The sequence below is a fragment of the Phasianus colchicus genome, chromosome 33, assembly GCF_987193195.1.
Source record: "Phasianus colchicus chromosome 33, bPhaCol1.hap1.1, whole genome shotgun sequence".
NCBI classification, from domain to species: Eukaryota; Metazoa; Chordata; class Aves; order Galliformes; family Phasianidae; genus Phasianus; species Phasianus colchicus.
The window spans coordinates 270185-412116 of record NC_143468.1 but is presented as its reverse complement, the minus strand read 5'-3'; the positions used below and the strand labels follow the sequence as shown (position 1 = coordinate 412116).

Sequence of the window (141932 nt, the reverse complement as noted above, 5' to 3'; positions counted from 1 at the left end):
TCTCGTGAGTGGACAGCGCCACTCTCTGGTAAGCGCTACGGAGAGTTTGCAGTCTGGCCGTGAAATCGCTGTTCTCCCCGAATGCCGCTTTCTGCCTTCAGCAGCGGTCTCGTCTCTCTCGCATGCCGAGAAAGAGCGACTTCAGCCGGATGCTTTTCTCGGACGAGCGGCTTCTTCTGCGCACGTCGGAAAGGAGCGGTTCTGTCTTCTCCTTGTGTCCATGCATTCTGCACTACGCTTCTCTCTCATTCTTATGCCTTTCCTTTTATTCCTAGCGACATTTCATTTTCGTGTGTTTATCCGATGCTACACTTCAGCATTCTGTGACGAACAGAGTAGAAGGGAAAAGCCCCTCTGACAAGGCAGCTAGAAGTTCCAGGAGCGACACACGTTGTGCTTTCAGAGAGGACGTTACAGAAAGTCGAGAGCTGTGGATTCTTTCCTGCGGAGAAAAAAACCCCTATTTTAAGGCAATGCATACTGCGGAATTCACACGTTCTCGGAACACAGTTCCGTCATTTCGCTCAAGCACGTCTACAGCGGCACTCGCGGTCAACCGCTTCCAAGAGTTTGCAGTTGCTGTCCAGTAAATCGCGGTTCTCCCCGAATGCCGCTTTCTGCCTTCTGCAGCGGTCTCGTCTCTCTCGCTTACCGAGAAAGTGCGACTTCAGCCGGATGCTTTTCTCCGACCAGCGGCTTCTTCTGCGCACATCGCAAAGGAGCGGTTCTGTCTTCTCCTTGTGTCCATGCATTCTGCACTACGCTTCTCTGTCATTCATACGCCTTTCCTTTTATTCCTAGCGACAGTTCGTTTTCGTGTGATTATCCGATGCTACACTTCAGCACTCTGTGAGGAACAGAGTAGAAGGGAAAAGCCGCTCTAATAAGGCAGCTAGAAGTTCCAGGAGCGACACATGTTGTGCTTTCAGAGAGGACGTTACCGAAAGTCGAGAGCTGTGGATTCTTTCCTGCGGAGAAAAAAACCCCTGTTTTCAGGCAATGCAGTATTCTGAATTCGCACGTTCTCGGCATCGCAATTTCGCTGCTTCGCTCTCGTGAGTGGACAGCGCCACACTCTGTTAAGCGCTACGGAGAGTTTGCTGTTGCTGGCCGTGAAATCGCTGTTCTCCCCGAATGCCGCTTTCTGCCTTCAGCAGCGGTCCCGTCTCTCTCGCATGCCGAGAAAGTGCGACTTCAGCCGGATGCTTTTCTCCGACGAGGGGCTTCTTCTGCGCACATCGCAAAGGAGCGATTCTGTCTTCTCCTTGTGTCCATGCATTCTGCACTACGCTTCTCTCTCATTCTTATGCTTTTCCTTTTATTCCTAGCGACAGTTCGTTTTCGTGTGTTTATCCGATGCTACACTTCAGCATTCTGTGACGAACAGAGTAGAAGGGAAAAGCCCCTCTAATAAGGCAGCTAAAAGTTCCAGGAGCCACACATGTTGTGCTTTCAGAGAGGACGTTACCGAAAGTCGAGAGCTGTGGATTCTTTCCTGCGGAGAAAAAAACCCCTGTTTTCAGGCAATGCAGTATGCAGAATTCGCACGTTGTCGGCATCGCAATTTCGCTAATTCGCTCTCGTGAGTGGACAGCGCCACTCTCTGGTAAGCGCTACGGAGAGTTTGCAGTCTGGCCGTGAAATCGCTGTTCTCCCCGAATGCCGCTTTCTGCCTTCAGCAGCGGTCTCGTCTCTCTCGCATGCCGAGAAAGAGCGACTTCAGCCGGATGCTTTTCTCGGACGAGCGGCTTCTTCTGCGCACGTCGGAAAGGAGCGGTTCTGTCTTCTCCTTGTGTCCATGCATTCTGCACTACGCTTCTCTCTCATTCTTATGCCTTTCCTTTTATTCCTAGCGACATTTCATTTTCGTGTGTTTATCCGATGCTACACTTCAGCATTCTGTGACGAACAGAGTAGAAGGGAAAAGCCCCTCTGACAAGGCAGCTAGAAGTTCCAGGAGCGACACACGTTGTGCTTTCAGAGAGGACGTTACAGAAAGTCGAGAGCTGTGGATTCTTTCCTGCGGAGAAAAAAACCCCTATTTTAAGGCAATGCATACTGCGGAATTCACACGTTCTCGGAACACAGTTCCGTCATTTCGCTCAAGCACGTCTACAGCGGCACTCGCGGTCAACCGCTTCCAAGAGTTTGCAGTTGCTGTCCAGTAAATCGCGGTTCTCCCCGAATGCCGCTTTCTGCCTTCTGCAGCGGTCTCGTCTCTCTCGCTTACCGAGAAAGTGCGACTTCAGCCGGATGCTTTTCTCCGACCAGCGGCTTCTTCTGCGCACATCGCAAAGGAGCGGTTCTGTCTTCTCCTTGTGTCCATGCATTCTGCACTACGCTTCTCTGTCATTCATACGCCTTTCCTTTTATTCCTAGCGACAGTTCGTTTTCGTGTGATTATCCGATGCTACACTTCAGCACTCTGTGAGGAACAGAGTAGAAGGGAAAAGCCGCTCTAATAAGGCAGCTAGAAGTTCCAGGAGCGACACATGTTGTGCTTTCAGAGAGGACGTTACCGAAAGTCGAGAGCTGTGGATTCTTTCCTGCGGAGAAAAAAACCCCTGTTTTCAGGCAATGCAGTATTCTGAATTCGCACGTTCTCGGCATCGCAATTTCGCTGCTTCGCTCTCGTGAGTGGACAGCGCCACACTCTGTTAAGCGCTACGGAGAGTTTGCTGTTGCTGGCCGTGAAATCGCTGTTCTCCCCGAATGCCGCTTGCAGCCTTCAGCAGCGGTCCCGTCTCTCTCGCATGCCGAGAAAGTGCGACTTCAGCCGGATGCTTTTCTCCGACGAGGGGCTTCTTCTGCGCACATCGCAAAGGAGCGATTCTGTCTTCTCCTTGTGTCCATGCATTCTGCACTACGCTTCTCTGTCATTCTTACGCCTTTCCTTTTATTCCTAGCGACATTTCGTTTTCGTGTGTTTATCCGATGCTACACTTCAGCATTCTGTGACGAACAGAGTAGAAGGGAAAAGCCCCTCTGACAAGGCAGCTAGAAGTTCCAGGAGAGACACACGTTGTGCTTTCAGGGAGGACGTTACAGAAAGTCGAGAGCTGTGGATTCTTTCCTGCGGAGTAAAAAACCCCTGTTTTCAGGCAATGCATACTGCGGAATTCACACGTTCTCGGCATCACAGTTCCGTTATTTCGCTCACGCACGTCTAAAGCGGCACTCGCGGTGAACCGCTTCCAAGAGTTTGCAGTTGCTGGCCAGTAAATCGCGGTTCTCCCCGAATGCCGCTTTCTGCCTTCAGCAGCGGTCTCGTCTCTCTCGCATACCGAGAAAGAGCGACTTCAGCCGGATGCTTTTCTCGGACGAGCGGCTTCTGCGCACATCGCAAAGGAGCGGTTCTGTCTTCTCCTTGTGTCCATGCATTCTGCACTACGCTTCTCTCTCATTCTTATGCCTTTCCTTTTATTCCTAGCGACATTTCGTTTTCGTGTGTTTATCTGATGCTACACTTCAGCATTCTGTGACGAACAGAGTAGAAGGGAAAAGCCCCTCTAATAAGGCAGCTAGAAGTTCCAGGAGCGACACATGTTGTGCTTTCAGAGAGGACGTTACAGAAAGTCGAGAGCTGTGGATTCTTTCCTGCGGAGAAAAAAAACCCTGTTTTCAGGCAATGCAGTATGCAGAATTCGCACGTTCTCGGCATCGCAATTTCGCTAATTCGCTCTCGTGAGTGGACAGCGCCACTCTCTGGTAAGCGCTACGGAGAGTTTGCTGTTGCTGGCCGTGAAATCGCTGTTCTCCCCGAATGCCGCTTGCAGCCTTCAGCAGCGGTCTCGTCTCTCTCGCATGCCGAGAAAGTGCGACTTCAGCCGGATGCTTTTCTCGAACGAGCGGCTTCTTCTGCGCACATCGCAAAGGAGCGGTTCTGTCTTCTCCTTGTGTCCATGCATTCTGCACTACGCTTCTCTCTCATTCTTATGCCTTTCCTTTTCTTCCTAGCGACAGTTCGTTTTCGTGTGTTTATCCGATGCTACACTTCAGCATTCTGTGACGAACAAAGTAGAAGGGAAAAGCCCCTCTGACAAGGCAGCTAGAAGTTCCAGGAGAGACACATGTTGCGCTTTCAGATAGGACGTTACAGAAAGTCGAGAGCTGTGGATTCTTTCCTGCGGAGGAAAAAACCCCTGTTTTCAGGCAATGCAGTATTCCGATGTCGCACGTTGTCGGCATCGCAATTTCGCTAATTCGCTCTCGTGAGTGGACAGCGCCACTCTCTGTTAAGCGTTACGGAGAGTTTGCTGTTGCTGGCCGTGAAATCGCTGTTCTCCCCGAATGCCGCTTGCAGCCTTCAGCAGCGGTCCCGTCTCTCTCGCATGCCGAGAAAGTGCGACTTCAGCCGGATGCTTTTCTCCGACGAGCGGCTTCTTCTGCGCACATCGGAAAGGAGCTGTTCTGTCTTCTCCTTGTGTCCATGCATTCTGCACTACGCTTCTCTCTCATTCTTATGCCTTTCCTTTTATTCCTAGCGACATTTCATTTTCGTGTGTTTATCCGATGCTACACTTCAGCATTCTGTGACGAACAGAGTAGAAGGGAAAAGCCGCTCTAATAAGGCAGCTAGAAGTTCCAGGAGCGACACATGTTGTGCTTTCAGAGAGGACGTTACAGAAAGTCGAGAGCTGTGGATTCTTTCCTGCGGAGAAAAAAAACCATGTTTTCAGGCAATGCAGTATTCTGATGTCGCACGTTGTCGGCATCGCAATTTCGCTAATTCGCTCTCGTGAGTGGACAGCGCCACTCTCTGGTAAGCGCTACGGAGAGTTTGCAGTCTGGCCGTGAAATCGCTGTTCTCCCCGAATGCCGCTTTCTGCCTTCAGCAGCGGTCTCGTCTCTCTCACATGCCGAGAAAGAGCGACTTCAGCCGGATGCTTTTCTCGGACGAGCGGCTTCTTCTGCGCACATCGGAAAGGAGCGGTTCTGTCTTCTCCTTGTGTCCATGCATTCTGCACTACGCTTCTCTCTCATTCTTATGCCTTTCCTTTTATTCCTAGCGACAGTTCGTTTTCGTGTGTTTATCCGATGCTACACTTCAGCATTCTGTGACGAACAGAGTAGAAGGGAAAAGCCGCTCTAATAAGGCAGCTAGAAGTTCCAGGAAAGGCACACGTTGTGCTTTCAGAGAGGACGTTACCGAAAGTCGAGAGCTGTGGATTCTTTCCTGCGGAGAAAAAAACCCCTGTTTTCAGGCAATGCAGTATGCAGAATTCGCACGTTGTCGGCATCGCAATTTCGCTAATTCGCTCTCGTGAGTGGACAGCGCCACTCTCTGGTAAGCGCTACGGAGAGTTTGCAGTCTGGCCGTGAAATCGCTGTTCTCCCCGAATGCCGCTTTCTGCCTTCAGCAGCGGTCTCGTCTCTCTCGCATGCCGAGAAAGAGCGACTTCAGCCGGATGCTTTTCTCGGACGAGCGGCTTCTTCTGCGCACGTCGGAAAGGAGCGGTTCTGTCTTCTCCTTGTGTCCATGCATTCTGCACTACGCTTCTCTCTCATTCTTATGCTTTTCCTTTTATTCCTAGCGACAGTTCGTTTTCGTGTGTTTATCCGATGCTACACTTCAGCATTCTGTGACGAACAGAGTAGAAGGGAAAAGCCCCTCTAATAAGGCAGCTAAAAGTTCCAGGAGCCACACATGTTGTGCTTTCAGAGAGGACGTTACCGAAAGTCGAGAGCTGTGGATTCTTTCCTGCGGAGAAAAAAACCCCTGTTTTCAGGCAATGCAGTATGCAGAATTCGCACGTTGTCGGCATCGCAATTTCGCTAATTCGCTCTCGTGAGTGGACAGCGCCACTCTCTGGTAAGCGCTACGGAGAGTTTGCAGTCTGGCCGTGAAATCGCTGTTCTCCCCGAATGCCGCTTTCTGCCTTCAGCAGCGGTCTCGTCTCTCTCGCATGCCGAGAAAGAGCGACTTCAGCCGGATGCTTTTCTCGGACGAGCGGCTTCTTCTGCGCACGTCGGAAAGGAGCGGTTCTGTCTTCTCCTTGTGTCCATGCATTCTGCACTACGCTTCTCTCTCATTCTTATGCCTTTCCTTTTATTCCTAGCGACATTTCATTTTCGTGTGTTTATCCGATGCTACACTTCAGCATTCTGTGACGAACAGAGTAGAAGGGAAAAGCCCCTCTGACAAGGCAGCTAGAAGTTCCAGGAGCGACACACGTTGTGCTTTCAGAGAGGACGTTACAGAAAGTCGAGAGCTGTGGATTCTTTCCTGCGGAGAAAAAAACCCCTATTTTAAGGCAATGCATACTGCGGAATTCACACGTTCTCGGAACACAGTTCCGTCATTTCGCTCAAGCACGTCTACAGCGGCACTCGCGGTCAACCGCTTCCAAGAGTTTGCAGTTGCTGTCCAGTAAATCGCGGTTCTCCCCGAATGCCGCTTTCTGCCTTCTGCAGCGGTCTCGTCTCTCTCGCTTACCGAGAAAGTGCGACTTCAGCCGGATGCTTTTCTCCGACCAGCGGCTTCTTCTGCGCACATCGCAAAGGAGCGGTTCTGTCTTCTCCTTGTGTCCATGCATTCTGCACTACGCTTCTCTGTCATTCATACGCCTTTCCTTTTATTCCTAGCGACAGTTCGTTTTCGTGTGATTATCCGATGCTACACTTCAGCACTCTGTGAGGAACAGAGTAGAAGGGAAAAGCCGCTCTAATAAGGCAGCTAGAAGTTCCAGGAGCGACACATGTTGTGCTTTCAGAGAGGACGTTACCGAAAGTCGAGAGCTGTGGATTCTTTCCTGCGGAGAAAAAAACCCCTGTTTTCAGGCAATGCAGTATTCTGAATTCGCACGTTCTCGGCATCGCAATTTCGCTGCTTCGCTCTCGTGAGTGGACAGCGCCACACTCTGTTAAGCGCTACGGAGAGTTTGCTGTTGCTGGCCGTGAAATCGCTGTTCTCCCCGAATGCCGCTTTCTGCCTTCAGCAGCGGTCCCGTCTCTCTCGCATGCCGAGAAAGTGCGACTTCAGCCGGATGCTTTTCTCCGACGAGGGGCTTCTTCTGCGCACATCGCAAAGGAGCGATTCTGTCTTCTCCTTGTGTCCATGCATTCTGCACTACGCTTCTCTCTCATTCTTATGCTTTTCCTTTTATTCCTAGCGACAGTTCGTTTTCGTGTGTTTATCCGATGCTACACTTCAGCATTCTGTGACGAACAGAGTAGAAGGGAAAAGCCCCTCTAATAAGGCAGCTAAAAGTTCCAGGAGCCACACATGTTGTGCTTTCAGAGAGGACGTTACCGAAAGTCGAGAGCTGTGGATTCTTTCCTGCGGAGAAAAAAACCCCTGTTTTCAGGCAATGCAGTATGCAGAATTCGCACGTTGTCGGCATCGCAATTTCGCTAATTCGCTCTCGTGAGTGGACAGCGCCACTCTCTGGTAAGCGCTACGGAGAGTTTGCAGTCTGGCCGTGAAATCGCTGTTCTCCCCGAATGCCGCTTTCTGCCTTCAGCAGCGGTCTCGTCTCTCTCGCATGCCGAGAAAGAGCGACTTCAGCCGGATGCTTTTCTCGGACGAGCGGCTTCTTCTGCGCACGTCGGAAAGGAGCGGTTCTGTCTTCTCCTTGTGTCCATGCATTCTGCACTACGCTTCTCTCTCATTCTTATGCCTTTCCTTTTATTCCTAGCGACATTTCATTTTCGTGTGTTTATCCGATGCTACACTTCAGCATTCTGTGACGAACAGAGTAGAAGGGAAAAGCCCCTCTGACAAGGCAGCTAGAAGTTCCAGGAGCGACACACGTTGTGCTTTCAGAGAGGACGTTACAGAAAGTCGAGAGCTGTGGATTCTTTCCTGCGGAGAAAAAAACCCCTATTTTAAGGCAATGCATACTGCGGAATTCACACGTTCTCGGAACACAGTTCCGTCATTTCGCTCAAGCACGTCTACAGCGGCACTCGCGGTCAACCGCTTCCAAGAGTTTGCAGTTGCTGTCCAGTAAATCGCGGTTCTCCCCGAATGCCGCTTTCTGCCTTCTGCAGCGGTCTCGTCTCTCTCGCTTACCGAGAAAGTGCGACTTCAGCCGGATGCTTTTCTCCGACCAGCGGCTTCTTCTGCGCACATCGCAAAGGAGCGGTTCTGTCTTCTCCTTGTGTCCATGCATTCTGCACTACGCTTCTCTGTCATTCATACGCCTTTCCTTTTATTCCTAGCGACAGTTCGTTTTCGTGTGATTATCCGATGCTACACTTCAGCACTCTGTGAGGAACAGAGTAGAAGGGAAAAGCCGCTCTAATAAGGCAGCTAGAAGTTCCAGGAGCGACACATGTTGTGCTTTCAGAGAGGACGTTACCGAAAGTCGAGAGCTGTGGATTCTTTCCTGCGGAGAAAAAAACCCCTGTTTTCAGGCAATGCAGTATTCTGAATTCGCACGTTCTCGGCATCGCAATTTCGCTGCTTCGCTCTCGTGAGTGGACAGCGCCACACTCTGTTAAGCGCTACGGAGAGTTTGCTGTTGCTGGCCGTGAAATCGCTGTTCTCCCCGAATGCCGCTTTCTGCCTTCAGCAGCGGTCCCGTCTCTCTCGCATGCCGAGAAAGTGCGACTTCAGCCGGATGCTTTTCTCCGACGAGGGGCTTCTTCTGCGCACATCGCAAAGGAGCGATTCTGTCTTCTCCTTGTGTCCATGCATTCTGCACTACGCTTCTCTCTCATTCTTATGCCTTTCCTTTTATTCCTAGCGATATTTCGTTTTCGTGTGTTTATCCGATGCTACACTTCAGCATTCTGTGACGAACAGAGTAGAAGGGAAAAGCCCCTCTGACAAGGCAGCTAGAAGTTCCAGGAGAGACACACGTTGTGCTTTCAGGGAGGACGTTACAGAAAGTCGAGAGCTGTGGATTCTTTCCTGCGGAGTAAAAAACCCCTGTTTTCAGGCAATGCATACTGCGGAATTCACACGTTCTCCGAACACAGTTCCGTTATTTCGCTCAAGCACGTCTAAAGCGGCACTCGCGGTCAACCTTTTCGCAGAGTTTGCAGTTGCCGGCCGAGAAATCGCGGTTCTCCACGAATGCCACTTTCTGCCTTCAGCAGCGGTCTCGTCTCTCTCGCATGCCGAGAAAGTGCGACTTCAGCCGGATGCTTTTCTCCGACGAGCGGCTTCTTCTGCGCACATCGCAAAGGAGCGATTCTGTCTTCTCCTTGTGTCCATGCATTCTGCACTACGCTTCTCTCTCATTCTTATGCCTTTCCTTTTCTTCCTAGCGACATTTCGTTTTCGTGTGTTTATCCGATGCTACACTTCAGCACTCTGTGACGAACAGAGTAGAAGGGAAAAGCCCCTCTAACAAGGCAGCTAGAAGTTCCAGGAGCGACACACGTTGTGCTTTCAGGGAGGACGTTACAGAAAGTCGAGAGCTGTGGATTCTTTCCTGCGGAGAAAAAAAACCATGTTTTCAGGCAATGCAGTATTCTGATGTCGCACGTTGTCGGCATCGCAATTTCGCTAATTCGCTCTCGTGAGTGGACAGCGCCACTCTCTGGTAAGCGCTACGGAGAGTTTGCAGTCTGGCCGTGAAATCGCTGTTCTCCCCGAATGCCGCTTTCTGCCTTCAGCAGCGGTCTCGTCTCTCTCGCATACCGAGAAAGAGCGACTTCAGCCGGTTGCTTTTCTCGGACGAGCGGCTTCTGCGCACATCGCAAAGGAGCGGTTCTGTCTTCTCCTTGTGTCCATGCATTCTGCACTATGCTTCTCTCTCATTCTTATGCCTTTCCTTTTCTTCCTAGCGACATTTCGTTTTCGTGTGTTTATCTGATGCTACACTTCAGCATTCTGTGACGAACAGAGTAGAAGGGAAAAGCCGCTCTAATAAGGCAGCTAGAAGTTCCAGGAGCGACACATGTTGTGCTTTCAGAAAGGACGTTACCGAAAGTCGAGAGCTGTGGATTCTTTCCTGCGGAGGAAAAAACCCCTGTTTTCAGGCAATGCAGTATTCTGATGTCGCACGTTGTCGGCATCGCAATTTCGCTAATTCGCTCTCGTGAGTGGACAGCGCCACTCTCTGTTAAGCGCTACGGAGAGTTTGCTGTTGCTGGCCGTGAAATCGCTGTTCTCCCCGAATGCCGCTTGCAGCCTTCAGCAGCGGTCCCGTCTATCTCGCATGCCGAGAAAGTGCGACTTCAGCCGGATGCTTTTCTCCGACCAGCGGCTTCTTCTGCGCACATCGCAAAGGAGCGGTTCTGTCTTCTCCTTGTGTCCATGCATTCTGCACTACGCTTCTCTGTCATTCATACGCCTTTCCTTTTATTCCTAGCGACAGTTCGTTTTCGTGTGATTATCCGATGCTACACTTCAGCACTCTGTGAGGAACAGAGTAGAAGGGAAAAGCCGCTCTAATAAGGCAGCTAGAAGTTCCAGGAGCGACACATGTTGTGCTTTCAGAGAGGACGTTACCGAAAGTCGAGAGCTGTGGATTCTTTCCTGCGGAGAAAAAAACCCCTGTTTTCAGGCAATGCAGTATTCTGAATTCGCACGTTCTCGGCATCGCAATTTCGCTGCTTCGCTCTCGTGAGTGGACAGCGCCACACTCTGTTAAGCGCTACGGAGAGTTTGCTGTTGCTGGCCGTGAAATCGCTGTTCTCCCCGAATGCCGCTTGCAGCCTTCAGCAGCGGTCCCGTCTCTCTCGCATGCCGAGAAAGTGCGACTTCAGCCGGATGCTTTTCTCCGACGAGGGGCTTCTTCTGCGCACATCGCAAAGGAGCGATTCTGTCTTCTCCTTGTGTCCATGCATTCTGCACTACGCTTCTCTGTCATTCTTACGCCTTTCCTTTTATTCCTAGCGACATTTCGTTTTCGTGTGTTTATCCGATGCTACACTTCAGCATTCTGTGACGAACAGAGTAGAAGGGAAAAGCCCCTCTGACAAGGCAGCTAGAAGTTCCAGGAGAGACACACGTTGTGCTTTCAGGGAGGACGTTACAGAAAGTCGAGAGCTGTGGATTCTTTCCTGCGGAGTAAAAAACCCCTGTTTTCAGGCAATGCATACTGCGGAATTCACACGTTCTCGGCATCACAGTTCCGTTATTTCGCTCACGCACGTCTAAAGCGGCACTCGCGGTGAACCGCTTCCAAGAGTTTGCAGTTGCTGGCCAGTAAATCGCGGTTCTCCCCGAATGCCGCTTTCTGCCTTCAGCAGCGGTCTCGTCTCTCTCGCATACCGAGAAAGAGCGACTTCAGCCGGATGCTTTTCTCGGACGAGCGGCTTCTGCGCACATCGCAAAGGAGCGGTTCTGTCTTCTCCTTGTGTCCATGCATTCTGCACTACGCTTCTCTCTCATTCTTATGCCTTTCCTTTTATTCCTAGCGACATTTCGTTTTCGTGTGTTTATCTGATGCTACACTTCAGCATTCTGTGACGAACAGAGTAGAAGGGAAAAGCCCCTCTAATAAGGCAGCTAGAAGTTCCAGGAGCGACACATGTTGTGCTTTCAGAGAGGACGTTACAGAAAGTCGAGAGCTGTGGATTCTTTCCTGCGGAGAAAAAAAACCCTGTTTTCAGGCAATGCAGTATGCAGAATTCGCACGTTCTCGGCATCGCAATTTCGCTAATTCGCTCTCGTGAGTGGACAGCGCCACTCTCTGGTAAGCGCTACGGAGAGTTTGCTGTTGCTGGCCGTGAAATCGCTGTTCTCCCCGAATGCCGCTTGCAGCCTTCAGCAGCGGTCTCGTCTCTCTCGCATGCCGAGAAAGTGCGACTTCAGCCGGATGCTTTTCTCGAACGAGCGGCTTCTTCTGCGCACATCGCAAAGGAGCGGTTCTGTCTTCTCCTTGTGTCCATGCATTCTGCACTACGCTTCTCTCTCATTCTTATGCCTTTCCTTTTCTTCCTAGCGACAGTTCGTTTTCGTGTGTTTATCCGATGCTACACTTCAGCATTCTGTGACGAACAAAGTAGAAGGGAAAAGCCCCTCTGACAAGGCAGCTAGAAGTTCCAGGAGAGACACATGTTGCGCTTTCAGATAGGACGTTACAGAAAGTCGAGAGCTGTGGATTCTTTCCTGCGGAGGAAAAAACCCCTGTTTTCAGGCAATGCAGTATTCCGATGTCGCACGTTGTCGGCATCGCAATTTCGCTAATTCGCTCTCGTGAGTGGACAGCGCCACTCTCTGTTAAGCGTTACGGAGAGTTTGCTGTTGCTGGCCGTGAAATCGCTGTTCTCCCCGAATGCCGCTTGCAGCCTTCAGCAGCGGTCCCGTCTCTCTCGCATGCCGAGAAAGTGCGACTTCAGCCGGATGCTTTTCTCCGACGAGCGGCTTCTTCTGCGCACATCGGAAAGGAGCTGTTCTGTCTTCTCCTTGTGTCCATGCATTCTGCACTACGCTTCTCTCTCATTCTTATGCCTTTCCTTTTATTCCTAGCGACATTTCATTTTCGTGTGTTTATCCGATGCTACACTTCAGCATTCTGTGACGAACAGAGTAGAAGGGAAAAGCCGCTCTAATAAGGCAGCTAGAAGTTCCAGGAGCGACACATGTTGTGCTTTCAGAGAGGACGTTACAGAAAGTCGAGAGCTGTGGATTCTTTCCTGCGGAGAAAAAAAACCATGTTTTCAGGCAATGCAGTATTCTGATGTCGCACGTTGTCGGCATCGCAATTTCGCTAATTCGCTCTCGTGAGTGGACAGCGCCACTCTCTGGTAAGCGCTACGGAGAGTTTGCAGTCTGGCCGTGAAATCGCTGTTCTCCCCGAATGCCGCTTTCTGCCTTCAGCAGCGGTCTCGTCTCTCTCACATGCCGAGAAAGAGCGACTTCAGCCGGATGCTTTTCTCGGACGAGCGGCTTCTTCTGCGCACATCGGAAAGGAGCGGTTCTGTCTTCTCCTTGTGTCCATGCATTCTGCACTACGCTTCTCTCTCATTCTTATGCCTTTCCTTTTATTCCTAGCGACAGTTCGTTTTCGTGTGTTTATCCGATGCTACACTTCAGCATTCTGTGACGAACAGAGTAGAAGGGAAAAGCCGCTCTAATAAGGCAGCTAGAAGTTCCAGGAAAGGCACACGTTGTGCTTTCAGAGAGGACGTTACCGAAAGTCGAGAGCTGTGGATTCTTTCCTGCGGAGAAAAAAACCCCTGTTTTCAGGCAATGCAGTATGCAGAATTCGCACGTTGTCGGCATCGCAATTTCGCTAATTCGCTCTCGTGAGTGGACAGCGCCACTCTCTGGTAAGCGCTACGGAGAGTTTGCAGTCTGGCCGTGAAATCGCTGTTCTCCCCGAATGCCGCTTTCTGCCTTCAGCAGCGGTCTCGTCTCTCTCGCATGCCGAGAAAGAGCGACTTCAGCCGGATGCTTTTCTCGGACGAGCGGCTTCTTCTGCGCACGTCGGAAAGGAGCGGTTCTGTCTTCTCCTTGTGTCCATGCATTCTGCACTACGCTTCTCTCTCATTCTTATGCTTTTCCTTTTATTCCTAGCGACAGTTCGTTTTCGTGTGTTTATCCGATGCTACACTTCAGCATTCTGTGACGAACAGAGTAGAAGGGAAAAGCCCCTCTAATAAGGCAGCTAAAAGTTCCAGGAGCCACACATGTTGTGCTTTCAGAGAGGACGTTACCGAAAGTCGAGAGCTGTGGATTCTTTCCTGCGGAGAAAAAAACCCCTGTTTTCAGGCAATGCAGTATGCAGAATTCGCACGTTGTCGGCATCGCAATTTCGCTAATTCGCTCTCGTGAGTGGACAGCGCCACTCTCTGGTAAGCGCTACGGAGAGTTTGCAGTCTGGCCGTGAAATCGCTGTTCTCCCCGAATGCCGCTTTCTGCCTTCAGCAGCGGTCTCGTCTCTCTCGCATGCCGAGAAAGAGCGACTTCAGCCGGATGCTTTTCTCGGACGAGCGGCTTCTTCTGCGCACGTCGGAAAGGAGCGGTTCTGTCTTCTCCTTGTGTCCATGCATTCTGCACTACGCTTCTCTCTCATTCTTATGCCTTTCCTTTTATTCCTAGCGACATTTCATTTTCGTGTGTTTATCCGATGCTACACTTCAGCATTCTGTGACGAACAGAGTAGAAGGGAAAAGCCCCTCTGACAAGGCAGCTAGAAGTTCCAGGAGCGACACACGTTGTGCTTTCAGAGAGGACGTTACAGAAAGTCGAGAGCTGTGGATTCTTTCCTGCGGAGAAAAAAACCCCTATTTTAAGGCAATGCATACTGCGGAATTCACACGTTCTCGGAACACAGTTCCGTCATTTCGCTCAAGCACGTCTACAGCGGCACTCGCGGTCAACCGCTTCCAAGAGTTTGCAGTTGCTGTCCAGTAAATCGCGGTTCTCCCCGAATGCCGCTTTCTGCCTTCTGCAGCGGTCTCGTCTCTCTCGCTTACCGAGAAAGTGCGACTTCAGCCGGATGCTTTTCTCCGACCAGCGGCTTCTTCTGCGCACATCGCAAAGGAGCGGTTCTGTCTTCTCCTTGTGTCCATGCATTCTGCACTACGCTTCTCTGTCATTCATACGCCTTTCCTTTTATTCCTAGCGACAGTTCGTTTTCGTGTGATTATCCGATGCTACACTTCAGCACTCTGTGAGGAACAGAGTAGAAGGGAAAAGCCGCTCTAATAAGGCAGCTAGAAGTTCCAGGAGCGACACATGTTGTGCTTTCAGAGAGGACGTTACCGAAAGTCGAGAGCTGTGGATTCTTTCCTGCGGAGAAAAAAACCCCTGTTTTCAGGCAATGCAGTATTCTGAATTCGCACGTTCTCGGCATCGCAATTTCGCTGCTTCGCTCTCGTGAGTGGACAGCGCCACACTCTGTTAAGCGCTACGGAGAGTTTGCTGTTGCTGGCCGTGAAATCGCTGTTCTCCCCGAATGCCGCTTTCTGCCTTCAGCAGCGGTCCCGTCTCTCTCGCATGCCGAGAAAGTGCGACTTCAGCCGGATGCTTTTCTCCGACGAGGGGCTTCTTCTGCGCACATCGCAAAGGAGCGATTCTGTCTTCTCCTTGTGTCCATGCATTCTGCACTACGCTTCTCTCTCATTCTTATGCCTTTCCTTTTATTCCTAGCGATATTTCGTTTTCGTGTGTTTATCCGATGCTACACTTCAGCATTCTGTGACGAACAGAGTAGAAGGGAAAAGCCCCTCTGACAAGGCAGCTAGAAGTTCCAGGAGAGACACACGTTGTGCTTTCAGGGAGGACGTTACAGAAAGTCGAGAGCTGTGGATTCTTTCCTGCGGAGTAAAAAACCCCTGTTTTCAGGCAATGCATACTGCGGAATTCACACGTTCTCCGAACACAGTTCCGTTATTTCGCTCAAGCACGTCTAAAGCGGCACTCGCGGTCAACCTTTTCGCAGAGTTTGCAGTTGCCGGCCGAGAAATCGCGGTTCTCCACGAATGCCACTTTCTGCCTTCAGCAGCGGTCTCGTCTCTCTCGCATGCCGAGAAAGTGCGACTTCAGCCGGATGCTTTTCTCGGACGAGCGGCTTCTTCTGCGCACATCGCAAAGGAGCGATTCTGTCTTCTCCTTGTGTCCATGCATTCTGCACTACGCTTCTCTCTCATTCTTATGCCTTTCCTTTTCTTCCTAGCGACATTTCGTTTTCGTGTGTTTATCCGATGCTACACTTCAGCACTCTGTGACGAACAGAGTAGAAGGGAAAAGCCCCTCTAACAAGGCAGCTAGAAGTTCCAGAGGCGACACACGTTGTGCTTTCAGGGAGGACGTTACAGAAAGTCGAGAGCTGTGGATTCTTTCCTGCGGAGAAAAAAAACCATGTTTTCAGGCAATGCAGTATTCTGATGTCGCACGTTGTCGGCATCGCAATTTCGCTAATTCGCTCTCGTGAGTGGACAGCGCCACTCTCTGGTAAGCGCTACGGAGAGTTTGCAGTCTGGCCGTGAAATCGCTGTTCTCCCCGAATGCCGCTTTCTGCCTTCAGCAGCGGTCTCGTCTCTCTCGCATGCCGAGAAAGAGCGACTTCAGCCGGATGCTTTTCTCGGACGAGCGGCTTCTTCTGCGCACGTCGGAAAGGAGCGGTTCTGTCTTCTCCTTGTGTCCATGCATTCTGCACTACGCTTCTCTCTCATTCTTATGCCTTTCCTTTTATTCCTAGCGACATTTCATTTTCGTGTGTTTATCCGATGCTACACTTCAGCATTCTGTGACGAACAGAGTAGAAGGGAAAAGCCCCTCTGACAAGGCAGCTAGAAGTTCCAGGAGAGACACACGTTGTGCTTTCAGAGAGGACGTTACAGAAAGTCGAGAGCTGTGGATTCTTTCCTGCGGAGAAAAAAACCCCTATTTTTAGGCAATGCATACTGCGGAATTCACACGTTCTCGGAACACAGTTCCGTCATTTCGCTCAAGCACGTCTAAAGCGGCACTCGCGGTCAACCGCTTCCAAGAGTTTGCAGTTGCTGTCCAGTAAATCGCGGTTCTCCCCGAATGCCGCTTTCTGCCTTCTGCAGCGGTCTCGTCTCTCTCGCTTACCGAGAAAGTGCGACTTCAGCCGGATGCTTTTCTCCGACCAGCGGCTTCTTCTGCGCACATCGCAAAGGAGCGGTTCTGTCTTCTCCTTGTGTCCATGCATTCTGCACTACGCTTCTCTGTCATTCATACGCCTTTCCTTTTATTCCTAGCGACAGTTCGTTTTCGTGTGTTTATCCGATGCTACACTTCAGCACTCTGTGAGGAACAGAGTAGAAGGGAAAAGCCGCTCTAATAAGGCAGCTAGAAGTTCCAGGAGCGACACATGTTGTGCTTTCAGAGAGGACGTTACCGAAAGTCGAGAGCTGTGGATTCTTTCCTGCGGAGAAAAAAACCCCTGTTTTCAGGCAATGCAGTATTCCGATGTCGCACGTTGTCGGCATCGCAATTTCGCTGCTTCGCTCTCGTGAGTGGACAGCGCCACACTCTGTTAAGCGCTACGGAGAGTTTGCTGTTGCTGGCCGTGAAATCGCTGTTCTCCCCGAATGCCGCTTTCTGCCTTCAGCAGCGGTCCCGTCTCTCTCGCATGCCGAGAAAGTGCGACTTCAGCCGGATGCTTTTCTCCGACGAGGGGCTTCTTCTGCGCACATCGCAAAGGAGCGATTCTGTCTTCTCCTTGTGTCCATGCATTCTGCACTACGCTTCTCTCTCATTCTTATGCCTTTCCTTTTATTCCTAGCGATATTTCGTTTTCGTGTGTTTATCCGATGCTACACTTCAGCATTCTGTGACGAACAGAGTAGAAGGGAAAAGCCCCTCTGACAAGGCAGCTAGAAGTTCCAGGAGAGACAAACGTTGTGCTTTCAGGGAGGACGTTACAGAAAGTCGAGAGCTGTGGATTCTTTCCTGCGGAGTAAAAAACCCCTGTTTTCAGGCAATGCATACTGCGGAATTCACACGTTCTCCGAACACAGTTCCGTTATTTCGCTCAAGCACGTCTAAAGCGGCACTCGCGGTCAACCTTTTCGCAGAGTTTGCAGTTGCCGGCCGAGAAATCGCGGTTCTCCACGAATGCCACTTTCTGCCTTCAGCAGCGGTCTCGTCTCTCTCGCATGCCGAGAAAGTGCGACTTCAGCCGGATGCTTTTCTCCGACGAGCGGCTTCTTCTGCGCACATCGCAAAGGAGCGATTCTGTCTTCTCCTTGTGTCCATGCATTCTGCACTACGCTTCTCTCTCATTCTTATGCCTTTCCTTTTCTTCCTAGCGACATTTCGTTTTCGTGTGTTTATCCGATGCTACACTTCAGCACTCTGTGACGAACAGAGTAGAAGGGAAAAGCCCCTCTAACAAGGCAGCTAGAAGTTCCAGGAGCGACACACGTTGTGCTTTCAGGGAGGACGTTACAGAAAGTCGAGAGCTGTGGATTCTTTCCTGCGGAGAAAAAAAACCATGTTTTCAGGCAATGCAGTATTCTGATGTCGCACGTTGTCGGCATCGCAATTTCGCTAATTCGCTCTCGTGAGTGGACAGCGCCACTCTCTGGTAAGCGCTACGGAGAGTTTGCAGTCTGGCCGTGAAATCGCTGTTCTCCCCGAATGCCGCTTTCTGCCTTCAGCAGCGGTCTCGTCTCTCTCGCATGCCGAGAAAGAGCGACTTCAGCCGGATGCTTTTCTCGGACGAGCGGCTTCTTCTGCGCACGTCGGAAAGGAGCGGTTCTGTCTTCTCCTTGTGTCCATGCATTCTGCAATACGCTTCTCTCTCATTCTTATGCCTTTCCTTTTATTCCTAGCGACAGTTCGTTTTCGTGTGTTTATCCGATGCTACACTTCAGCATTCTGTGACGAACAAAGTAGAAGGGAAAAGCCCCTCTGACAAGGCAGCTAGAAGTTCCAGGAGCCACACATGTTGTGCTTTCAGAGAGGACGTTACAGAAAGTCGAGAGCTGTGGATTCTTTCCTGCGGAGAAAAAAACCCCTGTTTTCAGGCAATGCATACTGCGGAATTCACACGTTCTCGGCATCACAGTTCCGTTATTTCGCTCACGCACGTCTAAAGCGGCACTCGCGGTGAACCGCTTCCAAGAGTTTGCAGTTGCTGGCCAGTAAATCGCGGTTCTCCCCGAATGCCGCTTTCTGCCTTCAGCAGCGGTCTCGTCTCTCTCGCATACCGAGAAAGAGCGACTTCAGCCGGTTGCTTTTCTCGGACGAGCGGCTTCTGCGCACATCGCAAAGGAGCGGTTCTGTCTTCTCCTTGTGTCCATGCATTCTGCACTATGCTTCTCTCTCATTCTTATGCCTTTCCTTTTCTTCCTAGCGACATTTCGTTTTCGTGTGTTTATCTGATGCTACACTTCAGCATTCTGTGACGAACAGAGTAGAAGGGAAAAGCCGCTCTAATAAGGCAGCTAGAAGTTCCAGGAGCGACACATGTTGTGCTTTCAGAAAGGACGTTACCGAAAGTCGAGAGCTGTGGATTCTTTCCTGCGGAGGAAAAAACCCCTGTTTTCAGGCAATGCAGTATTCTGATGTCGCACGTTGTCGGCATCGCAATTTCGCTAATTCGCTCTCGTGAGTGGACAGCGCCACTCTCTGTTAAGCGCTACGGAGAGTTTGCTGTTGCTGGCCGTGAAATCGCTGTTCTCCCCGAATGCCGCTTGCAGCCTTCAGCAGCGGTCCCGTCTATCTCGCATGCCGAGAAAGTGCGACTTCAGCCGGATGCTTTTCTCCGACCAGCGGCTTCTTCTGCGCACATCGCAAAGGAGCGGTTCTGTCTTCTCCTTGTGTCCATGCATTCTGCACTACGCTTCTCTGTCATTCATACGCCTTTCCTTTTATTCCTAGCGACAGTTCGTTTTCGTGTGATTATCCGATGCTACACTTCAGCACTCTGTGAGGAACAGAGTAGAAGGGAAAAGCCGCTCTAATAAGGCAGCTAGAAGTTCCAGGAGCGACACATGTTGTGCTTTCAGAGAGGACGTTACCGAAAGTCGAGAGCTGTGGATTCTTTCCTGCGGAGAAAAAAACCCCTGTTTTCAGGCAATGCAGTATTCTGAATTCGCACGTTCTCGGCATCGCAATTTCGCTGCTTCGCTCTCGTGAGTGGACAGCGCCACACTCTGTTAAGCGCTACGGAGAGTTTGCTGTTGCTGGCCGTGAAATCGCTGTTCTCCCCGAATGCCGCTTGCAGCCTTCAGCAGCGGTCCCGTCTCTCTCGCATGCCGAGAAAGTGCGACTTCAGCCGGATGCTTTTCTCCGACGAGGGGCTTCTTCTGCGCACATCGCAAAGGAGCGATTCTGTCTTCTCCTTGTGTCCATGCATTCTGCACTACGCTTCTCTGTCATTCTTACGCCTTTCCTTTTATTCCTAGCGACATTTCGTTTTCGTGTGTTTATCCGATGCTACACTTCAGCATTCTGTGACGAACAGAGTAGAAGGGAAAAGCCCCTCTGACAAGGCAGCTAGCAGTTCCAGGAGAGACACACGTTGTGCTTTCAGGGAGGACGTTACAGAAAGTCGAGAGCTGTGGATTCTTTCCTGCGGAGTAAAAAACCCCTGTTTTCAGGCAATGCATACTGCGGAATTCACACGTTCTCCGAACACAGTTCCGTTATTTCGCTCAAGCACGTCTAAAGCGGCACTCGCGGTCAACCTTTTCGCAGAGTTTGCAGTTGCCGGCCGAGAAATCGCGGTTCTCCACGAATGCCACTTTCTGCCTTCAGCAGCGGTCTCGTCTCTCTCGCATGCCGAGAAAGTGCGACTTCAGCCGGATGCTTTTCTCCGACGAGCGGCTTCTTCTGCGCACATCGCAAAGGAGCGATTCTGTCTTCTCCTTGTGTCCATGCATTCTGCACTACGCTTCTCTCTCATTCTTATGCCTTTCCTTTTCTTCCTAGCGACATTTCGTTTTCGTGTGTTTATCCGATGCTACACTTCAGCACTCTGTGACGAACAGAGTAGAAGGGAAAAGCCCCTCTAACAAGGCAGCTAGAAGTTCCAGGAGCGACACACGTTGTGCTTTCAGGGAGGACGTTAGAGAAAGTCGAGAGCTGTGGATTCTTTCCTGCGGAGAAAAAAACCCCTGTTTTCAGGCAATGCATACTGCGGAATTCACACGTTCTCGGAACACAGTTCCGTTATTTCGCTCAAGCACGTCTAAAGCGGCACTCGCGGTGAACCGCTTCGCAGAGTTTGCAGTTGCCGGCCGAGAAATCGCGGTTCTCCACGAATGCCGCTTTCTGCCTTCAGCAGCGGTCTCGTCTCTCTCGCATGCCGAGAAAGAGCGACTTCAGCCTGATGCTTTTCTCCGACCAGCGGCTTCTTCTGCGCACATCGCAAAGGAGCGGTTCTGTCTTCTCCTTGTGTCCATGCATTCTGCACTACGCTTCTCTGTCATTCTTACGCCTTTCCTTTTATTCCTAGCGACATTTCGTTTTCGTGTGTTGATCTGATGCTACACTTCAGCATTCTGTGACGAACAGAGTAGAAGGGAAAAGCCCCTCTGACAAGGCAGCTAGAATTTCCAGGAGAGACACATGTTGTTCTTTCAGGGAGGACGTTACAGAAAGTCGAGAGATGTGGATTCTTTCCTGCGGAGAAAGAAACCCCTGTTTTCAGGCAATGCATACTGCGGAATTCACACGTTCTCGGCATCACAGTTCCGTTATTTCGCTCACGCACGTCTAAAGCGGCACGTGCGAATTCTGCATACTGCTTTGCCTGAAAACAGGGGGTTTTTCTCCGGAGGAAAGAATCCACATCATACATGCTGTATCTTCCGGAGGAAATGGGAAATATTCAGCAGGGTCCTGGTGTTTCTGGGAGAACAGGTCTGATGTGGGGGCGGGGGGGAAGGTGACGTATCTGTGAGAAAGCTGGTGTTTCTGGGAGAAAATGCCAGGTATTGGTGAGGAAACAGATGCTAGTGAGGGAAAAGGCCATCCCTTTGGGAGAGAAGTTGTATTTCTGGGAGAAAATGCCCCAAATCGGGGAGTAAGTGTCATCCTGAGGCGTGTCATGGAGTAGATTTGGGAGGCAATGGAGTTGTTTCAAAGAGTAGCGGCACTTCTGGGAGAAAATGTCCTCAGTGGGAAAGACAATGTCCTCTTGAGGGAAGAAAAGAGGTCTTTCTTACAGCAAATGTCATCCAATTGGGAGAAAATCTCCTCTCTTGGGGAGAAAAGTGGTCTTTCTGAGAGAAGGTGTCCTCTTCTTGGCTGCAAGTGTCCCATTTGGCATTGTCATGGAGGCTTTTTGGGGAGAAAGCGTGTGGCAGTTGTAAGAGAAGGGGTATTTCTGGGAGCAAATCTCCTCTTTTTGGAAGAGAAGGTGAAATTTCCAAGGGAAAAGTGGCATTTCTGGGAGGAAATGACATAGCTGGGGGGGAAAAGTGGGAACCGGTGGGAAAGAAGATCTTGTACTGGAGAGCAACGGTGGTCTTTTTGGTGTGCCAAGTGGTCTCTTGGGGAGACAACGTGGTAAATAGGGGAGACAATGTCCTCTGGAGGAGTGTCAAGTAGTATTTGGGTGAGCAAACGTCAGGTATTTCTCGGAAACCGGCTGTTTCTGGGAGATAGTAGCAGACTTGGTTGGAAAATGACAGGTGCACATCATATTTTCACATGAATGTAGTAACACAAAAAAAGTTCAAAGCAATAACTGATACACTCAATTATAAAAGCTGCCCTTCCTGTGCAAGAAATGTAACTCAGCCCTTGGGCTAGATGCCATTCTGTGTCATTGATGTAAACCTGGCGGACAGTACAAATGCTCTGAATTTAAAATGGCATGACTAAAAATGGAGTCTTTCCTCTAGCTTTTAAGTTTTAAGAAACATAAAATATGTACTTATGCTTGGCAACTTTTCCTTTCATTATATACAAAAGTGACTCTCTCTAAAATAACTGTCAAACTAAGAGGGACTGTCAGAAACCTATCACAGGAGGTAATCTATTTGCTCAGGTTGCTGAAGAGCAATGAAAAAGTAGATATTGAGTTTCGGTTTTCAGCACATACATTAAAGTCCCATGCCTGTAATTAGGTCTCCTACCTTCCAAATAGAATTTTAAAAAAATTTGATACATGATTATTTTAAATTATTTTTCTATAATTGGTTAGTGGTATTGTGGAACACATATTTAAGGATTAATGATGAGTAAGATTAGAAATCCAAAAGGTGTAAAATTCCATGCAAACTCAATTAAGTTTCAAGGACATTTCCATCAGAAAGAATGGAAATGAAGAAAGAACGGAGCCCCCAGGCTGGTTGTTGAGTGAGAATTACTGCTTACCCAGCATCCGTTTGCTTCATCAAATGTCCCCCATCTGCTCACAGAAACCTCTCTGAGATGCTTTTCTGAAGAATATTTGGCAGCATGTTTCCCAGGGCTGATGCCTAGAGGAGAGGGTTACATGGAGACTTGCTGTCTATCTTGATGGCAAACCCCTCCTAAGTAGGAATCCAGAGCTGGTGACTCACTTTGTAGTCTTGTATAGGTCTGGGGCAAGACAACATTATGGCAGTGGGGAGATATTCATGGTCAGGCTGGACAGGCCTCTGAGGTCTCTGACCTCTGTGGGTGTCCCTGTTCATTACTGGGGAACTGGACTCAATGGTCTGTAAGAGTCCCTTCCAACTCAAAAACAAATTCTATGATTCTATGATTCTATGAATATTCCTGGTTTTATTACACGTACAAATACTGATAAAGCCTACATTCAAATTGTTTATTCCTTGCTTTTGGAGAAGCTAAAACACTAGCACTAGGAGTTTTAATCAACGTAGATAATAGCTTGTCAGTTGTTATGCACAGTGGTACGTGCACCCAGTTTGAAATTTCAGTGCCATTAATGTTTTTAATTTTTTAAGTGATATGACACAGTACATGCAATCAACAATAATGAACATACCATGGTTCAGGACCCCTGATCTCTCAGCTAGTAATTTAAAATATTTTCATGTGTAGAGACAAGACAAGTATTATGTCCTAAATGGAGCCTAGGTCCCCAGCACTATTTCTCTCTCTATTTGATCCCTAAAAACAACTGTTTTCTTGCCAAAGATTTTGCATCGTTAAATCTCCTTTCTGAAACAATGAATATTGTGTAGTTGCAGGCCACTTTTTCAAACCTGTGGACATTCCCTTTGCTTCTAGTTCTTTAAGCAACCTGCAGTTGCAATACACTTTTGCAGTACAGTCTTGAACCTCTTTATTCCTTGTTTTTCAGTCACCATGGGCTGTGTCTGTGCTGTCTTTGTAACCAGGACCAGGGAATGACCTCTTTTCTCCCAGTCAGTTTTCTCAACACATCTACTGGTGTGGATGAAGCAAGCAAAGGCAACAAGAAAAGCAAATACAATTATACTAGCAAGCAGGAGTATCATTTATTATAGATGATAATCACATGTTGGTTTGTCACTAGGTGTGTGTAATCAACGACTTTCTTTTTGAAATAAGAGTGAAGATAAAAGAAAAGTTCAAATAGGATTCCTACATGTCTCGTTTTCATTAAAGATTAGATCTGCTACAACACGATGAACTGAGGATAATATAATGTAACGTCCAAACACTTTGTTTCAAGTAATGTTAACACTGAATGAAAGGTATACAGGCTTCAATGAAATTAGGAAGTTGAGGCCTAGTTGAATGCTATTTGTTGTTGAATGGTATTTGTGACAGTGTTGAAAGAAATGGCTGATGTTATTGTAAAGTTACTGTCTGTCATCTATGAAAAACGGTGTTCTGCACAGGTCTGTGAGTGTTAGAAATGGGCTTTCTTGAAGAGCTGTCTTTATGGAAAAGGAGGCATTGCTTGCAAACTGGTAAATTGGGAAAAAAAAAAAAAAAGTAACATTTCTGATTTCCAATTTAGTTATTAGAAAATCCCCATCATCTCTCTTTATATTATATGAATACTCCATGGTGTCCTTGGGATGACAAGATGCCTGTACTGCTATTTAGATATGCACAAATACAACAAATCCATGGGCAGATCTTTCCCCTACTGCATTTTTTTTAATGTATTTCTTTATTGCTAAACTAAAAGGAAAATAATAGTAGAAAAAATTCAATCACCTTAATCAGCACATGCAAGTCTTAAAAATCTTTTTCTTGCTCTGACTGGTTTGAGAGCCTATTGTACTGAGAAGCAAAAACAGATTACAAGTAAAACACATAAAACAGAATACAAGCATGTCTATTTCTAAGTTCTCTGGTACTCAAAAATCTAAATACCTATTCATGTAGCTGCATTCATTGCTTTAAGTCATTAGCCAAAAGTAAATACGTAAGGAGAAACAGAGACAAAATTGACTTTATAAGAAGAAAATATATTTTAATATTCAAAATATTCTAAGTCACCATGCTGCCCTTTGAAGACAGCATTCATGTCTCATCTTGATCATGCTGACAAGCATCTCACGGGTATCTGCTTTCACTTACGTTGATTGTACAGTTTAGTATCTGTAATACTGAAAAGACCTGATGGGAAATGTTACCTTCCAAATTTTGCTCTGTGTATATGCATTTCCTATTTAAACCCTCACTCAGCAAGAGAAGGAAAAACACTTCTCAGTTTCAGTGTAAGTGCCCCATGGAATTTTCTACAGGAAAAATATCACTTTAGATCTGTCAGACAATAACATTTTATTACCTCAAGGATGTTATCTGAACCTGAGGTCTAATATCTAAATGAACTGCAGTTCAGATTATTTGAGATTTAGCAGAAAGACAGAGGGATGGAAAGTTTCATAGAAAGATTCTATGGGGAGAAGTCTCATTCATTTATTGTGGATAAATATGATGAAAAGGTATTCATATACCAAGTTTTAATAACTGTATGGTTAACAGGAGGAACAGTAGACAGCTTTGAGCAGTAGCTGACATACAGAACAGGAGAGTTGGAAGAGTAATATTTCCAAGAAGATTAATTTAATTTAAAGGCAGAATGTTTTTTGGCTATTGGAAAGTTCTCTGTTGTGTTGAGCAAAAGGATAGATATACTGGCTGAAAATAAACCTGTAAAAGTGAGGTAATGCATTTACTAAAACAACAATAATTGCTATATCAGGATGGATCGTATATTAAAGGCAATAAAACTCTGATTAATAGCTGTCAGGTTATTTCTTTATTTTTCTCAAATATTTATTTGAGCGCAACATACTATAAATACTTTAAAGAAAATGTTTATCTTATATTTGTACATGATTGCACTCAGTAATACATGGAAGAGCAGCCACTGAAGTGGGAGGATCATAAGCCCAATGTATGTGAAGAGAGAGAGCAATAAATTTGATTCTTCTCAGCATTTTTCTGTTACAGGTTTTGAGAAACTTGTTAGATTTTAGTACCTGTAAATGTAAATGAAACCAACATAAAATACCATACATAACCTTATTACTTTAAATAACATAGAAAATATGGACTGGAAGACTCGTGTGCATGTTCTTTTTTTCTGTCTTAGACCTGAATAAAGCTGTAAAGAAGAAATTAATGCTCTAGTAAGTCACTGTCAACTCTTGCAAGTCCATTTGGGAGAAAATTTGACACTCCATTTTTTTTTCTTGTTGTCCTTCTATCTCCTACTCTCCTTTTTGTGTATGTTTATTATTTGCCTCATTTCTGTGAAAACAAATCAGGCTCCATTAATAAAAGCAAAAACTGTTTAAGGCCATCCATCTTACTCATTCTCCTCAAAGGTTTGCTGCCACTTGTTCTATCACAGAGGACTGCAAAACTTTTTTGCTCCACATTGTTACCCTCTAAAGGTAAAATGAATAAATTGCTTAAGAAGGTGTTGAAAGACTCTTAATGGTGCATTTATGATCGTAACATACGTATTTGTGAGACCTAAGGATTTTTATTAATTCTATTTTTGTTCAATGTAAAATCAAGATTAACTTCTTAGATTTTCTGGACATCCTCGTTGTATAAATTTAATTTTTTACTCCTTTTCCTTGTACAACTTCTGAAATCTGACAGTAAGAACATTTTTATTTTTGTCTCAAACCTCTTTTTTATTCTTTGTCCATCTATTTTTTTTTTCCCCCTATGATGCTTCTTATAACTTTACCAATTACTTTGTGTTCCATTTCATTACGTTATTTATTTTTGCTTTTTCTTTAGGGCAGGATATGTCTACTGCTATGCATCTGCACAGTTCCTACAATGGAGCTTTGATCCTGGTTGGATTGCTTAAGTGCCATTAACATAAACGTGGTTAACAAAAATAGTAGTTTCAGCTTAGTATTTTTCATGCTAAATCAGGTTCAAAACTAGAAGAATAAAAGTTTTTTTGTAAGAAACATAAACATCCATGTTGATTTCATAAGTGAAACTGATTCTGTTTTTGAAGAGCGGAAGAAATTTAAATAATTCATCTGAAAGCAAAGTTCACTTCTGTTTTTATGTTCTCAGAAGTGAATCATCAGATTAAACTAGCATGCCACAGTTTAGTGGTAAACCTCTAACACTACCAAATCTACATATGTAGATTTTGCTTTAATGTCACAGGCAACAGAATGTAATCAGCTAACAAACAAAACAAGCAAACAGAAAATTCACATCCAAATAAACCAGAAAGAGGAAAAAGAATTATTGCTTAATTCCTTGCATGGTAACATCTCTATTTTTCTTTTTCAGAAACTTGAAGTAGTGGATTTTTAATTCTTTCAATATAAACATGTTCTTACTTCCTTTCTTCCTTCGTTTTCTCTCTCCTTGTTTTCTTTATTTCTCATGGTACATAGTTGCCCTTTTGGTTCTAATTATATTGAACAACTTGAGAGAATAACTTTATAAAACTATAGCTATAAAAAAGTTCTTTGTTACCTAAAAGATCGCATCCCTGGATGTGTTTAAAAACCATTTGGATGTGCTGCTCAGATACATGATTTAGCAGAGGCTTGTTAGGGTAGTAAGGTTAGGTCGTTGGACTCAATGATCTTTAATGTCTTTTCCAACCTGAGTGATTCTATGATTCTATTTGTTTAGCCACAGCTGGCATTTATGTAGCATGCTTTTATTTACGGATGCTCTTGCTTAGTGATGCATGTATAAGTGTGTCTGTCCCCCCATCACTTTACCCCTGTGTACATTCTCTTCAGGTAGAGAGAAAAGCGGTGATTCTGTTTCCTATGAAGACTGAATTGCAAACAATCATACAGACTGTTACTGAACTAAAGAAAACTGAGTTAGTTGTGTTGTTTTTGGTGACATCAGTGTTGCCATGGTACCAGAGGATCTCAACGCACCCCTTTTGCTTGGGTACTTCTTATATTTTTTTCTATGCCTTGTATAGATGCAGAAAATTGTACCATTGAACTGTCCACTGGACTAATGGGGTAAGTGGGACAGCTGTCCCTTCACTGCTGCTTCATAGCTTCTCTTCTTTGACTCGTTTTCTGAGGAAAGCCTCTGAACGGAATACAACTTGCAAGCATTGGTTGTTGGTTCTTTAGGTTAGATTCAGTGAAGCTTACTTATATCTGGTTAATCTGGGGAGGATTGAGATCCTCTGTATCTCTGTCACCTGTTCCACGTTTGAGCACCCTCACAGTGAGAGCCTTTTCATTCTACTAAGTGTCACCCTGGGTAGGGACACATTTCACTAGATGAGGTAAAAGGAGCAGTCCTTGCGAGCAGCCCTGCAGAGAAGGACCTGGGCGTCCTGATGGATGATAAACTTAACATGAGCCAGCAGTGCTCTTGCAGCTCAGAAAGCAAATGGTATACAGGGCTCCATCAGAAAAGGGGTGGTCAGCAGGGACAGGGAGGTGATTGTCCCTCTCCACTCTGCTCTTGTGGGGACCCATCTGGAGTACTGTGTCCAGATCTGGAGCCTCCAGTACAAGAAAGACAGAACTGATGGAGAGGGTCCAGAGGACGACCACAGAGATGATCATGGGACTGGAGCACCTTCCCTACCAAGATAGTCTGAGGGTAGTCTGAGGCTGGGCTTCTTCAGTCTGGAGAAAAGAAGGCTGCAGGGTGACCTCACTGCAGCCTTTCAGTACCTAAAGGGAGCCTACAAACTGGAGGGGAGTCATTTCTTTGAAAGAGTAGACAACAGCAGGACAAGGGAAAATGGGTTTAAGTTGAGAGAGGGAAGATTTAGGTTGGATGTCAGGGGGAAGTTCTTTACAGAGAGAGTGGTGAGGTGCTGGAACAGCTGCCAAGAGAGGTTGTGGATGCCCCATCCCTGGAGGTGTTCAAGGCCAGATTGGATGGGGCCCTGGGCAGCCTGGTCTAGCATTAAATGTGGAGGTTGGTGGCTGTGCACATGGCAGGGGGGTTGGAGATTCATGATCCTTGAGGTCCCTTCCAACCCTGGCCATCTGTGATTCTGCAATTTTTCTGGGAGGCAATTAAAGTTAACGTAAATACAGTTTTGCAGCTTACTGCTGTGCTTTCTGGAAACTTTTGCCTGTGTAGCTGTGCTCATCAGAGGTCATATTTCACTGCAGTCTGGCTGACATAAATAAGCCAGAAAGGTAGGTAGTATATATCTCAAGTGAAGCAGCAAATGACAAATTCACCAAGAAGTTTAAAAAATCGCTGCACTGCCCAATAACTCAGTGTATTCTTCTATGTTTTAAATACATGAGAAGACAATGCATTCCTGGAGCATGCCTGAAAATCAGTAAAGATGTGCAAGTTGACAACACATTCTAGCAAATCACACTGCCATGGCTTAATACAGTATTTTCCTACAAATGATCTTTACTGCTTTTTTGCTGAAGGTTATTGATCCTTCTGAGAATTTTCACCAGCTTCAGTGGGTCCAGTGCTTCATAGTATAGCTTAAAAAAAAACAAACAGGACCTTCTCCCTGCCTATCTTCAAGCTCTGTTTCTTTGTAGGAAGGTTACTGAACCTCATGTGGCCTGTAGCTTCCCATACAGTAATCTTTTTTTGCTGCAGATTTTTAAGAGTGATCCTTATTCCCCTAGCATTAAAAACAGCATCTTTCTTTCACACAGCCACTTGATTGTGTTCTTAAAATGAGATAATGACAATTTCCACTCTTGAAGATATTCAAAGCTCTGGATACTTGAAGCTCTGGATGTACTTATGGGCAACCTGCTCTAGCTGATTCTGCTTGAGCTGGGGGATGGACGAGATGACCTCTAGAAGTCCTTCCAATCTCAACAATTTTGCAAGTTTCTGAAGATGAAATTATAGCTGAGGCAAATACAGTTCTCCCAGTCCCCTACCAATCCTTTCCAACAAGTTTCTAATAATAATATATTGTTGATCTTCATTTTGATTTTACTTTCATGTTATCTCACACAAAGTGGGGGGACATAGGACAGGAAGTAAAAAAGAACAACATAAAAGGAATGATGAATATTTTCACAAAATTAAATTATGTGGCCTGCCATATCTGAAGAAAAAGAAGGATATAAGTTCTTTTGAGAATTGCGGTTTAACTTGTCACGTAGCTAAACATCACACAGCCATTCACTCTCTCCAGACTCCCCCTTTCCATCCCAGATGGAATGAGGGAGAGAATTGGGGAAAAAAAAAAAAAAAAAAAACAGGAATTGCAGGTTGAGATAAAAACTATACACTAAGAAAGAAGAGGAAAATGGGAAGAAATGCAACTATAAATATATAAATGCATACTTTATACAGCCACAGTGCAATTACTCTCTATCTACTGACCAATCCACAGCAATAAATACAACTCCCTGCTGACCTGTGGCCTGCCAGCAATGCAAGTTCTTACCCCATACCAACCAATGCCCAGCAACCCTCAAGGGGTGTCTGTCCCATGTCCTGGCCTTCATCAATACTAGAGCACTTCTCCACCAGTCCAAGTCAATCTACATCCCCATCCCCCTTCAAACTTAGTTTACAGGTCTTTGGATGAGCCCTGCTAATTCCTGTTCCAGAACCCTTTTGCTACTGTGAAATAAACCTTTTCCATGTATTACTGTCAGGTCTGGTGTCTTATAAAACCAGCCATGATCAAAGAACTCAAAGCCCTGCCTATAGCATCAGTCTTGTAGCCAGGCATTTATGGACTGGATCCTTCTATTCCATCCCATGTCATCACCTGAAAACGAAGGGAGGGAAGAGAAAATAACTTGTGCCCCAGACCCTTTCACCAACTGTCCCAAGGCCTTGAAGACTTTCTTCATTCCCCTCAGACTATGGGATGCAGTTTCCTCCCCATCTGTGGAAGATCAGCAGAGGGTAGTAGTCATGACCTTCTGCATGTCATATTTTATAGAATAACCCTTGGCCTAATTCTGGCCACCTGTCCTGGCTCCACCCTCCCCTTGCAGTCATGCGTATAGTGGTGACTTCTTTTTCCCACTAAGTGGCCTGTCCTGGCTTGGCCATGGACATGCTCCCATGACTAAGCAAAAGCCAAGACATCTTTATTTCAGCTGAAACCAGAACAAGTGTTAAAAAGGACACAAAAGCATACCAAAAAAAAAAAGAAAAAAAAAAAAAAATTACCTAAATTTAAATTTAGAAAAAGTTTGGCTTTCTTGAGTTCCAAGGTGATATAGTCTCCTTGTTGTCCTTCTCCATGGAAAATTACACCTTCACTTTCAGAGGTCTTAAATTTCAGAGAGATGACATCTTTCAATGTTTTCATTTTCTTGTTCCTGAATCTGTATGGTAGCACTATGTGGCCATCAAAATTGATAACATCAGCCCCTAATGAAGAAAAAAAAAAACAAAAACATAACATTGTTTATGAGCGATTATATATTCCAGTAGCTATTGGAAAAAACAGATACGTTGTATGTAGATTGTATCTGAACAGAATAAAAACCTGTGCAAGTGCAGTATGCATTGCAAATATATTTTCTATTGACCAAGGATTATTCCTATAAAAAGTAGGAACGAGGAAGGACATAAGTTTAATTCATAGGATGTAAAAAAGCAGCATCAGGAAAACAAATACTGCCACAGTACTAATTTTATTCTGACTTTTCTTAAATGTATTTGTTTTCCTATGCATTTTCTTAACTAGTTGACAACTTCTGAGTTATCATTAATTACTCATATTATGCCTCCTAAAATCAAATATATGCATCTGTGAAGACTGTAATCACTAAGACATGAAACTAAAAAAATTGTGTAGGAGTTTTAAAATATTTTTCCTTGCCATGTTCAGTTGTATATATAGAAATGTTTGATAAAATTTAGCTTCAACTGGTCTTGAGAAGAAAAAATTCTATCATTTGGACCAAGCTTTTATCTAGGTTTGGTTTTATTCAAAATCAGGGAGGAAAACTGAGGGATGCAATGATTATCTTTTAAAGTTAATCCAATATTCATGTAAAAGTTGCATAATATACTACAAAATTTGATATATTCTTATTTTCATTTTTTTAAGAATGAGACAGAATTTTTCACAACTTTTTTTGGATGCACGGTCCAGAAGTAATAGCTACAGAATTTCATTTCAATGAACAGGCATACTTCTAGTGAGTTTTGAATCTTCTCTTTTAAAAACAGTTCAGTAAAAGACTGCAAACATATAGATCTTTAAAATTTTATAGATTTGTTTAATAAAACCCTTTAAAAGCCACTTAACCTGTGACCAGTAACTAGTGCCCTAGCTATTATTTCTATGATTATTTCCTCCTCTCTATTCACAACTAATAATTTAAATTCTTTAAAAATAATTCTTTAAAATGTTGATCTTTTTAAAGAAAAGAGTCTTCCCCACTTATATTCTACGGAAGCGTCCACTGTTATTGGCACAACATATTAGTATAATTCATTTCATGTTCTGAATTAAATAAAAAATAAAATTTATCATAAATTCTTCAATTACATCTTCCTTATTTTTGCCTGCTTCTATTGTGTGCCTATTTTCTTGTGTGACTGCTTGTAACTTTCTAAAAATCCTAACTAGTTTTTGTTATCATGGTGGAAAGTAACTTAAATCTTTCAGACCTTCTCAAAAACACACAAACAAAAACATTCCATTGTGCAGTTAGTGCAGCAGAATCTTAAAAAATTCCATTATAGCATTTTGTACATGATTAATATTACATATAAATGATTAATAAATTATATATATTTCAGTTCAAATTTAGGTAGTCAACATTATCCGCTATTATGTTAAAAAAGTTGCCTTTGTTTTTGGCAACATATGTCAGACATGCATTTTAAAAAATGCTTACTTTGAAGTAATTCTTGAAATATTATTTTTCATCCAGATTCAGTGAAGCGCCTGAAGAAATGTCTACAACCATGCCTAAATGTCTGGGAATTTAGGGGATACCAAAATGATCTGCTGAGTCAATTTTTACGAGTTCTGAGTCCTCAACTGCTATCAAGAGGCTGCTTATGTACAGCATCAATGTAGGCTTCTTTTCACATTCTATAATTTCCAGGAACATTTTTGCAGTGATAGAAAAGTTACCTGAGTGTCAGAGAAAAGCAAGCTTCATGATGTTTATTCTTTACTGAAAGTATGTACAAACAGAACCAATGTTTCATTCTATTTCATTGTCCAGTCACAAAATCCACAACACATCTTCTATTCATTAACTAAACAACAGTCAGTTGAGATCAAGGCTCGCAGTTATGTTTATTAAGTGCTTGTCCATACATCCTTTCACCATTAAGCAAAGTGAGTTTTCTGATATACGCACCAACACATTATGTTTCTGTCCTTCAGGAGTTTTCCAGCTAGACCAGGCATGTCCAACCCATGGACTGTGGACAACATGCAATCTGGCGCAGCCTGTCAAGAGGCCCAGCCTCTGCCCCTCACCACCATGGTGATTAGTCTTCTTAACCTACCTGCCTGGTCTGGCCCTAGGTGCTCACCTAGAAACAACCACACATAGATCTGCCACTAACATCATGGTGACTGAAACCAGGAGCTCAGTGTACAGGTAAGTCAGGTTATGGCAAATAATTTTATACTATTTGATACTTTAGCCAAAAACAGTACTGCAAACAGTGAAAAACATGCAGCCATGCTTTCTGTTTTGATAAAGGAATTTGAGACTATATTTCAAGACTGATGAAAAGAATCTTTTTTTCTTTTCTTTTTTTTCTTTTCTTTTCTTTTCTTTTCTTTTCTTTTCTTTTCTTTTCTTTTCTTTTCTTTTCTTTTCTTTTCTTTTCTTTTCTTTTCTTTTCTTTTCTTTTCTTTTCTTTTCTTTTCTTTTCTTTTCTTTTCTTTTCTTTTCTTTTCTTTTCTTTTCTTTTCTTTTCTTTTTTTCTTTTGTGTACTCATGACCCTATTTTCAGTTCCCATAAATAAATTACCTGCAAATTTTTAAATGTAATGTGTAGAGTTACAATCACATATTTAACTCAAACATTGATCCTGTCTCTTCATCAGACTTCTGTAAGACCTCTCTTAGCAGAGACAAACATTCCTTGCTTCACCATCCCATCTTATTCATGTCATTGCTCTCTGATTGTACATAAATTTGTGAACAACAGTTATCAAGGATGAAGCACAGAATGAATGAAATTTCATCAAAAGTCTCTCACTAACACCTTGAGAACTCACTAGGAATTGCAACCACTACTATAAAAACAGACTTGTGCATTGATTTCACAGAAATGAAATCAAATATCTTACTAGTTTTATGGTTCCCCACCCCCCCGCCCCCTTTTTAAAAATTAAAAATTGAAATGTTTTGTTACTTACATACATAAACTATATTATATATTTTACAAGAGATGCTCCAAAAATAATGCCTCCTGCTTTATTGTGTTGGCCCATGGTGACAGAGACAGATGTTGAAAGTGTGGTGGTAGAGGCTGAAACTTCCTGACCATATTCCATCACATTTTGTGTGTGACAGATGGAAGCAGGATGGTGGTCTGACAAAATAACCTCTGACACAGAAGTGCATAAGAAGCAAAGGTGGATAATTCAATTCCTCCAGGTGGAAAATTGGCTCTCATTGACATTCACTGGTGATGACTCAACACTGATGAACACCAACAGTGGATGTGAATACGAGTTGGTAGGTGGTAGATTTCAGCAATTATGACAGCTAGTCTCCTCCTCTGGTGCAGGTTTTTACAAGAATGGCCTGTGGTTTCTTGTTCATCCCTGGTGAAAATACACAGCTAGTGGTGGTGATTTTCTTGAAAAAATAGTATTATGAGGCTGAGAATTTGCTCTATCAAATAGTGTTATTATGCTCTTTGTATCTGTTGTAGTTTCCATGGAGACATTACTTGCAGTAACCTACGTACATGTAGCCCACAAAAATTCCTCTTTTCTCAGAACATACCAGGCAAACCAAAAGTATGGAAACCCATGCACCAATCACTAATTCATAGGTCACTCTGAAAGTAATGCTTGCTATTTAGTTACACACAAACTATAATAGAGGTTTATCTAGACATGAACCAGCAGTATGCCCAGGTAGCCAAGAAGGCCAATGGCATACTAGCTTGTACCAGAAATAGTGCTGCCAGCAGGAGCAGGGAAATGATCATCCCTCTGTACTAAGTTATAGAGAGGCTGCATCACAAGTACTGTGTTCAGTTTTTAGCCCCTGACTAGAAGAAAGACACTGAAAGCCTGGAGTTTGTCCAGAGAAGGGCAATTAAACTGGTGAGGGGTCTGGAGCACAAGTCTTATGAGGAGCAGCTGACGGAACTGGGATTGTTTAGTCTGCAAAAGAGGAGGCTCAGGCATGACCTTATTGCTCTCTACAACTACCTGAAAGAAAGTTGTGGCAAGGTGAGCGTCAGCCTCTTCTCCTTTGTAACTAGCAATAGGACTAGAGGGAATGGCTACAAGCTGTGACAGAGGAGTTCAGGTTGGATGTTAGGAAAAGTTTTTTTTCCAAAAGATTGGTCAAGCACTGGGATGGACTGCCCTGGGAGTGGCTAGTTAGATCAGAAAAAGGTAATACTTTCTTTCTCTACTTGAAACAGTCATAGGCTCCACAAAATTCTTCCTGTGGAAGTAAAAGAGATTAAGAAGACTGAGGGGATAGATTCTATAGTGCAAGTTTCCTCATGTCTCTCTATGACATTGTTACTCTACATTCTACTGGAGTAAAAGGCACCTACAGAGCATTTTTATTTCATGTTATTTTTGAACACAATTGATGTAATAGCAGCTTAGTATCACCAAAATAGACATGTCACATCACTGGAAGGTTTTCAGGCTCTTTCCAATTGCCTATATATATATGTACAGATATATATTAATATGTAGATATTTTCATGGATCACCTCAACCTATCATGACTTCCACAGCATTGACTTTGCATCCTATGAAGGAGGTCAAAGGAAAGAATTTAATTTTCTGCTGTTTGTAAAGTCCCCTATGTAGAACATATCACCTTTCCCCTAAGATCAGCTGGTATCTCTTTGTAACATCAGCATAAGTTACCTTGACTGTCAAGCATGTGACTCACATCTAATCAAGACTTTGACTAGATTTTTGTGGGTTTGTGGGTTCCCAATATGTAGCTCATGAAATACAAGTATCCTTTTCATACCTGGATCAGTCTTTCAGTCATGCAGTTATGTTCTTTTCATTATCAATTTACTTAAATTAATATCACACACTTTAACAGAGTCAAGTAAAAGTATCACATATTTCTAAAACACGGCCCTGAATATTATGCTTTGAAATCATTCAATTAAAAAAGAAACAGGACTAATCTTTGATTGAGTAGCTTTCTTTTATTCCTAGCTAAGCTACCAGCATGTGCACTGGCCTATATAATAATTCACTATAATAATTCACCTAAAGATTACATAGCAATTATGTTTAAGAGTCATTATGTATAGAAAGATGGTAATGACTTATGTTCCTTCTACAATGACTCTCAGCTATTTAATATCACGATAATAACCATGACAAGAAATGGTACTTAGACAGTAAAACATATTGTTCCTATAATTGAAGCGTAAATATATAATATTTTTCATCCTTAGTCACTAAACTAACTACCATTAATAGGAAAGAGACAGTATATAAGTGTATACATATATGTTTATATATTTGTTTATATATTTACTTAGTGCACGAGAGAGACAGGAAAAGAGGAAGAGAGACAAAAATGTGGTAAGATAGGAAAAAAGTAACTGACAATATTGAAAATAAAGATATGCATTTAAATAAGAAATATAAATCTAATTACTTTAAACCTGAATTCTCCACTGTTGGATTTCCTGAGATATGGATAAGCACTATTGACATGTTAAAAATACAACACCACTTTCATCTGGCTAGGAAAATGTATTAGCCCTTAATCCAATATATTTCTGTGATGCCACATTTAAGCAGTTTTCCTCTGAAGAACAATAAATCAGAATATCTCGAAGAAGGTGTTAAAAAATCTGGTGACAAAAGTGACCCCAATTCCAAATCTCAAAGGAAAATAAGTCACCACCCACAGTCTTATTACCTTATTAGACTTGGGTAGGCTTGTTCAGATATTTTTTGCCCTATACTTGTGTCTACTTGAAGAATTTTGTAAATTTTGGTCAGTGAACAAAATCTGTAAAAGAGATTCCTTTTTGAATTCCAAAATAATTCATTTAATTAATTACAAACAATTTTGAATTAGACTCAGACTCCAGAACTTCCCTATTTCCTCTTTTTTCTGGTGACGGAAGTGTAACTATATGTCATGGTTTTAGATTTTTGTTCTCAGTATTCCACATCATAACATCATGTAGTACATGTTAAAGCATTTATGCTCCTGTTCCATGCATAGTAGATACTTCAGGGTACCTGTTTTAGAAGAGAAGAAGAACTATATCCCCCGGAGGACTGCTCACTGTTCTGTTACCATTTCTGCTCAGTGGGAAAGATAAAAACCATTCGTAGATCTCTTGACTTCCCTTTTTTGATTTTCTGGCTCATCTCTGCTCCCAGCCATATCACCTCAGCTTAATTAGAGTAAGGCTTCTATTTTTCAGACACTCTCACTTTAGTTATTAGCTTCAATTCTAATTACGTTATATTATATTGCATTATAGTATGTTATCTTGCATTCTGATATCTTATTTAGTAAATTAGTTTGTTTCTCCTCAGATCATTGCCACTGTGCTGTTTTTAGACCCATCTCCCTACCTTTTTCCCTTTTCCTTTTCCCAGGGCTTGGATTTGCAGGTTCCCCTGCCTCATTAGTCTATTACCTATGTTAGTGTCTGAAAAGTGCTAGAATAGAAGTAGAATAGTGCATAGAGGTGCTCATTCACAAAAACTCAACAGTGATTTCATAACAGCTAATTTAGCTACTTTGATAAACGTTACTGCCTTGAATTACTAAAAAATTCCTGCTAAGAGCAGGTGTCAGTGAATTTACATTGGACAGAATAGCAGTGTACTTTCCAGAGAAATGCTTGTGAATATATCTGAAATCAAGCCAACAATATTCATAGGAAATTTACCATTCACACATATTTCAAAATTGCCAATGGCTTCTACACGATCAACTCTGCACACTTCTTACAAAACATTTCACTGGGATTAAAAATATAAAGGTTCTGTACTAATGATTGCTGGCAATCTTAGGTGAAATTTTTCTCACTTTTTTCACTTACACTAACTCTATTTCATCTGACATACTTTTTAGATTAAAACATTTTTAGAGTGAGGATCTTCACTTTCAGCATTCTTTTCTTAACATATTATGTGAGCCTTATGCTGCTGTATGGGCACTAATGCATATACTAATTCTGTATGACTAAAAAGCATTAACCATGAATCTATCCTTTAAAAGCATCTATCTTTCAAAAACGTAAAATGTATCAAAGAGCCTCTCGCTGGGCTACCATATTCCACACATGTATTTTGTTGTTGTTATTAATCACGGGCACCAAAATATCATTATGAAAATTTAAGCACATAAACAATATATTATCAACATACTGCTCTGATGACCAAGAAGGCCAATGAGTTCATTGAAAAGAGCATGGCCAGAAGGTCCAGGGAGGTGATCTTCCCCCTCTGCTCTGCTCTGGTCAGGCCTCACCTGGAGTACTCTATCCAGGTCTGGGCTTCCCAGTACAAAAAATGCAGGGATCTCCTGGAGATAGTCCAGCAGAGGACCACAAGTGACCTGGAGAGTCTCCCCTATGAGGAAAGGCTAGGTAACCTGAATCTTTTCAGCCTTGAGAAAAGAAGACTGAGAGGGGATCTTATTAATGTCTATAAATATCTTAAGTGTGGGAGTCAAAGGGACATGGCCAACCTCTTTTCAGCAGTCCATGGGGACAGAACAAGGGGAAATGGCCATAAAGTTGAGCATAGGAAGTTCCGAACCAATAAGCGAAAGAACTTCTTCACAATGAGGGTTACAGAGTACTGGAACATGTTGCCCAGAGCTTTTCTTCAGAGGAGGGGAGTTACATTCAGCTAGATTGAGTCAAGGTTAGATATCATGGGGAAGACAGAGACCCCCATGCTTTCTGGGAACGCATCCTCATGGGGACAGTCTTTTTCTCCCAGCTGGAAGATGTCCATGCTGCAGCATGTGTCTGGTGCCGCTTGTGCTCCTGTCACTGAGCCCCTCTGAGAAAAGCCAGGCTTCATGATCTTCCACAATCCTAGTAAGCATCTGTAGGTAACACTCACTTTTTTTAATACTGATTGTAGGCAGTTCCCTCAGCCTTTGCTGCGACTGCTGGGTGCCCTGGACTCTCACCAGCCCTGGCTGAGCTCTTGCTCCATGTGGCAATGTCTTTTTCATACCAGGGACACCAGGTAGGGACTTAAGAATCCACATGCAGATTCTCAAGGTCCAAAAGGGGGGAAAAAATAGAGAGAGAAATATGTGTTGTTTTTGTTGTTTTTGTGAGTTCGTTTTCTTAAGTATTACTCATTTTTTATTTATTGAATCAATTGTTCAATATGCCTCATCTTGAAAAGATGACCTTCATGCTGAACTTCAGGCTGCTTCATGTCAGAACCAAAGTCATCTTCTCCACATGAGTAGCCACTTCTGTAACTTGTTTGACACATTCTCAGGGCCCCAGTCAGCTCAGGTCCTTCTGCTGGATTCCTTCTGTTGTCCTGGCACAGCAGCTCAGAGAATGCTGGTCTCTGCCTTCCCCTATTCCTGAGGACTTGGGGAAGAAGAAATGACAGATTTTGGCAAGGGAAAAGGATGGAGATGCGAAGGATGGTCTCACAGGAGCTTTTGTTGTCAAAAGAATTACCAGGAATGGCCATGTGAGCCTGCAAGGTGGTACTGGAGTTGGGACTCCGCCAGCTAGTGGTAAACTTATGGGATGGATAGTTTGGTGCCAAGACAGAGGTGGCCATCTGGAGAGAGGTGGACAGGACCCTGCCTGGCCACCAGAGCACACAGCTAATTTGAGCTGAAGGGGAAATACTTTGTCCAGTAAAGATCCCAGTAAATCCTGGGAAAGCATCCTTCAGGAATAATATTGCAATATTTTTTGGAATTTGGAATACTTCTTTCTTTCCAGACTTTTTCTGATAATTTGAAAATTTTACACCAATCTATATAAGTCGATAATTATTAAACTTGCTTTTAGCTTTTACATTATACAGTTTTTAATTTTTTACTTGTAAATTTACTTTCCCTCTTAAAAGCTCAAAACATATCCTGATTGTGTTTTATCAAAAAACAAATAAGTGAATAAAATATATAAACAGGTAATTTCTCTAAAATTAGAAATCTGTTACTCAATTTTCAGGCACATAAGAAGCTGGCTTATCTACAATGTATCTTTCAATTTTAATGGATGTTTGTGAGTCAAAGAATCAGTGGGATCATATCTAAAGTATGCTTCTGCATAATCTTCACACATTAGCATTAAAAATAATCCTTATACATACCTAGGTGCAATTTTCCTTGATTTTTTTTTTTTTTTTTTAAGAGAACAACAGTAGTTCACAGCTTGAAGCAAGCACAATATTAAAAATCATAAAATAAAATTACAATAGTTTTTCTTAACATTGTTTCTAATAAGTTGCATAACTCATCAGAAGATATAAAAATCTTCACGTGGAAGATACATTTATTCAGTATATTCTATCATTGCTGTTTCAAAGTGTATTAGTTACTGTAAGCTTTCAGGTATTATTTATTTTTTTCCCTCAAGATTTAGCTTTTTGACCTCAAACATTAGTGAAAGATGCAGTCAGGATTAGCAGGTTCTAAACTGTATTGACTCTCAGGGAAAAAAAAAGCACTGAAGTTTCTGTTCAGATTCTATCTGAAGAGACTGCTGATCAGTTCTTTATTAGAAAAATTTCCATTTTTAGTGAACTTTTGTCATAGGAAATACAGACAAAAATAATAGCTATTTAATAATATATTACAAACTACCAAAATAAAAACATCAGAAGAAAGCTAGAAATTACTTCATCAAAAGTTACTATAGGAAGTAGATTAATTATCTGTTAATATATATTCTGCTGGTCCTATCGTCTGATTTCTTGACTGAACAAGCCTACACATGCACTGTGATGCTGAAAATGCTTATCACTATTTATAGACAAGATTATTCCTTCCCTGTCTGTTGAACACGTGGATCGTACCAGTGCAGCTATTGTGGCTGCAGTAGGGGTGGAAGACAAAGGGAGTTTTCTTCATGACAGCAACACCAGCCACTTGCTTCAAGGTGTATAAATGTTGAGGAGATGGAGAACACTTGCTGTCAGAAATCATGGCAGCTGTACAGAATCTAGTTGTATTTTGGGGATGGTTCTTGTAACCAGTTGATTTTATGACACTGTCCTACTCAAGAGTCTAAAGTGCATGATAGAAGAAAGCTGGGAAAATGCTTCTCCTTACTATTTTTCACTTGCAGATTCTTTCTTTAGGGATTCTTTCCAAAAGGAGATTTTGGGGATTGAGGCAGTTGAAGAAAGAGTGAAGCCAGGGGGCAGTCCCTGTGGAGAGGACCCCAGGAACTGAGCTTCCCCACCACTGTCTCAATGAGAAGACAGACGCAGTTCCCATTCCTGCTCTGCATATGGAAAAGTATGGCTGGATTTATTTGTTTGGGTTTTCTTCCTTTCTCTCATTTTGAAGGGGAAAAGCTGGAGCAGGGGGAGCACTACTGGTCCTTTGTTACCTCCATAACCGGTTGGATTCTGCATGTGCTGCAACAGGACAGCATTGCCAGGCTCCTTAACCTGCTGGGGCAGGGTGGGAGCAAAGAGCGTGAACTGCCCTCCTGCCAGCTGCACCTAGTTATGGTTTGCCAGGTCCCTGCTGCCCTGAATTTCACCTGAAAGGTTTGTTCTAGCTGCTTGCAGTAGTAAAATTTAGGGAAGAAATGGAAGTCAAGAGCTAAGGCTCTGCACAATAACTTTGCGTGGATTGAACTGCGGCACCTGAAGACTGTTTCCTGAATAATGCTGGCATTTTGCAGGTGTGTTGGTTTAACCCACTGAACTGATGTCTGTGAGCGCCAGTCTTCTCCACCTGAACAGTAAGAAAGCTGGGATATGCCCAGAAATTGCAGCAGTTGCTGTGAATACTCTCCCAAATGTTTGTTTCCTTTAGTGGTAGCTAATGACTCAGCACTGTGATATCCTGTCTCTGGCACGATCTGGAACGCTGCATCTCTTTGCAGATGTTGGGTGCCCATTTCCATGGACCCTCCTTTCTTTCTCTCCTCAGAAGCAGCACAGTGCGGTTCCCTGCGTTAGGGAGCAGCAGCCAGCAGGCTGCCAGAATGCCAGCTGGGCCTTGCAGCGCGCAAAGGGACGTGTTGGGGATGGACCATCCTTAGCACCATGCAAAAGTGAGTCTCTTCAGTCCTCTGTCGTGAAGTATGGAAGAATGCATTTTAAGTATTACTTCTGAGCGGGTGCAGGACTGTAGGGATGTCAGGTAACCATGGTGGAAGCACTGGGGAGGCCGACAGCAGCAGCTGATGGCAGCAGTGTGACAGAAGGCCGTGTATAAGTGGTGGTGCTCAGAGCTGAGTGCATTCCTGAGAAAGGCACTCTTGACTTTATGGCGTTTTCTTTCACCTAGTGATATGTAGAAAGTTAGTGAAGAAAGGAACAACAAGAACAAAAATACCCTACTGCAAGGGCAACTGCATTTGGATATTTACAGCATGCTAGAGCGTTATGTGAGAACCAAGAACTCCGTGACCTGTAGGATGCAATGTCTTCTGAGAGATTATTGGAGGACTTTGTGGACGGAGAAGTGTTTAGCTCACTCTGCATCATCTACACTGCCTAAGGAAGTTACACTGCAGTAAGAAAACCATGCTCTCTGAAAGCACAGTTTCCCATTGAGAAGAATTATTTGGCTGACCACCTTGGGGTCAAACTATAAAGCGGATTACAGGGCAAGTACAAGGGGCGAGACAAACACGCCTAAGGCATGGTTTATTACTTCTCAAAGTAGAAATTAAGAAAGGATTAGCTGAACTTCTCCCTAGAAATGCCTGTTAGTTTTGCTGGAATCCTTAGTGACTAATTCAGACAGACATCTGTGCTGCAAATGTCTGTAACTGTATGGATGAAGTTTATGATCTGCACGTCCTGTAAAGCTATAGCTACATTGTCTTTGATTTTTACTTAACAGATTGCAATGTCTTGCCTATGCTATATGAATTGCAAAGCTTGCCTGCAAGCTGGATCATCCAGCAGCTTTCACACTCTCCCTTTGTGGAAATGTAATCAACTCATTCAATGGTGGGATCATGAATGAGTCCAACGAGAAGGCAGCATCAACAGTGAAAGTTTGACTATAAACTGAAATAATGAATTACCATGGTTGAAGCTGAACCAGTAGTCCAGTAATAGTTCTATGAAGTCTCAACACCTACCAGATACTTTCTAATGAATTTAAAAGATTCTTAATGATAACTTCATAGTGCATGAATTGGTTCCTTTACACAGGTTGGTTCTTCCTTAACTTATTCCATACAGGTTTTAGTATCACTCTAGGGATTTTTTTGATAGAAAAGGACTTCTTGAAGGTTATCACTTGTACATTATGCTTTTACATAACGTACAGTGTGGATTTGTTCCTAAGAAAATTGCATGAACAAAACGAGGAACAAATAAACTTTCATTTATTTCTTTCAAATTTTTTTTTTTAAATATGTATTTGCTGACCAACTTCCACACGGAGCTTTTGATCTCCTTGTTACAGCATGTAGATCATGGGATTAGTCAAGGGAAGACAACCGTATGGAAAAGAAAGGTTTCCCAATGGAAACCTTTTCCATTGGGACAGCCTCAGAGGGTAGGACATATATGTAGACAGCTGGGCCAAGCATGACAAAAACAACGATGATGTGGGAAATGCAGGTGGAGGTTATTTTGTTCTTTGTTTTGGTGTGTCTGGAGCTTCAGCAAGAGGATTATGTAGGAGATGAGGAGAAGTGCAAAGCACATGACAATGACAACTCCATTGTTGAGGAACATCAGAAGTTCCGCCGTGTAAGGTCAGCACAGGCCAAGTTCGCCAACTGACGCACATCACAGACAAAGTCGTCCAGGACGTTGGGGCCACAGAAGGGGAGCTTGATGGTGAGAGCAAATAGAATGACGCCATGAATGAAGCCACCGCCCCACAAAGCTCCAGCCAGGGCACAGCATACAGTCCTGTTCACAAGCATGGTGTAGTGGAGAGGTTTGCAAATAGCAACGTAACGGTCACAGGCTATGGCCAACAGCAGGAAAGCTGCTGCTGCTCCCAGGAAGTGAAGAAACAAAGGCTGGGTCAATCAGGCCTTGTAGGAGTTGATCTTAGGATTTGAGAAAAAGTCAGCCAGCATTTTGGGTGGGGTCACAGAACAGTAGCAGATATCCAAGAATGCCAGATTAGCCAGGAAAAAATGCATGGGTGATCCCAGCTGGGAATCCCCCTGAATTGTGAGAATGATAAGGATGTTGCTTGGGAGAATTATGATGTAGAACAGGAGGAAGAAGAAGAAGGGAATTGACTGGACTTTGTGGGATTGAGACAATCCTAGCAGAATAAACTCTCTAACTACAGTTTTCATGCTCCATTTTGACTCTTGCAAGCCCTGAAAAACAGACAGCAATAAACACACAATGCCAATATGTTGCAATATTTAGCAACTTAGGCTACGCTTAGGCTACTGAAAATGCACATCCTGTGACCGTTACCTGGTTTTATGGAGGACCACATCCCTGTATGTAAAGGAATATCAGATTTATTGGGCCATACCATACGGCAGGCCGCCATTAACCATTCTATTATTGAATGGTTTTCATCATTATATTGATTACCTGCATATAATCTCTGTCTAAGAACAGGATGGACGGTCATTGTGGCCAATTTGGCTATTTCCAGGCCATTCACCAGAACACTTTCTGCCCCAGAATCCCATAGTCTTAATAACCAAGCCGGTACACTTTCTCTAGGTTTCTGCCTGAATCGTTGGACTAAGTCCATCAGTTCTGTTGCCGTGTACGGTTGGGCTGTTACGTGCAAGTGGGTTTGAGCGGGGGGCCACTGATCAGGCGGCACCCCTGCTGGTCTGTCCTGTACCTTTTTTGTTTTTTGAGATATAACAGGATGGATTTCTAGTGCGTCCGTCAAAATTGGGGATTCAAGATCCGATTTAGATGGTTTATTTTCCTGATCAACACAGTCCGTTGATTCAGGAGCCTGGTCATTGTTTATTGAAATACTACGAACTTGACCTATTGGAAGACGTAGAATTGGTTTTTTTTCCTGTTAATAGGCCAAGTTCCTGTTCTAATTTTTCAATACGATCTTTTAAAAGTTCATTTTCATTCACTGAAGTATTATTCCTTATTTCGGCATTGTTTAAAGCATTTAATAGTGGCCATGCCACTGTAGAAGCAGCTAATTGTCTTTCTCTAGTGACTAATATATCTTTGCCTAGTCCCTGAAAGTAATCCGCTAGGCAATATGGGGAAACGTTTCCCACAACACTTAGGGGACCCATTTTTCAATGATAGTTGCCAATTCATAATAAGGGGATCCCGCAAATCCTGGGATCTGCCCTGGAATTATCTTATCTAGGGGGGTAGTGTTCTCCCCCTTGAACCATTTACAGAAATTCCAAAGAAAGGACATAGTGTAAGTTTCAGTATATTCGGCTTGCCTGCCTGGCTCGCCAAGTGTATAATCAATGAAAATTATATAAAGGAATATTATATAATTTAATAATATTAAGATGTTATAGTAATGAAATAAGCAAGAGAGTTAGGCACAGCAAGACAAAGAGAATAAATAGAAGGCTCACCCGTGTCGTGGGCTCGCTCAGGAAAGACCAGTGGAGTGGATCTTCCGAAGAGAGAGAGAGAGATCCTTCCCCACTGGTAGTTAGCTCTTGAATGGGTCTAGGAGAGGTGGAGCCAGGCTCCACCCCTTCCTGCAGCACAGCTGAATTGCTTTCACTTGTGCTCCCAGGGCTGCCTCATTGCTCGCCTCAGGTGACTAATCAGAGGTTCAGGCTGTGACTCAGCAGTTCCCATACACTGAAGTAATCTACCTGGACTTGTGCAAGGCTTTGATATGGTCTCACTCCACATCCTTATCTCTGATTTGGAGATACGTGGATTTGAAAAGTGGATTAGTAGCTGGCTGTATGATTGCAGCCTGAGGGTTGTGGTCAGCAGCTCTGTGTCCAGGTGGAGGCTAACAATAAGTGGTTATATTAAGGAATCCCTCAGGGTTCCATCTTGGGACTGCTGTTTTTAATATCTTTGTGGGTGATCAAATAAATTCTTCACTGTGGGGGCTGTCAGGCACAGGAAGAGGTCCCCCAGAAAGGTTTTGGATTGCCCCATCCTATGAGGCATTCAGGGCCAGGGTGGATGTGGCTCTGGGCAACCTGATCTACTGCATGACAACCCTTCCCATGGCAGAGAGGTTGGAACTGTATGATCTTTAATATCGCTCCAACCTAAACCAGTCTATGATTCTCTGAATCTAACTCGGTTCAGTTGGTCAATCTGGGACCCAAATAAATATCTGTATAAACATGCCAAGGCAGCCTAACACAAGTGCACGTGGCTGGCACAGGATGGATCCCCTTCCACCCCAGTGCAAGGAGAAAGGATGAGGAAAAGCAGACAGGTTCTCAACGCCTTTTTTACATCTGTCTTTAATAGTCAGGCCCGTTATTCTCAGGGTACTCAGCCCCCTGAACTGGAAGACAGGGTGGGGAGCAGAATAAACCCTCCACAATTCAGAATAAAACAGCACGTGACCTGCTGCTCCACCCGGGCTGTCACACATCCGTGGGATTGGACTGGATCCACCTGAGGGTACTGAGGGAGTTGGTGGACGTGGCATCCTAGCAGCCCTAATCAATCAGGGAGTTCCCAGGTGACCGAATACTTGCTAATGTGGTGCCCATCTACGAGAAGGATCATCCTGATGTCCTCCTATGACTACATACCCACCTGGTGGATGAGATGCTGTGGGTGGAAGCTACCTGGACTGGAGCAAAGCCTCTGACACCGCCTCCTGTAGCATTCTCCTGGAGAAGCTGGCAGTCCATGGCTGGGATGGGTACACTCTTTGCTGAGTAAAAAACTGCTAGGAGGGCCAGGCCCAGAGAGATCCAGATGGAGTCCAGTTCTGAGAGGCGTTCCTCAGGGGTCGGCGCTGCAGCCTGTCCTGTTCAGTGTATTCACTGACGAGTCGGATGAGGGAATTGGGTGCACCCTCAGTAAGTTTGCAGATGACACCAAGTTAGGAGGAAGCGTCCCACAGACGGACTGAGATAGGCTGAATCACTGGGCTGACTGCAACTGCATGAGCTTTAAGAACGTCAAGAGCTGAGTGCTGCTTTTCGGCTACAGAAACCCCAGGCACCGTCACTACAGGCTTGGGGCAGAGCGGCTGTAAGGCTGCACGGACGAAAAGGGTCTGGGGTGCTGGTGACAGCCGGCAGTGCCCTCCAGTGGCCAAGGAGCCCAATGGCAGCCTGAAATGGGGCAGTCAGGAGCGGGGATGCGATCGTCGCTGTGATTTGCTAGTGGCCCCAGGGGATCTAAATTGCTAGCGGTTGTCCTTGTCCCATCAACTGCAGCCCAGCCCAGCCCAGCCGCTCCCTACAAGAAGACATGGCGGCCCTGGAGTGTATCCACAGAGGGGCACCAAAGCTGGGAGGGGTCTGGAGCGCAAGACTTAACGGGGAGTGGGAGAGGGAGCTGGGATGGTTCCGTGTGGAGAAGAGGAGGCTCAGGGCAGACCTTATCGCTCCGTCCAGCTACCTGGAGGGAGGTTACAGTGAGATGGGACCTCTTCTCCCAGGTAAATAGCAATAGGACTACGGGGAATGGCCTCACATTGCACCATGGGAGGTTCAGATTGGATATTAAGAAAAGTTTCTCCCAGAAGGGGTGGCGAGGCATTGGCACAGGCTGCCCAGGGAAGCGGTGGAGTCTCTGGAGGTGCGTAAGGAAAGGGTAGCTGTGGTGCTTCAGGACAGGGTTTGTTGGGCAGTGTTGGTGGCAGGTGGATGGTTAGACTGGATGAGCTTTCCAACCTTAATGATTCCGTGATTCTCCTCTCAGTACCTTACGTTCGCAGAAGTAGCACTAAATATACCGTGGATCTTTCTAAAGTGCAGAAGGTTACAGTGAGCTGTGTCTGTTCCATAATGTTCTTCCATTGGCTCTGGAGCATCGTTCTCCAATTGATGTGGATCCAGGGTGGATCCAGGGTGTCCCTTAAGGAGACCTGCATAGGCAGGAAGAGCAGTTGCTTAATCTGACACTGCATGGACAACGTGACTGCCCATCTCCCCAGCCCTGTCTGCTTAATGCCACCTGGCACTTGCCTTGCTTTTCCTTACATCAGACTTCTCTTCTAAAGTCTGCACTGAATGTTTCAGATCCTTTGTAGCAGCTGCCACCTGCTCTCCTCAGAGGACACGGGTGCAGAAGGGTTTCTCTTACCTTTAAACAAAGAACAGTAAGCGTAACAAAGCGTAACACAGGTTACCAAGAAATAGAACGTACTCCTCAGCTGTATGCCTCCACTGAAGTTCTCCTTCCCAAAAGATGACTGTACAAGAAATATGTCACGTACATAGATAGGAAATGATAAATATTAATATGAAAGGCATATTAATTAAACAGTTATCTGGCTAAGGACACAGTGAGACAAACTGCTAAGGAGGGACAAACATTAGCTCCCTGAAACTCAAAGAACTGCACTCATTAAAAGGGCTATAAATGATCAGAGATTAAGGGGAGAGGAAATTGGGATAACAATAGAAACTGCAAAGGTTGAGACAGGCAGCTGGAAAGGTGGCTTCCAACGTGGTCAGCCTAATCAGGGCAGGTGGAAATACCTGTAAAATGAGGGCAGTTACATGCACAGAATGAGAGAGAGTTGTCAGTGCAAGAACAGCGGAAGATTGGTTTTTCTTTCCATACAGTGAATATCCATCCTGAAAGGTCACGTTTTCTCATGATAGAAATTCCACTTATTGTGTGCGTGTTTCACTGACAGGATTGAACCAGGGCAGCTCATGAGGAGGTGCTGAGTGTTTGAAAAACACTGAAGATGACTTCAGGTTTTCAAGCAGAGCTCCACCGTGTGACCACAAGCAGCCGGTGCCATCTCGAGAGGCCCTGGTGTTCCTGAGGTACCTGCCTGGGACTAACAGTTGTCAGAGAGAACCTGCAGGAGACCAGAGCCCTTTGGGACTGCAGATGGAGCCTGGAAGGAGAGCCTCAAGGGATCTGATTGCTAGCAGTTGTCTTTGTCCCTGTACTGCAGCCCAGCCCGGCACTAAATCCCCCCCCCCACAATAAGACAGTGGATCGTTGGGGATGATCCACAGTTGACGTGGCCACTGGAATCCAAGAAACTCTTCCTGGTTCTTAGTAGATATCCAGATATCCACGAAACGTTCTGGATTATCTGTGGCAAACTCAGACTGAAAGAGTTGAGTGCAGGTCACGCCAAGTAACTGTGGTAGAATCCATTATTTGGGAAGAACATCTCCTTCCAGCTAGGGAAGTTAAATGGAACAGTGTGAAAAGATCCATCCGGCCAATCCTCTGAGTAAGGGAAAATCAAATGTTGGTTGGGCTTGATGTTCTTAGAGGTCTTCTCCAACTTCAGTTCTTCTGGGATTCTAGGACAATAGGACTCTGGGATTCGGGCATGATATTAGGATTCCCCCCTTGGGGCTCGGTGCCATTGGGTTCCCAGCACTTAGTGCCCTTCCCCTGATCCCTGGCTCCTTCCCATGCCCTGGAGCCAAGGTAGGGGCTGGCTGCATGCCAGGCTCAGCCTGTGCCAGGGGACTCTGCCAAGCCCAGGGGCATTTGGGAACGTGAGGGGGGTCCCAAGAGAATAAATGCAGCCCTGGCTTCTTGCAGCCTCACCCAGCTCCCAGCGTACAGTGGAAGATGAAAGCAGTTGCTGTCATCGTGCTCCTGCTCCTCGCCTCCATGTGCCTCCAGGCACAGGCTAGGGTGTGCAGACGGCTTCTTGGTAACGGGCTGGCTCGCAACCACTTTCTCCTTGGGTTCCCTTGCTTCCATTTGTTTTTGCTCATGGGTTAAGTGGATTAGACAGCTTTTAGTAAATTGAGGCACAGTCCAATAATGTTTGCCTTCTGCCACTATAGCACAATACATTTGATTTTCCCTTACTCAGAGGATTGTGCTATAGCAAAAACAAATGGTCTAAGCGGAGTGAAGGACACTGATTTGTGACGTAACATGAGGAAGACAGTAGATTGCTGATGTAAGAACTGTCATGCTTGTGCCCTGACCAGTGCTGATTATGCTGGAGTAAAAGCCTCAGGCCAGCACCAGTGTACCGAAGGCCCAGGGGAATGACTGCAGATTGACTTTGCAGGACTCCAGCCCACGACAGCTCAGAGCAACAAATGCATCTTGGTATTAGTAGTTCCTTTTTGCAACGGGGCAGTAGCCATTTATCCCTTCACAAATGCCAGTGCTGAGAAACCAAAGGCTCTACAATATCGTTTGTATAACTCTATGTGTAGAGAAAATGGCTTTGATCCAGAAAGCTAATAGTATAGACAGATAACAGAGAAGGCAGAATACCAGAAGGCATGCCACAACAGCAAAATGACACATCAGTGACAATGAGCTTGTCTTTCTCTGTTTATTTCAAATGTGTTTTTTTCTCTCTTCTGCATTGATTGCCATATTGTAGAAAGGATTGAAGGGAATAAAAAGCTAAATATATTAGAATATATAGAATATAGATAGATAGATAGATAGATAGATAGATAATATATAGATATAGATAGATACTATAGATAATATAGATAATACAGATAATATAGATAGATAATATAGATAATATATAGAATATATATATTAGTCAGGAAGAAAATGAATGTAAGCAACCTCAAAAACACTTCTTTATTTTTTGCATAAGCTTGACTTAGTAAAAGGTGCTCCTTTTCTGTAGGTATGAAACAACGGATACACCAGGAAATTTTGGCTGACCTCCCCAGGTCACAGCCTTTAAAGGGATCATTAATTGCAATGGAGAAAGATTTTGGTGGGCTACATCAAGGGGAAAATGAAAAAGCTTTGTTAGGATTATAAAGCACCAGGACTACAGCACCCTCTTATGGCTTCAATTCAAATGGACTGGGTGCCCTGCCACTGGCTGGGAGGGCGGGTAGAAGGCAAGGCCAAGTGAGGAGGAATTGAAGGAAGAATGGAGGGAGGGATGGAGGGAAGAAGAGATGGAGGGAGAGGGAAGCAGAGGGCAGGGGCTGCAGCTGCCCCACGGGGAGAGTGCAGGAGGGACAGAATGCATCCAAACGGCACCAAAAGGAGTCAGAAATTGTGCTCCAGAGGACACTGGGTGCTACCTCTGGTGGGCTGTCCCCCCCCAGCGTCACTCAGTGCCATCTCCTCGACTTCAGTACTGTGTTCAACCCACTGGATATCACAGAATCGTGGAATAATGGAGTTACTGCAGGGATAATGGGTACACATGGACAAAAGGACAAAGGGACTGATGGATGCAAGAATAGAGGGACACACAGACGCAGGAGCTTTGCTGGGGTGTTTCTTTATGGGAAAACGGACTGTGTTCTTTCAAAGATCTGGTGGCGATATGCAGGGATGATCAAGTCCTTATGGAACATGGTGGGGACAGCACCAGTGTTTCATCCTGAAAGTCAAAGTGCAGGCGGTGACCTTATGGTCACTTTATTTGGTCTGTATGGCACCAGAACCCTTTGTGTTCTTTGGGTGACCTTATGGGGTCCTTATGGTACCACGACGATCACCTGCACCCTACAGGGATGGCACTCTTCTTCTTGGATCCTTTTTGATCTCCTCCACACCTCCCAGTCCAGAGGGATTTGGGGTCCCCCCACAGCCCAGGACCCTGCAGGATACAGGGGTCCCCCAGTGTCACTCACCTTGATAGGAAGATTCACAACCACGGGATCTGGGAGCGCCAGCAGAGGGGGAAGGGAATGGGAGTTCCGCTTTCCTCATAGCAACTTAAGCTGCAGTGGGAGAAATGAGGAGATCCCAGTGGGCACCAGAACCTCCTCAAAAACCACTGAGGACCTGGGGCTCCCCAAATGGGAGGCACCTCCTGAGGGCACCGTAGTACTCACTCCTAAATCAAAAGCTCCGCTTGCTCCCACCTCGAAGTCATCCAGGAGCTGAGGAAGGAGGATGAGGGACAGTTTGGGTTGGAGTTAATAGCAAAGCATATGGCAGCGGGTGATGCCTTCGCAACAACCCCATATGGCCTCCCCTTGGTCTTAAAGCGAAAATCCCTACTGGTTCCCACAGACCCAATTGCTTCCACATGTCATCTGGAGTCCCTGGAATGTGGGGATCGGCTGGGGGTGGAGACCAGAAGGTGGAGATCCAAAGAAGGAAACAAGGGGACCCAAGAAGGGGGGCCGAGAGGATCCAAGGAGAGGGGACAGAGGGGACCTAAAGAGGAAACCCAAAGAGAAGAAACCAAGAAGACCCAAAGAAAGGAAATCAATAGGACTCACAAAGAGGAAACCAAGTGAACCCAGGGACCCAAAGAGAAGGAACCAAAGGAACCCAAAGCGAGGAAACCAAGGGGACAGAGGGGACCCAAAGAGCAGGAAGCAAGGGAACCCAAGGAGAAAGTGGTTGCGAGCCAGCCCGTTACCAAGAAGCCGTCTGCACACCCTAGCCTGTGCCTGGAGGCACATGGAGGCGAGGAGCAGGAGCACGATGACAGCAACTGCTTTCATCTTCCACTGTACGCTGGGAGCTGGGTGAGGCTGCAAGAAGCCAGGGCTGCATTTATTCTCTTGGGACCCCCCTCACGTTCCCAAATGCCCCTGGGCTTGGCAGAGTCCCCTGGCACAGGCTGAGCCTGGCATGCAGCCAGCCCCTACCTTGGCTCCAGGGCATGGGAAGGAGCCAGGGATCAGGGGAAGGGCACTAAGTGCTGGGAACCCAATGGCACCGAGCCCCAAGGGGGGAATCCTAATATCATGCCCGAATCCCAGAGTCCTATTGTCCTAGAATCCCAGAAGAACTGAAGTTGGAGAAGACCTCTAAGAACATCAAGCCCAACCAACATTTGATTTTCCCTTACTCAGAGGATTGGCCGGATGGATCTTTTCACACTGTTCCATTTAACTTCCCTAGCTGGAAGGAGATGTTCTTCCCAAATAATGGATTCTACCACAGTTACTTGGCGTGACCTGCACTCAACTCTTTCAGTCTGAGTTTGCCACAGATAATCCAGAACGTTTCGTGGATATCTGGATATCTACTAAGAACCAGGAAGAGTTTCTTGGATTCCAGTGGCCACGTCAACTGTGGATCATCCCCAACGATCCACTGTCTTATTGTGGGGGGGGGGATTTAGTGCCGGGCTGGGCTGCAGTACAGGGACAAAGACAACTGCTAGCAATCAGATCCCTTGAGGCTCTCCTTCCAGGCTCCATCTGCAGTCCCAAAGGGCTCTGGTCTCCTGCAGGTTCTCTCTGACAACTGTTAGTCCCAGGCAGGTACCTCAGGAACACCAGGGCCTCTCGAGATGGCACCGGCTGCTTGTGGTCACACGGTGGAGCTCTGCTTGAAAACCTGAAGTCATCTTCAGTGTTTTTCAAACACTCAGCACCTCCTCATGAGCTGCCCTGGTTCAATCCTGTCAGTGAAACACGCACACAATAAGTGGAATTTCTATCATGAGAAAACGTGACCTTTCAGGATGGATATTCACTGTATGGAAAGAAAAACCAATCTTCCGCTGTTCTTGCACTGACAACTCTCTCTCATTCTGTGCATGTAACTGCCCTCATTTTACAGGTATTTCCACCTGCCCTGATTAGGCTGACCACGTTGGAAGCCACCTTTCCAGCTGCCTGTCTCAACCTTTGCAGTTTCTATTGTTATCCCAATTTCCTCTCCCCTTAATCTCTGATCATTTATAGCCCTTTTAATGAGTGCAGTTCTTTGAGTTTCAGGGAGCTAATGTTTGTCCCTCCTTAGCAGTTTGTCTCACTGTGTCCTTAGCCAGCTAACTGTTTAATTAATATGCCTTTCATATTAATATTTATCATTTCCTATCTATGTACGTGACATATTTCTTGTACAGTCATCTTTTGGGAAGGAGAACTTCAGTGGAGGCATACAGCTGAGGAGTACGTTCTATTTCTTGGTAACCTGTGTTACGCTTTGTTACGCTTACTGTTCTTTGTTTAAAGGTAAGAGAAACCCTTCTGCACCCGTGTCCTCTGAGGAGAGCAGGTGGCAGCTGCTACAAAGGATCTGAAACATTCAGTGCAGACTTTAGAAGAGAAGTCTGATGTAAGGAAAAGCAAGGCAAGTGCCAGGTGGCATTAAGCAGACAGGGCTGGGGAGATGGGCAGTCACGTTGTCCATGCAGTGTCAGATTAAGCAACTGCTCTTCCTGCCTATGCAGGTCTCCTTAAGGGACACCCTGGATCCACCCTGGATCCACATCAATTGGAGAACGATGCTCCAGAGCCAATGGAAGAACATTATGGAACAGACACAGCTCACTGTAACCTTCTGCACTTTAGAAAGATCCACGGTATATTTAGTGCTACTTCTGCGAACGTAAGGTACTGAGAGGAGAATCACGGAATCATTAAGGTTGGAAAGCTCATCCAGTCTAACCATCCACCTGCCACCAACACTGCCCAACAAACCCTGTCCTGAAGCACCACAGCTACCCTTTCCTTACGCACCTCCAGAGACTCCACCGCTTCCCTGGGCAGCCTGTGCCAATGCCTCGCCACCCCTTCTGGGAGAAACTTTTCTTAATATCCAATCTGAACCTCCCATGGTGCAATGTGAGGCCATTCCCCGTAGTCCTATTGCTATTTACCTGGGAGAAGAGGTCCCATCTCACTGTAACCTCCCTCCAGGTAGCTGGACGGAGCGATAAGGTCTGCCCTGAGCCTCCTCTTCTCCACACGGAACCATCCCAGCTCCCTCTCCCACTCCCCGTTAAGTCTTGCGCTCCAGACCCCTCCCAGCTTTGGTGCCCCTCTGTGGATACACTCCAGGGCCGCCATGTCTTCTTGTAGGGAGCGGCTGGGCTGGGCTGGGCTGCAGTTGATGGGACAAGGACAACCGCTAGCAATTTAGATCCCCTGGGGCCACTAGCAAATCACAGCGACGATCGCATCCCCGCTCCTGACTGCCCCATTTCAGGCTGCCATTGGGCTCCTTGGCCACTGGAGGGCACTGCCGGCTGTCACCAGCACCCCAGACCCTTTTCGTCCGTGCAGCCTTACAGCCGCTCTGCCCCAAGCCTGTAGTGACGGTGCCTGGGGTTTCTGTAGCCGAAAAGCAGCACTCAGCTCTTGACGTTCTTAAAGCTCATGCAGTTGCAGTCAGCCCAGTGATTCAGCCTATCTCAGTCCGTCTGTGGGACGCTTCCTCCTAACTTGGTGTCATCTGCAAACTTACTGAGGGTGCACCCAATTCCCTCATCCGACTCGTCAGTGAATACACTGAACAGGACAGGCTGCAGCGCCGACCCCTGAGGAACGCCTCTCAGAACTGGACTCCATCTGGATCTCTCTGGGCCTGGCCCTCCTAGCAGTTTTTTACTCAGCAAAGAGTGTACCCATCCCAGCCATGGACTGCCAGCTTCTCCAGGAGAATGCTACAGGAGGCGGTGTCAGAGGCTTTGCTCCAGTCCAGGTAGCTTCCACCCACAGCATCTCATCCACCAGGTGGGTATGTAGTCATAGGAGGACATCAGGATGATCCTTCTCGTAGATGGGCACCACATTAGCAAGTATTCGGTCACCTGGGAACTCCCTGATTGATTAGGGCTGCTAGGATGCCACGTCCACCAACTCCCTCAGTACCCTCAGGTGGATCCAGTCCAATCCCACGGATGTGTGACAGCCCGGGTGGAGCAGCAGGTCACGTGCTGTTTTATTCTGAATTGTGGAGGGTTTATTCTGCTCCCCACCCTGTCTTCCAGTTCAGGGGGCTGAGTACCCTGAGAATAACGGGCCTGACTATTAAAGACAGATGTAAAAAAGGCGTTGAGAACCTGTCTGCTTTTCCTCATCCTTTCTCCTTGCACTGGGGTGGAAGGGGATCCATCCTGTGCCAGCCACGTGCACTTGTGTTAGGCTGCCTTGGCATGTTTATACAGATATTTATTTGGGTCCCAGATTGACCAACTGAACCGAGTTAGATTCAGAGAATCATAGACTGGTTTAGGTTGGAGCGATATTAAAGATCATACAGTTCCAACCTCTCTGCCATGGGAAGGGTTGTCATGCAGTAGATCAGGTTGCCCAGAGCCACATCCACCCTGGCCCTGAATGCCTCATAGGATGGGGCAATCCAAAACCTTTCTGGGGGACCTCTTCCTGTGCCTGACAGCCCCCACAGTGAAGAATTTATTTGATCACCCACAAAGATATTAAAAACAGCAGTCCCAAGATGGAACCCTGAGGGATTCCTTAATATAACCACTTATTGTTAGCCTCCACCTGGACACAGAGCCACTGACCACAACCCTCAGGCTGCAATCATACAGCCAGCTACTAATCCACTTTTCAAATCCACGTATCTCCAAATCAGAGATAAGGATGTGGAGTGAGACCATATCAAAGCCTTGCACAAGTCCAGGTAGATTACTTCAGTGTATGGGAACTGCTGAGTCACAGCCTGAACCTCTGATTAGTCACCTGAGGCGAGCAATGAGGCAGCCCTGGGAGCACAAGTGAAAGCAATTCAGCTGTGCTGCAGGAAGGGGTGGAGCCTGGCTCCACCTCTCCTAGACCCATTCAAGAGCTGACTACCAGTGGGGAAGGATCTCTCTCTCTCTCTTCGGAAGATCCACTCCACTGGTCTTTCCTGAGCGAGCCCACGACACGGGTGAGCCTTCTATTTATTCTCTTTGTCTTGCTGTGCCTAACTCTCTTGCTTATTTCATTACTATAACATCTTAATATTATTAAATTATATAATATTCCTTTATATAATTTTCATTGATTATACACTTGGCGAGCCAGGCAGGCAAGCCGAATATACTGAAACTTACACTATGTCCTTTCTTTGGAATTTCTGTAAATGGTTCAAGGGGGAGAACACTACCCCCCTAGATAAGATAATTCCAGGGCAGATCCCAGGATTTGCGGGATCCCCTTATTATGAATTGGCAACTATCATTGAAAAATGGGTCCCCTAAGTGTTGTGGGAAACGTTTCCCCATATTGCCTAGCGGATTACTTTCAGGGACTAGGCAAAGATATATTAGTCACTAGAGAAAGACAATTAGCTGCTTCTACAGTGGCATGGCCACTATTAAATGCTTTAAACAATGCCGAAATAAGGAATAATACTTCAGTGAATGAAAATGAACTTTTAAAAGATCGTATTGAAAAATTAGAACAGGAACTTGGCCTATTAACAGGAAAAAAAACCAATTCTACGTCTTCCAATAGGTCAAGTTCGTAGTATTTCAATAAACAATGACCAGGCTCCTGAATCAACGGACTGTGTTGATCAGGAAAATAAACCATCTAAATCGGATCTTGAATCCCCAATTTTGACGGACGCACTAGAAATCCATCCTGTTATATCTCAAAAAACAAAAAAGGTACAGGACAGACCAGCAGGGGTGCCGCCTGATCAGTGGCCCCCCGCTCAAACCCACTTGCACGTAACAGCCCAACCGTACACGGCAACAGAACTGATGGACTTAGTCCAACGATTCAGGCAGAAACCTAGAGAAAGTGTACCGGCTTGGTTATTAAGACTATGGGATTCTGGGGCAGAAAGTGTTCTGGTGAATGGCCTGGAAATAGCCAAATTGGCCACAATGACCGTCCATCCTGTTCTTAGACAGAGATTATATGCAGGTAATCAATATAATGATGAAAACCATTCAATAATAGAATGGTTAATGGCGGCCTGCCGTATGGTATGGCCCAATAAATCTGATATTCCTTTACATACAGGGATGTGGTCCTCCATAAAACCAGGTAACGGTCACAGGATGTGCATTTTCAGTAGCCTAAGCGTAGCCTAAGTTGCTAAATATTGCAACATATTGGCATTGTGTGTTTATTGCTGTCTGTTTTTCAGGGCTTGCAAGAGTCAAAATGGAGCATGAAAACTGTAGTTAGAGAGTTTATTCTGCTAGGATTGTCTCAATCCCACAAAGTCCAGTCAATTCCCTTCTTCTTCTTCCTCCTGTTCTACATCATAATTCTCCCAAGCAACATCCTTATCATTCTCACAATTCAGGGGGATTCCCAGCTGGGATCACCCATGCATTTTTTCCTGGCTAATCTGGCATTCTTGGATATCTGCTACTGTTCTGTGACCCCACCCAAAATGCTGGCTGACTTTTTCTCAAATCCTAAGATCAACTCCTACAAGGCCTGATTGACCCAGCCTTTGTTTCTTCACTTCCTGGGAGCAGCAGCAGCTTTCCTGCTGTTGGCCATAGCCTGTGACCGTTACGTTGCTATTTGCAAACCTCTCCACTACACCATGCTTGTGAACAGGACTGTATGCTGTGCCCTGGCTGGAGCTTTGTGGGGCGGTGGCTTCATTCATGGCGTCATTCTATTTGCTCTCACCATCAAGCTCCCCTTCTGTGGCCCCAACGTCCTGGACGACTTTGTCTGTGATGTGCGTCAGTTGGCGAACTTGGCCTGTGCTGACCTTACACGGCGGAACTTCTGATGTTCCTCAACAATGGAGTTGTCATTGTCATGTGCTTTGCACTTCTCCTCATCTCCTACATAATCCTCTTGCTGAAGCTCCAGACACACCAAAACAAAGAACAAAATAACCTCCACCTGCATTTCCCACATCATCGTTGTTTTTGTCATGCTTGGCCCAGCTGTCTACATATATGTCCTACCCTCTGAGGCTGTCCCAATGGAAAAGGTTTCCATTGGGAAACCTTTCTTTTCCATACGGTTGTCTTCCCTTGACTAATCCCATGATCTACATGCTGTAACAAGGAGATCAAAAGCTCCGTGTGGAAGTTGGTCAGCAAATACATATTTAAAAAAAAAAATTTGAAAGAAATAAATGAAAGTTTATTTGTTCCTCGTTTTGTTCATGCAATTTTCTTAGGAACAAATCCACACTGTACGTTATGTAAAAGCATAATGTACAAGTGATAACCTTCAAGAAGTCCTTTTCTATCAAAAAAATCCCTAGAGTGATACTAAAACCTGTATGGAATAAGTTAAGGAAGAACCAACCTGTGTAAAGGAACCAATTCATGCACTATGAAGTTATCATTAAGAATCTTTTAAATTCATTAGAAAGTATCTGGTAGGTGTTGAGACTTCATAGAACTATTACTGGACTACTGGTTCAGCTTCAACCATGGTAATTCATTATTTCAGTTTATAGTCAAACTTTCACTGTTGATGCTGCCTTCTCGTTGGACTCATTCATGATCCCACCATTGAATGAGTTGATTACATTTCCACAAAGGGAGAGTGTGAAAGCTGCTGGATGATCCAGCTTGCAGGCAAGCTTTGCAATTCATATAGCATAGGCAAGACATTGCAATCTGTTAAGTAAAAATCAAAGACAATGTAGCTATAGCTTTACAGGACGTGCAGATCATAAACTTCATCCATACAGTTACAGACATTTGCAGCACAGATGTCTGTCTGAATTAGTCACTAAGGATTCCAGCAAAACTAACAGGCATTTCTAGGGAGAAGTTCAGCTAATCCTTTCTTAATTTCTACTTTGAGAAGTAATAAACCATGCCTTAGGCGTGTTTGTCTCGCCCCTTGTACTTGCCCTGTAATCCGCTTTATAGTTTGACCCCAAGGTGGTCAGCCAAATAATTCTTCTCAATGGGAAACTGTGCTTTCAGAGAGCATGGTTTTCTTACTGCAGTGTAACTTCCTTAGGCAGTGTAGATGATGCAGAGTGAGCTAAACACTTCTCCGTCCACAAAGTCCTCCAATAATCTCTCAGAAGACATTGCATCCTACAGGTCACGGAGTTCTTGGTTCTCACATAACGCTCTAGCATGCTGTAAATATCCAAATGCAGTTGCCCTTGCAGTAGGGTATTTTTGTTCTTGTTGTTCCTTTCTTCACTAACTTTCTACATATCACTAGGTGAAAGAAAACGCCATAAAGTCAAGAGTGCCTTTCTCAGGAATGCACTCAGCTCTGAGCACCACCACTTATACACGGCCTTCTGTCACACTGCTGCCATCAGCTGCTGCTGTCGGCCTCCCCAGTGCTTCCACCATGGTTACCTGACATCCCTACAGTCCTGCACCCGCTCAGAAGTAATACTTAAAATGCATTCTTCCATACTTCACGACAGAGGACTGAAGAGACTCACTTTTGCGTGGTGCTAAGGATGGTCCATCCCCAACATGTCCCTTTGCGCGCTGCAAGGCCCAGCTGGCATTCTGGCAGCCTGCTGGCTGCTGCTCCCTAACGCAGGGAACCGCACTGTGCTGCTTCTGAGGAGAGAAAGAAAGGAGGGTCCATGGAAATGGGCACCCAACATCTGCAAAGAGATGCAGCGTTCCAGATCGTGCCAGAGACAGGATATCACAGTGCTGAGTCATTAGCTACCACTAAAGGAAACAAACATTTGGGAGAGTATTCACAGCAACTGCTGCAATTTCTGGGCATATCCCAGCTTTCTTACTGTTCAGGTGGAGAAGACTGGCGCTCACAGACATCAGTTCAGTGGGTTAAACCAACACACCTGCAAAATGCCAGCATTATTCAGGAAACAGTCTTCAGGTGCCGCAGTTCAATCCACGCAAAGTTATTGTGCAGAGCCTTAGCTCTTGACTTCCATTTCTTCCCTAAATTTTACTACTGCAAGCAGCTAGAACAAACCTTTCAGGTGAAATTCAGGGCAGCAGGGACCTGGCAAACCATAACTAGGTGCAGCTGGCAGGAGGGCAGTTCACGCTCTTTGCTCCCACCCTGCCCCAGCAGGTTAAGGAGCCTGGCAATGCTGTCCTGTTGCAGCACATGCAGAATCCAACCGGTTATGGAGGTAACAAAGGACCAGTAGTGCTCCCCCTGCTCCAGCTTTTCCCCTTCAAAATGAGAGAAAGGAAGAAAACCCAAACAAATAAATCCAGCCATACTTTTCCATATGCAGAGCAGGAATGGGAACTGCGTCTGTCTTCTCATTGAGACAGTGGTGGGGAAGCTCAGTTCCTGGGGTCCTCTCCACAGGGACTGCCCCCTGGCTTCACTCTTTCTTCAACTGCCTCAATCCCCAAAATCTCCTTTTGGAAAGAATCCCTAAAGAAAGAATCTGCAAGTGAAAAATAGTAAGGAGAAGCATTTTCCCAGCTTTCTTCTATCATGCACTTTAGACTCTTGAGTAGGACAGTGTCATAAAATCAACTGGTTACAAGAACCATCCCCAAAATACAACTAGATTCTGTACAGCTGCCATGATTTCTGACAGCAAGTGTTCTCCATCTCCTCAACATTTATACACCTTGAAGCAAGTGGCTGGTGTTGCTGTCATGAAGAAAACTCCCTTTGTCTTCCACCCCTACTGCAGCCACAATAGCTGCACTGGTACGATCCACGTGTTCAACAGACCTCAGCTCTGCCTTAGCCAGGCACAGTGGCTGTCCTCCTCCTTCCGAGCTCACACACCAGAGCACTGCTGTGCCACATGGTAAGAGCAGCAGTGACAGTGGGCAGCACCCATCAGCCTCCACCCTGCTCTCACCACCAGCTGGGACAAGGGCTGACACAGCGGGCCCACCCCAGCCCAGCTTTTCTTCTGAGACACCTCCCAGCAACCACCCAGCACCAAACCCAGTTCACCCACTCGGCCTGCTCAGCCTGAGCTGTGCCCAGCTCATGCACATGCTGCAGCAGTGCTTCTGACGGGTTCTCACAGGGCGATCTCTCTCAAGGAAGGCCCAGAGCCCAGTCTCTGCGTGCAGCACCAGTTCTGCTCACCAGCTGTGGGACAAACGCTCCCACCCCAGCAACAGTTGTGACCTCTGTGAGTGCCTACATCACTTCTGGGCCTCCATCAGACGTAATCCAAATTTTAAGAAACCAACAGCAGGGTCACCCAATGGTGTTATCTGAAGTAAAATAACAAAGAAGTTAAGATGACTCTTGTGTAGCCAGCTCAGGTCACCCTCTTGCTCAGGTGCTGCATGATCGGACAAAGGAGATGTTGCCTCTGAGGTGGAGGCTGGAAGGGTCTGGGCTTTCAAACTGTCAGCAAGCATTTGGATGAGCCACCTTCCTGCTGAGGAGCTCCTTAACAGCATTCCTGCCTCCTCCGGTACCGTACTGGGAGATGCTCCAGAGTTCATTAGCCTGGACTCCCATCAACAGCTGCTCCTGCACTGACCTTCACTCACACTCTGATACCGTCCACTTCCAGCACAAGCTGACCTGCAAGGAAATGTGGGATTAATGCAAATGCAGAAGCCCACGGCTGTGTCACCACCACGTATTGCAGCCTTGGGAAGTCAGCTACAACTACAACCTTGGTCAGAATTAAAACAGGCACAGTACATTAACTGTGACCTCTAAACTGAAGTAATTGTCACGATCAGAAATACATACTGAAATCACTCACTTAACTATTGGTGGTTACCTCCAAACTCTTTTGCTTTTGGGAGAATATGGACTCAGAATTGAAGGATACAAGAAAAATGACATCTGCTTCACTGGAGGTGGTTAAGCTTGGAAGTAGGATTCCAAAATGAAAAGGTTTTCAACTCCTTATAAGGCAGAAAGCGATGGGATGATTGCTGACGCCTGTAGAAAGCCTGATCTGCTCTGCCACAGGTGGCTGAATGACACAAATGCTGTGCTGCTCATTCAGAAGTGCGTGGGGCATGGGGTGGGCATGGGGCACCAACACACGGGATGTCAACACTCCTCGGGCACTTTCCCATCAGAAGGGAATTCCCTTCTCCCTGCCATGCCATGTCCACACCACTCCTAAGGGTGGTACTGACACAGTCAGCACAGAATCCATGCAAACGTTCTTTTCTCATCGTGGTGGTTTTTAACAGACGCAAGCAATGAGACATCAGGTCACTGTGTGGGCTGCTGGGTGACACTGCCATCATTTCCAAGCCATTGCTTCCTAGGGGCAAATAAAGTAAAATACTTTAAGAAAATTTCACACAGAGATTGCATACTATACTATTCTTTTACACAAAGCAGAAGGACAAAACAGGAGATACGTGCAGCTGCGTCAACACCCCAGTTGCTGAAGGAATGGAAAGACAGATCAAATGACAATACATTATTCTCATACAAGGACTGCTCATCAGCACCCACTGCCCAAGGAGCAATGCAGGGAAGACTTGCATTTCTTCTTCTCCTAGCCAGAAACTGTTTTTCCTACCTTAAAAAGGAAAGGAAAAAAAGCCTGACATAGTGCTGACAGGGCAGGCAGATGTGGCACACCAAGGCATACTGAATCTGCAGAACATATGAAACTTTCACCTTTCCTCCAAGAGCAGTCTAAACCTTCCATACCCACTCCTACTTTCACCACTATTCTTACCAAAGCTGCTTTTTCAGCTGGGGCTCCTCTCTGTCCTCAGCAGTATGACTCAGCACACAGATGCACCTCAGCTCCATTTCATTTCCATGCCCACTTTGTGGGACTGTGGGTTTCCCATCAGAAGGCTTCACACACACCGTGCGTTCAGCTCAGTGAAAGGAGACACAACTGATACAGGCTTGTTGTGCAAGAGAAATCCAGGTTCTCTTCTCATTCCCACAATCCTTCCAGTAGTTCAGTCCATTTGGTACATTACCATGTCCCGGATTCTCAGCTGTGTTTTCCACACACTAATCTGTCTACCAACAATGCATACACAGGAACCAAGAAACCAATAGCTACACTCAATCATAACCCAGGGCAAGGAAATCTCAGAGCAATCCTAAGTGAAAGCACCACTTTTCTGAAACTCTGCCTCAAGCTCCTCACGCTCCCCCTCAACTCTTTTCTCAGAAGCCCACTCCTCTGCTTTTTCCTTTTCCTCTGAATGCTTGCATTTTTGTGCAGCCAGGACTTGGGAGAAAGCTGGGATGCAAACTGCAGAGAACTGTCCCAGCAATGAACAAACAGAAAGCCTGGGCAGAAAGACAGTGCATCAAGTCCAGATGCCTGTTGTGTATCTGTACCTCTCTTTGGTGCTTTCTCCAGCTCTGTCTTCTTCCCCAGCCTTTCCGCACGGCCATGCTGCAGTGGAAGGCCACTGGCGTCAGTTTCTCGCAGAGAGAAAGCAGGAAATACTTGAAGAGCAACTCTTTGGAAGAAGATTTTAGCACAGCCAGCCACTAACTTCAAGTTTTCAAGCACAGTTTCTTAAATTTGCCTTTCCACTGCTCTAACATTATGCCTTCCTTACAGTCAACACGAGGCACTTTTCTCTCTCCTCCATCACACACACCCTTTCACACAGTCCTATTTAGATGAAAGTACCCAAACTACAGCTCACAAAACATTCTTACCCACAGAGGCTTTCCATTTCCCCCTTTCTCAATATGAGTCAATAGAATCCCATGCTCCATCCCTAAAATAAAGTACAGCCTTTCCATGTCACAGAAAGCAGTTGCCAATAGAATCCTTGTCCTGTTAGTCCACATCCACCAAAATCCCTCCAATACACCATTTCTACAGCCAAAACAAACTCATTTTTTTCAACTGAAATGCATTTACAGAAAGTATTACTAGTCTCATTCCTGCTGAGTGAGTGGCAAATGAATCCACATCTGTCTGACAGCTCTACAATGCACAAAGCAAAGCTGCACAAGCAAACACAACGCTGTCAGGTGCATGAGCTGAGAAACACTTCATTCCTAAGTCAAACAACTGTGAGTACAAGTACCTCCACACTGTTTGGCCTCTCCAAGGAACAGACACAGCTCTAAGAACCATTTAGACACAGACTCGGATCGCTCTACTGCCACCGACAGCCACTGTCAGCCTCTCTATTGCTTCCAGTACAGCGCTGCCATCAGTCACTCTTTCCTCTCAAGACTCTCTTGTTTTCTCACTTACCTCCTTAGTTGCACTAAGGAAATGGTTTTGCCATTAGCTACGGCATCCACCCCCAACCAAACCAACACATCTATCAGTCAGCAGGGTTGCATCCCATGAGGCCAGGCCTCATGCCATGACAGCAGAGGAGCAAGGTCCAAGGCTGCAGCAAGGGAGAATTTGCTCAAAGGCAACAGCCGTGGGCACAGAAATCAAGGCAAGGAGCTGCTTATCTTCAGAAGGATTCAGGTAGGCAGGGATCTCCTTTGCCTACACTGCCAACCCTTCAATGGAGGGCTGGGAAGGGGTGGATCCTGGCTCCACCCCTTCTGTCATTCTGGAACATTGCATGCTCTGGGTTGGCCCTGCCTTTCTACCAGGTGAAAAATCAGGTTTCAAGCCATGTCTCAGCATTTACACTACAGCATCCCTTAGCATTAACTCCACAGGACAACCCTTAACCCTTTACCTTAACCTAAAAGGCTAATCCTTAACACTCACCCCAAAAGATACTCCTCAGCCCTAATCCAAAATGCTAACGCTTAACCCTCATTCCCATCTCAAAAGTGCTGCTGTTGTCTCTAACAAAAAGGACAAGCCATAAACCCCCAACCAGGTGGGCACACCCCCACCATCACTAACATCAAGTGTTAAGCCTTGACCTTTAAACCTAACAGAAAACAGTAACATGAAACCCTAACCCCAAAGGGTTACCCTCAGCACTTAGCTCTAGCACTAAACACTAACACTTCATAACAATCCACAAGTGTAAACCTTAGGATCATAGGATCACCACGGTTGGAAACAACATCTAAGATCATCTAGTCCAACATTTCCCACTAAATCACATCCCTCGGTACAACATCTAAACACTCCTTGAACACCTCTGGGGATGGTGATTCCACCATTTCCCCTTCCATAAAAACCTAACCCAAAAGGGTATATCCCATCACCATCACCCACAAGGGTAACTGCAGACAAAGGCAACAGCAAATACAGCTGCTTTAAACCAGTCCTAAATTACCCAAGAAAAGTAAAGGACACAAACCTGTAAATACAGAATGAGCCAGCAGGATGAGGAAATGAGCAGAGATTTCAGAAATGCGTCTGCTGTCAGGGAGGGGAGTTCAGGCCTGCCCCAGCACCACAGATCTCCATGACACGACACAACGTAGGGAGGTGGCAAAGGTGACAGGGCTAGGAGGAGAGCTGGCGGAGGAGGAAGGTTGGATGCCTGGCAGTTTGAGAGGGACTGAGGTAGCCTCACCCATCACAGACGTGGTCAGCGCAGACACTTTGGTGTCCGACATGATGTAAAGTGTCTTCGTAGGGCTGGACGTGGTCACTGCATTAGAAGGAAAGAACGTGGTCAGCAGTTGTGGGGACAGGGTGCCTACCCTGGGCTGCAGCCCTGGCAGCAGAGTTCAAAGCAGGTTTCAAACAGGCTTCAAACTGCACAGAAAACCCCCTTGTCTCATTTTGTTTTCAGACTGACTCCAAAATAAACCCCAGCACTGCCACAGCCTGCGCAGAGCACAGCAAGGGAGCCCCAAACCTTTCAGCTCCCTTTCTAGACCCCTCAGAGTCTAAGAATCCTCCCTCCCTTTAGTGATCTCACTCTCTCCCCAGGGGGCTAGGACCATAGGCTTCTTCCTTGGCCATCCCACTCTCAGAGCTGTCACACAGCTTCAACTCTGACCCACCAGCACTGAAGCGCACACACCACCTGACATGGCTTCACAAGCAACCATCTGCCTTCGCATCACATGCCTCTACCTGCCTTTGCTAAGCAAGCACGCACCTACCTGCCTTTGCTTTGGAAGCATGCACACGCTTCCCTTTGCTAAGCAAGACCACAGTCCCTTTTAATCTCAGGAGGGAATAAAACAGCCCAAACAAAAAGGGTACAGCAAGGCTCTCTCTAGGACGCCTGTTGTCTCAGCAGAGTTGACAGTTACTTAAAATGCACAAAGTACCTACAAAACCATCACGCTCAAACAAGGAAAGTAAACAAGTCCAGGATGCCGTGAAGGGTTCCTAGCTCTTTGTAGGTAATACCTGCTCCGTGGGCACAGGATGCGCACAAATTGCCCCTCATCTCTTCCCCATCCCCTTGCCCCCCGCACCCCCCCGTGATTTCCACAGGCATTTAGAGACTGTGGAAAAGCAACATAAGGCCCATGGAGAAGACTGGATGTACATGAGGTTTTTCCCTTCCCTGGTGCTAGAGCACTGCTTGTCTAGATGATGAATGTTTTTCATACAAGCACCAATCAAGCGTGGCAACAAACAGCTGAAATGGCATTTCCGCAGCAAAACAACCAGCCTGTCTAAAGACCTCACCTCAGAGACTTGCCAAAAAGGCCAGAACTCCCTTTTGGCAGGCTTACTCACAGAACAGCAGGCTTCTCTTCACCGTGCATCACATGGACACAAACAGGCTGTTTGTGCAAGGAGGGCAATTTCACCCGAGCACCTCACCATATGTGTTCCCTCCACCCTGCTTTTCTGCAGAGATACAAGGGTAAAAACCTCAGTTCCTCTGAGCAACGACTGGAAGGAACTCTGGAAAATTCTCCATTCAAAAGCAGCTCCTTTGTGGTCTTGGTTCCTGAGGGCTCCTTTGGATCACCTTTCAGGCAAAGTGTAGGAGGTTCTACTGTACAAACCTATGTACCTGGGTACCTTTTTCCACCCCAAAACTAATTCTGACAGAGTTGTGATGCAGACATTGGACACGGAGAAGAAGAGAAAAAGAACAGAAGAGAGGATAAAATTAAGGATACCGGTAAGGAAGAAGCGCAGAAGATGAAAAGCACAATAGGATACAGGCAAGACAGCAAAAGAGATGAGCAGTAGCGGAGAGAATAAAGGGAAGAGACGCTGAGAAGGATAAGAGCAGAAGGAGAACAGACAAGAAAGAAAGAAGAGCAGAGAAGAAGAAAAAGGATGTAGGTAAGAAAAACAAGCAGACAAGGAGAAAAGCAAAAGAGGTATTAGCGTATACAGAGCGTATACAGAGCGTATACAGAGAAGACAAAAGCAGAAGTGGAGAGAAACTGAAGAGGAAAAGCGAGAAAGGAAGTCTGGCAGAAGTACAAGAGACAGTAAGAGAGGAAAGTGGCAAATGAGAAGAGCAGAAGAGAAGTGAGTACAGAAGAGCAGAAAACGAAAAGAGCAGTAAAGAAGAGCAGATCGTGCTATGAAGAGAACAGTAAAAGGAGAGCACATGAAAAAAGAGGAGAGAGGACAGTGAAGAAGGAACCGCAGAAGAAGACAGTAGAAGAAGGTGTGAGGACTGGAAAGAAACAAAGTGAGTGTAGTAACAGGACACCATTTCCCTTGGGACTCTGCAGTCTCTTTCACTTCTGACAGACGGAGGCGCTGAGAAGAACAAGAGCCATGTCTGTGTTCACCAAGGACTCACCTCTGCACGTGCAGCGGCAGCTCTCAGAGAAGCCTTCTTTAGTCCCACTTTCCTCTCTTCAGGTCCTGGCAGGCATGGGGAGGAGCCTGACCACCAATGAAGACCGAGGCAAGACACTTATTGAGCACCTCAGCTCAGCTTTTTCCATGTCTGAGGAAGCCAGTTCTCTGTCCTCATTTATCAGAGGGGGAACGCTCTCCTTGGCCTGTCTTCTGCCTGCGTACCTGTAGAACCCCTTCTTGTTATTTTTCACATCCCACACCAAGTTCAGCTCCACCTGTGCCTTGGCTTTCCTAATCCTATCCCTGCACACAGACAGCAGCCCTGGCAGGAACGCAGCGCTGTGGCAATGTGCAGAGCTTAACATGCAGTTCCATCAGCGCATTGTGTTTTCGCACTCAGACGTTACTGGCTGCCGAGCGGAGCGGCTGGTAAGGCCATAGTGAGCCACTTTTTCCTAGCAGTGTATGTGGGACCCGAGGAAAATGTCCTCGCGCGTTTTGAGGCAAAAGATAAAAGTATTCTACTGGGACTCTGGTGCTTCTCGTGAGGCACAGTCATGGAGGCAGAAGGTAGAAGTATTCATTTGTGTCCCCATGCAAAGTTATTGAGGAGGAACGAGGCTGTTCTCCCACTAAAGCTGAAATGAAAGTTTGAGAACGATCACTCATGGATTCCTTTTGCTAAACTCATACGCTGGTTCTTAAACTGATCTGCTAATCCCTACTGCTGAACAGAGCACCCCACATCAATCCCCCCTTTTCCTTTGAGGATTATGATGTTCACATCCTAATCCTCACCACCTTTGACCTTTCATACTTAGAGATACATCTCCACAGTCCACTGACCTACATGAACACAACAATATCATTTATTGCTGCATGAACTCCTTCTTGTGCACCTAACAAGATACCTGAAGCCCTTCTACATTGCAATACCACCCAGGCCAAGCTCTGGACTTTTTCCCTTTTCTACTTCCTTTCTGCCCCTCTTCCCCTCTCTCCTTCTTCCTTTCCTTTCCTTCTTTTCCCTTGTCCCCTTTTTCTCCCCTTTTTCCATTTCCCTCCCCCTTCCCTCCCTCCCTCCCTCCCTCCCTCCCTCCCTTTCTTCCCATTCCTTCCTCCCTCCCTCGCTCCCTCCCTATCAGCCTGGCTCTCACGCTGTTGTCCAGATGCCCGTCTTCCTTTTCCCACACTTCCATGCTCTGCCCACATCCCCCTGTTTGGCTGCATCTCCCTGCGGATGTCCCACCCCACAGCCCCACTCACAGCCGCCATCCCCGGAGCTCAGCCCTCCCCCAGTCGCTCCCCCACCTCCCCAGGAGATCCCTGAGGGCTCTCCGTTCCCCCCCCCCACCCTTCTTCGCCCCCCGCTGCCCCTCGAGCCCCATTCGGGCTTCAGGCCGTGCGTGCAGGCCGCGCTGCCACGGCGACAGCGCGCCCTCCCTCCTTGCGGCGCGGGAAGCCGTCCCCGCGGCGACAGCGCATGCGCGGCGGCGTCTCCATAGCGACAGCGCCCCGGCGCGGCCGTTGCTCGAGCGACGCGCCGTCCCCGCTCCCCGCGGAGTGACGTCATCACGCGGCGACCCGAGGACGCGGCCATGCGGAAGCGGAGCGGGGCCCCGCGCTGCCCCAGCGCCGCGGCGCAGCCCCGGGACTCCGAGCGCCGCCTCAGCTCCGCCTCAGCTTCTACGAGTGGGTGTTCGGGGGCGGCGGGGGCACCCGGGGCATCGGGGCTGGGGCCGTCCTGTCTTGGCCGCGTGGGTCCTCTGCTGCTCAGGGCCTCTGCTCGGCGGCGGGAGGTGCCCTGTGCCCCCCGCCCTTCCCCCCCACCCACGGTGTTTCACTGCCTTCCCCCCACACCCACCCCCCCCGCCGCGGGTCGCCCACAACCTCCCGAGTCCCTCAGTCTGACCGCTGGGCTTACGCTCTCCCCCCCCGTTCCCCACCTCCACTTCCCCCATTCTCATCGCTGGAGTCCTCTTCTACCCGTCCCCTCAGTTCCTCCGTCACTGTCTGCCCCTGTTCCCCATTCTGACCCCCAGGGTTCCATGTCTGTCTGTCTCCCACTCTGATCCCTTGTGTCCCCAATCTCACCCCCCCACGAGTCTTCTCGTTTTCTCCCCTAGATTTTTCTGCCCCCCGTCCCTTCTATCTGACCCCCAGAATTCCCTGTCCCCTCAAGTTCCCCTGCTCCAATTCCCCCATTCTGATCCATAGAGTCTCCTACCATCCCCCAGTCCCCTCAATTTACCCCGCAGGGTCCCCTGTCTTCCCTTCCTCCCCCCGCTCCTCACCCCATTTCTGACCCCTACAGTCCCCTGTACCCCCATGCCCTCCTCCCTGCCCTCTGGAGTCCGTTTCCCCTATGTTGGCCCCCAATTTCCCCCAACTGGACCCCCTTCATGTCCCAAAGAAGCCCCCCCCACAACCTCCAGTTCTCCCCTCCCACCCCTCCATCCCCAGACCCCCTTTCCACTCATGTGGTCAGCCTTGTTCTCCTCTTTTCATTCCCCTCACTCTCTTCCCCCAGACTCCCTTTCCACCCCACAGAAGCTCCACACAACTCTTCAGTTTCCCTCTTCCACCTCTCCCTCCATCCCCAGCCTCACTAGCTCATTTCTTCCCCTCCAACCCCCCGCTGAACCCTCCTTATCCTCCCTTGGAATCATGCAGAAGGATCTGCAGGAGAAGTCCTAGAGAGGTTTGGGTGCATCCAGGGGGTTCAGGACTCAACCAGAAGAGTCTGGAGATGTCCCAGGTGGGTTTTGGGTGTCCAGGGAGACCCCAGGTTGATCCCGTTAGCCCCTGGAAGGATCTGTGAGCTCCCACTATGTGTCCAGGAGCACTGAGAAGTCCCTGGGCTGATCTGAAGATGGTCCCAGTTGAATCTGGTACAGTCCAGAGAGTCCTCATGAGGGTCTGAGTGATCCTGGAGTCATCCAGAAGGTCTGGGGATGTCCCAGAGAGGATTTGGCGGGTCTGGGGAGTTCTCATGTTGATCCATGTGGTCCGTGGGTTCATCCAGAAGGGTCTGGAGATGTCCCAGACGGATCCTGTAGGGTCCAGGGGGTCCCATGTGTGCCCAGGACATCCTCGGAGGCATTCAGAAGCAGCTCGAGGACTTCCCAGGGGAAGTGAGGACACCGCATCGTGGTGTCACATCCCCAAACTTGGGGACACTCCCAGAGCGTGAAGTTGGGGACAGCCCTATGTCATCCCCACAGTGGCACACCCGAAAGCTGCGAACAAACCTGTGTCACCCCAATGGTGTCCCACCCCGAAGTTGAGGACACCCCTACAGTGTCACGCCATGAAGCTGGGGACACCTCTCTGTCACTCGAATGGTGTCACACCCCAGCGTTGGGGCACCCCCACAGAGTCAAACCCCAGGGCCCCATCCAATCTAACCTTGAGCACCTCCAGGGATGCACGGGGCATCCACAAGCTCTCTGGGCAGCTGTTCCAGCACCTCACTACTCTCATAGGAAAGAACTTCCCCCGGACATCCAACCTAAATCTTCCCTGCCTCAACTTCAAACCATTTCCCCTTGTCCTGCTGTTATCTCCCCTTTCAAAGAGTGGACTCCTCCTGTTTGTAGGCTCCCTTTAGGTACTGAAAGGCTGCAATGAGCTCACCTCGCAGCCTTCTTTTCTCCAGGCTGAACAAGCCCAGCTCCCTCAGCCTGTCTTTGCAGCCCCCTGATCATCTTTGTGGCTCTCCTCTGGACCCTCTCCAACAGCTCTGTGTCTTTCTTGTCCTGGGGGCTCCAGGCCTGCACACAGTACTGCAGATGGGGCCTCGCAAGTGCAGAGTAGAGAGGGACAATCACCTCCCTGTCCCTGCTGGCCACCCCTCTTCTGATGGAGCCCAGGATCCCATTTGCTTTCCGAGCTGCAGGAGCAAGCAGCACTTGATGTGGGATTTGGATGTGGGATTGGGATTGGGATTAAGAATGGCACTGGGTTACAGACGTGGGATTGGGAGGTGGGATTGGGATATGGGATCGGGATTGGGATGTGGCTCGGGGTGGAGATTAAGATGTGGGATTGGGATGTGGGATATAGGATTAGTGATACGGGATTGGGATTGGAGATTGAGATTACGATGTGGGATGTAAAGAAATGTGCTCTGTTCACAGATGGATTGTGTCCTGTTGTGGGGAAGCGTTGCAGACGGAAAGCTGCTGTGTGGAGCCCCACACGACGAGCTGCAGAGGCCGCTGAAGGAAAAGGAGAATCAAGGCAATGTGCAGAGGTAAAGGCTGTCCAGCTGGCCTCAGATGCTGCTGAACGGGAGAGGTGGCCAGTGCTCCATCTTTACACGACTCATGGATGGTGGCAAGCGCCTTATGGGGGTGGTTCCAGCAGTGGGAAGAAAACAACTGGCGGCCCAAATAGGGCTAAATCTATTTGGGTTGCTGAGCTGTGGAAAGACATTGCTGCCCAAACAAAGAATACGGGTGTAAAGGTGTGCCATGGCGATGCTCATGTGCTCAGCAGTTGGGCCAATGAAGGACAACAAAACAACCGTCAGGAAGATCAAGCTGCCAAAATTGAGGCTTCGTTTATTTTCCCTTGCTTTGCTTTGCTCTTTTGTTCTTCCTTTTCACCTCTGCTTCACATTGCTTTGCATTGCTTTCTAGTTTTCTTTCTTTGCTTTGCTTTACTTTCTACTCTGCTTGTTCCCGCTTCTTCCCTTTGCTTTTGTTTTATCTTTTTAGTTTTTTAAATTTACTTTATGTTCTGTTGAGTCCTTTTTTCTTTTCTGACTCGTTTAACTCAAGCCTGTTCCCGTGCTCTCCTTCTGTGCTTGGCGCTGTTGCAGTTCTGTCTCAATGTCACGAATACCTTTGCATTCCTTTGCACTGCTTTTTAGTTTTCTTTCTTTGCTTTGTTTTCCTTTCAGCTTTGCTGGTTCTCTTTCCTTTGCTTTTTTATTTTTTTCTCACTGTTTTTTCATTTACTCTTTTTAGCTTTAGTTAGGTTTTTTTTTTTTTCTTTCCCTTTCTCTGTTTGAATACTTTACTTTGCCATGATATTGCATTCTATGGTTTTGATTTTTCTTGGCATGTCTTTTTTTTTTGCTGTGTTTTCTTCTGCTCTTTTTTTATTGCTTTATTTTTCTTTGTTTTTTAACCAAACATTTGTTTTGTTTGTTTCTTTTGCATTGTTTAGCTTTGGATGTTGTTGCTTTGCTTTGCTTTTTTTTCTCTTGTATTTTTACTAAAACATTTTAACATTTCTTTTATGTTGATTTGGATGTTGTTGGTTTTCTTTGCTTTTTTTTCCCATTATTTTTCCTTACTGCGTTCTTCTCTTTGCTTTCCACTGTTTTCTTCATTTTGTCATTTTTTTTTCTTTGCATTTCTTTCTTCCCATTATTGTTCTTTTTCTATGAGAATTCCTTTTCATCTTCCTTCTTTTCAAAATATTTTTCAGTGCTATCTTTCACTTTGATTACTTTTTTCTTTCTGTTCCTTTTTTTTTGTTTTTCTATTCCCTTGGTTTCCTCTTTTGTTTTTCATTCCAAATTTGCTCATTGTCTTTTAGTTTTCTTTCTTTGCTTTGCTTTCCTTGGCTTTCTTGTTTGCTCCTTCTCTTTTTTTTCCTTTGCTCTGATTTTTTTTTTATATATATATATATATTTTTAACCTTGATTAAATTTTTTAGATTTCTTCCTTTCCTTCTTTCTCCCCTTCCTAGTCCCCATGCCTGCCTGCTTCCTCTTACATTGCCTTTACTTACCTGACATTAGTCCTCTGGATTCTTCATTTTTATCTTTCTTTCTTCTGTTGGTTGGTGTGGGTTCTTTTTGTTTCTGTTTCTTGTCTCTTTTTCCGCTGGGTCGCATTGGTTTGCTCTCGTTTGTTCACTTGATTTCGTTTTCTTTACTGCTTCATTGCTTAGGTTTCCAAAGTTTATTTCATTTTTATTTTTATTTTTTCCTTTGGTTTGCTTTCCGTTTTGTTGTTCTTTCTTTTCCTTGGCTTTTTGGTTTTCTTGTTTTGCTTTGCTTTTCCTACTTTCTACTTTGCTTCTTCCCTTTTATTCTCTTTGCTTCCCTTTTTAATGTATTTGGCTATTTTTTTTTTTTTTGCGTTCTCATTTAGCTGTTGTTTGCTGGCATTTTTTTTCCCCGTCTTTGTCTGTATAAATCCTTTCATTTGCCATTGTATATTGTTGTCTTTGCTTTTTTTTGTTTTTCCCTTTTTGGGTTTGCTTTGGATATTTTTGTTTCTTTTTTTGTTGTTGGATTTTTCTTTTTTATTATTGTTTTTCCTTTTTATCTTTTTTTCTCTTTACTGTGTCATTTTTGCCCATTTCTTTTTGCTTTCCTTTTTTTTATGCTTAGTTCTTTTTTTTCCTGTTTGTTTTTTCATTTTGTTTTTTTTTTCTTCATTTTGTGTGTGTGTTCTATGGTAATTTTTGTATTGTGTGTTTTATTGTAACTTTTGTATTTGTGGTGTGCATTGTTGGTATTTGTATTCTGGTTTTTTTTGTTTTGCTTTTGGTTTTTGATTTGTGATTTGTGCTCATTCTGGTTTCTTATTTTCTGTATTTGTGGTTTTTGTTTCGTTCCTTTTTGCTTTTTTGTTTCTATTTTATGCTTGTTTATTTTTTGCTTTTTTCTTTTTTCATTTTTACATCTTTTTGGTTTTTTGTGCTTGTGTGTTTTTTGTGCTTTTGTTTTTTGCTTTTCTTTTTAATTTTTTTCTGTTTATTTGTGGTTTTTGTTTTATGCTTGTGTGTTTTTGTTGCAATTTTTGTATGTTTGGTGTTTAGTTTGGGGTTTTTTTAATTTATGTTGGTTTTGCTTTTTATTTTCTTGGGTTTTTTTGTTTTTGTGTGTGTTTTTCTTTTTGTGCTTTTGTTGTTGTTGTTTTTTTAATATATCATTGTGTGTGTGTGTTTTCATTTTTTGTCCTTTTGTTCTTTTACATGTTTTGCCTGTTTTGTCTCTTTTTGTATTCTGGGTTTTTCAATGCTTTCAAAGTGGTCAAGTCAGCTGTCTTTGGAGTGACAGCTCAAATCCAAAGTGGTTGAGTCAGCTCTCCTTGGAGTGGCAGTTTCTGGCTCTGGGATCTCAGCAGAAATTTCTTTGTTCCCACCTTCCGGGCCTTGCCAGCAGATAAGAGGGAGCAGGGATGCCCATCTGCATCCTGTTTTTCACAGGACACGATGGTATCGTTCCCCAATTTTCCCATACAAGGCTGGAGCTATTTAGTCACAGGCCAGATCTTCCGCCAGTAAGCACTTCTGACCACTCTCTTCCAGAGGTAAGCAACTCTGGAGGAAGGGGCTTTCAAATGTTCCCAGAGGGATGTCAATTGTCATATGGTAGCACCCATCTCTTGCCTCCTCAACAAATCAATCAGAGTCTTATCACAAGAAATACCTCAGGAAGCAAGCTTTGAGCCAAAAAACAAAGAAAGATTCTCACAACCAGAGACTTCTCAGTGCTCCTGGACTCCTAGTGGGAGCTTACAGATCTTTCCAGGGGCCCATGGGATCAACCTGGGGACTCTCTGGATGCCCCAGTACCACTCTGGGATAACTCCAGACCCTTCTGGATGAGTCTGGAACCCCCTGGATGCCCCCAGACCTCTCCAGGACTTCTCCTGCAGATCCTTTTGCATGATTCAAACGGGGGATAAGGGGGGTTCAGCAGGGGGTGGGAGGGGGAGAAATGAGCTAGTGAGGCTTCTGTGGGGTGGAAAGGGGGTCTGGGAGGAGAGAGTGCTAGTTGAGGGGGGGGGGAAGAGGAGAGGAAAAGAAGACAGGGGACCCTGGGGGTGCAAACAGAGGGGACTGGGGAATGGTAGGAGATTCTATGATGTGAATGGGGGAATTGGAGCAGGGGAACTTGAGGGGACAGGGAATTCTGGGGGTCAGATAGAACGGACGGGGGAGGGGGATGAATCTAGGGGAGAAAATGGGAAGACTTGGGGGGGTCGGGGGAGAGAATGGGGACACAACGGATCAGTGAGAGACAGACACGGAAGCCTGGGGGTCAGAATGGGGAACAGGGGCAGACAGTGACGGAGGAACTGAGGGGACGGGTAGAAGAGGACTCCAGCGATGAGAATGGGGGAAGTGGAGGTGGGGAACGGGGGGGGAGAGCGTAAGCCCAGCGGTCAGACTGAGGGACTCGGGAGGTTGTGGGCGACCCGCGGCGGGGGGGGTGGGTGTGGGGGGAAGGCAGTGAAACACCGTGGGTGGGGGGGAAGGGCGGGGGGCACAGGGCACCTCCCGCCGCCGAGCAGAGGCCCTGAGCAGCAGAGGACCCACGCGGCCAAGACAGGACGGCCCCAGCCCCGATGCCCCGGGTGCCCCCGCCGCCCCCGAACACCCACTCGTAGAAGCTGAGGCGGAGCTGAGGCGGCGCTCGGAGTCCCGGGGCTGCGCCGCGGCGCTGGGGCAGCGCGGGGCCCCGCTCCGCTTCCGCATGGCCGCGTCCTCGGGTCGCCGCGTGATGACGTCACTCCGCGGGGAGCGGGGACGGCGCGTCGCTCGAGCAACGGCCGCGCCGGGGCGCTGTCGCTATGGAGACGCCGCCGCGCATGCGCTGTCGCCGCGGGGACGGCTTCCCGCGCCGCAAGGAGGGAGGGCGCGCTGTCGCCGTGGCAGCGCGGCCTGCACGCACGGCCTGAAGCCCGAGTGGGGCTCGAGGGGCAGCGGGGGGCGAAGAAGGGTGGGGGGGGGAACGGAGAGCCCTCAGGGATCTCCTGGGGAGGTGGGGGAGCGACTGGGGGAGGGCTGAGCTCCGGGGATGGCGGCTGTGAGTGGGGCTGTGGGGTGGGACATCCGCAGGGAGATGCAGCCAAACAGGGGGATGTGGGCAGAGCATGGAGGTGTGGGAAGAGGAAGACGGGCATCTGGACAACAGCGTGAGAGCCAGGCTGATAGGGAGGGAGTGAGGGAGGGAGGAATGGGAAGAAAGGGAGGGAGGGAGGGAGGGGGGAGGGAAATGGAAAAAGGGGAAAAAAAGGGGACAAGGGAAAAGAAGGAAAGGAAAGGAAGAAGGAGAGAGGGGAAGAGGGGCAGAAAGGAAGTAGAAAAGGGAAAAAGTCCAGAGCTTGGCCTGGGTGGTATTGCAATGTAGAAGGGCTTCAGGTATCTTGTTAGGTGCACAAGAAGGAGTTCATGCAGCAATAAATGATATTGTTGTGTTCATGTAGGTCAGAGTGGTAGAATTGAAGCAGATGGAGATAAGATATGGCACCAAAGTGAAATACTGCACAACATAAGACGATGTGAGCTGAAACCAACGTGACTTCCTGGCTTCCCAAATTGCACTGGTTAAAGAAGTTATTTGTGGGGATGGTGTGTGTAATCGCTGTATGTATGCATCCTTCCTTGTAGTGTGATTGGACTGTGGAGATGTATCTCTAAGTATGAAAGGTCAAAGGTGGTGAGGATTAGGATGTGAACATCATAATCCTCAAAGGAAAAGGGGGGATTGATGTGGGGTGCTCTGTTCAGCAGTAGGGATTAGCAGATCAGTTTAAGAACCAGCGTATGAGTTTAGCAAAAGGAATCCATGAGTGATCGTTCTCAAACTTTCATTTCAGCTTTAGTGGGAGAACAGCCTCGTTCCTCCTCAATAACTTTGCATGGGGACACAAATGAATACTTCTACCTTCTGCCTCCATGACTGTGCCTCACGAGAAGCACCAGAGTCCCAGTAGAATACTTTTATCTTTTGCCTCAAAACGCGCGAGGACATTTTCCTCGGGTCCCACATACACTGCTAGGAAAAAGTGGCTCACTATGGCCTTACCAGCCGCTCCGCTCGGCAGCCAGTAACGTCTGAGTGCGAAAACACAATGCGCTGATGGAACTGCATGTTAAGCTCTGCACATTGCCACAGCGCTGCGTTCCTGCCAGGGCTGCTGTCTGTGTGCAGGGATAGGATTAGGAAAGCCAAGGCACAGGTGGAGCTGAACTTGGTGTGGGATGTGAAAAATAACAAGAAGGGGTTCTACAGGTACGCAGGCAGAAGACAGGCCAAGGAGAGCGTTCCCCCTCTGATAAATGAGGACAGAGAACTGGCTTCCTCAGACATGGAAAAAGCTGAGCTGAGGTGCTCAATAAGTGTCTTGCCTCGGTCTTCATTGGTGGTCAGGCTCCTCCCCATGCCTGCCAGGACCTGAAGAGAGGAAAGTGGGACTAAAGAAGGCTTCTCTGAGAGCTGCCGCTGCACGTGCAGAGGTGAGTCCTTGGTGAACACAGACATGGCTCTTGTTCTTCTCAGCGCCTCCGTCTGTCAGAAGTGAAAGAGACTGCAGAGTCCCAAGGGAAATGGTGTCCTGTTACTACACTCACTTTGTTTCTTTCCAGTCCTCACACCTTCTTCTACTGTCTTCTTCTGCGGTTCCTTCTTCACTGTCCTCTCTCCTCTTTTTTCATGTGCTCTCCTTTTACTGTTCTCTTCATAGCACGATCTGCTCTTCTTTACTGCTCTTTTCGTTTTCTGCTCTTCTGTACTCACTTCTCTTCTGCTCTTCTCATTTGCCACTTTCCTCTCTTACTGTCTCTTGTACTTCTGCCAGACTTCCTTTCTCGCTTTTCCTCTTCAGTTTCTCTCCACTTCTGCTTTTGTCTTCTCTGTATACGCTCTGTATACGCTCTGTATACGCTAATACCTCTTTTGCTTTTCTCCTTGTCTGCTTGTTTTTCTTACCTACATCCTTTTTCTTCTTCTCTGCTCTTCTTTCTTTCTTGTCTGTTCTCCTTCTGCTCTTATCCTTCTCAGCGTCTCTTCCCTTTATTCTCTCCGCTACTGCTCATCTCTTTTGCTGTCTTGCCTGTATCCTATTGTGCTTTTCATCTTCTGCGCTTCTTCCTTACCGGTATCCTTAATTTTATCCTCTCTTCTGTTCTTTTTCTCTTCTTCTCCGTGTCCAATGTCTGCATCACAACTCTGTCAGAATTAGTTTTGGGGTGGAAAAAGGTACCCAGGTACATAGGTTTGTACAGTAGAACCTCCTACACTTTGCCTGAAAGGTGATCCAAAGGAGCCCTCAGGAACCAAGACCACAAAGGAGCTGCTTTTGAATGGAGAATTTTCCAGAGTTCCTTCCAGTCGTTGCTCAGAGGAACTGAGGTTTTTACCCTTGTATCTCTGCAGAAAAGCAGGGTGGAGGGAACACATATGGTGAGGTGCTCGGGTGAAATTGCCCTCCTTGCACAAACAGCCTGTTTGTGTCCATGTGATGCACGGTGAAGAGAAGCCTGCTGTTCTGTGAGTAAGCCTGCCAAAAGGGAGTTCTGGCCTTTTTGGCAAGTCTCTGAGGTGAGGTCTTTAGACAGGCTGGTTGTTTTGCTGCGGAAATGCCATTTCAGCTGTTTGTTGCCACGCTTGATTGGTGCTTGTATGAAAAACATTCATCATCTAGACAAGCAGTGCTCTAGCACCAGGGAAGGGAAAAACCTCATGTACATCCAGTCTTCTCCATGGGCCTTATGTTGCTTTTCCACAGTCTCTAAATGCCTGTGGAAATCACGGGGGGGTGCGGGGGGCAAGGGGATGGGGAAGAGATGAGGGGCAATTTGTGCGCATCCTGTGCCCACGGAGCAGGTATTACCTACAAAGAGCTAGGAACCCTTCACGGCATCCTGGACTTGTTTACTTTCCTTGTTTGAGCGTGATGGTTTTGTAGGTACTTTGTGCATTTTAAGTAACTGTCAACTCTGCTGAGACAACAGGCGTCCTAGAGAGAGCCTTGCTGTACCCTTTTTGTTTGGGCTGTTTTATTCCCTCCTGAGATTAAAAGGGACTGTGGTCTTGCTTAGCAAAGGGAAGCGTGTGCATGCTTCCAAAGCAAAGGCAGGTAGGTGCGTGCTTGCTTAGCAAAGGCAGGTAGAGGCATGTGATGCGAAGGCAGATGGTTGCTTGTGAAGCCATGTCAGGTGGTGTGTGCTGGTGTGTCAGAGTTGAAGATGCCCGAGCTGTGTGACAGCTCTGAGAGTGGGATGGCCAAGGAAGAAGCCTATGGTCCTAGCCCCCTGGGGAGAGAATGAGATCACTAAAGGGAGGGAGGATTCTTAGACTCTGAGGGGTCTAGAAAGGGAGCTGAAAGGTTTGGGGCTCCCTTGCTGTGCTCTGCGCAGGCTGTGGCAGTGCTGGGGTTTATTTTGGAGTCAGTCTGAAAACAAAATGAGACAAGGGGGTTTTCTGTGCAGTTTGAAGCCTGTTTGAAATCTGCTTTGAACTCTGCTGCCAGGGCTGCAGCCCAGGGTAGGCACCCTGTCCCCACAACTGCTGACCACGTTCTTTCCTTCTATGCAGTGACCACGTCCAGCCCTACGAAGACACTTTACATCATGTCGGACACCAAAGTGTCTGCGCTGACCACGTCTGTGATGGGTGAGGCTGATAGGGAGGGAGGGAGGGAGGGAGAGGGGGGAGGGAAATGGAAAAACGGGAAAAAAAGGGAAGAAGGGAAAAAAAGGGGAGAAGGGAAGGGAAAGGAAGGGAAGGGAATGTTGGTTCTGCATTTGATATTAAAAAGTAGCAATTGGTTTGAAGAAGTAGAACATAATGCATTTGTATTCTGTAACTTATCCTTAGCAATAGTTGATCTAAGAAGTAAAACACTGTATTTGTTAGCGGCATGTTTTAGAAACATAATTACTGAAGTACCTAACAAATTCTTTCTCTCAAAACTGCAGTAGATTTTCAATGTTCTAAACAATGTGCGTATAGTATTCTGAACTAGAAAACCTACTGTAACGTTGTTCATTAGACCGGCAGAAGCGAAATACATCTAACAAACCTACAAGGAGTCAGGGCCTTTACACAAAGCAGAACTGTCCCACTCTGTGGGAATGTTAGGATGCCACAGGCAGGCTCCAAGATGCTCCCCTCTATCCTCCTCCTGAGCTTATTTCTATGCAAGGACAGATGAATGACCAGAACAGTGACCCAGTGTAAAAGGGGGACAAATGTTAGGGGGGGTAATTAAACAATCAAGAGGCTATGTTTATGTTGTAAAACAGACATCCAAAAACTGCGACCAAATGTTTGTTGAGAAAGCAATTGTTAGAAGGCAATTAAACAATTAAGGTATTTGTGTTTGGGCGGCAAAGATTTATGCTTACTTGGTATTTGTATGATTAGTGAAACATCGCGAAAGAGGGTGAACCTGCAGTACTCAGCCAATGAGGAACCAGGGCAGAAAGAGAGAAGTGTCAGGCAGTAGGGGATAAAAGATGTAACACTGTTTTCTCGGGGCTCTCCTGCTTGCAGGAGGCCCGCCATTGCAATTGCAAATAAAATCTGCTTTATCAGATACCATCCTAGAAAATTATTTGGATATTTCCTACGAAGGGAAGGGGAGGGAAGGGAAGGGGATGGCAGGGAAAGGGAGGGCAGGGGAGGGGAGAGAAGAAGGGAAGAAGGGAAGAGGGGAAAGCATCCAAAGCTTGGCCTGGGTGGTATTGCAATGTAGAAGGGCTTCAGGTATGTTGTTAGGTGCACAAGAAGGAGTTCATGCAGCAATAAATGATATTGTTGTGTTCATGCAGGTCAGAGTGGTAGAATTGAAGCAGATGGCGATAAGATATGGCACCAGAGTGAAATACTGCACAACATAAGACGATGTGAGCTGAAACCAACGTGACTTCCTGGCTTCCCAAATTGCACTGGTTAAAGAAGTTGTTTGTGGGGATGGTGTGTGTAATCGCTGTATGTATGCATCCTTCCTTGTAGTGTGATTAGGGTTCTCACAAAACTGCAGTAGATTTTCAATGTTCTGAACAATGTGGGTGTGGAGAGCGTGATTGAGACCTGGCTGGCTGAGAAAGGCCACACAGACAGTATTTGTCTAGTGAGACGAGAGTCCTTGAGCAATGTAACAGGATGTAAACAAGGCTAACGAGGAGAGAGTCCTTGAGCAAAGTAACAGGATGTGTAGGAAGGTAGGAGAATGTAGAAATAAGAAAGATGAATGGCATGGTCTAATCACAAAAAGTACAAAGAAGGGCTGGGGCAACAAGTAGCTGAAGAGCCTATCAGGAGCTCGGGCTTTGCAATGTGTATGAGCTTCATTAGCGCCAACATAAATGCACGCAACCTTCTGATTAAAGTTGAGACTTTCTGATCAATTCTGTGGTCGTGTGTTTGTCTCCCGCCGAGCTTCGACTAATGGTGACCCCGACGTGATACCCGTTGGATAGAACCAGACGAGCGGCGTAGGAAGTTTGGGTCCCTAAGCAGCGGGGACGGCGAAAGCACTCCGAGAAAGAAGAGGTGCCGCGCCTCAGGACACTCTGTGAGACCTGACCGATACGGGCTGCTGGACCTTGCAAGGCTGCAACAGCGCTGAAACTTAGGTATGGAAAGGGAAGCAGCTTATCAATTATTTACTCGCTTTTTAGAAGAGCGTGGGATAAAAGGAACAGATCTTAAAAAAGGGCTCCCTGGATTATTGGCCTATGGTCAGAGCCGGGGTTTGCTTGTTAACCCTCATTCAGTCCATGAGCTGAGTGAGTGGCGGAAGTTTGGAGATGTGTTGTGGGAGGCTACGATAGAGGACAATAAAGTAGCAAGGAAACTGGGGAAGTTATGGAAGGCAGTTCATAATGAATTGCTTCAGAGTCAGGGTGAGAAAAGGGCAGCTCAACAAGTTGTGGGGGCACACCAGCGAAATGAGGGTTATGGGAATTGGCTGCCAGCAGTTCCTCCTGCTGTAAGCACAATCGTTATCCCAGCCGAACGGGCTGCGGGCTCAGAGCCAGTAAATGCTCCAGCCGTGGGCTCGGGGCCAATGACTGTTCCAACTGTGCCTTGTGGAACCATTAACCCCTTCAGCAACTGCCCTAGAAAAGCAAGGCGATGAGCCGGTCCCTGGGGCAGAAAGTGCCCTGGCGGAGGCAATCGCAAGAGAGCGCAGAGAGGCATGGGCGAGCATAGCGAAAGCATGCATGGAGCAGCGGGATGGTGAAGGGGCGGCGGCGGTGCAGGAATTGGCGTGCCCTGTGACCTATACTCCTTTGGCTGCAGGAGGAATGCAGGCAACCATATCAGCATTAGACTGGAAATTATTGTCACAGCTGAGGGCTCCAGTTAGCCAGTGTGGAGTCACGGGTGAGCCAGTGAAGCAAATGTTGGATTTTATCTGGGGTTCACAAATATTGCTACAAGCAGACATAAGGGGAGTAGCAAAGTTGATATTTACTCAGCATCAGTTATTGCTGTTTAATGCTCACTGGCAAGATCTGTGCCAGCAGAGTGTGATGATTCAGAGGCAGCCAGGAGATCCGCTGCATGGGGTAACACTTGATGAACTACTAGGGCTGGGACCATACGTGAGGACGGAGACTCGAGCCCTCTTAGGTCCGGACAAATTGAGAGAATCTATGCAATTGGCTAGGCAGGCCATGTCCAGAATTAGGGCACCAGGTGGACTCCCCTCATGCATGGGAATCCAGCAAGGAAGGAGTGAGGATTTCGGGAGCTTTATTGATAGGATAGCGACAGCTATAGAGGCTGCAGGGGTACCTGAATACAGGAAGGGAGCTATGTTAAAACAATGTGCATTACAAAATTGCAATTCTACAACTCGGGGAGTTTTAAACACATTGAGTAGTGGATGGACAATAGAAGAAGCACTAGAGCGAATATCAAATATACCTAGTGGTCCACAAGCATTATTAGTGAAGGCAATGGCAGATCTGGGTGAGGGATTAAAAGCCCAGGCACAAGCTAGTCAGTCGCAGGTAATGGCAGCTCTTGCACCTTTGCAAGTGTCAGAAGTCCACACACGCTGAGCAACAGATGACACTCCTGCATGAAACACTGGCAGCAAAGGACTAGTGATAGCACCAGAAAAGATCCAGCATACGTCCCCCTGGAAATATCTCGGACTGATATTAAATGATAAAATCGTCATGCCGCAAAAGCTTCAATTGATAAGGACTTAAAACGACACCCAAAAATTACTAGGAGACCTGCAGTGGCTACAGCCCATAGTCAGCATTCCAAATGAACTTATAGAATCATTGCGGTCTATATTGCGGGGAATGGTTGTGCGTACTCCCATTGCAGCTCACGGAACCCACAAAAAGAACGGTGTCAGGATGCGAAACGATGAGAAAGACTGAAACCAGGCTTGAAACGACCATGAACTCATAGTGATTGGGATTGTGTGCTTCTTATTATTTGGTTTTGCTTTGTAACTTGTTGTATTTCAAATAGCAGAGTAGTAACCGTTGTTGTGTGGTTTTTATTTTTTTTTTATTTTTTTTTTAGTAATAGATTGAATGTGAATTAACAGGATTTAATGTTACTAATGCTGAAATCTATGGAGATAGCTATTTTAATGTATTAGTAGTGCTAAGACAAAACCTGGAAAGGAATCCCAAGCAAAGGGATGACCTTATATTACAGAATGATTAACTCTCTTTCATCCCACTATTCGGGAATTTAAAATATGATCATGAAGCACCTGAGACAAAGGCACACGCTAAGAGAGTTAACCTTGATAGTTTATTCTGCAAGCAGATGTTCCATTTGGCCTCTGTATCACGCACTGGCCATGCGGATGCAGTGTACAAATGGAAAATACTCTTTGGACCCTGAGAAGAACAAAAGAAAGAGAGAATCTGTGGTGGGTGAGAGAGGAAAAGTGCACCTTGAAGCAGGGGACACCCTGCTGGCACTGCCTATCGCATTCACCACCCTTTTTCTGCAGGTTGTTGTTTCTCGAGGGTCAGTAAGTAATAATGCCCCTAGTTCTATCTGGCATGCAAAGTTCCTCAACTATTAATTTTCTATTAGCCCAAAGGCACAATCATGAGCACTCTAAAAGCATCTGTTGTACAAATCTTAGTGATTTTTCAAAATCAATATATCAGAATATATAAAAGTTGAAGACTTCTTTCAAAGCAGTTAGAGATTAGCACAGAATGGGGCCCTTGGGGATTTATTTCCAGGTTGCAGAAAGTTGGGCTGCAGACCAAACACGTTTGTTCTTTTTAGTAGGTTAACAGTATTTCTTGTCATGATGTTATGTTTGCCTTGTTTCCTTTCTCACACTTATAGTATTGTCAATCGAGGCCTTGATTGAGTTATACTGATTGTATTATTAATATAATTAGTGTTATTATTTTATAGTATGGTAGAAGTTTGCTAATAAACAAAAAAGGGGGAAATGTGGGAACGTAAGAAAAAACTGCATGGAGCAGCAGCTGCGGAGCAAGATAAGTGGCATGAGAACCAAGGACACCTTCAGAAGAAGAAAGAACATCTCACGGCTCTGATTGGCTAAGCAGACAAATGCCACTTCAAGGGTATGAGAGGAATTGTTGGTAGATACAGATTCAGTCAGACATGCCACGCTGCAAAATCGCGCCACTATAGACTTTTTACTGCTGGCTCATGGGCACGGATGTGAGGACTTTGATGGAATGTGCTGCATGAACCTCACGGAACACTCGTCATCAATACACCAACAAATAGCTAAGCTACAGACCCTCACCAGCCATTTGCAGGAAGAAGAGGGTTTGGGGTTAGAGGACTGGCTCCGTGGGCTAGGAATTGGTCCCTGGTTTCGAGACATCATACAATTCATGCTTATGATACTGGGGGTGTTAATTGTGTTACTGTTGGTGGTGCCATGTGTGTTCTCTTGTCTACAGCGCTTAATACACCGAGCAATTGATAAGCTAGTAGGAGCTAGCCTAGTTGTCCAAAAAGAAAACAGGGGAAGTGTGGATGCTTGTGCATTGGGATGGCATGTAGCTCAGGTTGTACCCCTTCCTCCGGGGTGGACCAAGGATTCCCAAGGGATGCAATGTATGGTTGCCCTGTACCAGGAGAAAACAGCCTGGGAAAATGAAGCCTGAAAATCACTCTCCCTGTTGTTTCCCCGGATATCAGAGATAGATGCCAAAATCCCTCCTGCATTCTCCATGGCCACAGGTAACCATACAGCTTGTCTCTCAAGGCAGAGTGTGAGGGCTATCAGGCCTATCGGGAATTTCTCACTGTGCAGTGGAACCTTGGATGTTACGAAGGATTTGGCAGGGAACTATTCAAGGCTGGGAATCCCCAGAGCGGATCTCTGGTGGCATTGCGGTGGGAAGATCTTACGGTCCACTCTCCCATCTCATTGGGGAGGTACCTGTGCACTTGTTCAACTGGCTATACCGTTCACTCTGGCATTTGAGAAGGATCTATCACACATTCGCAAAAGGAACAGAAGGAGCCTAGGGGCCCCATTTGATGATGATACAATATATAAAGACTCAATTGGGGTGCCCAGAGGTGTCCCTGATGAATTTAAGGCTAGAAATCAATTGCTGCAGGATTTGAATCTCTATTCTGGTGGGTGACAATTAACAAAAATGTAGATTGTATAAACTACATCTATTACAATCAGCAGAGATTTATAAACTATACAAAGGAGGCAATAAAGGGAATTGCAGAACAATTGAATGCTACAAGCAGGATGGCCTGGGAGAATAGGATCGCCCTAGACATGATATTAGCTGAAAAAGGGTGTGTGTGTGTGATGTTGGGCACCCAATGCTGTACCTTTATCGCAAATAACACAGCCCCAGCTAGCACAATAACTAGAGCATTACGGGGGCTTACTACTCTTGCCAGTGAATTAGCAGAAAACTCAGGAATAGGTAATTCCCTCACTGGGTGTTTGGAGTCCTGGTTTGGCAAATGGAAAGGGATGATTGTGTCCTTATTTACTTCTTTGACTGTGGCAGCAGGAGTCCTGACGGCCGTCGGTTGCTGTATTATCCCCTGCGTGGGGGGATTGGTGCAGCGATTAAGAGAAACTGCGCTGCCTAAGCAAACAGCAGTGGAACCACCACCGCACTCGGATAAAATGATGATATTAGACGAAATGGAGAATGAAGAAAATGAAGAAGTTTTTAGAATCGTACCTTTAAAAAAAGAAAAAAAGAAAAAAGAAAAAAAGGAATTGCAGAAATCAACACTTTGAAAGAAAAAGAGGGGGGAATTGTGGGAATGGAATGTTGTTTCTGCATTTGACATTAACAAGAGCAGCTGGTTTGAAGAAGTAGAACATCATGCATTTGTATTCTGTAACTTATCCTTAGAAATAGTGATCTAAGAAGTAAAATACCGTATATGTTAGCGGTATGTTTTAAAACATTATTACTGAATTATGTGATTAATTCTTTCTTGCAAAACTGAATAGTTGTTAAATGGTCCAAACAATGCGAGTATAGTGTGTTAGGGATTAGAAAACATACTGTAGAGTTGTTCTGTTAGATAAGAAACTGCCAGCAAGAGAAAAACAGATGTAGCAAACATCAGAGAAGCCAGGGCCTCTACACAAGGCCGGACTGTCTCACTCCGTGAGGAGTTGGGACGTGACAGGCAGGCACCAAGATAGCACAGAAACATAAGCTCTTAGTTGTTTAATTACCCCTAGCATTTGTGCCCTTTACACTGGTCACTGTTCTGGTCATCCCTCTGTCCTCGCACAGAGATAAGCTGGGAAGGAGGACAGAGGGGAGTGTCTTGGAGCCCGCCTGCGGCACCCTGAGGTTCCCACAGAGTGGGACAGCTCTGCTTCGTGCAAAGGCCCTGGCTCCTTGAAAGCGTGTTCAATGTGTTTCACTTCTGCTGGCCTAACGAACCACCTCACAGCGGGTTTCCCAGCTCAGAACACTACACCCACATCGCTTAGGACATCTAGAGCCTACCGCAGCTTTGTGAGAAAGGATTTCTCACGTAACTCGGTAACTGCGTTTCTAAAACACGTTACTAATGTGCGCACGGAACTTCTACTTTTCACATCAGCTGTTTCTAAGGATGCGCCACAGCGCGCTTCTTCAGATCAACCGCCCTTTCCAATACCCGACGCAGAAACGACGCTTCCGCTCTCCGCGGCGCGTCGCTACGGGTGAGGAGAGCGGCTCGGTACGCCTCACCGCGCCGAGCTCCGTAAGACGCGCGAGGGCAGGCCGGCCGAGGACGGGACCGGCGGCGCGCGCAGCCCCTCGCGGCGCCCGGCAGCCCGCGCCGAGCGGCCCGACGTCCCGCGGCTCAAAGCGCCGCCGCGCGAAGCGCGAACCGGCCGCTCGGCGCCGCGCATGCGCCGCCCCGCCCCGCGCTGTGACGTCGCGCGTCGCCGCGGTCGGCAGGGAGGGCGTTCCGCCGCGTGCGGCGGGGAGCTCCCTTAGCGGCGCGCGAGTGCCGGCCTTCCGCCGCTCCCTCCCTCTCGCTCGCTCTCTCTCCCGGCCATGGCACGGCGCACGAGTCCCGAGGTGGAGCGGTACGTCGCCTCCGTGCAGGCCGCCGCCTCCTCTCCCAGAGCGGTGAGTGCTGCGGCCCGGCCGGCGCCGCCGGCGGCGCTCCCTCGGCCTTCCCCGGGCCGCGGTGGGGGCCGCTCCCCGCCCGCCCCGTCCCTCCGCCCCTCCCGCGGGTGCCGGGCCCGAGGGCGGGCTCCTCCGGCGGGGAGTCGAAGCCGAGGGAGGCTGCCGGCGGGCGGGCGCGGAGTCGCCTCCTCGGAAACGCGGTTCGCCGCAGCTGCGCGCCTCGGAAAGCCGCTGAGCCCTCGGCGGCTTCGGAAGGAGCCCGGCGGCGGGGCGGAGTTCGGCTCCCTCCCGTTCCGTGGGCACGGTCCCCGGGCTTCCGGCCTTCCCTCTCTCGAGGAGCCGGAATAGGGAACGCGTGCCGTTCGGCTTTGGGCTCGTTTGGCCGCTGTGCGGCTGCTGTTGCCGTGGGTGCGACGGCGTTGTGAAACGCCGGCAGGAAGAGAGGGAGAGGCGGGGGGAAATAGCTCTGCTGCCTGCGTTGGTGGCTGGGCAGCCGGGTGATCCCCTGCTCTCTGGAACGACTGGCTGTGGAGCGCGGTCGGTGATGGAAGTAGCTGCTGGTCTTCCTGTTGCGTTGATTTTGGAGAGGAGGGTTGTGCGAGGCTGCCGGCGTTTCTTTTGAAATTCCTTTCCAGCCCCGTTTACGAGGAGGCGGGGCAGGCGAGAGAGGAAGGTGACAGAAGCATGGACAGGAGGAGCTTGATTTGTGGCATTTGTTTTCTTCTGCAACGTGGATAGGTTGCAAGAGAAACAGCTTGTATGTAGCTGACCCCATTCTCCTCTCTTTAGTCGGAAGTGTGCTTGTGAAAAGTAACAAGTGTGAGGACTTGCTTTGCTACTAACCTCAGTTTCGCTTTGGTAGCCTTTGCCAGTTACTGGGAAGAAATGTTATTTTCTTACTCCTGTGTCTTTCAAAAACAAAGCCCAGAGTACAAGGAGTGAACTGGAGCTGATAGCTGTGAAGACACTTTCGGAAGTGTTATGCACCCCTGGAAAGAAGGGTCTCCCTACTCAATTACTTCAAAAGTACTGTATATTTAAAATGTACCTTTTGGTTTTTTTTTCTTCAGAGGTCGTTAAGAGGATTCTTTTTTGCTAAGCTGTACTTTGAGATAAAAGAATACGAACTTGCTAAGAGGTAATAAACGTTACGTATGTTGTTCTGTTCTTTAAAGTGTGATGGGAAAGCTAAATGAAGTAGAGTGGAGAAATGAAGACCGTTGTCATGCTGTTTTAAGGTAGCAGCAAATGGGAAATGTGGTGCCATTTAAATCTTCCTAAAACGGCAACTTAAAGCATGGGTAGTTACGTGGTGCTGTAAAAACCCATCCGGTAGAAATGTCTTTTATGCCATCGTGCTACGTCCTTCTTACAGTTCCTGTGAGCTACTGCTTTATTTAATGAAGGCCAGTGCTTGCAGGCAAATATGCAACATCTGTACGTGTAGCAATAATGTTGTGCCTTACTTGAAGATCTAGATCAAGCCCCTTGAACTAAATACAGCTAACTGTCCTGTGTGACAGATTAAAGTCCCACGTTAGCTGCAAGGTGTGGGGGGACTTGTAATACTGAGGAATACTGATCCTTCTGGTTTTTCTTTCTTTATTTATTTACTCTGTAGATACACATCTATTTATCTCAGTGTCCGAGAGAGAGATCCCAAAGCGCACAGGTTTCTGGGACAGATCTACGAGGCTCAGGATAACACGGAAAAAGCTTTTGGGTGTTACAAGGTAAGATAGTCTTCTTCCCGCTGCCCTTTGGACTAAGAATCTTTGAGCCCTGTAGAATTCTGCAGTAGGCTGCTGCTGAAAGACTGGGCTGAGAGTGTTTTTCAGTTGCATTGTTTGTTTTCTTGTTAGCGGTGGGCTTTTTGTTTGTTTGTTTCCTCAGAGGTAGAGGGAATGGGGCAAATACAGTTCCGATTAGGTAAGCATATAAATGTGAACTTCACAGTCTGTGTTTCATTGTTCGGGCACCGGGGAGGGAGAGGATACACACAAAAGTCTTGTTGCCAGCACAGTGACTGAGTGCCATCAGCCTTTGTGACTTAATTCTGTTTTCCGGAAGCCTCCGTATTAGGTTAGGCTAGAGATACCCCTGGTCTGGCTGTCTGAGTAGAGCAGCAGCGGGTGGTAGAGGAGCTGGTTTTGACATTGTTTCTCTTACGGTGTTCTGAATTCCAGCAGTTGTCTGGGTGTTACAAACCAATGGTGGCCTTCTTGAAAGGGAGGCTTTTCTTAAAGTAGTGAGAAAGTATTTATTGATAGTTCTAATTTGACTTGCTGGGTCTGTTTAATGGGGGACATGTTTGACATGTTTTCTTTCTTGTTCTACGTGGACTGCAAGATCAAGTTACTAGTAACCTTTTTTCTTATGTGTATGCATGGGGAAAACCAGCGTTCTGTGGAGCTGAATCCAATGCAGAAAGATCTTGTACTGAAGATTGCAGAGTTACTATGCAGTAACGACATCGCTGATGGAAGAGCAGAGTACTGGGTTGAGAAAGCTGCCAGGCTCTTCCCTGGGAATCCTGCTGCTTACAGATTGAAGGTAAATTCCAGCTTCTGATCTCTGTTCTGTGCCTAGAAGAAACTTTAGTTGCGTCAAGCGATGGGAAAACCATGGTAGTAATATTATCCAAGAGGTCAAGATTAGATAGGTTAAGTATTGTCTCTATTACATGACTACACTGCTTTCTAGTTTTTTTTAATTTGAGTTGAAAACTGTCAAGTGTAGGAGATGCTGTTATTCCCTAATACTGTGTAAATGCTTTCAGTCATACAATCTCACTTTTGTACAGGTGTTAGTTTTCTGGAGCACAACTGCAATGAAATCAAAGTCTTGAGAGGCTTGTGCTTTGGGATTTTTTGTGTGGTTATGTTATTTTATTTTTTTAGACAAGCTGTTCTGTATTGATGTGTGGCATCTTTGAACCAGGTGGTTTGACAGTCTTAACTTAGCATCTAACTTAGCATCTACAAGATGCAAACTCTAAAGCTTTGGGTTTTGTGTGTTTTGTTTTTTTTTTTCCCTCACTTCTAAAATGTTTGTCAAACTCTCTGTAGCACCTACCAGCTTTCCAGAGCAGTTTGAGTAACGTAGCCTGTAACGTGGCAATGAGAAAACAGTCAGGTAACATAGTTACTGAAGAGGCTCTCGTAGAGAATGAAATTTTAACGTGTTGCCTTCATATGTGATAGGAGCAGTTACTGGAGCGTAAAGGCGAAGATGGCTGGAATCAGCTCTTTGATATGACTCAAACCGAGCTCTATGCGAGACCAGACGATCCCTACCTTAACATCAGACTGGTTGCTCTCTACCGTTCAAATAATGGATTAAGAGATGCTGTGCTTCATTGTCAGGAGGCGGAGAAGAAAATACCTGTAGACTCCAGCTTGGAGTGGTGTTTGTGCGTCATAAAGACATTTGAGGTATTTAATCATGTTTTGATCCTGTCATAATCTCCCATGTCCTTGAAACTGGTGTTATTCTCTTAGTATCGTTACAATGGCAGCTAATTCTCAAGTGGCTTAACTCCTTTAAATGTAATGTCTGTGGAAACAATGATTTATTTAGGATTTTCTTAAGCCTTAAAGAGTTGTTTAGTTTCTAGCTGAGGTATTAAGTTAGATACAGCAGCTCCATCAGGGAGGGAATTGCTGAGGCAAATAGTTCCTGGAACATTGCTGCTGAAGAATACGTTAACATCTCACCTGGGAAACTGGATTATGTAGCAAGAAGTTCTGGAGAAACTCTTGCCTTCATAGAAGGATGGCGGTTCCTCATTCTGTGATGAACTTTATTCTTTAGGAATATCTTGAATCAGTACGAGACTTGGAGGCTGATAAAAATAATTGGAGAGCTGTCAAGAAGGGTCATCTGCTGGCCTATTCTAGCTTGGTTAAAATGACGCTTGCTTCTAGAGATGTTTGAGAAAGCAGAGGGGCCCTTGAAAGGTACTCTTTTAACTGTTCTGCTTATTTAAAAAAAGAAAAAAAAAAGAAAAAAAATGAATATTTTTTCTGGGTCACCGAACTTCTAGCAGGCATCATTTTCAGTGAGTAGCTGTTTTATGGATGGAAGAGGAGTTCCTCTGTACTAACTGCAAAGAGCAAATGTTGCTAGGCTTGATCCGCAAGCTGTGTCTGAGCTAAAGGCCTCAGAGAAGACTCAGTGATAGGGGTCTAGTATAAATCCTGGGAGACCAGGACTTGGTTGAAAATGAATCTTTTCTATGTTCCAGTTTTGATCGTGTGCTTCACTCTGTGAAGCCGTGTGCGAATGGACCTGATGAGCTGTCTCGTACCTTCCTTGAAATGAAAGGACACTTCTACATGCACGCTGGAACTTTCCTGCTGAAAACGGCCCAGAACAACGAGGCACAATGGAGAGATGCATGTGAACTCGCAGCATTGTGTTATCTGAGAAGTTTCCACGTAAGTCACTCTTCAGATTGTGCCTGTAATTGTTGCAGTTCTTGAATGCTCTCACTGTACGCGCACTGAACGCCTGCATTCCAAAAACTAACTACTGTTTTTGAGGCTGTCTCCTGGCCAAATCTTACCCTTCCATACTTGTTTAAAAGATTTCAAGTAGTGTGAAGAAAATCTCATCTGTTTCACTTGTCAGAAGTAAAGTGACTAAGGGCTAATGAGTGTGTTTCCTATAGGCTATTCCCTTCTCTGTAATGCAGCTAAAATAACTAATATTAAGGTTAGTGGTATGGGGGGGAGGGGAATGACCTGAGTAGCTCTCACATACTAATTGCATAAGCAGCAGAGCTTGATCAAGCTTAATTCTTTGCTTTATGGAATAAAATCAGCTTTCCCTTTTGCACAAGTTCTTGGGTTCAAAACATCGCTTTCTCTTGTGCGCTCTTACAGCTATTTGCAATTGTTCAGTTACTCACCTTGTGTCCTTTTCAGGAAAGAAACAAGCTTGTTTCCTAACTTTTAAGACTAAATGAGGGTGAGTTGTTTTTTGTTGAGAAGAAGCTGTAGCAGTTCTTTTCTTTCTTTGCCAGATTCCTAAACCAAAGTCAAAACTAATAAGAGGAGATTGTGCTGGGCAAGATGCGCTGGAAATGTTGGCCTGTGACCGAAAAAGCCAGTCTGGTAATAAAAACTAAGCATTATAAATGTTCCATAGTTCCATTTTATGAGCAGTTAATGTCAGAGTTAATGGCTTGTTAAAGAGCACACTTGGCGTCTTGGAACATGCTATCAAACGTTCTGTATTTTGGCTACGTATGAAATACAAAAAAGCGGTTTGATCCTGACACGTAATGGGCTTTTTCTTTTTATTTCCAGGACATTAAGATAGAATTTAACTTTCAGTGTCTCCGAGCCTGCTGGTTTCTGCCTACTAATATACTATTTGTAAGCATTGCTAGTCCCAAGTATAAAAGAAAATATTGCTCCTTTCCTGTCGCTTTTGTTCCCTTCTTTGTTCCAACAGGTTTGGTGCATTTTTTTTTTTCATTTTTTTGATGAAGCCGAGGTAGTTGTTTTCAGTCTTCATTATCCTGTGGGCTCTAGGTGAAAACGAAGAAAACACCGAGCATCAGGCTGAATTGTTCCTGAATAGAGGAGACTGACAGCTACTTATTTTGAAGACAATTGCAGTGTCATTGTAATAAAAATACACAGTAATTCTGGAGAACTGGATTTGAAAATGCCTTGGGACTGCTGTCAGCCCATATGCTAAAAGGGTGACTTAATTATAGGGAGAGTGTAAGTTAGAAATTTGTAAATATCATAAGGGGAAGTCTGGATTCCCAGCCTAAAGCAGCAGGAACAACCCACTGCATCAAATATTGTTGTCCTTGTTTAAGTTGAGTGTTCTTATGTGACATTACGTTTTTCTAGGTCATATGTTGCTGAACTTAAGCCACAGCAAGGAAGACTTCTTGAAAGAGATTGTGGAAACTTGCAAACAGAAGTGGTTTATTTACATTGTTTGAAAGCCTGTTTGGGAGTGGAGCTTCTAAAGAGAGGTCTTTTCTCGGCACAGATGATATGGGAGATGTCAGTCCCCAAGCACCAGAGCAGGGAGAACTGAGTAAATATGATATTGGTAAGAGATGCTACTTAAACTCAACATAAGCATGACTCTGTATTAGAGGTTCCTCTACAAGTGCTTCATTTGCCACAAAAGACAATGTCTGTAATAGCTGCTCGTGGTTGCCCTACTCAGAGGGTGCTTTGCAAGAAGTTTCACTTTCAGCTGTAGCTGAAGGGCAGTATCATCATGCCAGGTTCTGAAGAATTTCTCACATACTTCTTGCTTCCACACTGTTGTCTTCTGGTCTGTTCTGACTCATTTCCAATTGAAGCTGGAAAGTGCTTGTATGCTGATGAGTGCTGATAGGAAGGCCCACATTGTTATGTGTAATCTATGAACACAGGTGACAGGCATGAAAATGAAATAATTCCAGGATGAATTGTGAACTAATGATATCTTCCCATTTTTTAGGCTTAACTTGATGATGAAGTCTGGCTTTGAATTCGAGTGTAACAGGAGTAGAATGATACCTTTCCTAACGAGGACGCAGATCCTAGCTTCTTGCAACCCTTGTTTTTGCATAGGTGCTGTTCAGATGCACAGTGGTAGTCTCCAGCACCTTGCATGGCTTGGCTTGCAGTGGAATTCCATGTCAGTGTTATTCCCACTGCGCAGATCATTACAACAACTTTTCCACTTGCCCCAAGAGACATCGAGACTGGAAACAGATGCTCCTGAGTCCATTTGCCTGTTGGACCTTGAAGTAAGCAAGCTTCCTAAGTTCTTAAATGCATTTAAATGCCTGTTTTTTGCTACCTAATACCTTCTGTTTGTTTATTTTCACCAAAACAGGTTTTTTTACTCGGGATGGTGTTCACTAGCAACTTAGAACTGCAAGAGAAGTTTAATACTCAGCGTGGCACACATCAACCTCTGTTCTTACCGTTGCTGCTGTGCAAACAGTTCTGTACTGAGAAGCAAAGATCCTGGTGGGATGCTGTTTGTGCTCTTATGCAGAAAAAAAACAACGTAAGGCTGCTTCAGTTTGGAAATATTGGAACCAACCTTCTAGATGGCTTCTGGATTGATTCCCATAGGTTGTGTAAAACTAGTTCCTTTTGTTTGACATTGTATAATCAATGAAAATTATATAAAGGAATATTATATAATTTAATAATATTAAGATGTTATAATAATGAAATAAGCAAGAGAGTTAGGCACAGCGAGACAAAGAGAATAAATAGGAGGCTTACCTGGGTCATGGGCTTGCTCAGGAAACTCCAGTGGAGTGGATCTTCCGGGGAGAGAGAGAGAGAGAGAGAGAGAGAGAGAGAGAGAAAAATTCTTGGAACTTGTCAAGAAAACAACTGCATCAGGGAAGAATAAGTATGAATAACACTCTACTTAAATTTTCTGTGATAGTTTGAATTTCTCTTCTTCAACAGGGCGTTAGCCTTAACTCCCACGACCAGAAAGAATATATTGGAAGAAGCGTCTACTACTGGAAGAAAACTTTGCTTAGCTTGAGAACTATCAAAAAGCACAGAAGTATTCCTGAACCTGCATATCCTCTCTTCAGACATTTCCATAGTGTGGACATCCAGGTACTGAGGGATTATTCAAAGATGAGAGTAAGAGGGGTTGTATGTCACAGGCTTACATATGAATTGTTAGCTGGTTGGTTTGTTTTTTGTTTCGGTTGGCTTTGTGTGTTGATGGGTGGTGGTTGGTTTTGTTTTTTTTGGTTTTTTTTGTCGCTGTACTGCTAATACTCAGATTTGGTAGTATCTTTCTGTTGAACTTCTGAGTTTTAAAACACTCTGATTGGAAGATACTGAACTGCCTTAATACCACCTCCTATTTGACTACTGTATGGGAACTGCTGAGTCACTACAACTACTTACTAGATGCTTACAGTCACTGGCTGTTCCAAGTGTCCTCACTGTGTCATGTGACTTGTCTTTTGCTTTGGTTGTAGGTCTTCCAGGTTGCAGCCTATGAAGAAGAGGCACGTGTAGTTTTTGCAATGCTGGATGCAGCTGAAGGCAAAACTGATGATGCTTTATTAGCGTTTGAAGCTATTAAGAATGTGGTTTCGTACTGGAATCTTGCCACTGTAAGTTTGTAAATTGCATTACCTTTTCTATTACTTACGTTCCGACCGATTATTCCTAATCCATATGCTGTTACTTAGCTTTACCAAAGAAAGGCAGAAGAGGTTGAGAGTGATGATACGTTACCAGAAGAACGCAAAGCCTATCTTGTTAAAAGAAAGCATTACCTGATGAAGATCATTGACGAAAGCTCCTCTGACCCGTCAGTAGCTGACAAAGTAAGTAAAAGAATTAATGCTTGTGTGAGTTGTCGTCTTACGTTAATGTTAACAGATATAGGGCTTTCCTGGGGGAACAAAAACAACAAAAAACACCCAGAATTTCTGTGCAGAAAGCCTTGCAAACTGTTCAGCCGTAGATCAGAGCACAGCCTCTTGCTCTGAGGAAGAATTGCGATCATGACTTGCATTTCAAATACATTTCTAGCTGCTGGTATCTGTTAAAGCTGTAACGGAAATGCTGAATGCAGTGATCCAGGAGCTTGGAGAGAATGGTGAAGAGGGAAGTCTTGCCTCCAGAAATATCTCACCAGCTGCACACGTGGAAGTAAAATATTCAATTCCATCACCTAAGAAGTTCTCTTTCTTGCCAACAAATACCTACCAGGTATATTAGCCGGTTACTCTTCTAGGGAAGTGTTACATTTGTATAAAAAAATCCAAGTTCAATTAGTTTTTTTCTTTTCTTTCCAGTTTTCTCCTAAGACTCTCTCTCAGTGGGCAGAAGATCACAAGTCCTTACTTCAAAAGCTGTGTCAGCACGTGGAAGCTTTAACGGTAAGCAACTTGAGTCACTATATTCGATGCAGAATGGTTGATCTTTTTGTTCTGGTAAGTACTTTGTGACCCAAGCATTGAACTTCCCTTACCAGGCTACCTCTTAAAACTCAGTGAAGAGAACTGCTATAAACATCTGCTTAAAGTGAGTTCAAGAGTAAAACTTTGTTGCCTACAAACTCTGATTTGGTACTCAGATATGGGAAGTAATCCTGAGGATTGTGCATGCAGAAAGTTGTGCTTTCTTCAGCTTAGCTACTGTCATCTTTGTTCTGGGTTTATTTCTAGCTTCAGGGAACAGTCTCAGTTTCATAAAGCATGGGAAGATCATAGATTATTGCAGCACTTAACTCATCTTTTTTGTGTGTGTGTCTCAGACCTTGAACATGCTTTTAAATAGCAGAGGAGCGTAGGGATCATTCCTTAGGTTTTCTCCAAATACCGATGTAATACGTTTACATGCTCTTAATTGAAACACTGTCTTTAATAGAATGAAATACGGGAAATGAAACGTAATAGTTCCAGTGTAAATGTATCATCTCACTGCTGGCCTGCTGGAAGCTATGAAACAGATACAGTGTCAGATGGTTATCGGAGAGCACAAAATCTTCATGAAGCTCCTTTAAGGGGTAAGTTGATGCTGAATTTTTAATTGAACACTTAGCTAAACGGAGTAAGATTTCTGAAAATGTTTCTGCAGTGTTCTGAGATGAATGAGTAAAACTGGTCCCCTGGGAAAGTTCACTCAAGTCAGTAATCACAAAAACTGGATATAAGCTCCTTTCTTGGTGTTCCTTTTCAGTTGCTACCTCTGGCCCATCTGTTCACTGTAGCCAGTCACCTGCTTGTAACTCGCAGTATCTTCAAAGAACTGCTGCAACCAGTGTAACACCAACAAAGGTGAGGACGTACGAATCCGCTCAAGCCATTTCTACTGATGTGTTGAACTGGTTTTGATTCTGTGTGTAGCAGGATATAACTGCGATTCCCTAGAGAGCATTTACTAAACTTGAGGTCTGCTGGAGACAGGCAGAAAGTTCCGTAATCAGCTAAGCTTTGGGATATTGGGTTTGGGAGAAACAGCCAGCAAAGCATGTTTTTAGCCTGCTAACATATGTCCTCTGCTCATTGTCTGCAATGTTCTTTTCTCCAAAATAGTATGGGGGCTTGATTTTTTTTTTTTTTTTTTTAAATACTAAAGAAAAATGAGTCTATTCAGCTTATGCTTCTCCCCAGTCTGTGTTTTCAGATACCACTCAAGTTTTGAACGTATGATTTTAGTTTAAACTGATTAGAGTTGAAATGTAATTTTACGGTACGCTTTGCTATTAAGAGTACATGTTGCATGGGCTTTAGCACCCTAATCCCTTTTCCTCCTTTTCCACAAGGAAGTAACGGTGCTTTTTCTTTAGGCACTGTCACGGAATTAACTAGATCAGTTTATGCCCGTGACAGGGGGCAGTAGGCCCCTGCCCCCCCCCACCCCCCACCTGGGCCCACAAAATGGGAAGGAAGGGGGAAAAGGAAAAAAAAAAACAGCGGCAACGATCTATGGAGGTAAACTTATTTTACTAACTATGATATCGGAATACAAAATAATACAATATAATACAATCTAGTTGAAATTGAGACTAATAAATCAAATAAGATATGAGAGAGAGTTCCCAAGACCGAGTCAAACCTGAAAAAGCTTGGAACGGATAGGAAAGCACCTCCAGCACCCACTGCCAGGCAGTAAGAGACAGCCCCCCCCCCGGAAGGGTCAGATCCCATGACTTCCGTAATGTATAGGGATAGGTACGTAGAATTAGAGCATTAACACTTCCAGTACATGATGTTTTGATGTGGAATATTGAAAATCAAATAAGCAAAAACCAAAACCATGACAGGCACCTGTCTGTGGCATGGATGGACTTGCACCTCAGCAGCGTAGATATGCTCATCAACAAGCAATCCGCACACCACCTCTGCGAAACACTTGTGCTGCTGTGTTTCCTCAAGACACGTATGGTGCACCTTTGCATTTTGATGCTCCATCTGCTGGAATCATTTCGCCTCGTGGTGGTGATGATCGCTACAACTACAGCCTTCCACAGGCAAGCACAAATCCACCACTGCCTGAACCAGGCTATTTCACAAAACGTGTGGTTTTAAAACCTCTAGAATCCAGTGTTAGTGCCGCACAGGACAAATTAGGATCTGCCTTTGCTAAAAAGGGAGGCCAGTGGAACTGTGACATCTGTTTAGTAAGAAATGAACTCACTGCCCCAAAATGTGTTACTTGCCAGAATACAAGCAAAACTAATTCAGAAATATCTCTACAAGAATTTTCCTTGAAATTTGAAGGGAAAACACCAGCATGTACCTCTCAGAATCTTGCAGATGGTGAAGCAAAGCCTGCAGAGGAAGGATGTAATTTTTCAATGTGGATGCCTCTAGGTGGATTTAAATTTGGTATACAGGAGTCCAGTAAAAATACCGCTAAGAAAGATGATCCATCCAAAGAGTGTACAACTGACTTGACAAACATGGATGAAAAAGACAAAAACGAACTGCCTTCAAGTAGTGGAGTTACATTCCAGTCTGAAGAAACAGCAGACAGGGACAAGAGTGAGCACACCCGTGAGAAAGGCACGTTGGTAACATCTCATGTTTCTCATACGAATGCAGCCAAAGCATCTCCTTGTGGTAACAACGCTGTAGCTGTGCTGGAGGAAGCTACCAGGGAGAGAAGCGACCTCGGCCATGGTGGTGATGCTTCTGATGCCACCGTAGAAGCTTTAGAGGTATCAAGCACCTCTGAAACGCCAGCAAAAACGGAGGTTTCTGCTCCAAAGTTTGTATTTAGATCTGAATCTGTCAGGAGCGTTTTCAGTAACAAAGAGACATTCCCGTTTGGGAATACTTCAGCCCCCGGCTCCCTCTTTGGATTCAGCTTGAATCGTCCAAGAAAGAGAGATGAAGGAACTTCAGCATCTCGGAAAGCAGAGCAGGAAAAAGCGGGAGTAGCTGAACCACCCAAAAGCTGTAGTGCTGCTCAGAAACCTTGGGAGAGCGAGGCATCACAGCCGGCTCCTTCGGCACAGGGTGGGCCCTCCAACTTCTCGTTCAAAATCTTGGAGAAAGGTGAGTGTTAATTGAACCAGTAATTTATTCAAGTGTGCAGCTCATTAGTCAATCACTTGTTAATGCTGGTCATTGTGTATTACTTCTTCTGTCTTAATAGTATGTCGTTTCTTTCAGTTCTAATGCACGTCTGTGAATCTTCAAATCCTAGACTTTCAACTTGAGTAAATATGAAATTGTAGTTCTTCGCACGTAAGAACAGAAGCATGCCTTATGCAGGACTCAGTGCAAGTCTGTAGTGAGAAAGGGAGTTGCGGGTAGGATTTTGGAATCTGTCCGAGGCGTCAGAGTTGATCTTAGTGTTGCTTTTTTTGTAGGGAAGGAGTTTGGTACTGCTAGAACCAGGAGATGCTAATATTGTTTAAACAACGAGGCGTTGTTTAAAATGTCAGGGTGAAGTGCTGACAGTGCATTTTTTGTGTTGAGCTGGCAGTTATTGTGTTCAAGGCCTCGCTCTGACTGGTAACCTACAAGAACAGCAGTTGTGCTTAAGCTTCAACTCGAATTATCCCTTCAACTAGGAGGCATCCTCCTTGTCTGCTTCCATTCCTTTCCAGTAACTTCATATCTGTCGCTTGAGCCTTTGTTTGTCGTGGTTTTTCTTCTTGTACTTCCCAGAAGTGTTGTGAAATAAGCTCTATTCAGTCTCTGGTTAATATCATCTGGAGTTCCAAATGCTCAAAGTTCATCGGTAGCACGCGCTGCTGCTGACTGCTTTCCGTTTCTTACTTTCTTTTTCAGTCCTTGGTTTTGCTTTTCCTCTGTAGATGATACCCATATGGCTCTTCTCTGTGGTTGTATTTTGTTTGGTGTATGGCCATCAATAATTCTTCTAACAATATGAAAATGCTGACCTGTTCTTGGTCTGTGACTTGAATTTCAAAAGGAAAGTGTATAGTGCTACTAGAACCAACAGACAACATTTACAATATGTTTACAATATTTAAATTGAGAAAAACTGTCATCTTCCATTTGGCCAGTCACTCTTTCTGAGGCTGTGAGTGTCTGTGTACTAATAAAAGGTGGCATGTATTGAGCTTCCAGAAATATAAGTAAATGTCAAAGGAAGCTAGTATTTGTAGTGGCAGTTGCAAGATTGAAGTCTTCATTATTGCATGGAGGTTCTTTGATAGCAGCAGAAAACCCAAGTATGACGGACTTACAGTTCCTTGGTTATCCTGAATGAGTGTCTTTTTACATAATGATGTTATTTCAATAGCTCTACATTTAAGATGTTCTGAGTATCGTTAGGTTACTTTATAATGTATGTGCCAAAAATGATCACGGTATTTAGCTGTCTTAACAGCTGTTTTCCACTAATTTTTGTGCTTTGCAGCAGGCCCCCCAGTCAAACGTGAATGTGTTACTGCTTGGGAAACTAAATCTTCTGAGCAGAAGGCTAAAGGAGAAACTCCACAGGTCCCTTCTACGTCTGTCTGTGGCTTTAGTAGCAGTGCGGAGGATGCCAGTCCAGAAGGCTCTCAGAAAGAAGTAAAAACTCAAAGTACGAGTCAAGTCTTTACGAAAGTTTAGGCAATAAATTTGCAGTATTATTCTTAGACTATTTTCACTTAGTGAGAAATAAAGCGTCCGGCAGATTAAAAACTACTTGGCTTGTTTGACTGTGTCTCAAGTCTGTTCTGGCACTGGAACTATGGTACTACTAAGAACTTAAGTTTCTCCGGGAGAGAAAGGAAACAGCTTTGCCTCCTAAAGTAGAAACAGCTTTGGCTAGTAGAATTCCTCCTAGCAGGTATGTAAGAGTTAAGTGATTTCAGAGCAGTTTCCAAGGGAAATGGTGCTTGTTTTGGAATCGTACTGCTTCAAAGGTACTTCAGTCTCTTGTTGAGTCAAAGCTGTGTGTGTTTTAAGAGTGATGAAGAATGTCTGAAACCTTCCAACAACAATTCTTGTTTGTTTTTTTGTTTTTCCCCAGTTGTTCACTTCCCTTAATCCCTGTTAGTTAGCTGTTCTGAAACATTAGTAGCACTATAGGAAAGTTGGAGACTGAGAACTTACTATCATGTTTTTACTGTACTGCTGTTGTAAATAAATGAAGAAATTTATCAATTTCTGGGAGGGAGGGAGGGGAGAGAGAAAATGTGGCTTTTTTGGAGGGAGTCGTTATTCTTAGTGTCCAGACTTAATGTAGTTTGAAGTTTGTATCTTAGGCTCTTATGGCTTATTTGCTTACTGTTTTATTAATCGTACCGACTCAGTCTCTACAAGTAAGGAAGAATTACATACTCCATCAACCAGTGAAGCAACAGCAACAGTATTTGTGCAGTCAGCTGCCAGCAGCGGAGAAGCAGAATCCACAGAAACTGCTCGCGTGTCAGAGAATTTACCAGGAGGTGGTGACACAGCTTTTTAGGAAGTAGAACAACTTGCTTGAAGAAGCCTGATGTAGCTTTGTAAGGCTTAACTCAGTTGTTCATGTCTGGATTTCGTGTTTAACCTTAGTATGCCTAATAAGAGGAGAAGCTTGCAATGACTGTAGTCTTCTAGTTTGGCTTCCTGTAAAGAATAGAACTTAATTGCAGGTTAGTATAATGACTAAGCAAGACTGATAGAGCACAAAAAAACAGTATGTAGTGTCCTTTAATTGGAACAGTTAATCTGATGAAGTCTGCAAAATGTTGTCTTCCTCTTTCTGCAATATCTTGTCTGCCTTTCCTCATCCGTTAATCATATTATGACGTCTGTTGTTTTCTTTCTTGTCTTGCCTTGCCTGCTCTTTTTCTCCTTCAGAAATGCTTGTCTGTCACATGTTTCTCCAGTTCTTTCAAGCTTTTCTTTAACTGTGGAAGATGTGTTAATTGAAGGATGTTAAAAGGCAGTAATGTGCACATATAAAGTGAGGAGGATACGCAGCTGTGAGGCCTCCATTTATTATTTTCAGTTGATTCTTATTCTGATCAAATGCCAGTATTAAGTTACTTAGCAGCCTTCATAAGGGGAACACCTGGAATGCTAACAGTGCTGGGTTATCACTCAGCACATCATTCAGCAGACCTGAAATTTCACTGGGAAATATGCCGGCACGCTTGATAGCTTAAAAATGAATTTCAAAGGCTGAAATCTGTTGGGCTCTCTCCTTTTGAGAAGGCAGGGCTGTTCGGTCACTTCAGTGCATGATGAGTATAGAGCTGTGGGTACAAAGCCACTGAAGAAAGGAAAACATCGAATGATTTTGGATTATGATGTCAGAATTGTAACAGTGTTGTTGGTGACAACAACTTCTGGGGAAATCACGCATTACTGTGCTGTGTTTTAGGTGGAGGTAGTCTGGAGAAGAAGATGAAGGAATTCCCTTCAAAGAGAGGGCGAAATTTTACAGTTGGGCCAGAGATGCTGCTCAGTGGAAGGAGCGCGGTGTTGGAGAGCTCAGGGTCCTCTTCCATACACAGAAGAAGTGTTACAGGATCCTTATGAGAAGGGACCAAGTTCTTGAGGTGTGTGCAAAGCATGTCATCGCTAAAGAAATGAACTTAGTGCCCTCTGAAACATCAAACAGTGTTTTAATTTGGACAGCTACAGGTGATGCTGGTTAGTCGGTTGAGTGGTTTTTACAGTTCTTTTCAGTATCTTCTGTAGTTTGTTTGGCTTTGTTTTACCCTGGAGATTATACAGAACAAAAGCTGCTGATCTCTGGCTGCAGTGACTACAGCTAAGGAAATCTCGGATTTGTTTTTAGATGGTGAAGTGAAAGTAGAGCAATTTGGGGTTAGAGCTAAAGTTCAAGAACTGGCTAATTCTTTTGAGAGGAGATTTGGAGAATGCCAGCAAAGCTTGTCAGAGCTGCAGAAGGGCCACCTCTCTCTGGCAGCGGAGCTGTCAAAGGACACCAACCCTGTTGTTGTGTATTTTGTTTCTGCCAGTGACGAACCTGTAGGACACACAACCACGGAGCTGCTTTCAAATATTGTCCCTCGAACAGCTGAAAATTTCAGGGCCTTGTGCACAAGGGAGAAAGGCTTGTGGGTTCAAGAATACCACATTTCACAGAATAGTTAGTGACTTCGATGTCAGGTAAGCTTAATGTGAAGGCTTTTCATTGAGAGAAAAAACCCATCTGGGCTGCAGCACTCCATGAATCCTGCCTGAAAGTGGGCTTTTCCAGTTCTTGAATGTGGTTAGAGTAGCCGAAATCAGCAGGGCTGCAGTCAGCAGCGATGCCTCAAGCTTTCCCGACACTTCTAGAGACCATCGCATTTTATTCTTGGAAAGCTATGACTTCAGGGGAATGCCACAGACTTGCATGTTAGACTTCGTTTCGTTCATACCTGTTATCTGCCTGATCACTTCTCTTTGGCAGCTGTTTGATCTGTAGGCTCTTCAGAGCCGGGTGTCAGCCTTTGGCAGCAGCAGGAGGCGGAGCTCCCGACGTATTGCAGGCAGCGTTTGCGCTGCTCAGGGCCTTGGCTGCAGCGTGCGTGCAGAGAACAGCGTGAGTGTTTGGCATGGCTGTGCAGCAGAGAATATGAAACGGTAGTTTTCTCACTTCCTCAGTGCCTCCCAGCACAGGACTCTGTGGTAGATCAGAAATCGGTGTGCGTGTTGGATTTGCTGTTTAGCAAGTGCATTCTCCTGCTGTATCTCTGTGTGTCTTTGTATTCTACTGTACTTTGACTGCAGGAGTTTTCTCGCAGGAGGGTCAGGGCCATCCAAACTCAGTTCTGTTGTGCTTTGAGTATGGAGCTCTTTCAAGCCTTGATTCTAGGCCTAGTGGAGTAGAAGCCAACACTGTGTGAACAACAGTTGAAAAGTGTCCTTTTCTAGAAGAGGAGCAAGGTGATGTAATTCTAGCGATTCAGTTGCAGGCTTCTTTTAACTTTGTGTAGCATGGCATTTTACATCCTGTTACTATGTTTCCTACAGGTGAGTTCGTTATTGGTTGCGTTACTAAAGCTATGAACAACCACTGGAAGTGCTTCTGCTGTGATATCTGCCAACAAGTATTGGCAGGAGTTGGATTCGTCAAGAATGACGGCAGGTGGGTCTTCACCCTTCCTTCTATCACTGATAATGATGAAAATGGAATGAAAGTTGGGAGGGATGTAGAGGTTATGGTTCCTAAGGCTTTCCTGCTGAGATGGAGTAACCAAAGTGTCTTTTATGAGAAAAAGGTCTAAGAATGCATCACAAAACTGAGAGTGGATATCTTAAAATGTGTGCATAAAATATTAACTACTTGTCTACTTCGACACCGGATTTCCTGTCAAGTGTGTTTTGTACCTAGTGATGTTTCAAGATCAGTAGGATACACTGTGGTAGACACTTAAAAACAAATCAGATGCAGAAGTTTTGTCATTTTTAAATAGATTTTTATTTTCCCAACAGGGGTTCCCCAATTTGAGTCCAGTTTATCACCTTTTTCACTAATAAATGCGCTCATTTCAGTGGGATCCTTCACGGTTTTTTTTTTTTTTTAGGTAAACTGTGTAGCCATTGATTTCATGCTTTTAATGCAATAGACGTGGTTATGTAGAGAGTTAGGGCCCGTTTTGCCATCCAGCTTCCAATCTAAATTTCTGAAGAGTCTGAGGGTAAAGCATGGGAGTGGGGCGGGATGAAAGACTGCAATTTGCAGCACAGGGTGGTACCATAGGAAATAGGAAATCTGGGTGCAAACTTGCTTATAGCAGCAAAATGATTGACATTATTTTTCTAATACAAAGGGCAGAAAATTGGTTGTCTTTGGCTGCTTCAGTCATTATCTTGCCTATGTTCTTTGCTGTTGAGTTGCACAAAGTGTGTTTTTCTTTTCAGATTTCCTTCATCTCGTTTCATCAGCTTCTGCAGCTGCAGAATACATAGCTGCATGTTTTTACATCCCCCAGTGATGCATGGATGAGGGGGCATTGTAGGATACAACACACGTTACTAGTTGTTTGCTTTTTAGTACAAAGGAAGCTATCATTTCATTATCATGGCAGAGGCTGATTTGAAGAACAACCTGTAGTGTTGTCAGCGGTATTGTCAGCTTATATTTTTCTTTCTCTGATGTTTGATATCACGGGGAAAATGCAGAGGAGTGCATTTTTCTTTCCTTCAATTACATTTAAGTAAATCTAAAAGAAGCCTGTGCTAAGAGAGCCAGAATGTAAGCCAGGCATGACTACAGCTTTCTAACCTGTTTGAGACAAGCTCCGTAGCTATTTTCATACAGATTTGATGCATCCTACTTAGCAGGCTTTTCTCAGAATCAATCAAGCTTGTTTAAAAAAAATAATCATATTGAACTGTCGTATTTGATGCTGCTAAAGACATAGTATAAATCCTGTTACTGAAACAAGTGCTAAAAATTAAATGATCTCTACAGAAGCTCTGAAGTTGAAATTGTTCTATTCATGCTCTCAATTAATGAATTTTTGAACAGGAAGGAACTCACTGCTGATGCTCACAAACCAAAGAGAGAATAATTACATGGTTTACCTGCCGTGACAAAATGGGCGTCCCCATCTGTGGAGCACATAGAAGACCAGTTGAAGGACGTGTGGTGAACGCTATGGGCAAACAGTGGCACGTGGAGGTAAGCATCAGCTGACACGTTGTCTTTCACAAGTGTAAAGGTTAACGTACTTACCTGGAATATCGCTGATCAGCTTCCATGAAAGGGTTAGAAAAGTGTGCAGCAGTGATCAGCAAATGCATCTCCTAATCCCATTTTCAACCTTGATGTGCCTGATCTTCCACTGAGAAGAGACCTCTGCCTGCGGAGCTAAAATCAGGAGATGTCCCAGGAAGCATTGCGAGGTCCTTGCAGAAGAAAATGTCACCAAGTGAGAAGCAGGATATATGGAAAGGCAGTAAAGTTCTGTGACAAACGTAGTGCTAGTGGGCATTATAACATTTCTGTGGCTTCCAGTTACTTGCCACGTAAGTATCTGTAAAGCAGTTTAGGTGACAGTTCATATTTCAAGTCTCTGTACAAGATTTACTTCTTTATCTTCCATTTAAGTTATAAAGATAAGCAGTCTAGTCCTTTTGTTGTGAAAATATCCTGTAGCATGTACTTTCTTCACAAGATGCAGTGGTGCTGAAAATGTAATCTTTGTCATTAATAACGTATCAGAATCACTTCAGTGCATTTTTTTTTGTAACTTTTGGGTTGAAATGTTAAAGACAGTAAAAGGAATGTTATTTTAGTGATCTAAAAGTACAAAACAATAGTTGTAATTCTTATTTTCACGATAGCTGGGCTAATCAGAATCTAGTTGCTCTTCAAGCTTAGTGTTGCTTATGTTGAGCTGTTTCAAGCTTTTACAGATGTTTAAATGAGAGCAGCTAATGACACCCAGTTTTCCCCAAGAACATAAAGACGACTTGCCACTCAGGAGTAGTGGTTTAACACAAAGCTTTTGAATGGCGTGGTCTTCCTTACAGCTGCAGTTCTAAGATGACCGTGTGTTAAGATCAGCTGCATCAAGCAGCTCTTTCATCCGGTTGCTGAAGACTAACAAAGACTAAATTTGTCAGAGGACAGCACCTAGCATTTAAAGAAGAGGTATATGTAGTTGTACCGTTTCCCTCCAGACTCCCTTGACTGTGCAGTCCAGCACCATAATGGATAGACCTTTATTCTTTGGAAGCCAGGTGCAAGGTGTTGTGTACACATCTCTGCTTGGATAAATAAAGGAGGATTACATTTGGGAATTCTGCAAATTTGCAGGTGGATCCTAAATTTGTCAGCGATGAAGGGCAGGTGATTGAAATATGCTGGCATCCCTGCAGACAATAAATGCCATGACATGATTAGCAACAGTATTGCAGTCAGGATAGAGCAAGAACATACACCAGGGAAGAGTTGTGTGTTGAGTGGATGTACAGATGTTCAGCTGGATGTTTACTAAAAATGTGTATGTGACTCTTCGTTGCTGGATTTCAAATGCTCAGATGTTCAGGATTAGGGAAGCAGCAAAATAAAACCATATTTGTAGAGGGTGGAGCAGATGTAAAGAAATATTTTCATTTTTAATATCATGAAGACATTTGTAATTAGATGACGCAAGATTCAATTGGAAACCCAAATCAGACTTGCCATCCTTCTCCTTTTATTTCATTTTAAATAAAACAGGAAAGCTATTGAGATACATTTGAGAAATTACCGTCAATAAAATCATTGCTTGAAAACTTTGTTGTTTCTCCTTCCTCTTCAGCTGTTTTGTTCCCCCTGCAGTCATGTGATTGAAGGAGATGGTAAGCAGTTCTCTAGCTGTTTTCTTAGCTTAGTTACGTTTTGATGAAAGTTCTTTCTAAAAGTGGAAGGAAGGTCCTTTGTTGAATCCCTCACTGCTCCCATTAGACCGCAAAGAGGCATTCTCTCTATCAGACATCAGGATAGATGTGATTAGTCAGAGGCCAAATGGGAAGAAGACCTTACAGCAGCTGTCTTGTGATGATGGAAGATGAAACAGGAGCTAAAGAGAAACCTTTTAGTAGTAACCAAAGGCCAGAGATGCTGGGAGATGCAGAGGAGGCTTCCTGCCCCGCCGGCTTTAAAAAGGGACACATACCGCTGTGAGGATGACCACATAGGCATCTCCCCAAATGAACTTAGGGATCCATGACCCAGATTTGTAAAATATTTAGATACTGAACAATTTAGGTGGGCTTTGTGAGGGATTATTTTTTATTAAGTGCCTAGCTTCTATTGTTTCAGTTTGGTTCTTGGAGATATTCACCTATCTGTCACAGGCACCTGTCTTTTGAAAACAGAGGCTGGTGATAATTGCACAAAACCAGGAAGGGATTGTACCTGGAAAGATCTGTCCTGCAAAGGCTTAAGTGCAAGTGTCTTAATTTTGAGGAGGAGAGAGGCCCACACATCATCCACTGTGGGGCAGAGAAAGAGCCCTGGTATGCACCAGGTACGTTACAGGTACAGGGACCCGTATGTCTTAAGGAGATGTCCTCCATTTGGGTGAAGGAGCGAGGGTGCTCCCCCAGAGGGTGGATCCACAGCTATAGGCTGTGTGATGCAGATCGGTGTGGGAGCACAACCCTTGAGAGCAGGGTCCCACTTGGGGAGGTATCTCTGAGGTGAAATCTTGCAAGGCACCCTGAGATTGAGGCTATAATGCACTCGGGAATGTAAGCTTTGTAATACTTTGGAGAAATCATCGCAACAAAAATGCGCTGGGGGGCATTTGCAGTTAGCTGCCAGGAAGGGGCCTGGTAGGATCATGTAACGAGTAAATGTCCAAACTGGTTTTTCATTGTTGTTATCTTTGTGATTGTTAAGTGTTTCTGTTATAAAATTATTGCTTGTGGAATTCCATTTACAATACAAGTGCTCTTGTTGCTGGGAGACATTGGTTATAGCTCGTGCCCAGGGAATTTGGTGTTCTTGTGCCCTGGGGAAGTAGGCAGACTCCATTACCCAGCAACGAGACTTTATAAGCGGCTGCTATCTAGTGTGAATGCTAACCTTTGGATCCCAGGTGTGAGTGGTGTGAACGTGGGAATCGAGTTTAGTTGGATATTTGTTTAACCCTGTATTTGTTATCAGAGCCTTGACCTGTAGTACTGCCCAGGAATTACAGTGGAATAGAGGAAACTGGCATTTTGGTTGGCGTTGTGGACTGGGGTTTAAAGAGGAGTATGTATTTGGTCACAGTAACTTACTAGCTATAAGGTGTGGACTTTGGGGAACAATAAAGAATCAATGAAATTTAGTATGGAGGAACACAGGGAAAGGAAGTTCCCAGGCAAATTCCACCTGAGATATTGCTGGAGAGCCTGGGGGCCCCGTGAGCAAGAAAACTTTAATTAAAAATTGTAATCAGTGGTGGTTGGAAGGCGATGACCATTTAGCAGTTAATATTGTTTTTGCGAAGGCAGGAGATGAGATGCTGGGAGCGAATAGCCTTCATCTGCAGAGACCTGGGAAACTTGATATCCCAGTGTTAGCACGGGAAGCCTTAGGAAGGGAGGAGCTGAGAGCAGGGCTCTAGGACCCAGAGATCTCTTCAGGAAGAGCTGAAGGGGGAGAGCTGGAAGAGCCCAGGAGGGTTCTGCCCCCGTTGAACGGGAAAGCAGTTAGTGCAAAAAGAGGTGCTGGATTTGGTAACAGATGCAGTAACAGTCAAGGGTAGAGAAGATTAAGCTGAGGAAGGAATTGCAGCAAAGTGTGGAATTTGTAGTAACTGGAGCATCTAATTGGGTGTTAAATACTCCAGTGAGTGGTGAATTTGTAACCGTAAGGGAAGACACTGGCAAAAGTGAGGAGGTTTACTTTCTTAAGCCTTGACAACTTAGTGTAGGTAAACAGGTAGGGATACACAAATGTTTGTAGGTGCCAAATTCACCAAAGCCTTTACTAGGGCGAGATTTATTAGAACAACTGGAATCTTGAAATCAAGTTGAAAGGAAAATTGGAATGTAAGGTACAAGAAGAACAGTTAATGGAGGTGCTTAGTTTAGCATTGATCACTACCCCTGCTGGGACCAGGATCCCAGACAAAGGAAGTGATCAAGTCTATCCTGGGGTGTGGGTAGTAGAGACCCCAGGAAGAGCTAAGAATGCAGCACCACTAGCAATCGGAATAAAGCAGGGAGCTCGGCCGGTTCGGATTAAACTGTACCCCCTCAAATTCGGAGATGGGAAAGGAATCCAGCCAATAATTGACAGTTTTCAGAAATTCGGGTTGTTACTGGAGTGTGAGCACAAGATTTAAGGGCCATCAATAGAATAGTGTAGGATTTATACCCATTGGTAGCATACCCATACACGCTGCTTCCAAAATTATCAGGTGAATTGGCATGGTTTGCCGTTCTGGACCTAGAAGATGCCATTTTTTGTCCACCATTGAGTCCAGAGAATCAGCTCATGTTTACCTTTGAGTGGGAGAATCCTGATTCAGGAAGAACAACACAACTTACATGCACAGCACTTTTCCAGAGGTTAAAACAAACAAACAAACAAACAAAGTCCCACTCTTTTCAGGAACCAACTTGCCAAAGACTGGAGCAATGGGTACGGCCCCAGGACAAGGAACCCTGTCACAGCACATGGATGACCTTCTGATAGCTACCACAACAAAGGAGGTATGCATAGCTTTCTCGGACTTGATGGCTATTGAGTTTCTCCACAGAAAGCCCAGATGGTGTGGCCACAAGTAACCTATTTGGGTTACGAAATTGCTGCTGGATTCCAAACCCTAGAGAACTACAAGGAAGGAAGCGATTTGCCAGACTGTGGAACCTCAAGCAGCAAAGGCGCTCCGGACTTTCCTAGGGATGACGAGGTGGTGTTGCATATGGATATACAACTATGGAATACTGGTAAAAACTCTCTATGCCCTTTTTAAATCCTATCCAGAGGTCCTCATTCAGGTTGAGGAGGGCAAAGCAGACTAAGGTTTACCTGTGGCAATTAGACACAGACTCTGTTGTTCGTGCAGAACAAAAACTTTTATTGTGTACAGTGAACTTGAACAATATGCTCTTGGTCAAGTGTCTTATGAATTGTGACCCTTTTGCTGCATGCGGCAGTGCTGGATCTTCCATCCTGCCCTGAAGGAGATGGCACTAGAGCTGGGCTCGTCCCTCTTGTGCCATCCTGTGGCACACAGGCCACTCACCTCTGTCAGCCACCTCAGGTTTGCCACTGGTCAGCTTGACCTTGATAGCATCTGCTCACTCCTGGACGCCTCGTGATCACGTCGAGAGGCTCGGTCTGGCACAGATAGTTACAATCTTTCGGCTTTCTCCCTTCATTCTGCTGAACTTGTTTACATCTCCCAAGGTCTTTTGCTAATCAGAGCAAGAATGTCCTTCTTTTCTCCCGGCAATACACAGAGTAAAGGAAGCAAAATACAGGACCTGGATAAACTAATCGAGGGGGCTTGGAGAGCATTCAGAAACAGAGGACACAGAGGTGCAGGCTTCAAAACAAGATAATAGTTCCCACCTCACTATTACGGGCCATAATCATGGCTGAGCACAGGAAAACTCACTGGGGAACCGAGACCCTGTATAAATACTTGAGCCAACGGGTTGTGGCTTGGAATTTATACACCACCACTAAGCAGGTAACACAGCAATGTGAGATCTGTTTACAGAGTAATCCTAGAACAGGCCCCAGGGTGCCCTGGGACAAACAGGGAAGGGAATTTATCCTGGGCAACAATGGTGAATTGATTTCCCTGAACTCCCAAGAAAAGGGGGGTATAGGTATATGCTGGTATTAACAGACACCTCTTCAGGTTGGCCAGAGGCTTTTCCCTTGCAGGACCAACAAGGTGCAGGGAGTAACTAAAGTACTGTTACAAGAGATAATTCCAGGATTTGGGGTTCCAGAACATATCATATCATATCATATCCAGCGATCAAGGTGAAAGAGCAAGCTTGTGGAGCTACACGTGAGTTAAGAAGACATCTCAACCCCAGTGGAATATTAAGAAGACTGGACCATTGGAGCTAAGGATTAAGAGACAGTAAGTTTAGAATGTGTTTATAGATTGCACTTGCTTTAGCCTGGCGTGAAATCACCTATTCAAATATCACTAGCGGTTAGCCTAAAGCTCCTTGATTGTTGGATATGTACAGCCTTACCAAGAGATGGAGGAATGGAAATCCCTCAGTGTGGGATTCCCTCCACCAATTGGACACTATGGGAGGAGCAGGAAGTAGGTGTAGGTGTGCAAATAAAATCACGACAATAGGAAAAAGGACCTAAATTCAGTATACAACTATTGACAGGCCTCAATGTGAGACCCTTCCTGAGAACTAGAAAGGACATTATGAGGAGGATACTTAGTGCTTCAATGGAACAGCGCCTCCTCCAGGGATACTGAGAACCTCTTGGAAAAGGGTGAAGCAGGTAATAACCCCCATATAGACAGGCCCTCTGGGTTCCGTAGTTTTATTGGATGTTTTTTTCCTAGACTAGGAGTAAGTGAATCAGAAAAGGCAATTATCAATATAGCAGCTACACTAGAGAATATCATGAACTCAGCTATGGACACTAGACTTGGACTGCAGACAGAGGTATCCTCTCTTAGTCAAGTAGTATTGCAGAAAGGAATGGCTCTTGATCTCCTGACAGCCAAAGAAGTAGGGGTGTACGCTATAATTAATCAAAACTGATGGAACTCAAAGAAAAGAAACAGATGTGCACACTAAACTATGGGAATAAATTCAGGTGATCCACCAAGTTATTTTGGATAACACCTCATTTGGATTTACAGAACTGTGGAGCAGATTAACCAGTTGGTTACCGAGCTTTGCCTGGCTAAAGCAACTCTTCAAGGCTTGTGTAGTCTTACTCTTTCTTGGAATATTCGTATGTGTTGTTACATTGTTTCTTGAGTATGTTTAATGGAAACAGCGTAAGATACACTAAAAGTTGGAAAGCGGGGCGTTCTTCATAAATCCTGAGGTGAGAATGGTGTCATCTAGCGACGTGACAATTGCAAGATTGTAGAAAAGGGGGGAATTGATGTGGGACTATTTCTTTAGAATTGTTTTGGAATTATGTACTAGGTAAGGAGGTGTAGAGCAGAAAAAGTGACGCAGATGTGGGGAAGTCTCTGGACTCTCAGGACGCGCTAGAGACATAACAGCACACCAATGTGGTTAAAGGCTATTAGTCTGCTTTATTGTTAAGCACTACTCTATTTATACATGTTAACAGAGCATTCTGCAAAACACTCCTCAGCTGTTCACACAGGTGCTTAGCCAGTCAGAGCTGTGAGATGTTCTTTCTTCTTCTGAAGGTGTCCTTGGTTCTCATGCCACTTATCTTGCTCCGCAGCTGCTGCTCCATGCAGTTTTTTCTTACGTTCCCACATTTCCCCCTTTTTTGTTTATTAGCAAACTTCTACCGTACTATAAAATAATAACACTAATTATATTAATAATACAATCAGTATAACTCAATCAAGGCCTCGATTGACAATACTATAAGTGTGAGAAAGGAAACAAGGCAAACATAACATCATGACAAGAAATACTGTTAACCTACTAAAAAGAACAAACACGTGTTTGGTCTGCAGCCCAACTTTCTGCAACCTGGAAATAAATCCCCAAGGGCCCCATTCTGTGCTAATCTCTAACTGCTTTGAAAGAAGTCTTCAACTTTTATATATTCTGATATATTGATTTTGAAAAATCACTAAGATTTGTACAACAGATGCTTTTAGAGTGCTCATGATTGTGCCTTTGGGCTAATAGAAAATTAATAGTTGAGGAACTTTGCATGCCAGATAGAACTAGGGGCATTATTACTTACTGACCCTCGAGAAACAACAACCTGCAGAAAAAGGGTGGTGAATGCGATAGGCAGTGCCAGCAGGGTGTCCCCTGCTTCAAGGTGCACTTTTCCTCTCTCACCCACCACAGATTCTCTCTTTCTTTTGTTCTTCTCAGGGTCCAAAGAGTATTTTCCATTTGTACACTGCATCCACATGGCCAGTGCGTGATACAGAGGCCAAATGGAACATCTGCTTGCAGAATAAACTATCAAGGTTAACTCTCTTAGCGTGTGCCTTTGTCTCAGGTGCTTCATGATCATATTTTAAATTCCCGAATAGTGGGATGAAAGAGAGTTAATCATTCTATAATATAAGGTCATCCCTTTGCTTGGGATTCCTTTCCAGGTTTTGTCTTAGCACTACTAATACATTAAAATAGCTATCTCCATAGATTTCAGCATTAGTAACATTAAATCCTGTTAATTCACATTCAATCTATTACTAAAAAAAAATTAAAAAAAAATAAAAACCACACAACAACGGTTACTACTCTGCTGTTTGAAATACAACAAGTTACAAAGCAAAACCAAATAATAATAAGAAGCACACAATCCCAATCACTATGAGTTCATGGTCGTTTCAAGCCTGGTTTCAGTCTTTCTCATCGTTTCACATCCTGACACCGTTCTTTTTGTGGGTTCCATGAGCTGCAGTGGCAGTACGCACAACCATTCCCCCTTCTTCCTTTTGCGCAAGCAAGACAGTAGTGGACAGTTTGTTAAGTAAGCATTTTACAATACGGATAACTATACTAATGGTTATAACGCCTATTCCTAGCAACAGCTCCTGGTATAAGGACAGCTAAATGCTACCCGTGCGCTATGTTTAGAGTGGATATCACGCATGTCCTGGAAAGTGAGAGAAAATATAGTGAATTTACCAATGTAACATGGACCCCCAAAAACATTTCCTGGTATTTCCAAACATAAAACATGTTTTCTTCCATCCCTTAGATGTGTTACCGACCTTTTGAGTTCCAAGAAGATTTAACTCCTGTGAGTCCCAGGGTATTGTGGTATTGAGACTCCTAAGAAGTTTAAAAAAGAACAATCATCTGGAGTATCCAGTACATTGCAACTACCTGTGGAGTAAGCAGAAAAGTCAGAATCATTGAGAAACAACATCCCTATAAAACAAGTTTGGAAGGGATCAGTGGCAGAAGCAAGTATTAAGCAGAAGTTGGTCCAGCCTGTTGATTTAGTCCAGGTGACCCACATATTTTGCCACGAGTTGATTTGGTGCGGTTCAGGTAGTGCTTCTGCACCAAGGGCAAACACTGCGAGCAGGAATCCAAATAGGGCCATCATCTGTGAAAAGGCAAAAATAACCTCTTTCTACAAGTATGGTAGTACTTGGGCCCTTCCAATCTCCAGTCAATGGATCTTTGTAAGATACTTTTGCAGTCTCAGATAGCATTCTCATACCAGTGCCTGAATGATGCACGGTTATAGCATGTATGAGCTATATGAGCCTCCTCGTACAAAAGGGAAGTTAAGGGAGAAAAGAACGCTCATGAGGCGATCTGGCACATCACGTGTATCGCTCATTCGGTTTAGTTGTGTTTTTAGTGTAGCATGTGTGCGCTCTATAATAGCCTGACCTGGAGGAGCATGTGGGATCCCGAACTTATGTTGAACTCCCCACTTTTGCAAAAAGGACGGTACTGACTGCAACTTTTAGGTTGGCCCATTATCCATTTTAATTTGTTTTGGAAGTCCCAAGATAGCAAGACATGCAATCCAATGTTTAATGACGTATCTAGCAGATTCACCCGCTAAGGGAGAAACCCATATAAATCCAGAGTAAGTGTCGATAGCAACATGAACACATCGCAATCAACCAAAACTCTGCAATATGGGTGACATCCGTTTGCCACACTTCCAATGCTTTCAATCCTCGGGGATTAGTCCCCAGCCCAAGGCCACTGTTATGGTAACTGCACTGTGGACATGTCTGAACTATCAACCTTGCATCATTCACACCAATATTAAACTGTCTATGTAAACCACGGGCATTTTGATGAAACATCTCATGAGAGATACGAGCAGCATCGAACAGATTAACAGGAGTTACAACAACCAATTTATCAGCAAACAGCATTACCCTGCCCTAAACCAACAGTGTTTAGGTGACTGCGAATGTGGATGACACAATATGGTTCCTTTCTTCGCCGTAATGTGTGTTTAAGACGTAAAAACAGAGAGATAAGGCACACATTCTTGTTGTCTCTAATGTGGGCATCCTCAATTCTTTGACATATGCCAGCCGCGTAGAGGGAATCAGTTACAACATTTAGAGGTTCATTTGGCCACACACTAAAGGCCCATAAAACTGCTTTTAGTTCCATAGTTTGTAAACTGTCTTGCAGCTCCATTGGCACAAACTGATGCTTCCAGCTATTGTCCCACCACACACAGACAGCTTTGTGGCTCCAGCATCCAGTGTCAGTATATACTGTGCGACCATCCACCGATCATTTCGAATACCGAGGTATTCCAATCCAGTCAGTTTTTTTCCAGAAACAACGCTACTCGCTGATCAGGGCGTTCTAAATGAAAATGACCAGGGTACCCTTCTGAAGCAAACTGTAAGGAGAGGGAGTGACAGTACGCCCACTCTGCCCACAGCAAGGTAAAAGGTAAACTAATATCGTCAGGTTCTTGCCCCGCTATGCAGAGAACTCTCTCTCTGCCCACATGAATCAGTTCAGCTACTATATTGATACGAGTCATCAAGGACGACCGAGGCTGAGCAGGGGGAAACAGCCATTTCAGCAAAAAAAAAAAAACAAAAACACAGAAGGAGAAGCAGAAGATTGTTTAGTAGGCCTGTTTTGAGGAGAAGTGTGGGTTTTTTTGTTTGTTTGTTTGTTTTTGTTTTCATTGACAAATGACTGTGACAGCATGCTTCTCCTGGACATACAAGACAAGGGAGATGTTGTGATGTAAGGACTGACAGTAGCTAGCTGCTGATTGAATCTGGGCGGTAATCTGAATTAGAGCCTGCTTAGCCTCAGGCGTCAATAGGATAGCATCATTAGCACATCTCCCTCTTGACAACAACAGTTCTAATTGAACATTGGAAATGCCAACCGTTGGCCGTAGCCATTGTAAGCGACCTAAAAGAGTTTGTAAGTCAGTGAGTGTGGAAATGTCAATTTTCAATTCTACAGTCTGAGGGCATATCATAGCATCTGATAATTTCCAACCCAAATTTAACATAGGAAAGGTGCGTTTCACTTTCCCCGGTGCCACTGTAAGGCCAAATTGAGAGAGATGGGAGATTAATTGCATTTCCCAGCTATTATCAAAAGGCTGTTCCTGAACAGCACAGTATGCCATCCATGTAATAATAAATAATCATATGAGGGTTTGCTTTACAAATAGGTTGCAAGGTGTGGCTACGAATATCTGACACATAATTGGAGAATTCTTCATGCCTTGAGGCAGTACAACCCATTGATACCGAGAGGCTGGCTCCACTTTATTGACAGATGGCACAGAGAAAGCAAAACACTTACAGTCTTTCTTGTGGTGTGTCTCCCATATTCCCCCTTTTTTGTTTATTAAGAATGGATTTCAATGTTAGATGAGTATGATGAATGATAGCTTGTCCAGTGGGAGAATGAGGAATGCCTGTAATATATCTAACACCCTATTCTTGGAGGGAAGTTCGAATGCCTTTAGAAATATAAGCAGGTCCGTTATTGGCTCTAAGTTACACGCAGGCTGCAGAGACGCAGCGTGAGGGGACGTAGGCGGGGTAGAGGAAAGCAGCGTCACCCCGAGCAACGGGGGTGGGGCGGAGGGTGGGAGCGGGATGAGCGCCAGGGACGGAGCCGAGGGCAGCAGCGATGGGGGGTGGGGGGGTGAGGGAAGGGAGGGAGTCGCGATTTCTTTTCCCCGCGGTCAGGGGTGGGGTCGGAGCTGCGGACCGAATGCGGAATGCGGACCAGGGCTGCTTTCTGCACCGAGGGGTAGCGACGGGGGTGGGAGGGAGGGCGATGGGGAATAGACGGAAGAAATTCTTCCTTGTTGAATTTGTTTAAGCCCTTCCATTACTTGGTTCCAAACAGATAAAAGTTTAGCAGCCGTGCTGTCATAGTAACAAAAACCTCCCGGAGCTTTGCGCCAACCCTGCCCCAAAACTCTCCATAGAAAGAGAATCCAGTTTTCGGAAATTCAGGAACATTTTTGCTTTACCATTTGAGAAAAGTAACCAATGCTAAGGTAACTACAGGCTGATTCTGAAACGTCAACTAACTGTAACGCTGCAAGATTTACCGGCTGCTCCCTCACCAGTGAACTCCGCACAGATCCCGACCGCTCAGCCCCTGTCCCGCAGAACGGTGCGGGCGCGCGCGAAACGAGCTCTCCGTAGTTCAGTCGGGCGGCGCTGCCGGATGAGTCGGTGGAGCAAAAGGCACTGTCGGTAGGTCAGGACCCGTAGAAGGCACTAGTTGAGAGCCTCCGTCAGGCCCCGTATCTTTTTTTTGCCACATACAGATTTCCAGATTACATAATCGCTTTGTTAATATTTTAACCTTGCAATCCAGTTTTTCTAATCCCTCACCCTCACCGACGCTCTCTGATTCGGCAGGAGGCTGCTCCTGGCAGTGTCCATCAGGGGTGATGTCAGATATAGTCCTTTTTTCCTGCTGCACTACTGCAGATGACTCAGTAGCAGTGTCATTTGAAAGATCAGGAGCTGCAGCCCCTACCAATGCTTTTATTTGACCCGCCGAGGAACACACAGGGTGTGTGATACCCCGAACAGGCACGTCAAACTCTGAAGCCAAATTAGTTGTTGTACCAGCCAGTGCCTGCATAGCTGCAGCGGCTGCCTGTCGCTTGGCTTGCATAGCTTTCAAAGAGTTAATAACAGACCTCCACAAGGGGTCAAGGGGCCGCAGTAGTTTTTCTTCCTTTCCACCATTAATGACTGATTCCCACATGCAGTCCCCAATATCACACCATTTGTCGACGCTGAATATCAGCGCCACTTCTGACAAATGTCCCTTCTTCCGAGCCCAGTGCACCAGGGTCTCGGCCATGCCTTTAGGAGATGACTGCTCCCCTCTCTTAGAGAGAATATTTAATGGCAGTTTCTCCGCAGCTTCCCACTCCATCGTGGATACAGAGGGCGGGTCGCGACCCCGCTTCCAGCTAACCGCAGCACTTACGTCGGCGCCTAACCCAGCTACCGCAACACGGTGCCAACCTCTGTCGCGACCGTCCTGCCGTTGTCCACTTCCCCGAATCGTCCCACGAAGGGTCCCTGTTCGGGCGCCAAATGTGGGGAAGTCTCTGGACTCTCAGGACGCGCTAGAGACATAACAGCACACCAATGTGGTTAAAGGCTATTAGTCTGCTTTATTGTTAAGCACTACTCTATTTATACATGTTAACAGAGCATTCTGCAAAACACTCCTCAGCCGTTCACACAGGTGCTTAGCCAGTCAGAGCTGTGAGATGTTCTTTCTTCTTCTGAAGGTGTCCTTGGTTCTCATGCCACTTATCTTGCTCCGCAGCTGCTGCTCCGTGCAGTTTTTTCTTACGTTCCCACATTTCCCCCTTTTTTGTTTATTAGCAAACTTCTACCGTACTATAAAATAACAACACTAATTATATTAATAATACAATCAGTATAACTCAATCAAGGCCTCGATTGACAATACTATAAGTGTGAGAAAGGAAACAAGGCAAACATAACATCATGACAAGAAATACTGTTAACCTACTAAAAAGAACAAACACGTGTTTGGTCTGCAGCCCAACTTTCTGCAACCTGGAAATAAATCCCCAAGGGCCCCATTCTGTGCTAATCTCTAACTGCTTTGAAAGAAGTCTTCAACTTTTATATATTCTGATATATTGATTTTGAAAAATCACTAAGATTTGTACAACAGATGCTTTTAGAGTGCTCATGATTGTGCCTTTGGGCTAATAGAAAATTAATAGTTGAGGAACTTTGCATGCCAGATAGAACTAGGGGCATTATTACTTACTGACCCTCGAGAAACAACAACCTGCAGAAAAAGGGTGGTGAATGCGATAGGCAGTGCCAGCAGGGTGTCCCCTGCTTCAAGGTGCACTTTTCCTCTCTCACCCACCACAGATTCTCTCTTTCTTTTGTTCTTCTCAGGGTCCAAAGAGTATTTTCCATTTGTACACTGCATCCCACACGCAGACGCTTCGGGGGGGACGTCAGAGGGGGGTTGACTCACCCTTCCTAGCAGCAGCCTGGAGAAGGGGGAGGTGAGCCGAGGAACGCATCTCTCGCACCGCTCCAGGCACTCGTGCTCACTTACTGGTTCCTTGCTGTGCCACTACAGCAAGGAATAAGAGCTGCAAGCCACAGTAACTCAGCAGTTGGGGTGGAGAATATTATAACTTCTTGGAACCAGTGAATATCTCCTCCTATACTAAGGGTAATATCAGAATAATCTACGCCTCCTTCCTTAGAATCAATCGTAATATCCTCTCCTATTCTTGCATATGTGTAACTGGTCTCTATAAATATCCTTAAACTGTCCTTTTACGGTGTGCATGTTAGGAGAGGCTACTCCCTCAGTACCCAGCGTGTGTGTGCAGTGCTGTAACTCAAAATATACCTGCTTTATAACCACTTTGTGCTTATGGAGTTTGATTTTCCACAAGTCATCCTGTTCAGGCCATGATCTGTGTTCTTCCACACATATGGAAGTTCTGTTTAGCCTTGAGTGAGACAGAAGTGAGAACACTTGGAAGAATCTGGTGAACCATGTCCCAGACTAGACTAGGGTGGGCTTCTTTGTTAGCTTCCTTGTTTGTTTTCTTTTTCTTTTTCTTTTTCTTTTTCTTTTTCTTTTTCTTTTTCTTTTTCTTTTTCTTTTTCTTTTTCTTTTTCTTTTTTTTTTTTTTCTTCTCAAGAGCAGAGTCAGAAGAGGATGTGTTGACCTCCTCTGCCATAGGGATACTGGCCCTTTTGTTACAAAACCATTGCTTTCTAGAAGACTTTGATGTGAGCGGAGGAAATAATTTTGGTCATGCGTGCAGCTGGGTTATCAGCACAAAGGAAAGAGATGCGGCTGTGATCACGGCAAAGTTCAGAGGAACATCCCCTGCAGAAAGATGCGTAGAGTTTAAACATTGCCAAGTGAAACTTGGAGCCACTTTTGCCCCAGAGAAAATGCAATAGAAAAGGAAGCAGTCTTCTCCGGACACAAACCCCCGGTTACCCCGAGGGCGGTTCCTTCTGGGTGACCTTAAAGTCAGTAGATCTACATAAGTGAACAGCAGAGCTGGCCCTCGTACACAGAGAGCTTAACCATGCTCATGCCTTGCAGAGAAGACCGAATTGAGAAAGCAGGATAGGAAGTTGTTAGCAATAGAAGTCACTTGCTCAGTGAGGAGAAACGTGCCATGAGTGCCATGGGCAGCGCTCAGTGAGGAAGTGAGCCAGCTGCAGGGAGATGCTGCCCTCGAGAGCAGGGCAGCCGGAGATTGCCTCTTCTGGGACCTGCTCACGGGTGAGAGGAGTTAAAGGAGCGCCAGGACAGCAACGTGGGGATGTGCGACCGCAAGGATGTGCGAATGTCCCCAGCAAAGGCAGCAAAGGGACGGAGCAGAGAGCGACGCTTCATTAGCGTGACAAAACACAGCCCCTATCCTCCCCTCTCTCCCACGGGTGCAGATGTGGCACGAGAACGAGCTGTGAAACTGCCCACGGCCTGGCAGCCGGCTCGGGGCGTGCTCGCTGTGGGAATTGCTGCCCGGCACCTGAGGCTGTGCCGAAGCGGCCAGAGCCTGGCTGGAAGCCATCCGGGCAGCACCGCGGCGGCAGGAGGTGCAGCAAGGCCGTCCTGCAGCCAGCTCCGGGCTGCGGGCACTCGGCATCCCCTGCTCTCCCAGGAGCGACTCCCAGGAGCCCGGTTGCCTGCACCAGAGGTGGGAGCAGCCTGCTCCGCACCCGAGGTAGGAGCCCTTCGTGCCTCGTGCAGAGGAGCACACGCTTCCTGCCACCTGCCAGCAGCGGTGGGAGGGCAGCGGGGAGCGGCACCGGGCAGGGCGGAAAGGCTTTGCCTTTAAGGTGTTTCTTGCCTGAGCATAATGCATAGTTTTATATCAGAGGGGACCAACTGAGGACTCCAAAAGCCATTGACGGTATGAGGAGTACAAACACTGGTAGCACATTTACCACTCTTCGGACTACAGCATCACATCTCTACTTACATTCCCTTCAAGTTATTCTTCCAGCTAAGGGTGACGTGATACACTCCTGACACAGTACCGTGGGAAGATCTTACCATAAACTGGGAATTTTGGCAGACTTGTGAGCAAGTGTTTCAGACAATCAGTTTGACTGCCTGCCATGAACCACGAATCATCTCTTTAGGAGGCTACAGCAGGGCTTCTCCTGAATAACAAATCTCTGAGGCTTTGACAAGGAGGCCTGGTGGGAGATTTGGAAAATCCAGTAGATGGTCCATGGGTCTGATGCCCTAGCTGACCACATCTCAGGGATTCTTATTACTGGACTTGTCCTCACTGGGTTCCACTGAGCGCCCACCTTTCTGGGAGGTATGAGGTGCGCTCCTGAGCACCTCTGTCCATGGAGCTGCACCTGGAGGGGATGCCATAGAATCATTAAGGTTGGAAAAGACCTCTAAAATCATCTCGTCCAACCATCAGTCCATCACCACCCTGCCCACTAACCACATCCTTCATGCCCTCCAGCACTCCATGCTGTGGGCTGATGCTCCGAGAGCAGAGGTGACGGCATTCACTTCAGAACCTCATCCCTCGCCTAACCCAAAGCACCTCACCACCCAATTCTGGGGATACGCTCTGTGTAGGGTGGCAGATGAAGAACCTGGTCTTTAAGGACCACGGTGCCCTAAACTCGGTGGCCATGCCTGTGTGGATGTTTTTGAGGTTCATATCCTCATGTGGGAAGTGCTGGGCTGGCCATTTGCAACCAATGGCACACCGCATCCAGCAGACTCCACAGGGTTTTCTCATTTAAACAACCGTTGTAGCACTCCAGGAAAATGGGAGCTGGGATGGAGCATCCATTACGGTAGAGCTGCACCGTGCTGCGATGCATCTGACACGCAGTGCATCCGGAAGCAGCTTTATTTTTCACCCACGTTTTTAATTCCCGTGAGCAGAGCAGGAAGCACAGCCCCGCAGGCTCCAGCAGCACAATCTGCAAGCCGAGATTACAGCTTTGTGAGTGCGGGAGATATTTCCATCCTCCTGATGGCTGAGCCGAGAGGGAAAAAGGGGAGGGGAACAAAAAACGTCCATCTATGAGGCGAAAGCTCCCGAACGAGGAGCCCCGGGCACAATCCCGCGGCACCAACCCCGGCCCGCAGCGGGGCCTCACCCGGCCACCGCCCTCAGCGGCCCAACCCGCAGCCCCGCGCCCGTTGCTCGGCAGCTGCGAGCCAACCGAGCCTGCCGGGAAGGTGGAGGGGCAGCACCACGGATAGCTCCTATTGGTCGAAGGAGGTGAGGGCGGAGCTCGAGGACGGCCGTCTTCTTCGCTATTGGCGGAGAGAGCCGTCAGTGCGGGGCGGGGGGCGGGGCCTCGCGGCTAGCGGGGCCGCGTTGAACGCCGCGGTAGGGCGGGGGAACGGAGCGAGGGGGCGGCGGCGGTCGAGGGTAAGCGAGCCGCCGGCTGCGAGGAGAGCGGCGCGAGGTAGGGAGCGGCGCGGGGGCCGTCCTCACCTGTCACCGGGCGCTCCGCCCTCCCTCCTCGCGGCCCCCGGGCTCCGGCCGCGGGCGCGGTCCCTCGCGGTAGCGGCCGGGCTGGGGCTGTGCTTTCGTCTAAGGGGACCCTCGTCCGAGGGAGGGCGGCAGGCAGGCAGGCAGGCTGTGCGCGCGGTGCCACCGGCTGTGCGCCGCCGCGCGGACGGATGCCGGCTGCCCTCAGGTAGGTGGGAGGGGGGCGGAGAGGGCAGACCCCGGGAAGGCCGCCTGTGGGCGCGAGGGCTCCCCGCCGCCGTCGCTGCGGCAGGCGGCACCCCGGAGTGGCGCTGCGCGAGGGGGGGAGCGGCTGGGGGCTGCGGCTGGGCGCTGCGGTTGGGGGCCGCCTCCGTGCGCGGGGCGGGGGGAGTTGCGAGGGCAGAGCCGCGCGACTCGTCGCTTCGGCTGTGGGAGGACGCGAAGCCGAGGAGGGTTGGGAAACCCGTTGGCGTGCGGAGAGCTTGTGGCGAGCAGTGTGGAGGTGCTGCGGTGCTGCGGGAGGGAAGTTGTGAGCGGTGCCCTGTCGGTCGCCGCGCCGCGCTGCCGAGGGATGCTGAGCGCCCCCGGCTCCCGCTGTCACCGGCTGCGCGCCGCCCCGCCTGACGGCGCTGCTTCGGCGAGCGCGATTCCCGCTCCCGACAGCGTTCTGCCCTCCGTGAGGGTGTGGAACTATCATTTTTCCCTCATCGCGTTTCAGCCTAAGGGCATCGAATTCATCCTTTCGCATAGTTTTCTGTGTTTGCTTGAAACAACGATAGTGTTCTTAGTGCGTGCGTTTTCTTGCTGAGCTGCAGTTTAAAAAAAAAAAAAAAAAAAGACAAGCGTTTAATAAGATCTACCTGCCTGGAGTAGGAGCACAAAGCGCCATTTTAACAGGTGGGCTGGGTGGTAGGAGTATGAGCTTTTTCCATTGTGTGGACTTAAACGCTACTTCGAGTTGTGTGGGTGTGCAAGACTGCTGTAATGGATCTTTTCTTGGTTATCTCCTGCAAATAGGTGGTATAGAGGTACTGTTTTATAAGCAAACAACTGAAATTGCCCGTAAGATTTTGATGTTGAGAGAATAGATTTGTTATACTCGTTTAAAGCCAGTGTTATTTTCTGAAAATAAGTTCTCATAGAGCAAATTTGAAGTGGCATGGATCCAATGGAAGGTACAACCAGTTCTTTGGATATAAACGTGTTAAACAGAATCACACAGAATCACAGAATCGTAGGGGTTGGAAGGGACCTCCAGAGATCATCGAGTCCAACCCCCCTGCCAAAGCAGGATCCCTACACCAGGTCGCACAGGTAGGCGTCCAGGCGGGTCTTGAATATCTCCAGAGAAGGAGACTCCACAACCTCCCTGGGCAGCCTGTTCCAGTGCTCCGTCACCCTCACCGTAAAGAAGTTCTTGCGCACACTGGTGCGGAACTTCCTATGCTCCAGCTTCTGGCCATTTCCCCTTGTCCTGTCTCCGCACACTGCTGAAAAGAGTCTGGCCTCGCCACTTTGCCCCCCACACCTTAGATATTTATAGACCTGGATCAGGTCCCCTCTCAGTCTTCTCTTCTCAAGGCTAAACAGACCCAGATCACTTAGCCTTTCCTCATAGGGGAGATGCTCCAGGCCCTTCACCACCTTTGTGGCTCTCCGCTAGACTCTTTCCAAGAGATCCCTGTCTTTTTTGTACTGGGGAGCCCAGAACTGGACACAGTACTCCAGATGAGGCCTTACCAGGGCAGAGTAGAGGGGAGGATCACCTCCCTCGACCTGCTGGCCACGCTCCCTTTAATGCACCCCAGAATGCCATTGGCCTTTTTGGCCACAAGGGCACACTGCTGGCTCATGGCCAACCTGTCGTCCACCAGGACACCCAGGTCCCTCTCCGCAGAGCTCCTCTCCAGCAGGTCATCCCTCAACCTCTACCGGTGCATGCAATTATTCCTCCCTAGGTGCAAGACTCTACACTTGCTTTTGTTAAACCTCATCTGGTTCCTTACTGCCCAGCTCTCCAGCTTGTCCAGGTCTCGCTGAATGGCAGCACAGCCTTCAGGCGTGTCAGCCAATCCTCCCAACTTCGTATCATCAGCAAACTTGCTGAGGGTGGCCACTACCCCCTCATCAAGGTCATTGATGAAGATGTTGAACAGGACCGGTCCCAGCACCGACCCCTGGGGAACACCGCTGGTTACAGGTCTCCAACCAGACTCTGCACCGCCAATGACGACCCTCTGTGCTCCGCCAGTCAGCCAGTTCTCAACCCACCTCACTGTCCACTCATCTATCCCACACTTCCTCAGCTTCGTTATAAGGATGTTGTGGGAGACAGTGTCAAATGCCTTGCTGAAATCAAGGTAGACCACATCCACTGCTCTCCCCCCATCCACCCAGCCAGTGACAACATCATAGAAGGCTACCAGGTTGGTCAAGCACGACCTCCCCCTGGTGAACCCGTGCTGACTACTCCTGATAACCTTTTCTTCCAGTTGTCTGGAGATGGCATCCAGCACAATCTGTTCCATCACCTTTCCAGGGACAGAGGTGAGGCTGACTGGCCTGTAATTACCTGGATCTTCCTTCTTGCCCTTTTTGAAGACCGGAGTGACATTGGCTATCCTCCAGTCTTCAGGCACCTCCCCCATTCTCCAAGACCTCTCAAAGATGATAGAGAGCGGTTCAGCAATCACCTCTGCCAGCTCCCTCAGCACCCGTGGATGCACCCCATCGGGTCCCATGGATTTATGAACATTGGTGTTGCCTAGGCGCTCTCGGACCGCCTCTTCCCTGACTAAAGGGAAGTCTTCTATTCCCCAGACCTTCTCACTAACCACCAGGGCCTGGGATTCCCGAGGGGGAGCTTTTTCACTGAAGACAGAAGCAAAGAAGGCGTTCAGTATCTCCGCCTTCTCAGCATCCCCCATTACCAGAACACCCTCCTCACTTAGTAGGGGACCTACATTCTCCCTAGTCTTCCTTTTACTGTTAGCATACTTAAAAAAGCCTTTTTTATTATCCTTTACCACCTTTGCTAGATTCAATTCCAGGTGGGCTTTAGCCTTCCTCGTCGCATCCCTGCAGGCCCTGACAACATTTCTATATTCTTCCCGAGTGGTCAGACCCTTTTTCCACATTTCATGGACCTTCTTTTTCCCTTTGAGTTTGTGCATGAGCTCCTTGCTCATCCACACAGGTCTCCTGCCACCCTTTCCTGATTTCTTGCTCACAGGGACGCACCGATCCTGGGCTTGGAAGAAGAGCTGTTTAAATGCCAACCAGCTCTCACAGGCCCCCTTACCTTCTAACACCCTAGCCCACGGGATAGCTCCAAGTAGGTCCCGGAAGAGATCAAAGTTGGCTCTCCTAAAGTCCAGGGTAGCAGTCCTACTTTTTGCTTTGCTCCTTCCACTCAAGATCTTGAACTCCACCATCTCGTGGTCACTACAACCCAAGCTACCCCCAACTTTTACTTCCTTAACAAACCCGTCCTTATTTGTGAGAATAAGGTCCAGTAACACCCCTCCCCTCGTCGGTTCCTCCACCATCTGCATCAGAAAGTTGTCTTCGACACATTGCAGGAACCGTCTGGACCGCGCGTGCCTGGCCACGTTGCTTTTCCAGCAAATATCTGGATAATTGAAGTCCCCCATAAGCACTAGCGCCTGGGATTGCGACGCTACTTTCAGTTGCTTGTGGAAGGCCTCGTCAACCTCCTCCTCCTGATCAGGGGGCCTGTAGTACACACCCACAACGGTGTCACCCATACCAGCCTGCCCCTTGATTCTCACCCACAAGCTCTCCACTGCTACATCACCCTCCCCCAGGTGGAGTTCAATACATTCTAGCTGCTCTCTCACACAAAGAGCAACTCCACCACCCCGCCTCGCCAGCCGATCTTTCCTAAAAAGCACACAGCCCTCCATGACAACATTCCAGTCATGCGAGCTGTCCCACCACGTCTCCGTGATCGCAATGAGATCATGGCCTTGTGACCGCACACAGATCTCCAACTCTTCCTGTTTATTTCCCATGCTGCGCGCATTAGTGTATAGACACTTTAGGGAAGCAGCACCCCCCTGCCTCTCTCCATCCCTTTGAACTCCACCCTTTTCACCCATCGAACTCCATTTTGAGCCACGAACTACCCGCTCAACCCCAGTGGCCCTCATTCTGTCCCCTTCCCCCTTCATACCTAGTTTAAACACCTTTCAATGAGCCCTGCCAGTTCCTGGGCTAGGATCCTCTTACCCCTTGGAGACAGGCTACTTCCATCTGCAGCCATCATGCCAGGCGCAGAGTAAATTACCCCGTGGTCAAAAAAACCGAAGTTCCTGTGCTTGCACCAACTTCTTAGCCATTTATTTATGAGGCGGGTTTTTTGGATGCTCTCGGTATCCTTCCCTGCCACTGAAGGTAGGGAAGAAAAATCCACCTGCACACCCGTTCCTTCAACTACCCGCCCCAGTCCCCTGAAGTCTTCCTTGATAGACCTCAGGCTTCTCTCAGCGACTTCATCACTGCCAGCCTGAACTATCAATAATGGGTAATAATCAGAAGGGCCAATCAGACCAGGAAGTTTCCTAGCAATGTCCCTGACCCTTGCCCCAGGGAGGCAGCACACCTCCCTACGGGTAGGGTCAGGCCGACATATAGGGCCTTCTGTTCCTCTCAGCAGGGAGTCACCTATGACAACCACCCTTCTGTCCTTCCGGGCGGAGGCAGTCTTGAGGCGTGGGGTCGACCGCTTCGCCCGAGGCAACCTTACAGGTGGACCTCCCTCCACCCCCTCACTCACCTCTCCCTCGAGATTCACGGCCTCAAACCTATTTTGCAGAGGCACCTGGGGAGCCGAGGATGGTCGGGATGGAGGACACCCACTTCGCCGAGCCGGTATCCTTTTCCACTCCTCCTCCTCCCTTAGATTGCCTTGCTCTGCTCTCAAATTGCCTTGCACTGCAGCAGGAACACAGTCTACCTGCCGGTTCCCCTCTACTACCTGTTTGCAAGGCGGCAGGGGGTGACACGCTCCACGCAGAGCCTCAGCTGTGTGCCAAGATCTCGGAGCTGACAGGGACTGGCACCACCAATCAATCTCCCTCTCACATTCCTTTATGGTCCTTAGCCTCTCCACCTCCTCCTTCAGGTTGACCACAAGGCAAAGTAAGTCCTTTAGCTGGTCACATCTTACACAAGTGCTGCCTCCATCGCCTGGCACTGCAAGGGCCAGGCTCTGGCACTCATCACAGCCAGTGACCTGCACACTAGCATGTTGTTTTGGGACCTCAGTCTGCGTCTCTGCATTCTTCTTGGCAGTCTTTCTTTTACACGTGCAGGGGGCCTCTGTCTGGGTCCCCACATTATTTTTAGAGACAGTAGCCTTCCGCCGGGGTGGAGCCATGGAGAACCTGAAGACTAATTAGCACAACTAGAATAGCCTTAACAGGGCGTGACCGATCAGCCCTACCCTGCTGCTGATAGTGCTGGCTCTGCCCTCGCCCCCTTACCAGGTCGTTAATGGGTGACCCCGCACCTGCCACTTACCTCACAGTGATAACGCCTCTCCTCTCCGCCCTGGTGGGCAGCGACGCTGGAGGTTTTTTCTAGGCGTTGCCCTGGCAACGCCCCCGCTGCGTCAGCCGCTCTCGCGAGAGCTGCCGGGCTTCTCTGTTGTCTCGGGGACCCCCGGAAGAGGGAACCGATCGAGATCCACGTGTTCTTCGCGATCAGCCGCTGCGGCTCTGGCTGAAACAGCTCCGAAGCGGCGATCCTCGGCGATCAAGGACAACACCAGAAAGATTGTTTATTCCTCTCATGTCTTGCATGTTTTAAATCAAAGCTGAATGTCTTCTCCTTTACTTGTTAGTGTTTTGCTATACTTCGTGATGCTCAGGGGCTGTTTGACATCTTCTTCTTATTCGCAGCTTCCTTTGATGGGGAGAAGCATGCCATCAATCTTCCTTCTGTAAACAGTGCATCGTTTGTCCTACGTTTCTTGGAGAAACTCTGCCACAGTCTTCAATGCGATAATCTTTTCAGTAGCCTGCCTTTCAGCCCCTACATGGGGTGTGCACATAGTCCCACGGAGTACGATAGGAACAAACCAGGTACTATCAAACAGGTGTTGTTTACAAGTACTGATATTTTTGATAAGTGTGGTTACTTTATGAAATTTAACATTTTAATCTGCTTTGCTATAACTTTAATTGATTGAAATGAATACTCTTCAGTTCTTAGAGGATTCGTTCCAGAGCACAAGTGCTGTGGCAGGTTGGGATAGCTCATACCACATGTGCAGAAATCATTTTGTTCTGCTAACTCTTTCTTGTGGTCAAGTAGGAAACATATGTATTGTACCACTGGGTTACTAAAAGAACAGACTCAAAACTTCACATTTTGCCTGTTCAATTTATGTTTGAATCATAAAATAACCTTGGAGAAAGATGCTTACTACCTTATAAGAAGGGGCTTGCTCTGAGAGATGATTCAGTTCAGCCTATCCTACAACATTAAATACTCTTTTCTTCCTTCTTTGTTCACCTTGCGCAGTGGCGGCTCCAAAATTTTAAATTCTGCAGCATACAGTCTAGTAGAGAAGGTGGGTTTTGCAGCTGGCTGCTTGTGACATTTTATGTGAGTTTTGGTACTCTGGGGGTATATAGAGTGAGAGGGAAATAACATGCTCAGGGTCTCCCATCAAATGGCTTGCAGTGCTGGTATTATGAGTCCCGGTCCAAGGGTTATCAGGAGCCATAGCTGAGAAAACTTTGACATCAATGCAGTTTCAGTCTTAGAGGTGCTGCTTTAGAAAATAAAGTATTGTGGTGGTTTTGGTATTTCGGTTTTTATTTGTTTTGTTTTGTTTTTTTCCAGTAGAGAAATTGTATTTGTTTCATTTCATCAAATAAAAGTCATTTGCTTTAATACTTTTCAGGAAAGTAGCCTAAATTTGGAAATTTGGATGATGATAGTATAAACTAAGCTGTTACTTCAGCTTTTGAAGTTTGTATTGAATGATCGATTCTATGTGAAATGGATTTGTTACCTGGTGAATGACTTGATGTATGTTTTTGCTTTTGTACTTTGACTTTCCCTGTGAGCATTTTTATACCATAATAAATTGGTGATATCTTTCCTTTTCACAGCAAAAGAAGAAATACATGAAAACGGAAGTGTTAAACGATACTCTCAGGACTCTCCACCATACACAGCTCCCCTTTCCCCTAAGCTTCCGAGGAGTGATGCTCATCCATCTGAAGGTGATTACATTGTGTTGTAATACATATGAGGATTACGTATGATTTTGGTATTTTTAGTCAAAAGGACTGAGTCTAGTGTATTTCTCTGGTATGTCTATAGCCCTTGACAGCTGAGAATGGAGATATTTATTGATCAGTGGCATGGATTTTGTGCTTATGGACGATCTACTGCAAGTTCAAGAAGTCTTTCTCCTAAACATGTCAGTCTTTTTTGTGAAATCACTCAGGCAGATAGGTGACATTTGAAGCTTCCTGTATGGCTATTTAGTAGAAAAACAATTCCCTTGAAATGGATTAGGAGATAAATTGGAAGCAACTCTAATAACTCTTGGTTTGGGCTAATGACTGTAAGAGCAAGGATGTGTTTTGATGGTACAGTTTAACTGAATGTATGGCTAGCTGCCCCTAGAAGTTGCTCTGCTCCTGCTCTCCTTGCCTCCTTGTCCGTGTAGTGCATCCCAAGCCTCCCTGCTGATGAGGTGACGAGCTGACCCAGTGAAGCACAGAAAACATTTTGGCAAAGCTAGGAGATATCTGCAGTTAGCTTCTCTGCACTGACTCATTGTGGGCTCAGATGAGCACAGGAATGAGTTGGATAAAATGCAGCCGTGGCAGGGACCAGAGCAGCAGAGCCTCTCTGTGCAGCTGACTCCAGGACAAGGAAGGCTTTTGCCTGTGCCATGGCTGAGGTGCAGTAGCTCGTGCCGATTTGTAGTCTGCCTCAGATGTGAAGTGAAGCGTGTCAGCTTAAACCTCACAGAGAGACTTAGGAAAGAGTGGTTTTACTCTGCTTTTGCTACTTGTCAAACCATGGTAACTTGTTGATGTGACTCATCCCATCTGATACTTTCTATTGCTGTGGTATATTTGCATAATATTTCCAAAGGCTTTTGAGATTAGTCATTTGTTTCTCTTTTTTTTTTTTTTTTTTTGAGTTACTGGGGTTTTGTCATTTAGCCTCAGTGTGGGCAGAATAATCTTTTTCTATGGAGAGTCATAAGGCCACACTTAAATCAGAAGAGGATATCAAATTAAAATGTTAAAGCTTATTAAAAATGGTTCTTCTTACAATTTAATATAAACACAATGTATTCACTTCAATGATGTAACCACAACAAATATAAAAATTGTCAATGCAGAGCTTTCTCTGTCTTAAATAGACCCTGGTTTAGGTCTAGAACATCTCTGCAATTAAATCAGATATTTCTAGTAAGCAACTGCGTGAATAGCTGTAAAACACATAATTCTACCTAAATTAAGTTGTTTAAATTGGAGATAAACAGATGTCTTAGACCTGCTTCTCTTATAAGAAATCTCCCTGTAAGTAAGTCGGCACGCGTGTTGTACCCTGATGAGCATTTTGATCCTGGAACCCTTTTATAGATGAAGTTGATGTATTTCTTCAAATTCATTTTAATATCAAAAATGGCAGAATGTTACAGCTAAAGGGATCCATAGCACTTTCACCTAACTAGCGGCAGTGGATGCAAAGCCAACAATTTCTGCACAGGATTATTAGAAAAATGAGTAAGGAGTCATGCCTGTTTCCATTTGCCAGCAGTGTGACAAGCTTGTTTGCTGATGGCACACCCATCATCCTTTGTTTACTTTTATGGGTCTTAATCTGAATTAATTGGTCACAAAAGCCAGGAAATATTTAAATTCTCGTTATTCTTTAGAAACAGAGAGAGTTATGTATGTATATACTACAGTATATAGTATGTACGCATGCATGGATACATGTTTTTATATATACGCTATACTTATGCTTTCATACATATTTTATACGTATATACATACATACATGTATGCATGGCTTCGCAGGTTTTTGCAGGGAAATTACATCATTTTCAAAAGAAGCAAGGATGTCAAAATAAAAATATCTCATGAAGATAGACTACAATGAACCCCTACAACAACTCAGTATGATGTCCCAGAAAGCTGACACAGATGAAAAAATGTTTGAAACCTGGCAGTTACTCAAAGAAACTGCTTCAAGATTGTGAATGAACTATCTGTCCGCACAGAAAAGATAAGGAGTGTAGTACAAGACTAGCCTAGCTGTCACAAACCAGTCCAGGAGCGCAGGCAGGAGGGAAGCAAGCAGAATGGAGAAGTTAGGTTGAGTAACTCTGCAAAACTACAACACTACAGACCAATTGTGAAGGTAACCAGCAACAGTGTGAGAAGCGATGGCTTCAAGCTGCACAGGGAAAGTTCAGGTTGGATATTAGGAAATGTTTCTTCTCAGAAGGAGTGGTGAGGAAGTGGCACAGGCTGCCCAGGGAGGTGGTAGAGTCACCATCCCCGGAGGTGTTCAAGAAATGTATGGATGTGGCATTGAGGAACATGGTTAGTGGGCATGGTGTGATGGGGGATAGTGGGATTTCCACACATTGGGGGAAAAGGTATGAAAAAAGGAATGTGTCATTCGGTACTGCTGGGTTGAGGTGGGTGGTAACATAGAGGCAGATAGGAACACATAGGAAACGGGGAAATATGAGGCATTCTGTAGGGAAAAAAGAAAAAAAAGAAAAAAGAGATGTGCGATTATGTGCAGAAGAGAACAGTCTGTGGTTCTATGAGTCACAGTCAGACTGTACACAAGGTGACAATATCAAAGTGCCACAGTGAGAATGTCATACCACTTAAAAGGATGCGAGAAGACAATGAGAGACTCCACATGAAGTAGCTGTCTCTACACAGCTGTGGAGAAGCTCGGTAGCAGTGGTCTGATGGTCTGCAGAAAGTATGTAGGGCTGAAGAGAGAGAATCCTCTTGTTTGTGTTGGAATCCTGAGTCCGTGCACTGTTCAGGAGCTTTTATGTTCATCCAGACGTTAGATTACAACAGAGCAATGTTGTGAGGATGCTGAGCGTGTCTTTTGTCAGCGTGCAGATGTGTAGCAGTTGCTCACCATCTCTATGGGAGCTCCGTAAAGCATCAAGATACTAAACTTTGAAACTGTTATTTAGCTTATTAACATTACAGGGATTATTAACATTACATTCTATTTTTTTCTCTCCAAAGCATTCATAGTTGCTTTCATGTTTAAACTTGTGTCTTTCTGTAAGGGTTGATCAGGAAATCACTTTAATTTCTGTATTTTTAAGAATCTAGGCGTTCCTAAAATAGTTGGTGGATTACATGAGCAATGTGGGTAGGAAATAAATGTATTATTACCCTGAATTTGAGATAGATCTGTTCAAGGCTTTCTTCTGTACAGTACTGCAGCCTTCACAAAGCCCTGCTCACAGTATGTATAGTTTGATTACTGCTTTTTTTCTTTATGTATTTTGCATAGTACATAACAGTAATGAAGAATAAGATATAAGATAAACATGTACAGTAGAAATAAAGTGCAATGATTCTTCTTGGACAGATGTGCAACTTCTGAGATGTCTGTAGGACAAATTCCAGCTTTTGAAAAGCATAGCACAGCTAACAGTTCTGTAGAGTGTCTATAAACTCCTCTTTCTGGTTTATTTGGATGTGAATTTTCTGTTTGCTTGTTTTGTTTGTTAGTTGATTACATTCTGTTGCCTGTGACATTAAAGCAAAATCTACATATGTAGATTTGGTAGTGTTAGAGGTTTACCACTAAACTGTGGCATGCTAGTTTAATCTGATGATTCACTTCTGAGAACATAAAAACAGAAGTGAACTTTGCTTTCAGATGAATTATTTAAATTTCTTCCGCTCTTCAAAAACAGAATCAGTTTCACTTATGAAATCAACATGGATGTTTATGTTTCTTACAAAAAAACTTTTATTCTTCTAGTTTTGAACCTGATTTAGCATGAAAAATACTAAGCTGAAACTACTATTTTTGTTAACCACGTTTATGTTAATGGCACTTAAGCAATCCAACCAGGATCAAAGCTCCATTGTAGGAACTGTGCAGATGCATAGCAGTAGACATATCCTGCCCTAAAGAAAAAGCAAAAATAAATAACGTAATGAAATGGAACACAAAGTAATTGGTAAAGTTATAAGAAGCATCATAGGGGGAAAAAAAATAGATGGACAAAGAATAAAAAAGAGGTTTGAGACAAAAATAAAAATGTTCTTACTGTCAGATTTCAGAAGTTGTACAAGGAAAAGGAGTAAAAAATTAAATTTATACAACGAGGATGTCCAGAAAATCTAAGAAGTTAATCTTGATTTTACATTGAACAAAAATAGAATGAATAAAAATCCTTAGGTCTCACAAATACGTATGTTATGATCATAAATGCACCATTAAGAGTCTTTCAACATCTTCTTAAGCAATTTATTCATTTTACCTTTAGAGGGTAACAATGTGGAGCAAAAAAGTTTTGCAGTCCTCTGTGATAGAACAAGTGGCAGCAAACCTTTGAGGAGAATGAGTAAGATGGATGGCCTTAAACAGTTTTTGCTTTTATTAATGGAGCCTGATTTGTTTTCACAGAAATGAGGCAAATAATAAACATACACAAAAAGGAGAGTAGGAGATAGAAGGACAACAAGAAAAAAAAAAATGGAGTGTCAAATTTTCTCCCAAATGGACTTGCAAGAGTTGACAGTGACTTACTAGAGCATTAATTTCTTCTTTACAGCTTTATTCAGGTCTAAGACAGAAAAAAAGAACATGCACACGAGTCTTCCAATCCATATTTTCTATGTTATTTAAAGTAATAAGGTTATGTATGGTATTTTATGTTGGTTTCATTTACATTTACAGGTACTAAAATCTAACAAGTTTCTCAAAACCTGTAACAGAAAAATGCTGAGAAGAATCAAATTTATTGCTCTCTCTCTTCACATACATTGGGCTTATGATCCTCCCACTTCAGTGGCTGCTCTTCCATGTATTACTGAGTGCAATCATGTACAAATATAAGATAAACATTTTCTTTAAAGTATTTATAGTATGTTGCGCTCAAATAAATATTTGAGAAAAATAAAGAAATAACCTGACAGCTATTAATCAGAGTTTTATTGCCTTTAATATATGATCCATCCTGATATAGCAATTATTGTTGTTTTAGTAAATGCATTACCTCACTTTTACAGGTTTATTTTCAGCCAGTATATCTATCCTTTTGCTCAACACAACAGAGAACTTTCCAATAGCCAAAAAACATTCTGCCTTTAAATTAAATTAATCTTCTTGGAAATATTACTCTTCCAACTCTCCTGTTCTGTATGTCAGCTACTGCTCAAAGCTGTCTACTGTTCCTCCTGTTAACCATACAGTTATTAAAACTTGGTATATGAATACCTTTTCATCATATTTATCCACAATAAATGAATGAGACTTCTCCCCATAGAATCTTTCTATGAAACTTTCCATCCCTCTGTCTTTCTGCTAAATCTCAAATAATCTGAACTGCAGTTCATTTAGATATTAGACCTCAGGTTCAGATAACATCCTTGAGGTAATAAAATGTTATTGTCTGACAGATCTAAAGTGATATTTTTCCTGTAGAAAATTCCATGGGGCACTTACACTGAAACTGAGAAGTGTTTTTCCTTCTCTTGCTGAGTGAGGGTTTAAATAGGAAATGCATATACACAGAGCAAAATTTGGAAGGTAACATTTCCCATCAGGTCTTTTCAGTATTACAGATACTAAACTGTACAATCAACGTAAGTGAAAGCAGATACCCGTGAGATGCTTGTCAGCATGATCAAGATGAGACATGAATGCTGTCTTCAAAGGGCAGCATGGTGACTTAGAATATTTTGAATATTAAAACATATTTTCTTCTTATAAAGTCAATTTTGTCTCTGTTTCTCCTTACGTATTTACTTTTGGCTAATGACTTAAAGCAATGAATGCAGCTACATGAATAGGTATTTAGATTTTTGAGTACCAGAGAACTTAGAAATAGACATGCTTGTATTCTGTTTTATGTGTTTTACTTGTAATCTGTTTTTGCTTCTCAGTACAATAGGCTCTCAAACCAGTCAGAGCAAGAAAAAGATTTTTAAGACTTGCATGTGCTGATTAAGGTGATTGAATTTTTTCTACTATTATTTTCCTTTTAGTTTAGCAATAAAGAAATACATTAAAAAAATGCAGTAGGGGAAAGATCTGCCCATGGATTTGTTGTATTTGTGCATATCTAAATAGCAGTACAGGCATCTTGTCATCCCAAGGACACCATGGAGTATTCATATAATATAAAGAGAGATGATGGGGATTTTCTAATAACTAAATTGGAAATCAGAAATGTTACTTTTTTTTTTTTTTCCCAATTTACCAGTTTGCAAGCAATGCCTCCTTTTCCATAAAGACAGCTCTTCAAGAAAGCCCATTTCTAACACTCACAGACCTGTGCAGAACACCGTTTTTCATAGATGACAGACAGTAACTTTACAATAACATCAGCCATTTCTTTCAACACTGTCACAAATACCATTCAACAACAAATAGCATTCAACTAGGCCTCAACTTCCTAATTTCATTGAAGCCTGTATACCTTTCATTCAGTGTTAACATTACTTGAAACAAAGTGTTTGGACGTTACATTATATTATCCTCAGTTCATCGTGTTGTAGCAGATCTAATCTTTAATGAAAACGAGACATGTAGGAATCCTATTTGAACTTTTCTTTTATCTTCACTCTTATTTCAAAAAGAAAGTCGTTGATTACACACACCTAGTGACAAACCAACATGTGATTATCATCTATAATAAATGATACTCCTGCTTGCTAGTATAATTGTATTTGCTTTTCTTGTTGCCTTTGCTTGCTTCATCCACACCAGTAGATGTGTTGAGAAAACTGACTGGGAGAAAAGAGGTCATTCCCTGGTCCTGGTTACAAAGACAGCACAGACACAGCCCATGGTGACTGAAAAACAAGGAATAAAGAGGTTCAAGACTGTACTGCAAAAGTGTATTGCAACTGCAGGTTGCTTAAAGAACTAGAAGCAAAGGGAATGTCCACAGGTTTGAAAAAGTGGCCTGCAACTACACAATATTCATTGTTTCAGAAAGGAGATTTAACGATGCAAAATCTTTGGCAAGAAAACAGTTGTTTTTAGGGATCAAATAGAGAGAGAAATAGTGCTGGGGACCTAGGCTCCATTTAGGACATAATACTTGTCTTGTCTCTACACATGAAAATATTTTAAATTACTAGCTGAGAGATCAGGGGTCCTGAACCATGGTATGTTCATTATTGTTGATTGCATGTACTGTGTCATATCACTTAAAAAATTAAAAACATTAATGGCACTGAAATTTCAAACTGGGTGCACGTACCACTGTGCATAACAACTGACAAGCTATTATCTACGTTGATTAAAACTCCTAGTGCTAGTGTTTTAGCTTCTCCAAAAGCAAGGAATAAACAATTTGAATGTAGGCTTTATCAGTATTTGTACTTGTAATAAAACCAGGAATATTCATAGAATCATAGAATCATAGAATTTGTTTTTGAGTTGGAAGGGACTCTTACAGACCATTGAGTCCAGTTCCCCAGTAATGAACAGGGACACCCACAGAGGTCAGAGACCTCAGAGGCCTGTCCAGCCTGACCATGAATATCTCCCCACTGCCATAATGTTGTCTTGCCCCAGACCTATACAAGACTACAAAGTGAGTCACCAGCTCTGGATTCCTACTTAGGAGGGGTTTGCCATCAAGATAGACAGCAAGTCTCCATGTAACCCTCTCCTCTAGGCATCAGCCCTGGGAAACATGCTGCCAAATATTCTTCAGAAAAGCATCTTAGAGAGGTTTCTGTGAGCAGTTGGGGGACATTTGATGAAGCAAACGGATGCTGGGTAAGCAGTAATTCTCACTCAACAACCAGCCTGGGGGCTCCGTTCTTTCTTCATTTCCATTCTTTCTGATGGAAATGTCCTTGAAACTTAATTGAGTTTGCATGGAATTTTACACCTTTTGGATTTCTAATCTTACTCATCATTAATCCTTAAATATGTGTTCCACAATACCACTAACCAATTATAGAAAAATAATTTAAAATAATCATGTATCAAATTTTTTTAAAATTCTATTTGGAAGGTAGGAGACCTAATTACAGGCATGGGACTTTAATGTATGTGCTGAAAACCGAAACTCAATATCTACTTTTTCATTGCTCTTCAGCAACCTGAGCAAATAGATTACCTCCTGTGATAGGTTTCTGACAGTCCCTCTTAGTTTGACAGTTATTTTAGAGAGAGTCACTTTTGTATATAATGAAAGGAAAAGTTGCCAAGCATAAGTACATATTTTATGTTTCTTAAAACTTAAAAGCTAGAGGAAAGACTCCATTTTTAGTCATGCCATTTTAAATTCAGAGTATTTGTACTGTCCGCCAGGTTTACATCAATGACACAGAATGGCATCTAGCCCAAGGGCTGAGTTACATTTCTTGCACAGGAAGGGCAGCTTTTATAATTGAGTGTATCAGTTACTGCTTTGAACTTTTTTTGTGTTACTACATTCATGTGAAAATATGATGTGCATTTTCGCATCTTCTATGTATGCCAAAAGAATTAAAAGCAATTTCTATTGAGGTGTTTCCTTGAAATTGCAACATAAAAAATATATAAATATTAAAAACAATAAAACAAAACAAGACATTTTCTCCCAGAAATACCAGGACTCTTAGAAATACCTCACGTTTCATCTCAAGAATACTGCTTTCCACTCCTCAAGATCACACTGACTCCCATCACAATGGCCTTTTCTCCCACATACACCAGCTTTCTCCCAAATACACGACATTTTCTCCCACCTACACCCGTTTTCTCCCAAAGATGGGACATATTCTCCCAGAAATGCCAGCTTATTCTTTAAAAAAACGGCCTTTTTTTCCCAAAATACCCGCTTTCTCACAAACACCTGTCATTTTCCAACCAAGTCTGCTACTATCTCCCAGAAACAGCCGGTTTCCGAGAAATACCTGACGTTTGCTCTCCCAAATACTACTTGACACTCCTCCAGAGGACATTGTCTCCCCTATTTACCACGTTGTCTCCCCAAGAGACCACTTGGCACACCAAAAAGACCACCGTTGCTCTCCAGTACAAGATCTTCTTTCCCACCGGTTCCCACTTTTCTCCCCCAGCTATGTCATTTCCTCCCAGAAATGCCACTTTTCCCTTGGAAATTTCACCTTCTCTTCCAAAAAGAGGAGATTTGCTCCCAGAAATACCCCTTCTCTTACAACTGCCACACGCTTTCTCCCCAAAAAGCCTCCATGACAATGCCAAATGGGACACTTGCAGCCAAGAAGAGGACACCTTCTCTCAGAAAGACCACTTTTCTCCCCAAGAGAGGAGATTTTCTCCCAATTGGATGACATTTGCTGTAAGAAAGACCTCTTTTCTTCCCTCAAGAGGACATTGTCTTTCCCACTGAGGACATTTTCTCCCAGAAGTGCCGCTACTCTTTGAAACACCTCCATTTCCTCCCAAATCTACTCCATGACACGCCTCAGGATGACACTCCCCGATTTGGGGCATTTTCTCCCAGAAATACCACTTCTCTCCCAAAGGGTTGGCCTTTTCCCTCTCTAGCATCTGTTTCCTCACCAATACCTGGCATTTTCTCCCAGAAACACCAGCTTTCTCACACATCACCTCATACATCACCTTCTCCCCCCCACATCAGATGTTCCCTCCCAGAAATATGGCATTTGATCACAGATATACTCTTTCCAGGGAATACCAGGTTTCATAAAAATACCTCATAATTTCTCCATGAAGTTCGTTAGCAAGATGACACTTTCACTCTAAATAGGAGATTTTCTCTCAGAAATGCATGCATCCCCCTCACAGAACGGCATCTTCTCCCCCCCCAAAAAAGGACATTATCTCCCCGAAATACCACATTTCTCCAATCCAGTGACATTATCTCTACGGAGAGTTTGCAGTTGCTGCCCGATAAATCGCTTTTCTCCCCGAATACCACTTTCAGACTTCAACAGCGGTCTTGTCTTTCTCTCTCGGATGCCGAGAAAGGGCGACTTCAGCCGGATGCTTTTCTCGGACGAGCGGCTTCTTCTGCGCACATCGCAAAGGAGCGGTTCTGTCTTCTCCTTGTGTCCATGCATTCTGCAATACGCTTCTCTCTCATTCTTATGCCTTTCCTTTTATTCCTAGCGACATTTCGTTTTCGTGTGTTTATCCGATGCTACACTTCAGCATTCTGTGACGAACAAAGTAGAAGGGAAAAGCCCCTCTGACAAGG

The 141932-nt window shown here is 45.5% G+C and overlaps 2 protein-coding genes, 5 long non-coding RNA genes and 2 pseudogenes across 31 annotated transcripts; 7 read left to right on the top strand and 2 right to left on the bottom strand.

Moving 5' to 3' along the window:
- The first annotated feature begins 40697 nt into the window (after positions 1-40697).
- Positions 40698-50745, top strand: LOC149913911 (uncharacterized). 4 transcript variants are annotated; one of them, XR_016460876.1, is made up of 4 exons: positions 40698-42064; positions 48754-49311; positions 49632-50156; positions 50701-50745. It is a non-coding gene; the product is annotated as an uncharacterized LOC149913911 (long non-coding RNA). The 4 variants fall into 4 exon arrangements; XR_016460874.1 differs by lacking the exon at positions 50701-50745 and having other exon boundaries at positions 40701-42064; positions 49632-50469; XR_016460877.1 differs by lacking the exon at positions 49632-50156 and having other exon boundaries at positions 40705-42064; positions 48754-48889; positions 50701-50744.
- Positions 42071-45411, bottom strand: LOC149913912 (olfactory receptor 4N2-like; annotated as a pseudogene).
- Positions 50746-51330: 585 nt separating the features above from the next.
- On the bottom strand, positions 51331-69228 carry LOC149913909 (uncharacterized). Of its 18 annotated transcripts, none has more exons than XR_016460852.1 (10): positions 68191-69228; positions 67158-67271; positions 65812-66108; positions 62722-62852; positions 61566-62149; positions 60093-61034; positions 52430-53403; positions 51875-51922; positions 51671-51760; positions 51331-51417 (listed from the first exon to the last, which is right to left on the bottom strand). It is a non-coding gene; the product is annotated as an uncharacterized LOC149913909 (long non-coding RNA). The 18 variants fall into 18 exon arrangements; XR_016460842.1 differs by lacking the exon at positions 67158-67271 and adding an exon at positions 63905-63962; XR_016460843.1 differs by lacking the exon at positions 67158-67271 and having other exon boundaries at positions 52430-52525; positions 52846-53403.
- LOC149913910 (olfactory receptor 4N2-like) lies at positions 56744-60086 on the top strand (annotated as a pseudogene).
- Positions 69229-69313: 85 nt separating the features above from the next.
- Positions 69314-73771, top strand: LOC149913908 (uncharacterized). Its single transcript, XR_016460819.1, has 3 exons — positions 69314-69884; positions 70866-70950; positions 72332-73771. It is a non-coding gene; the product is annotated as an uncharacterized LOC149913908 (long non-coding RNA).
- Positions 73772-77139: 3368 nt separating this feature from the next.
- On the top strand, positions 77140-88212 carry LOC149913906 (uncharacterized). 2 transcript variants are annotated; one of them, XR_016460813.1, is made up of 4 exons: positions 77140-78404; positions 80485-80562; positions 81723-82529; positions 83950-88212. It is a non-coding gene; the product is annotated as an uncharacterized LOC149913906 (long non-coding RNA). The 2 variants fall into 2 exon arrangements; XR_016460812.1 differs by having other exon boundaries at positions 83944-88212.
- Positions 82539-83939, top strand: LOC149913907 (uncharacterized; the record flags this gene model as incomplete). Its single annotated transcript, XM_090128304.1, has 1 exon — positions 82539-83939. A coding segment is annotated over exon 1 (819 nt), but the record flags the coding sequence as incomplete, so codon positions are not given.
- A 102-nt stretch (positions 88213-88314) lies between the features above and the next one.
- Positions 88315-108663, top strand: LOC149913905 (E3 SUMO-protein ligase RanBP2-like). Its single transcript, XM_090128546.1, is given in 26 exon segments — positions 88315-88502; positions 89573-89640; positions 90124-90235; positions 90903-91055; positions 91706-91936; positions 92316-92461; positions 92749-92941; positions 93529-93619; positions 94373-94433; positions 94435-94580; positions 95093-95271; positions 95361-95537; positions 95954-96112; positions 96487-96624; positions 96703-96840; positions 97049-97228; positions 97315-97398; positions 97889-98027; positions 98201-98298; positions 99288-100524; positions 101861-102878; positions 103802-103979; positions 104406-104974; positions 105406-105520; positions 106907-107406; positions 107914-108663. Coding segments are annotated over 21 exon segments (4002 nt in total). The 5' UTR covers positions 88315-88427; the 3' UTR covers positions 102058-102878; positions 103802-103979; positions 104406-104974; positions 105406-105520; positions 106907-107406; positions 107914-108663.
- A 15593-nt stretch (positions 108664-124256) lies between these two features.
- LOC149913904 (uncharacterized) lies at positions 124257-136780 on the top strand. 4 transcript variants are annotated; one of them, XR_016460871.1, is made up of 3 exons: positions 124257-124703; positions 130420-130602; positions 131641-131847. It is a non-coding gene; the product is annotated as an uncharacterized LOC149913904 (long non-coding RNA). The 4 variants fall into 4 exon arrangements; XR_016460873.1 differs by lacking the exon at positions 124257-124703 and adding an exon at positions 136460-136780 and having other exon boundaries at positions 130278-130602; positions 131641-131754; XR_016460872.1 differs by lacking the exon at positions 124257-124703 and adding an exon at positions 133579-133759 and having other exon boundaries at positions 130278-130602; positions 131641-131754.
- Positions 136781-141932: the final 5152 nt, after the last annotated feature.